The sequence below is a fragment of the Passer montanus genome, unplaced genomic scaffold (genome assembly GCF_014805655.1).
Source record: "Passer montanus isolate IOZ18808 unplaced genomic scaffold, ASM1480565v1 scaffold31, whole genome shotgun sequence".
Lineage (NCBI taxonomy): Eukaryota > Metazoa > Chordata > Aves > Passeriformes > Passeridae > Passer > Passer montanus.
In genome coordinates, this window is record NW_024367819.1 from 12,072,553 (window position 1) to 12,216,731 (window position 144,179).

A 144,179-nucleotide genomic window follows, 5' to 3' on the forward strand; every position below is an offset into this window, starting at 1 on the left:
CTCTGTCAATTTTGCTTTTGTTCCAGTAAGGTCTAATAGTGTAAATCTGTTACAACCTCTACACAAGCAAGAATGTTTTCTTTGCTGTCAAGGAAACCTTGAAGCTGCATACATTAACAAGTTTAACCTCACTGAAAGAAATCTGCCTTTTTGTGCTTTTCATTATTCCTAAAGCCTTTAGAAATAACACACCTCAAATGCATGGTGCACACCTTCTGAAAGAGCAGAAGAGAATGTATAGCAGAACAATAATATCATTTATGTGATGTGACATTTTCACCAAATAATTATTCACATAGTTTTTAAAAAGCAAAGTGAATATTTTAGGAACATAATTATTCATAATTTGGTATATACAATTATAATTTTAATATATTGTTCTGTAATAAGTTACCGCTTGTTTGATAATGTCATGGTTTGCTATGTTATTTAGCTGTTTTTCACCTTAATTACAGTAAAATCCAAGCACGTAACCAAATCCAAAGTAGAAAAAGAACAGACCCCAAAAATGGTAAATAATCATTAGAATTCTCACTAAAAAAAAAATAAAAATACAGGTATGATTATTAGGAGAAGTATGAGTAGCTTAGTTTAATTGATAAAATTGATAAAATTAAAATATTTTGTGTTCAACACCTATGAGCTGGGAACTTCATTCCTCATTTCATATTAAGTGTCTGGTTTTTCTCTGCAGAACCTTTGAAAACATAATTATCAGACATCACATGTTTTTGCCTGACTGAGAAGACTTAGGGGGATGTAAATCTGTAGGTTGGTCATGAGTGGTGGAAGAGCTTGAGATCTGCCTCATGGATTAAAATAGACCATGGGTCACGGCACCCTGGTGGCTCTCAGCTCACCACAATGTCATGCTTGCATTGATCTGAGAACAGAAGGTCATTCTTGTTGAGGAATGTTAGAAGCCACCTCATCCTGCCTATGTATAGGATGCTCATAAAGCACAAGCTCAGAGAACCATGTTCCCCTCCTCTTCAGCTGTCCAAGACAGGCCACCAATGCAGGCACACACATGATACTCTCCATGTTCTCCAAAACACACACATATTTGTGGATCCCATAATCACTGTCATGATCTATCTTCTCGACTGGCTCTCCTGCTTAGATCCCAGCCCTTCTCACATGTCCCCAGCTGCCTGCTGGTCCAGCCTAACACTCATGAGTGTGCACACACACACAGACAAAGACACACAAATACATACAGAGACTCATGCCTCTTGGAATGCACATTCGCAAGTCCCTTAGGTGTCCTGCCGCAGATCCTCTACCCTCCTAATACTCTGTCCTGAATCTGACACCCAGCTACTTGATGACTGGTCCAACTTCAAGTTTGCCAGCAAACACAGGTTTACACCCCAGGACTGTGGAAGATACAGTCACTGTCTAACAGCTGTCCCACAGGCATACCTATGGCCATGCTTCAACCATCAACACGCTCACCCACCTGACTCCTGAAGGTCCCCCTCCCTTTGCTGGATGTTGATCCAGGGACACCATTATCCCTGTCCTGACTCCAGTAGCAGCCACGAATTTTCACTCACCCACAAAGAGGTGTCACCAGTGTCTGGCCTTAGTCTCCATGGTGCTCATACATAAAGAGGAGGTTTATTCAGAGACATTTTTGAGAAAATAATTAGTAAAATTATAGGACAGAGTGTGGTCATCAACTGTAAGGCTCAGACAGACACTGTACTGATCTCTTTCTGCCTTTCCCTTGCTTCGTTTCTCCTTTAATTCATTCCCTCTTCATATCCTATTCCCTCACTCCTCTTAGTCCAGTTCTTTGGTTTACAGTCTTATTAGTAACAAATCCAAGTTGGTCTTCCTGGAAGCGGTATCTTCCTTGACAGCCTGTCGATTAGAGTGACTGGTGAGGTTTGTTTCTTGCTGTTGTCTAAATGTTTGTTTTGTGTTGTCTATGTCTCTGTGTATTTTGATTCTGGTCTCCTCCTTTTCCACTTTTTTTTCAATTGGCATGTTCTCCGATTATATAACCTCACTGGAATAAGCCTTCTCTTGCTTGCACAGGCTGTCATACCTTTAATACAACTCATCAGGTTTAGGTCTCACCACTTATCATTCACCTGTGAGGTCTGTGCCCCTGCATGTTCTTGCTTGTGGCTTCTTCCCTTTATTTTTGTCCTTACTTGCTGTGGAGAAAGTCCCTTGCCAGACACCCTTAAGGGAACAGACACTTTCCTTCCACACACCCTTACAATACTGTCTGGAGGAAAGGGTACATTTGGAGGAAGAAAGAGTTGCACTACTAAAGCACACATGGTGGATGACCACTCACACCCCACATCTCATGACCACTCACACCCACATCTTTCATGGTTGGTGTGCCTTGAAAGATGGCTCTTCCTTCTTTGCCTGCTCAGGCCTTAGACTCATGGTGAGGTTACTTAGCTGGACCCAGTACAACACCCCAGTGGAACCCCCTAAAAAATCACTTCATCATAAAAGTGAAAGGGACTGGATTTATTATGAAATATAGCAGCTGGCTGGCTAATGCTTCCTGATATGTGGTGGCAGAAATTTCAGTTAAGCAAGATATTTAAGGATGTACTTATTTTAAGCTGTTCTCACTGGCAGATGCTTAAAACCCCCACTCAGCCTAGGCCTTTAGAACAAATTTGATTTGTTCTTTTCAAACTTTTCCCTCTCCACAGGAAAAGTACACTCCTAAATCTCTTTAAATATACTTGTGATTAAATATATTTCTGCTTAAAATGCTTATGCCTGAAAAGTTTTGTGTGACTGAAGATTCAGGAATGCCTTCAAGACTTAGGTAATAACCTACTAACATCAAAACCTGTTACAGATTTTTAGTAAGATTCTTTAAACAGCAAAGATCAAATTAGTTTTTTTTAAAGTGCTATAAAAACCATAATTGTATTTTAGCGTGAAAATAATCTTCTAACATAGAAAAACATGTACACAAAAACTTTCTAAATAGTTCAATTTCACAGTCATTTATTAGGACTTCATATTTTGCAACAGATTGACATTAATTTTATCCAGCATATCTGTGTACAGATATATTGGTTAGTGTTAAGGTGTTGTGCTTTTTTTCCACTATCTCAGAGGGATTTTCTCTCTTGTGTATTTTGTTCCATTACTTTGGCTATATGTAGGCAAGAAGTTTATTACTTGTCCCCCTCTGTTGCTTTCATCACTTTCTCCTTTGACCTGAGGCATTCAGATATTTCAGTGACACTTTCCAGTAATGAGATTTAGGAACATTACTATTTCACAGTACACTGTGTTTAAATATTGAGTTTCTGAGCTACTGACCTGTAAGTGTTATTTTAACAGCAAGATTGCCAACTTAAAAAAATGTTTTGCATTTTGCCCAATTCATTTTTAAATAATCCATCATGAAATCTATATTGAGACAAGGTCCAGAATCCACCTTTGTATTTCATCTTAGCATACATTTGTTTTATGGAATAGCAAAAAAATAATTTGGCTGAGGACATTAAGGCCTTTTTGTTACTCAAAATCCATATTCTTTCTTCTGAAAAATAGTAACTGAGCTATATCACTGCTTACACTGCAACCTTGAAATTGCAGATTCTTAAGTCTTATTTTGAGGGAAAAGGAGGGGGGAAAAAGATTAATTATTCTTCTTCAGAACTGTTTGAAACTCATAATTACATTTTCCACTCAGCAGTTCAGAACTTACTTTTTTTCCAAGTCAGAACAAAATTACATATTTGGAATTTCTTACAGAAAATTATTTGAGACTAGAATGCCTTGCATATTTCTTATTCAGATATAATTTTTACTTCAAAAATATGTAATGTTTAAATTTTAATTATATTTAAAGGATTTTGTATCACAATAAGTATAGCATTTAAAGCAGAAATGTTGTTACTATAGCACAGTAACATCATATGGTGAATTGTCAATATTTTTTATGGCATTACACAAATTAATACAGTATGTTCTAATATTCAATATGTCTTAGTAATAAGTTTTACATAGGTTAATTTTTCTTTACCTAAGGTTTACCTGAGAAAAGTAGCTGGACAAGTAGCTTTAATCTGGATTTAAATAATTATCTGGGCAGTGAGGTTCTGTAAAAACCTCAAAAAATAAAATTTTTAAACCTTTTTAGTTGTTACTTTATGTGATTCTGAAAAAAATATTATTGCCTATAGATCAAGATCCACAACTGAGTAACTCCCAAATTCCTCTGCTTGATTTTATACAACTTATTTAATTTAAAAGAATATCTGTTCTTGCTCGTCACATTGCCAGTCTTCTACATCACCAAACAGTCCTTCAAACACTGGTGCATACTTTGATATATGAAAGAATATATTGGATACTTTTATATAATTTATGGATTCTTGATATATACTTCAGTAAGGTAATAACTTAATTTTTATATACTGTTGCTACTGGGAGAAGTTCATTTTCTCACAGACAAGAGAAGTAGATTAAGATATTTTAGGCATGCATGAAAACTGACAGAACTAACAGCATTACTCTACTAATTTATTTAACCACTACATCACCTCCTTATTTATACCTTAAAGTGTATTTCTGTCCATTCACTTAGCTGAATTTAACATGTGGAAGTGTATGGTTTGGATGTAAGAACCATTCTGAATGATGCACAGTAACAGAAAGAATCATATTTGAGAAGGAAGATATAATTGAGAGTGCCAGAGGCATTTAAGGAAGATTTGAGGAAATAATAAAAACCATAAAAAAACCAACAGCCCATGGTAACACTTCTCACTTTGAGAAGTACAAATCATGCATCAAAAGATCAGGATACTTTCTTAGTCTCATCTGGGAAAACCTGCTCTATCAAATTCATTTACTTTCTGGCTTGTAGTCTTGGTCCTCCACTTGTCTCCATTACGTGTTACTTAATGCCCAAGCTCTTTTGCAAGTAAAATCAAAAGAGTTTCAGGGAAGAGAAACTTAGGCTAGTCCAGATTATTTTCTTTGACTGATGTAAGTGCAAAATACACCATGACTATGATCTATGCTGAATTTTCTTCCTTTTACTTGTAGCAATTCTCTAAAATTAATTTATTTTTAAGTAAAAAGGAATGAAAGACTAATTCTCAGTCCATGGAGCACTCTTGTAATATTGAATATGAATGGGATCTAGCTTGAAGGGCATGGACTTTGTCATAAAGGCTATAAACTTTCTGCACCACTTGGCCAAGGATCTGTGGGGAGCTGCTTAACACAACTGACACAGATGGTAGAGGTTTGGTCCAAGCCATACACATATTGAGAATAAAGTAACAGATGATTGCTTACAAAGCAGAATTGAGAGTCTAATCCAAAATTATAAATTCCTTGGGATACTTTAATGACATTTGAAGGTACATTAATAACAATTTCAGCTTAACTTAAAATATTAGACAATATTTTTTGACAATCTTGTTTTTTTAAGTACCTTTATAATTCCTAAAATGGAGATAGAACTACTGTACTTCTCTCACATGAAGCTAGTCCCATTTTTGAAATATAGACCTTGGAAACAGTTGGGGGAACCTTGAATGCATTGGATCAGATGAGCATGTAAGGCAAATACATTTAATGTAAATATGTTTTCAGGTTAAATGACTTATATTGATTGTAGTATATGCTAAAACTACTCCTTGCAAGACAGAGTCTCCAACAAGACCCTTGTTAGTTTGAATTTTTGCTTACTAATTCTCCTTGTTCTATAGCTTTACTTTCCTTTCCTGTTTTTTTTTTTCATGGCTGGTCACCCCAGGTAAATGTGTTTTACAAAAGCTAGCAAAAAAACAGGGAAGAGATTAATATCAAGCAGTAAGATCTGGGAATACAAGATCAATAGTTTTCCTTCTCTTTACTGGACCTAGAACATTTGAATCTTGTCTGTTTGGGATTCCTGTTTCTCTCTGGGACTGACAAATATCACCCTGAAATTTAGTGGTCTTAAAAAAAAATAATAGAAGAAAAATTTTTCACCAATAGAAAATAATCTGCTGAATAATTTGGAAACATACAGGAGGTATCAGATAGTTTGAAAATGGTCCATAAGCCCAGCTGTTTCTTCTCTATATCAACTTAGTTTTGTCACTCTTCTAAAATGTTGACTAGTACCTTCAGCCCAGCTGCCTGAAGTTGTCTTACAAGATAGAGGAAAAACTTTCCATGAATTTTAATGGGATGCAAGCATGAACTACCTGTGAATATGAAAACATTATCACATTCATTTTTATTAGAAGGAAGTAATATGCTTAGGGATGCTCTCTAGAGAAACAAAGACAGACATCAGAGAGTCAGAGGATCAATCTGGATTTTTACAGATTTCACTGTACTCTGATGATTACATTTATTCACTGAAAGAACCATAGAATGGCTTGGGTTGGAAGGGACATTAGAGATTACCCACTTCCATTCCCACTGCTGTGGCCACCTTCCACTAGATCAGGTTGATCTGAACCCTATCCAACCAGCCCTTAAACATTTCCAGGGATTAGGCATCCACAGCATCTCTGGGCAATCTGTTCCTGTACCTCACCACCCTCGTAGTAAAGAATTTCCTCCTTATATATAGTGTAAAACTACTCTGTTTCAGTTTTAATCCATTCCCCCCATGTCCTGTCACTTCATGCTTTTAATAGTAAATAGTCCCTCTCCATCTGTCTTGTAGGCTCCCTTCAGGTACTTGAAGACCATAATTAGGTCCCACCTCTTCTCCAGGCCAAACAACCCAAATTCTGTCAGCCTTTCCTCAAGGAACAGGTGCTCCATCCCTCCAATCATCTTGGTGAGCCTCCTCTGGACTTGTTCCAAAAGATCTATGTCCTTTCTGTGGTGGGAATGTCACAGTTGGATGCAGCAGGTGGGGTCTCACATTTGGTTAATTATTCATTATGTGAATCTAATTCTGTGTTTGGAAGTTTAAATTATAAAAGAGGTAGTATTGTACCCAGAGAGGTATAAAAGATTATGAGCTGTATGGTTTGTAGGGAGAAGGAATACATTTTTCTTTTCACACAATGAAAATACTCTAACAAAACTGTATCACTTTTGGACACAGCCTGGTTTTAGAATCTGAAACAGGAAAATTCACCTCAAACTGTTGCTGAAGTGCATGTTGAACTTGGATAGATGTTTCATGGTGCCACTTAACTATTTCTGTGTGATTCTTAACTCACAATGGGCTCTGTAGTCTTATAGACACAGATATCTTTCAGAAAGTGTGCTGGAAGGATTTTTAATATTTTAGGCTTAACAGGAACCAGAAGGTCTGATTTGGGTTAGGTAAACCTGTAGAGGCTTTCATGACAAACCACAAATAAGGACTGGCTACTGCAGATGGAATTTTAGCTTTATTCTCCGGACTGAAAGTTGTTGTATAATAGAAGAATAAAAGCTGTGCAAAAGAGATTTTATTCCCAATCAATAATCAAAAAGGTTTATTCCTAATCAATAACATAGGAAAAGACCTTTGGCAAGGCAAACGTTCGGTTTCCCTGCGGCACTTTTTTCACTCCTTCCTGAGTTCCATTCTGAAGTGCAGTCAGAAAAAGTTTTTTGTAAATATATGCAAAATCACAGACACAGCTGATCTTGAATATGCAGAAAATGGTACAAGAAAACATCTGTGGCAAGTAAAAAACAAACTGTCAGGTCACTGATTAGAAATTCATTGTCAGATTGAGCTGTTTTTACTTGTCTGTTCAGATCAACTGCAGGGGATGTTTCTCCTGGGTTTCTATTTAATGGACAATTCTGTACTCCAGTACACTTTTTAGAAAATAAAAGGCAATTTCCAAGCCTCATTTGAAGACATTGTGTCCTTTTCTGAATTACTTTTCTCCTCATTGCTGATTAAATATCTCCATGTTTTGTCTGATCCTTTCAGTAATGTTCATCTTCAACGCTTATGACATCATCACTGCTTTCATGATAATGAAACACATTGTCACCAGAACTGGTCTGTGAAATAGCCCTAATTGTCCTAAATGCTACATCTGGGACAATGGCAAGTAAGGATGAGCAGCTGATTGGGAAAAGTAATTTCTAAGTCTACAAAACCATGATAGTCAATGAGGAACGGAGGCAGCTATGAAACAATTTAAGGGAATATGAGCAGGCTTTCCTATAACTTCACAAGTTTAAAAAAGGGCATATTCATATCTTGGTGGTAACCCACATTTCTGAGGTAGGTTTGGTGTTATTCAGGCAAGAAGTGGAAATATTTTCTATCAATAGCTACAGGTTTTTTGACATCATATTGTGCCACACCTATTGAGGGAAGAGTGGGCCTCTGTTCTAATGAATGGAGGATCATTTTCAGCTCTTGGTCTGCTCTGGCTGGTTTTGGAATATATTTGCATTTTAAAAGTGTCTTATTTTCTCCTAATTACAGACTTCTGTAATTCAATGAATTGGTTTTCCCCCTTTTAGGATTTTGTATTACCTGTCTTTATATCTTAATATATCTGAGCCTGTTAGCAATAACATGAAGCCCCATCGCTGGTTTTCTTTAAGTAATATGATCACTCTCTGTTCTTGAAGTAAATTAACAGTGCTGGCAGCTACATTAGATTAGAGAGTGCAATATAAATGTGTACCTATAGGAATAGTTTAGACTTCTTCTTCAATAAACTTCAAGAAGTTCCTTGTGGATAATATAATTGATGTGATTTTCTGTAACAATACTTAGAAGGGAGAGGTTCTTGCTCACAAATATAATTTAGAATATGAAATGGCTATTAGAAGAGAAGATGCAAAATTGAACAGCAGTGCATGAAATGTTATTACTATGTACATTTATTAAGTTGCTCTTTGCTCAGTAGAAACACCTCTGCAACTGTTACAAATTTACTGATTTCTTATCAAGGACAATTTCTCTACTAGCAACTACAGCAGCCCTAGACAATCTAAATCTTCCAAAATTGTGGCAGTTTTAAAACAGCTTTTATTCTAGTCAGCTAGAAATACTGATTCTTTTTATGGATGTGTTTAAGACATTTCCCATCTTCACCTCTTTGGAATAACTCTAATGCCAGACAATTGCATGGAAATGTACAAATCACATTTCAGTGCTTGGTGTGTGTCATGGTTTGACCCTGGCACAATGCCAGGGCCCCCATGAAGGGTATATTTCCAAAATGGTTGCTATGAGATGTATTTTGGGGCTCCCGGCCTCCTCCCCATCATGGCCTCCCCCACCCCCACCCAGAGGCAGCTGGGCAGGGAAGAGGTCCAGACTCCACTCACCAACGCCGGATTCCCAAAGAGGAAGTTCTCTGGGAATCTCCTGCTTTTAACCCCTGTGTGTTCTCAGAGGCGTATCCAAACCTCAGTGGCCACACCACATGCCAATTTTGAATTTGGACACTGATTGGCCTAACCTAAACCTTTCCAGAAACACATTTCCGGGCCAAACCACGACAGTGTGGTAAAGGGAAATGTGACATAAGTGATGTAGTTTTAAGTGGTGGATTTCAGAGGAAGGTGATAGGCAATATATGTGAGATACCCATTTCTACCTGAGAAGTAAATGGTATTTATACAGATAAAACATCAAAATACAAATGGGCAGGCTGTTAAAACATCTTGAACTTAACTGTGAACATTTAAATTTTCAAGGAAAGTTAAGTCTGGTTAATTAGAAAAAGTCTTGAAAAATGTGAAAAAAGGGATGGTAATTTTCTGGAAATAAGTTTATTTAAAAAAATATCTGCTTTTATTTGGCAAAAAGATGTTCAGTGTGGGAAATGTTTTTCCAGGAGGAATGTGAAATAGGAAAAACTAAGATATTTTGAAGACAGAACATAAGGTATGAAAATCATTGTATAACATGATCATTGTTACTACAATAATAGGATATGAGCCTTGATAACCATTATAATTCAATTGCTAATTCTGGCCTAAGTCTCTTGTGATGAAATGAAATGGTGAACCACCACAGATTCCTTCCCTCTGTTCCTCTGCTACAGGTGTGGGAGCACATGTTTCAGCAGGGCGCTTTGATTCATCTTGGTCACTCATTACTGTCTCAAAACAATGAAAAGAAAGATGTGGGGTAATGCATCTTTAGGAATCATGTGTTTCTATAATTTTGATTGTTCAAGACAGTTTTTGAAGTGAGAGTCAGGCGGGTTCAGACTCCTACTGAACTAAATGATACCACAAAATGATTGAAGATACCCCTAAATTCATGTCTGGGTGTTACTCAGTGTCCCTATTAAAACTGAGATTGTGTTTCACATTTCTTCTTATGGTCCTCCAATATCTGTATTCTCCTATGTCCTGGAATCCAAAATAAACCTAATATTATTTGGATTTATCATTATTTCACATTCTTCTGGTGCAAAATGGGTCCATAAGCTCAGTGCCAGGAATATTCAATTCCTTAAACTGTAGGATTCCTTGTACTCAAAGCACTGCACATCAGCACTATCATCACAGCTGATGGTGGAATTTTGGCAAGTAATGGTCAACTTATTTAATTTTCCTCTTGCAAGTTCTACACTTAGGAAACAAAAAGGTATCACTGCATGTTGGCATAACTGTTAATAATGTCATTTGAGACAATTGGATTAAAACTACAAGTTCAAAGTAGCATTGCAGAGAGTCTTAGAAAACTGTGTACTGCTGGTTAACATACAAAAATGGTTTTGTTTCAATTCTGCTTTAGTTAACAGACTAAATTTTGGTAGGATGAATGTGACATTACTGTTAAGTAACTAATAACTGTTCAGGAAAATTAGAAAACTCATTTTCCCTTTGTTTCTTTTGAACTATTAGTACTTTTAAAGTACTACTTTATGCTGTCAAGGGAGGCTAGACAGAAACTACAGAAGAAAGGCAAGGCTGTTTTTCAAGGATCTAATGCATGCCTGAGCATATCTCCCATATTCTGACAGGATTCCCACTATGACTGATTTGTCAGGATCAGGCAGGATTCAAGGACTTGTTGTCCAGAGACAGAGGCTTGCTTGTAGCCAGGGCTCCAGCATTATCATAGACCATAGAATTGGAATTCCAAAAGGTTGGAATCTTCAAAGATCATTTAGTCCAACCACCCTGTCATTAGCAGGAGCATCTTTCACAAGATTGGGTTGCTCAAGGCCCCATCCAACCTTATCTTGAACATTAGAAACTTGTTCATAAAATTCATAGTACTGAATCCAACCTACACACAGACTTGCTACTCTAATGCATACCCTTAAATGCTGGTACGTTACAAGATCAGAGAATGAAAATTTAAAATGTATTTTCTAAAATAATTGACTGATATTTGATATTTGATATTTGATATTTGAGGTCAATGAGTATTAAGTCCCACCCTCTTCTGTAAAATTTGAGCTGTTTTGTTTGATTAAATTAATCAAATAAATAAATCATATTATGGGATAATATGCTAGGCACAATCCCAAGGGAGTATCACTAATTGAAAACTATTTCCTCTATCTAGAAAAAAACCATAAAATGTTAAGGATATGATACCTCACAGTCCTTCCCAAATCAAAATTCATGCCCATAATGAATGAGTAAGTTCACTGACAATATTTCTTCAATATATTATGAAAGATGAGGTTTTATGATCAAATACATTCTTGATCAATTTATTTCACCACTTACCACCTAATTGTTTTATTATGACATTTTGTCCCTTCTCAGACAATTGATTTAATATACTGTATAAAATATCTGTTTCTCAAAAAGTTAATCAAACTATTGTCAATTGATGTCTGAACTACTGCCCTGCAATTAATATATGAAATGTTAAAAATATCAGTTTAATAATTAATCTCCTTGATAAAGTCCCCTTATTTAAATACATTTACTGGAACTTTATGAAGTAGTACTCTGCAGTGGAGAGAATTAATCCTTTTAAGTTCAATTTTTAAAAGTTCAAAAGCACAACTACATATTGCAGATATTCATCAAGATATAAATTAAATGCTCTGAATCCTTGAGTGTCCAATAATTTAATATTTATCTGTGGCAACCAGATATTTTTCTAAAGTACCCAGTCTGCCCCATTGAAAGGGGAAGCAAAAACATTAATATAGTTTAAAAAAAATGCCACTTTCACGTCTAGAAGTAATTAGTTAGTGACTTTATCTTGAGCTTTCTTCTGTATTTGCTTGCTGGGATGACAGAATAAAGATCAAATAAATTTAAATGACTGATAATAAATTGATATATGAAATAGAAATACTTGGCATTTCAAAAAAGCAAAATTGTACTTAGAGTGATTTGGAACCTGTATCTGTATCTTTACTATTGCCTTAAGAAGCCTTGCAATAAGTAATTTTGTTTTAAGTGATCTCTGATTTTATTTTGTATGTGTATCTTGCTTTAGGAAAATTGCGGTTCTGCATACATTTTTTATATGACAGGATGTTCTGCTGATATTCTTACTAGAAAGAGATTATATGGGGAAAAATAAAGGAAAGCTAAACTTAACCCTAATTAAGCATGTTGTGAGAATTTTCAAGCCCTCCAGGACCTGGAGATGCCCCTCTTCCAGCACACACACTCACAGAGGCCACCAACATGGGCTCACACACAGGCTGCCAGAGATGGAGCAGTGTCCCCAGGTAGAGCACTGCCCCCAGGTAGATCCTTCTCCCATTGCTTGCGCTTTCACTCCCATACACCTTGGTTTCTCCCCTTGCTTCTTATGGGATCTGCAGCCCAAAGTTTCTCCTCCATGCACTGTTGCTTGTACTTGTTAGTGCCTGTACAAATACACACTCTGTCCTTCCAACCTCTGGCAGCTAGGCCTGGGGCATTGTGGCCACCACTGATTCTCCAGTAGATGGAATTCAGACCTTGCAGAAAATATACCACAGGTATAACCTCCCTGCCTAAGCAGGGTCGTCCTTGAATATCTTCAGCAATGAAGAGTCCACAACCTCTCTGAGCAACCTCTTCTAGTGCTCAGCCACCCACTCAAGAAAGGAGTCCTTCCTCAAGTTCAGGCAGAACTTCCTGTGCGACGGTTGGCTCTTACCCTCATAATTTCTTCACTAACAGATGATTCATGCACTGAAACTGCATCTGAATGTTTTAATATTGGATTATGGGCTGGAGATGGCCTTCTTTGCTCCTCTCTGTTGCAAATGTGCGTTGCAAAATACTGATAACTTTAAGTGTAGTTGCTGTACAATGGTAGCAGTTCATTTCTTCACTAACAGATGATTCATGTATTAGAATAGACTGAAACTGCATCTGAATGTTTAATTGGATTATGGGCTGGAGATGGCCTTTTTTGCTCCTCTCTGTTGCAAATGTGCGTTGCAAAATACTGATAACTTTAAGTGTAGTTGCTGTACAATGGTAGCAGTTGTCATCCTCAACAATTTCTGTACTATGTATTTCATAAATCCAGTCTGAAGAACCATTTCCTGCTCCAAAACACTTTTATTTCAACTCCAAAGAGCAGGTAGTACACAAGAATAAGCAACATGTAACACTAAATGCGGGTTTAGCTATCTTAATTTTAGACCTAGTCATTACCATAATAGATTTCATTTGTGTATCTCTGTGTGAACCATGACAGCAACTCTCTAAAAAAGGTGCTTCAAAAGATGCATGAGTAGGGCAAGACTCTGCTAATGGATGTCTTTATACAGACAAGCTTAATGATTCTGACAAATGAGCTTTAGAGAATCATGTAAGGCCACTTAAGAGGTTACTGTTCTGCCCCCAGCTGTCTGCCAAATCCTCTGCTAATTACTACCACCCACAAGATTAGTAGAAGTAGAAATAATGTGAGCTGATTCTTTATCCATAATAAAACTCCATCAGTTGAGCCTGTAGCTTATGAAAAAAAACCCTATAATCTGGCAGTGCTCTTTTTTGCCATACTTACAAGGCAATTTCTCACCTAAAGATAGGTATGAATCTTCATAGTGGTGCTATGCAATATCAAATTTAAACCTGACAGTAGAAAGTAAAATTGAAGAGTACATTACATTTGGGGTTTTGTGGGGTTTTTTATTGCTTTTTATTTTGGTGGTTTTTTACGGTTTTTTGTTTTGTTTTGGTTTTTGGTTCCTTTTTGGGGGGAGGGGTTGGTCATTAAACAGATATAATCAAATAGAATCATATAATAGAATCATGTAATCACAGAAAGGGTTGGGCTGGAAGGGACCTTAAAGATATTCACAGTTTAAAGACATAGTAATTTTTTTTCCTTGCCATTGATTTTCCTTTGTTAAAAGTAACCAGATTGTCTTCATTATATACTTCTTGACTACTCTTAAGATACTTGCATGGTTAGAATTACTGTGAAAGGATAATCAAAGTGACATTGCAGTACCTTTTATTTTGTCCTTTTATCATAAATATGATCCGTTGCTGTAAATGTAGCAATCAAAATAAAATTACACTGTAACTTGATCTGGATAGAGTGTTTCAAAAGGTAACTACTCTTAAAGGTAGAGCAGCACACCTTTATATTTAAATAAGCAATAGGACCTGCCTGATGTAGTTAGTTTGGCATAGTTTTTCAAAGTACTTTCAAATTATAGTACTTTGAAGTACTTTGAAGAACTGTTTTCTACCTTGTTTGATCTAAATAGCTGAAAAAAATTCCATTGGGGGGTGGGGGATATTGTTTTGTTTATTTTTAATATAATCATGAATTTCCCCCCCGTGTTTTATTTACTAATATATGCCTGGTATTTGGTTAAATAAGTCTTTAAATGTGGGCTTAAATCTTAGTAGTCAGACTCACACCATTCTAACTGAATGAACAGTTAAATGATTTTCTGATGGTGGATCCCTTGTGCTCTCAGCCTGTTTCCTGAGGTAAGCATTTTCTAACTAAGACGTAGACTGTTCTAAGATACAATTTTTAGCTGGATTTAATGTTTATTCCTCCTAAAGGTTCTAGGTTTGCATCAGTTTTTTTTTCAGTGAACTCAGTAACTGAAATTCTCTGATATGAGATTGACTGGAATGTTGCTTACTGTAGAAGATTTCCAGCCCTATTTTCTCAAACTGCAAACACAAGATTTAAGTTTTCTTACATTTTGACCATCTGAAATTCTTCATGCCACATCTTTCTATCAGTTCAGCTTCTTGGTGGCACCAACTTGCACCCAAAAATTACAGCTAAAGTATTTTTAGTACTGATAACAACAGTTTTATCTGTAAGGTCTCAGCTGAGACTCAATACAGAAAATAAGTTATCTCATTCAATAGCCATGCTACATTTCCATTTAAAATGGAAAATGTAATAAGACAAGATTGACCGTGACATTTAATTTTCCATTCACAGAACAAGATGATTTCTCTGAAAGCAGATTTTTTTATTCAGGAAATATATTCCTGGGCAATATTGTGATAATGAGAAGATTTTAAATGAAAAAGGATTGCAAAATGTTAATAATGGCATTCTGAAATTAATGTTTATATATCTGTTGTTGTACATCAATTCTAAAAAGCAATAGAATTTTTAGGTTTGCCTGTGAAATTTATCAACTGAACAGAAATATATAGGAGCTGTATAGGACTTCAAAACCATGCCAGCATTAAAATCAAAATAATGATTTTTATGTATTTAGAATTTAAACAAAAAATCAAGGAGTAAGACAAGCATCATATTTAGTGAATGGTAGATTGAAGAGTAGAAAACCTTGTTTTGCAAGTTCAATAAAAACTGATCACAAAAAAATCTATTTAAATATTTTGAGATAAACCCCCCAAAAAGGTGAAAGAAAAAACCATCAATGTCATAAATGCCAGTGTAATCTTATTTCACAATTTTTGTCCATTAATTTCTAAGTGTTGTATGAATTGCCATTTCTAATGAGATATTATAATTCCAATTTCCTGAAATTGCAATATGTGAAAACTAGTTTGTGCTTTCATAGTTCAGAATTATCCCTCTGAGAGGTCAAGGACCAAATCTGAAATTCTGAAATAGCCTACAAGTTAATGCACTACAGGAATACAGATGGACTCTGCTTAAGTAGCTGACTGATGAAAGGATTGCACAAGCCAATGCATGACATGTTTAATGCAATATGTAGGCATAAATCAAAGTCTGGTGCTGCGAAATCTGTAGCCCTGGCAGATGTTTCAGAAGCATTGCACTACAGAAAACAAACAGGGAAGAGACCCAGTTGTGAGTCTTTTTGATATAAATGAGAGGAAAGTAGTGAAGCAAGGCGAATTCTCCATATCCCTTTTCTACCCTCCAGGCAACAAATGTCTCAGAAGCCCAAATCTCAGTACATGAAAAGTAACTTTGAATTTAGGAAAGATCCAACTCATGCAAAGAACTTCTACAAAATAGTTCCACAAAAAATGGTATAATTCATACTGAGCTATCCAGTGTGTTTGCTGTGAAAAACAATGAATAAGCTTTCTGTCTTTGGTTTATCGGGGTGAGAAAGGGCTTCTACTAGGCATAGAAAACATCATTGTAGAGACCAAAAAAAATGGAAGATTGAAAAGCTTTTTGATCTGGCAATGCATTCTCTGTTTGGTTGTGTACAAACATGGATTGATTCAAGAAAATAGACAGTAGTTCAAAGCCTTTACTTAGTTCAATTGAGGTTTATTCTTTTACATTTTGTATAACTAAAAGGGAAATATCTAGAGTAAGAGAATGATCTGAGTTTTCTATATAGTCAGTGCTGAGAGAATAAGACTTTTGAAGTAATATCTACTTACTACTGAAATAAGGGCATACCATAAATAGAATAAGTCATCATTAAGATGGAAACTTTCTCCTGACTGTATGACAGACTGGTTGATTATCTTGGACCAGATACTTATTTCTTAAAGGGCTAAATTTAGATGACAAGATTTATACCATAAGTTTCACTTAGAAATATGAGGCAGTCTTCCCTCAAGAAGACTAGCAGCCCAATCAAATCAGCCCTTGGAATTTTTTTCTTTGGTATATGAATGAGAATAAACACTATTAATCTCTTAAATTCTGGCCAAGGTCAATATCAATGCTTATTAATTGGTACTCTTAAATACTTTGTATAAGCCCACTGTTTCTGAAACCTAAATAAGTTCCTTTAAAGTATTTAGATGTGGTCCTGCAGTATCTATAGGAATTCTACTTTGAATTTCCAAGTTTCCTATTCTCCTTTACAATCTTACAGGATTTGTACACTTCTGTCCTTTCCATTTTTAAAATAGCATTTTGTAATAATTATGTATAAAAGCCAGATGACAGTTAACCAGAAGCTATTAATTTTATAATCCTCTTCCACTTGGAATTCAGCATAGCCTTTGACACTGTCTCCCACTTCATGCTTCTGGAGAAGCCGGCAGGTCATGGCTTGGACGGGTGTGCTATTCTCTGTGTTAAAAAGTGCCTGGATGGACAAACCCAGAGAATAGTGGTGAAAGGAATTGCATCCAGTTGGTGGCTGGTCACTAATGGGATTCCCCAGGGATATGTGTTTGGTCCAGTCCTGTTTGATGTTTTTATAGATGATATGGATGAGGAGGTCAATTGCACATTCATTCAATTTGCAGACGACATAAGTTGGGTGCAAGTGTTGATCTGCTGAAGGGAAGGAAGGCTCTACAGAGTGATCTGGACAGGCTGGATCCCTGGGCTGAGATCAAATGGTTCAACAAGCAGAGTAGCAGGTCCTGCACTTCAGTCACAGGAATCCCAGGCAGCACTACAGGCTGGGGGCAGGGTGTCTGGAAAGCAACATGGGCCAGAAGTGAGCATGAGTGGCCAGGGCAGTGAATATCTTGCTGTATTCAGCGCTGGTGAGACCACATCTTGAGTCTTGTGTTTAGTTTTTGGCCTCTCATTCAAGAAAGACATTGAAGTGCTGGAGGTGTCCAGAGCAGGGCAACTAAGCTGGTGAATAGTCAGAAGACTAAGTCATATAATGAACAGCTGAAAGAAGCTAATTGTATTATTCCAGCATGTTTAAGTCTAATAGCTTTAAAAAATATCTACAGCTATGTCAGTATAATAATGTTTTTCCTTTACAAAAGCACGGAAATTCACAGGTAAATTTGATAGCTTTTTGTCATGGTTTTACCTGAATCAAGGACCAAGCCCCATTCAACCTCACAGTCACTCACATGGGAAGCAAACCAGAAAGGCAAAAGCTAGAGAACTTATGTGTTAAAATAAAGACAGTTTAATAGGGAAATCAAAAGCTGTGCACACAAGCAAAGAAAAACAAAGAATTAATCCACTACTTCCTATGGGCAGGCAGGTGCTCTGCCATCCTCAGGAGAGAGAGGCCCCATCACTCATACTGATTACTTGGAAAGACAATCTCCATCACCAAATGTCCCCCTAACCCTTCCTCATTCTTCCTCCCACTTCATATACCGAGCATGATGTCATATGGTTTGGAATATCCCATTGGGCATCTGGGGTCCCTTGCCCTGTCTGTGTCTCCTCTCAACCTCCCATGCATCCCCCCCAGCCCCTCACCAACATGACAGTACCAAAGTAGAAAAGGCCTTGGCTCTGTGTAAACCATGCAAAAGTGATATACACATATTCCATCAAGAGAAATTGTGGGTTCTGAAATGCAAGCGTGGAGCCAGTAAATAACGAAAGATATGACACTTCAAGTGGTCAGGGCTTAATTTTCACTCACGTTTGGTGTTTGCTGAAGCAGCCTATTTTACATACGTGTTCCTGAGCTAGTCATGGGTAGTGAGAGGGAAAAGCGGAAAAGCCTTTGAAGACCTTCATACAAGATTTGCATGTGTTTAACTTTGATACCTAAACTCTTTTATCTCTTTCTTCCCCAAACTGCTATATAGCAATGCATTTTCCTTTTGCAGTGTTATGAGACACTGCACATAACAATCTAACATTGTGCAGTGCCTTGGTGTTTACCTCAAATCTAGCCATGATCTTCCAGGTTAGGAACTTCAGTTTAATCTGTTAAATGTCCCCTGCAAGTAGCACATTTAACTCTACCTTTTTATTTGTCATAAGAAAAGAAAAAGTAATTCATCTGAGATATTAACATTCTTGACCCGACTGAGTGGGTTTTAACTCACTCTTTCCTTGCACTACAGTAACAAGAATTCATTATTTCAAGCATATTACTAGAGTGAATGTGATTCATAAAAGCTATTGATTTAGTAGGACTATAATGAATAGAATTTCCAGATATAACTTAGACAATTACATTTACTAGAAGAAAATTGCATGCTGTGAAAAATTCATTCCTTTAAAAAAATATTTTATGCTATACCATTATGTAAGCAAGCAAATATACATTAAGTTGTTTGCTGAAATCAAATAATTCTTGTTTGATTCTGTTTACACAGAAGTTTTCCATGTAAAATTTTTGACTGTGCAGGATAAATGTTTTTTAGGAAGGTAGTAGGACAACAACTGCTCCAGCAGTCCAGCTATAACAATATTCACCTTGGAGATAGGTTCTCAAGTTTCAGTTTCTCTTGTAAATAATATTTATGCTCTTGTACAAGTCAGAGTACTTTTAATAAAACTGGTCTAGACTGCTCACAAATCTGCTCTTCAGAAAATCTGACCTAGTCTCTTGAAGGAGATTTTTGACCATAGAGTCTATACTTTTGATTGGAAGGATTTCATTTCAAGTTTTTTTAAATGAAATTTTTCCTGGCAGTGCATTTTGTGAGAAGGAACAGGACCGGTTCAAGGGGTGGCCTAAGGAAGAAGTTTCGTAACTTTGTTCTATAAAAAAAAAGCACCCAACCACTTTTACTTCCACTTGAAACTTTGGAAACATTAACTGACCTTTGAATATAACAAAGACCTGAGATGTCCAAGACTGTGTGTACACAGCAGATGCCTGCATTTCACAGTGTAATTTTTGTCTCTCCAATCTGTCATGTTCTTAAAAGGTGTGTTCCTATTCCCAGTGTCCTCATCATGCCTGTTCTTGTAGAGGCCAATCCCCAGGTTTAGCAGCAGCTTCCAGACCAATCAAAGTGAAGCAGATCCCCATGATGGCTCAGTGACAGCCCTTCAGTGTGGTGTCAATCCCCTGCTCTAGGTAAGGCACTGGTTTGACATGCTGAACTACAGGCTGTCCCCAAGCAAGTAAAAACACTTATTTAATACAAAATGTAAGTGAAATGGTCAACTATAGTTTTTTTCAACTCTTGTCACAGCTACAGCTGTACAATATTCCTGAGTAGTACCTGAAGAATGTGATTAATGGCAGCTTTTGCTACTAAGATCTACAAGTAGTGTTGAAAATTGTGTTGCTAATACCGAAATAGATACGCATCACTTCTGAATATATAAAATGTAGTTTTATATATAATGCTTCTGTATTTTTATTTATGCCGTTGTGTAAACATGTGGTTTTCATATCTTCATCTTTTCATATCTTGTCAAAGAAAGTAAATTTATTCAATTTGGAGACATGCATTTATCTAATTTCTTCTGCCTTTGTCTTTTGTACAAAATGTCCTGCATATGTGCCATGCACACATGTTTTAGCTCCTTTAAGCTAATTCAGAGCAGGGGGAAAAAACAAAGCTTTAATAAGCTCCAAGAAGCCAAATTATAATTGTTCTATCTGTTTTGAAAGATAGATTAAAAAAAATGTTACCTTTTTTCTCTTATTTATGAGGGACATATCTTTAAAATGTTGCTTAATTAAAAATCCCAGGATTTTTTGTGTTAGTATTTTTGCTCCCCTTAATCACACTACAAAGCAGACTGAATTGTAGATAAGTTTTTCAGAATCTACACTTGCTAGTAGAATTTTTCATTCAGTGGTAATATTGGGGTGATTGCATCTTAACAGAGGCAACGCTGTAGCCCAGTTTCTGTGGCCAGGTTCCCTGTCTACCATTGAAAATGGAAGATCTCCCTCAGTGCAGGTGTCAAGGGAGCTGTTTGGCATGACAGTGTCAATGAGAGCCTAGGGACTCCTCAGTGCAGGCATCATTGATTTAAAAGACAGTTATAGCTCCTCTGGAATCATTTGGCCTATCCTCATAAATACACCCTTAGGGGCACTAAAGCACACGTTACTGGAACAATAGTGTGCGGTAGATGTTCGTTCAGTTTTACACTGTTGATGCTGTAGTTGAAGGTGTCATTCAATCTTTAGACAAAAGTAGTTGGAGGATTATTGTGCACTTCCAGCATAGGAAGCAGTTATAGCCTCCTTTTCCTTAAGGCTAAGATCAATATTATCTTAAATCCTGCAAAATCTTAGTGACAAAATCCTAAGGTTACAATGAGAAAAATTGGACTGTGTTGGGGCAATTTGCTATGATTGAAGGAATTGTCTTTATTCCTTCTCCTTCTTTAGGTTTTTGAAGAACTTTTTCTCAGTTCATCTTGCTCTTTGTCCGTGTTCTCAGTCAATAACTCTCTTTGTTAGTGTCCACATATAATTTGTTTTATTGGGTTTTATTTTTTTTTTTTTGCTATGGACTATATAGTTTTATTTTAGAGATAGTAAAAATGCCAGATTGCTCTTTCTGTGCATTACATTAACCAAATTCTGAAGTGTAATATGCCATGAAGAACTTAGCCATAGCAAATCAGTATTATTTTAGGGAGAAAACAAATGAAGTCTCAATAACACAATATGTGTATAATAGAAACTCATGCAGAAAAAGTGCAAGGATAGGTCTGACATTTACTTCTACAAGAGATGGGGAGCTTATGCAACATTTAAGGTCTTTATATCATTGTAAAAGTAAAACCAAAACTTAGTAATGAACACTTATTTGGACAAACCAGAGGATGTAGTCAACCAATGCTAGAGGCAATTGATCTTGAACATCCATCGTCTTGCTGTCCTTTGCTTGTCATTATACATTGGTTACAACTCATAATGCTCACAATAATGCTTTGAAAGGCTTCTCTCCTATAATGCAGAAAAAATAAATGCTTATCTTGCATTTTGATTTTGGCCAGTTAGGCAAATATTTTTTCTTATCTGTATAATAACAATGAATGTCCAGACCATGTATATATTGAAAAGATTTTTATTGTATTAACTTCTGAAAAAAAACACTAATAAATACAGAAGACAATGAAAGCAAATTACTTTCTTTCCATCTCAACACAGGGCTATTAAAAAGCAAGCAAATCCACACACCCCAACCCTCCACAACTCCCCTCAACAAAAAAAAAATACTTTTAGTGGTTTTCACCCTATAAAATGGTGTAAGTGCAACGAGTCATGATGTCATGAATGGAAGACGTTTTGCCTGCAGATCTCTCAAAGGTTTTGTCTTCTACTGATTTGGTGTGAGAACCAAGTCACACTGATTATGTTACACAGAGAAGAACTCATTCATTTGTTCCAGGCAAACATAGTAATATAACCAGAATATATTTCAGTCTTTGGTATTCATATCACATCAAGATGAAAACATGATGACACTTTCTAATTTACTTTATACCAATGAGTAAAAAACAACCTTTGAAAGTTTGGTTGGCTTTGGAAGAGGAAGATTAAGAGGACAGGCTACTAATAATAATATAGGCTACTAAAATTAGAGCAGGACAAAGAACAAGAACTTCTTTGCTCTCTAAGCATTCTGATGAATCTGAAATTAATTAGGAAAATAATATTTCCTCTCAAGCTTAGTGGTGTGTTAACTGAGATGTTTGCTATCTGACACTGAGACTACCTTTCACACAACAGCAGCATCCATCATTTTAAGCTCCCTTTTGACCCCATGAGAGATCAGTCTCACCCAGACTGGCCACTGGGAAAGTCCATTGACAGGGCTAACTCCTCTGCCTTGTGGGAAAGTTGAGACCAGGACAATTAGGCAAGCCAAAAAGTTGGGACCAGGACAATTGGGCAAGCTAAAAATCATCCCATGGACCACTTCATCTGTTCACTGACACACTAACCTCACCAGTGCAGACATGAGCTACATGTGCAAAGCATACCTGTACTGTAGGCCAGTTATAGCTGAATTACTGAGATATGATGCTCCCATGTGATCGACAGTGGATTTTTTCCAAACGCATTCCTTCAATCTGTGGATCAGTGCAGGAAGGAAAAAGGTGCCTCATTAGAAAAATAATGATGTCATATTTTATAAATTCAGAGAATTTCTAAATTTCTGATTTGACTAGTGTAGCATTTGTCTCCTTTTTGCTTGGAAGGCAATCCCAAGTTATGTGCTCAGGTGGACACTGAGCAGGGAGGTTGGTCTAGATGATCTCCAGAGGTCTCTTCCAATCTTAGCTATTCTGCAAAATTCTGTGGAACTACCCAGATTGAATATCAAGTGGAAGAAGCAGCCTCCTTTTTTTTTATTTATCATGATGACATAATTGTGAAATAGCATCTATTTTTGACTTGAGATGAAAAAACCAACCAAGGAAAAAAAAAAGCGTTGTTTTGAAAATTTACTTATAAGTGTTACAGCTAAAAAAGTTTGTTTGCAAAAGTTGTTAACGGGTTCTTTTTCAATGGGTCATTGATGAAATTATTGTTGTCATAGGAATATTTCCATATTAGCAAAATCAGCTATCTAAACGTGTCTTTTTCGATTTTTGTAGTGATCAGTCAAGTAAATATAAAAGAAAATAAGTGTAAAGAAATACAAAGAGGAAAATATTAAGCTGTTAAAGAAAAAAACAACTGTTAAGACTTTGCTAACCTGGAGTTCACCTGCCAGAAGTCATATTGACACTAATTACATTACTGATTCAAAATAATGAGATGGATTCTAAATCATCACTAATAAAGTAATGATAATTAATTACTGAGATATAGGGAATAAGCCTTCTTACCACTCTCATTATATTTGGGCTCAATGGAAATGAAATATGAGGAGAAAAAAAATTTCATTAAAAGAAATACAAAGTAATAGAGTTGCTCTGGTGTACCTTTAACTTTCTAATTAGGTTTTAAAAGTCATCACTACAATGAAATACTTTTCATACATATATAGGTGATATTTCCCTAAAAAGCAAAGATCTTTGTTAGTAATATAAGCATTATTACAGCAGTGGAACAACAAAAGTACCATTGCTTTCTCGAGCAAAATAATAAAATTTAAGTGTTACATGAAGTTTATTTGGCTATTGATGATTAATATTACCATACAATTTTTAAAGGAATTTGTCAATTTCAAGTAACCTTTAATTTGAGACTCTATATACCCTTTCTTCAGTCACTCTGCATCCAAAAGAAAAAAAATATTTCTTTATACAAAGTGATTTTTCATAAAATCATAGAATATCCTGAGTTGGAAGAGGTCCACAAGGATCATTAAGTCCAACTCCTGAACTAAAAGCATATCAGATTCCAACGGTTCAGGTTTTAGCTGTCAATATTCGTCTTCTGTCATGCCATTTGGTATTGTCTCTGAAGGAGATTGCTGCATCTGAATCTAGAATATTGAGCACCAACTTCTTCAAATAAACAGAACAAAAAGTCATCTTGTATTCTCCTAAGGAATAGTGGTTCTTCTTGGAAATTGTGCTACAAAACTATTTATCCAAGAAGCTCTACTGGAGATGCACCTCATGTAAACCTCATTTAATTTCTTTTTGGGCTACCAGATGTGGTGATTTTATTTGTTTTACATTCACATCCATCCTACTTTTTGATCTATGCTGCTTATTTAAACTAGTAGGTTTCTGAATTTGCACTCAAAAGAATTCAACATAGCCCATTCTCCCCCCAAATACTAGTTTAATTTTTCCCCATAGAAGACCTCTCAATTTTTGCAAAACTGGTATTACAAACACCTTGGCCAAATTTCTGTGAAATAACCAAGACAAGAAGCTCAGAGCTCTTCTGTCAGTGAGTACTCTTGTGGTGTTCTACAAAGTACATTGCCACCATTTCTTTTTCCTAAGTAGTTGATGTTTTAGTCACCCTGGCATGTATTGTGGGAAGTCTAATAAAACACAGAGGAATTAGGCAGAAAAATACCTATGGATTCTCTTCCATGTGCCAAGAGCCAAGACTGAATCAGTGAGATAAACTCAGGTCTCTGAATCAGAAGCACCACAATTTTGAGTTAAGAAGCTGAAATCAAGAGAAGTCTAAATCAAAACTGTGGGCATAGAAATGTTTGCAGGTGTTTGAAACACCATCCTGGAGGAGGATCTGGATATTGAAGGTAAAGCCAGGCTTTGCACTGAACTATGCTTAACGTATGTAATTAAACATGAAATTGATTTGTATTTTACTGAGAGTATTGTATTAATTATTGATTTTTTTCCTGAGGTTAAATAAAAATGCTACTTTTACTTCTTCTCCAATTAATCCTTACCCAAGAGAGATGATCTATTTTAATTGCTTTCCAGAAGACATTGTTTGTTTTTCTTTGTCATACACTTAACAAACAGCCTTTCTACATTTGTATCTCTCTTAGGGCACATTCACAAAAAGACAATGCATCTCTACAAATTATTTGACAGCTGGTGGTAGAATATAATAAGTACAATAAATTAAGAAGCAACTCACCAACATTTTTTTCCCAAATTACACTATAAAAAGAGAAGTCACAATTTGTGAAGCAGGGGCTTTGCTCACAAACAAGTAAGGGCACTGACAGTGGTACAATCTGTGTTTAAGGTCTTAACTGCACATAGACAAATGGATCCCCTTAGTTCTGCTTCACAACAGGAAGTTGTTGTTATAAGATAAATGTGCCCAGGGTAAAATGTACTGAATCTCAGCACACTGATTTGTGAAGACATAAAGCTATCTCAGACGCAGTGGAAATTTAAGAGATTATTCAGGGCAAGCTGGAGCAGAAAGCAGGCTGTGGTTTTGAGCAAAAAATATGTGAGGGGTTTTTCCACTGGAGATGTAGAATTTGTTTCCATAATGGCACCATTCTGACATCTGTGGTCCTTTTGCACTGTCATGCATCTGAAAAAAAACATTGTGTGAGACTCCTGTCAGGTTTCCCCTTGCAAAAATACAGACTAACAAAACAAAATAAGAAAACCCCTGAAATGGATAAAGATAAATTTAAAATGTGTTTTGACATAATATAATTATGTTCTAGTTACGAAAATACAGTTTTCACACACAGGTAAGCTCATTGAAATACTTAGTAATTGATAGAATTAGAAATTATTTCCTGAAATATTTTAAGTTTCAAGTTTTCAGAAAACTGTCTGTATCTTAAATGATGTTTCTTGGTTTTGTTGATTTTAATGATGTTCTTTTGTTGATTAAAATGATGTTTTTTTCATGTTCTTCCTGAACAGCTACACACACTTTATTGAAAACTTGAAGAATAAAATTCATACATTTCTTCTCAAAAATTAAAAAAAAATATTAGTAACTTTAAAAACTATTATAAATACAATACAAATCTAGTATATACCCAGATCATTTCAGGAGTGTACGCTTCAGGGTTTTCGTCTCTCTGGTTTTGGTCCAACCCATTGTGAAGATACAGTCATCATCTTTCATCACCTTCCCCCCACACAACAGGTAATCTCTTTCCATATTTAAATGCCTTTGGTAAGGTCATTTTTTATGATGCCTGTTTCTAATTACAATAAATTAATTGCACAATAGATGTATAATGATATTTGATTTCCTTTAATTTATGGGGGGGATAAAAGGGTGCAATTCTCTAGCTTTGGTGTCCTGATGGAAAGTAAAAGTGGTGGTTGGAGCAGATCTGATTCCAGGAGCCTACACTATGTATCTGTTAAATCATGGCCCTATGCTTGTAATGTTTCATAGTTGATGTCATCCCAAAATACTCCATATGTAAATAAAGTAGTACAAAAATAACATCAGAAAGTAAAGAAGGATAGCGTTCATATAAAACATTTAGGTAGCTAAAGCTCTTATGTGTCTTCATGCTGCAAAAAGATACAAGCAAGAGCTGAACAAAGGGAACACTAACATCTATTTTTGTAACCATGCACTTTGCATGGATTACTGGAAGTATCTCCAAAGCTAAAATTAAAGGCTGACAAATCAATGGAAACAGACTTTGACATGAACTGATGTATGTCTGAGAAGAAAAACAAGAAAATAATTTTGCATAAGCAAAAATGGGTCTCACTTGAAGCTTCCATCAAAGGACAGAGCCCTCAAACTGAGCATGAAATTGCTACAAACCTCCTATATACATACAAGTGGAAGGTTTACTTACCCAGTTTTTAAGAGTATGTGAAAGATGAGAGAGTTGAGTTACTTCATTTATCCCTTGGATCAGCTAGATGAGATGCCTTTCCACAGCAGTGTTGAGCAAAACCTTAAACTGTACATTTAGAGACACAGATACAATGGAACCCGTCATAGTTGGAAAAACCCCAAAAAACAGCATAACAGTTTAGTTGTCCTATAGGCTTGCAATTTTCAGCCATTCTCTGTTTCCCTTTAGATTATAGATTTGTTTAGATTAAAAAGACAAAACAGAATCTTATTTTGTTACTATTTAGTTTGTGGCAGAATGAAGAACCAAAGGAAATTGTTTGAATTATACACAATTTCAAATAATGGTATATTGGAATATTAGTGCAAATAATCCAAATAGAGTGTCCATTAACCGCTTATCTCAGTTTTTTTTTCACCTCTCCCGGAATCCTCCTTTTCTTTACCACATACAAGTGCTATGACATTGTGTTTCAGATGGTATGTTTTGTTGCTAACTCTAGCAATTCCTTGTATGATTTTTTTTATTTATTTTTTATTAATTTTGTGTCACTGATGCTCATGACAACTTACAAGGAAATAAAAATTGTAAAATATTTAAGGCAAATATGTTCTGAATTTTCAGGATGAAAACCCAGAAGATTTTACAATTAACTTTTAGAAATTTATATCATGAAAGGCAACAAATTACAGATGCAAATGCATTTATGGTTAAGTTCTTCCAAATTTCCTGGTAGATGCTTTATTCGACTTGGATTAGTTGTCTTTCCATAGTTTTTGGCAATATAGACTAATCTACTATTGCATGGAAATAGTTGCATATATCCCTATTTCATGTGGTGTACACTTGGCATTCTTTCTCTACATCGCTCTAGTAAGAATTCCATCAAAAAGATAACTTATCTTCTATGTTGTATCACTTCCTTCTGCTACTGTTATAAGCCTGTACTCTACATTACCAGTATTTGAATAGTATAAAAAGTATTCTATTTCTTTTAACCTCCATCTCCTGTGACATTGGGATGATCTGCTTCTCTCTTCCTGCCTTCATGAGTCTAGTCAGGGATGTGGCAAAAAGGAAGGGATTTTGTAAAAGGTAGCTGTTGAAATCTGCTGCACAACAGAATATCTCAGTGTTAAACAGCTAAACTGAGACATATGTTTGCAATTTTCCAGCCTATGAGGGTATTTTCAGAGATAATGTGTTTACTGGGACTGCCTGTCTTGTTCAGCTTGGAGAGGAAAAGGCTGGGGGGTGACCTCTTCACAAATGTGCCATGTCAAGAGGGGCAGCAGAGGGAATGTGCTGATCTCTGTCACTCTGGTGATCACCAACAGGGCATGAGGAAGTTCAATGAAACTGTGTCAGAGGAAGCTCATGTTGGAGATTGGAATTCTTCATTAAAAGGATGGCCAGTCACTGAAACAGGCTCCCCAGGGAAGTCACAGCACCAAGTCTGTCAGAATTCAAGAGGTGTCTGGACAATGCTTTTAGTCATATGGATTAGTTTCAGGCAGTCCTGCAAAGAGCAGGGATTTGGATTTATTGACCCTTACTATTGGGACTCTTCCAGTCTGAGATATTTGATTCTATGTAAAGTGTTCCAAATTTGTTTTGGCTCCTAATTCAAGACAAGCCCTTCTTTGGGATCAAATTTTGAGTGTACATATGTATACTGGTAAGTAGATGCCCAGCCTTTCCAGAAGGATAATTTTTTAAACACAAGTATCTCACAGGCAAGAAAAAACAAAACAGAGTAGCTAATCAGTATCTTATTTGGAGGAGAATAAGGATGAGAGCTCCTAACTTAGCAGAAAATTTAGCTTGCACAGTCCAACACAGAGGCTAAATCCTCAAATTCTACTGTGGCTGAAATTCTACTGTGCTTTACTTTCTACTATCTGTTTTCAGACTAAAGACTTTGAAATCATCTCTCTGTTACAAAGAACTGGACAGTAACTGCTTCTCAATAAAACAGCTCATAAGATTTAAGTGTTCAAAATTCCTCCAGACAGAAGAATTTTACCAAAGTTATAAACATCTATATAAAAAAAAAAACATAGGAATTAAATTGTGAAAGTGGGAAGTCAAATATCAGAAGCAGAACACAAATGAACACAAAATTCTGAGTGAGATTTTTCATTTAGCTTTGTTGAGATAGATTTTGTGGCAACTAAATACAGCAGATTCCTGACACTTTGTGGAGGACCCAGTAAATAGAGTGCACAGAACTTCTCTCTCCTGTTCAAACTGCCTTCTGCATGGTGTGGGGGAGAGGGAAGGGAAAATACCTTGATATTTTCTGCACTGGGCAGTGACAGTACTGTTCCATACATTTAGGAGTACTTTGTCTGCCAGAGAAATAGCAGTGTTCGGAGATAATGCAGCTCAGAACTACTGGCAACGTACACAGATCAAGCTCTGAGTGTGTTCTTTTGAATATAAAGTGAACTCTAATTTTTCTGAGTAGCTGGCTGCTGCAAACAGAAAATAGCTGGTCATTCTTCTCCCAGAGAATGCATATTTTCCTGCTCTTCAGATGTATAGTATATATGTTAGTTATTTATTCATTACATTAAGAGGCCCATGGTAAGTTTGCAGGGAAATAAGAAGACCTGTTTTGTGTTTTCTATTACATTCCAGATTTTCTTTCTAAGAAGCTGAGAAGCAGAGACAGCAAGGGACTTGTTGAAATCCATGCCATTGACCTCAGCCCATGGATCCAGACTGTGCAGATCCCTTTGCAAACCCTTCTTATGCTCCAGCAGATCAACACTCCCACACAACTTAACCACTGTCTGTGAACTTACTGAAGGTGCACTTGATCCCTTTATCTACATCATTAATAAAGATATGAAACAGGACTTGTCCAAATACAAAGTCCTGGAGAACCCTGATAGTGCCTGGAAACAAACAAACAAAAAAACCCAACCCAACAAAAAAACAAACAAAAGACCCAAACAACAACAACAACAACAAAACACCAAAGCAAAAAAACCCCAAACAACAACAACGAAACTCAACAAAACTCCAAACCCCAAACAAAACAAACAAAAAATCCCCCACACCGAACATGCAGATTCTGCAGGAACAATTCCTGCACAAAAGAGAGTTTAATAAACCCAAAATGGAAAACCTTTCCACATAAGAACACTGTACATTTTTCTTCACATTGCTTTTATTACTATAAAAGGAAGACTTTCGTCCATATGCCTTGGACAAAAGGCATATGGTGATGATTCACGTTTCTGGGAATGGCAGGGGCCTATTTTCACTGATTAGAATCAATTATTGAAGCAGAGAGACAGAACTACCCACAGTTAATCAGAAATTAATACTGTCGTGCAGTTCCTAAAAGATGTTTTGCATCATTTAACTGCCTCTGTAGCATAACTGCGGCATTGATACATCCAAAGTAAGCTTCATAGAACATGGATCAGTGATGGATGGCAATTTCAGTAATTTCATAGTGCAAAGACAAACCACAGAGTCTCATGTATATTAATCTCCTTAGCAAAAGCAATGCCAGCATCAGTAGATGTCATTATCATCAGAATAAAGGACAGCAAATCCATCAACTGGTTACACTCAACTAAAAATAGTAGGCAAGAAAACAGAAACCTGATAATTGAAGTATGAAATGGAGAAGAAATAAGATAGCTCTTTAATGGTATCAAAGATATCAAGATTTAATATTGATTTACTGTCAAATGAGGTACAGGTTTCTTGCTGTGCTTTGTACCTAAATGATTATTTATGAGTCCAAACCATGTTGCAAATAAGCACATATTTTTTTTAATACACCACAGATGTGACGCTGTGATCCTGCTTCTAGTACAGTCAAAAAGATTATGTTTAATGGTTTCACACAAACATGACAGTGTCTCATTTATTTAAGAGCAATAAAGGTAGAAACCTGAAACTAGAAGGAGATAACTCAAAACAAGAAAAATAAAACAGGTTTTTGTCTCTTTATGTAGGTAAGGCAAGGGAATCCTTCCTGAAGGACATTGTGAGTGCTACATATTTTCAAGACTTCAAAAATCAGCTAAAGTTTGCTGAAGAAAATTCACACCAGACCTCTAAATACAAAAATATGACCTGTGATTTATGGAATCTTTGAACTTCAGATGTATATAACCCAGGATGCTCTTCTCACCAGAGAACAGGTATTTCTACCTACCTGCTCAATTCATAATGCTTTTCTATTCATTTTGCTTTCTGCAAATTTCTGCTATTTGCTATGATCAAAGAATGGATATTATGTCTAATAGGCCTTTCATCTGATTTAACGAAACTGGTTTCAAATTTCTCTGTAATATAAGTGATACTTTCCAAAATATACCAATACTTCAGACTCTATTAATGTAGTCTGTAGTAGACAAAAAAGGAGTTCCAATTTGCACTAAGGTCACAGATATAAGAAGCAATTCTCTGAAGTACTAGGAACTTTCTATTGTTAAGCAGTTCACCCAACAAATTAACTAGTTTAATACTGTCTATTATTGCAGCAGCACCAAGACCATGTTTGATAGTAATATTAACTATGGAATATGGTGTCACAGAATTAACTCTGGAGGACAATAAATGACAAGAGAGAATTTGCTGGTAAAAGTCTTTCATAGAGAACAAAGAATAAGAACTTTCCATGGCAAAGATCCTACAGAGGTTATTTTGACAGTGTTTCTCAGATTATTTTGATAACAGAGCAGACCCTGGCTTTTCCCTAAGCACTAGGCCAAAAGAGATTACCTTTTCCTTCTATTTTTCCTCTGAGATTCAAAGATTTCGTCTGAGAAAAGTCAGTTCTGATTGATTTTCTGTGATGCCTGGTGCTTGAATTATCCAAAAGTTGTAATATCTAGGAGGTAGCAGCAAACCAATTATGGCACAGAATTAGTTACTATTTTTTCAACAAAAAAACCCCACATTCAGTACTAATTGTTTGTACCAAGAGGGCCTCCTACTGTTACAGCAGATCTAGCATAGTGTGAACATCTGAATTTACTCTTTCCTAATACTTTGGTAATTGCTACTGTATGTCTGATAAATCTTGTACAAGCTGTGAGACCTTGAACAGAGAACTCAGTAGAGTTATAAGAATCTTCCTAACTGAAATTAATTCTCTAGCTGGCTTCATGTTGCTCTGTGACCAATCATGCGTTCTAACCAAATGTCTGCCAGAGCCATATGTCCTATCATTTGTATTAATTTTCCTTAATTGGTCATAATATTAACTTACAAGTACCTGCTGTAGGTGATGCTGAGGGTAGAGTGTCCTATAACATAAAGTATTAACCTTCACTCTTGTCAGAGAGAATATGTGGCCTAAAATCTCTTACCTAGACTTGGTAAGAGATTCGGACTCCCAGAAAACGCATGTGATTTTAAAATGACAGTTTTTAACCCTTTCATTTTAATTGAAACTCTAACAGAAAATGGAAGGGCACACTTTGCTTTTTATTGCAAGTTTAATAATCAAGAGAAATAACAGTGCTTATGTCACAGATTTCAGTTAAAAGCCTTCAGGACAGTACCAGAATTCAATCTCAGGATTCCATATTTATTTCTAGAGTACATAGGGTTTTAGGTTGTATCTATACAGTATTTGATAATTTGATTTGTATTTTTGAAAGGCAGAGTTTCTTTCTCATACTTTTTCTTGTGTTTCTTAGTGCCAAATTCACCCACAAACTTGCTTGCAGCAGTTCTGTGTCTTTGAAAACGTAACCTGGAAATGTATAACTGTTCAATCAATCTTACGAGCTATATATAATTTAGAAGGGAGAAGGTTTTTGGACTCTTCAAAATTTCCTTGATAATATGATACTTACATGACTGTTTTTAAGTCAGTTTTTCAGCACTATGAATGTATCAAAGCATTTAATGCTGATACTTTAGAGATGATGGTATCTCCTAGGATTTTAATAACAGAGAAGCATATTCTGGGGGTTTTGGGAAGTATTTTACACTCTGGGAAACATTGCAATGAAGATGGCCATTTTACAGCTATGAACTTGCCTTGGAGGAAAGATGGCTAGCAAAATTCAATTTGCTCAAGGAATGACCTGCCAAGATATTGTTTGGTCTTTGGAAAGGAAATGACCCATTCTACATCTAGTAAAATATGCAGATATGGATCTACATAGTATATTACTTGCTTAGCAAGCAAGAAGTAGTAATCTACTCAGCAGGTGAACTTATTATTTTGTGTCTTCAACAGTTATTCACATGTTACAAATATTCTCACCCTGTAGTCTATAATTAGTAGACTCAAAATGTAGTAAAAACACCAAACGAAACACCCAGGACTACAGTATTTGCATAGTTAATTGAATCATACATATTTAGTGGGATAATATGATTAGTGAGAGAAGGAAACTAATATTATACTCATAATATAATATAAAATATAACCCTTGACTCTTAACTGAGAATTTTTAAAGCAAAGGAGAAGTTAGAGGAATGCCATTAATTTACCTACTTAAAGTGGTTTTAACTCTAGAGAGAAACTACTGCTGTAAAGTTTTTTTTGAGAATGTAAAATAAAAATTGCTATATTTTAATAACTAGTTTACACTATCTGGCTAGCAATGAAGAAAAAAGTTTTATATATATACATGTATGCATTACAGTATGTGAGAATATATGACTAGAATCTTAGACATTTTTATGCTATATACCAATTACAGTATGCTGAGCAAGGTTTGATGCACTTTCTTTTGTGGGGATGAGAATGTTTGTGGGACAAGGTTGTAACCCAGCATTGTAGGGAGACTTAAGGACTTGTTGATGTGCTCCTTCAGCTTTTCTGCCTTTGTCAACAGGCTGTAAGGAGTGATGGATTGCCCCAGACACACTCTGGGTGTGAAAAGTTAGGGAGTTGGCACTCTGGGGCTTGCCAAGATATGCTGGGCTTTCAACTAGATGAAGCTCTACTTTCCCAGTAGAAGTATTTACATGGCTATAAAGAGGAAACTTAGTTTTATCTGTTCAACTCCTGAAAATAAACCCAACCAAGAACCTTTATCCAGAGTAATTTTCATTCAGAATATATTGCATGCACTTAGCAATAATACGGACTAGCAAGAACGAGTTTTCAACATTTGGTACAACAGGTAATGATATAAACATGTATCTATTAGTAAACCACTATAAAATATTCATCTGTAAGTCACTATAAAACAGAGAGAGAAAGAGAGCTTCAGTTAAAAGGCGTGTTGAATTTACCTGAAAAGGCCAAAGATTTGGTCTTAAATGGATTAAGTTCAACTGAATAATATTTGTTTTGGTTTTTTTTTTTCCCCTTTGAATTATGTTGAAATATTGAAGTCAAATATTATTTAGAATTCAACCTCCAGTGTAGTTTTACTTTGATGGGACAACTGAATACACAGTAATGTCAAAATTATTGAAACGTTAGAAAAAATCTCTACTTATTGCTCTCTAATATTGTTTTGGGGCTATTTTGGATAAACAGCTACTTCTTGCAGTCCTTTCTTTTCTTTCTTTAAAGCTGCATGTCTAGGCAGAAGCAAAGGTTTTCTTGTGAAACTTCCTTAAAGTATTACTGAAGTAGTTCTCAGAGCTTCATGACAGAGGAGGGTAAGGCAAAGTTATAACAGCTGTCTGCATGGTTGATAGATTCTTGGTCATTATATAAATCGATCTGCAGTTCCCAAAAGACAGCACACTGAGTTTACTGATTGGAAAAGTCAAAATACTCATACTTGTCATCAAAAACTTTGTGTTTAGATCTAGACATTAATATGTTAGTACTTTTTAATAAAGTACATTATATATTACATATATATATATATATAATATATTATATATATTATAATAATAAAGTCCTGCCTCTATAAGGCTACCAGATTCAGCAACTCCTAACAATTAATATTTCATGGGAGCATTGGGGAAAATAAAAATATTAAACTATGAAGTGTTTTACTTATTGTATCAAATCTGAGGGAAAATTACAGAGTTCCTGACATGTTCATATCAGTGTAATCAAAAGTGAGCAAAGTTTTGACATCATTGCACTTTATATTGTATTAGAGCTCTTCTATCTGAGCCCACTTTTGGGTTTATTTGATATCAATAAAGTCAAAATGATCTTATGTGTGTCTGTTTAATACATGTTTCAGTGAGATGGAAAGCAGAAAATGTGACCAGTCAGTTGTTTTACACTCCAGTGTTTCAAATGACAGCAAGCTGTATGCAGAGCATTGTGCTTGACCACCTGGACTATACCAGATGACATCTGGGAAATAGGCTTGCAGATGTGACCATCTACTCCCCATCTACCCCTCAAGGTCAAATCTTCAGGATCATCTTATAGTTGAGTCTGTAGGGACAAGAACAACTCAGTTCCTCAAATCTCAGGTATTGACTGTGCAGGAGTCCTGGCATTCCTGCACAAAGGAAAGCTCACTTTGGCTGTCAGCTGACAAAGTGAAAGCAGCATAAAAATGCATGTAAAATTCCCAGGTACAGCAAGGTATTCGATAGAATTATGGTCTGATCCACCTTCATCTAGCTGTATAAAATCCACATATAAGCACTCAGACAACCCCTACCACACAGAATCATAGGATGATTTACGTTCTAAAAGACCCTTAAGATCATCAAGTTCAGCTGTTAACCCAGCACTTCCAAATCCATTAAATCACATCCCCAAATGCTACATCTCCATGTCTTTTAAATACTTTCAAAATGGTGATTTTGATTCCCTGGGCAGCCTGTACTAATACATGACAATCCTTTTAACACCACCACTCTCTGGGCCTGACCATCCAGCCATTTTTTTACTTAGCAGTACACACATTCAAGCCATGACCAACCAGTTTCTCCAGGAGAATTCTGTGGGAAATGGTCTCAAAGGCTTTACTAAAGTCTAGCTAGATTCCATCCACAGCCTTACCTTCATCGACATGTGTATGCCGGCTCCCCAAATGAGACAGGGCGTCACCGGCTAGATGGAGATAAGTACAGAATACTTGAGAACTTAATGAGTAAGTTATGTCCATAAGGCAGAGGAAGATTTTCTAGTTTATGAATATTTGCTAATTAGATGCATAGTAACTAATTAATTTCAGCAGAAATATGCAGTTCTCTGTGTGCTCACCTGGAGAACTAAAAAAGTTCCCATTACACAAGTTGTTTTTTTTTTTTAAAGTATTGTAAAAAATATAGTTTTTAGAGAACATCAAAGATTCATACCTCAAGGTTAAGATGAATGAGTAGTGGTAGGAGTGTCATCCAGCACCAAGGGACAAATGTATAACACAGAAGACAGGTTGCTTTTTCCAACCACTCTTCTGCTCCCTGCAAAATGTTAATACTTGCTAGAGGACTGATTCTCACTCTTGAAAATTTTAATGAGTTAATTCCCCTATGAGAGAGGGAGGGAGGGCATTTATTTTAATTAAATATCATATACATTGAAACTATAAGATCACAAGCAACCAGATGCTCTGTTCATTCCAATTAATTATGCTTTGGGATTTCTGATACACAGAAAGGACCTTGAATAGATCATCCTTAATTATAAACTTAGATTGCTAATGGTGAGCAAGAATGAAGAGAGTGGTCCAGAGATGCAAACAGTTGCTGAGAGTATAGAGTGTCCTTCTACAGTTTATTAATGACAAAAAAGTAGAGTAACAATGTTTCTCGAAGTTCATTGCCTATGGCTATTGATATGACATTTAAAGATTATGGCAAGTGTTGAGAATTTTTTTTTTTTCAATTATCAGTTCCTCATCTTCTTCATAACATCTCCAAAAATACAAGATATCCTCGATAAACAAGAAGCAAAGAGATGTTATAATACCTGTATTCATAATTAATTGTGAAATATGCTCAAGAGAACAACTTGCTGAAATACAGTTTATTAGTCATTACAAATCCAAAAAGTAATTACTCTCTACTGCAATCTGTGACAGCTTTCTGCAATAGAGAGATTTGGTGATGCATGTTTTAATGATTGACACCATGTTTATTATGTTGCCTGGGACCTTCCTTTTTTTTTTCAGGGTAAATATAAAGTGCTTTCCAGCTATTCTATGGCTGTCATTATCTGTGCATGAGCATTTCTACAGCTATCCAGAAAAGCAGATAAAGGCACTATACTCAAAAGCATCATCTATTATATTCCTTGATATTTAGTGATCTGAATCAGATTTCACTTGTTAACTATCAGAATTCCTTCACAATTACTTATGTATTTACATTTTTGGAAATTGAGAGTAGAAAGAATAAAAGAGGTCAAACTGTATCAACATGTAATACTTTTCCAACTTCTTATCAAGCAATCATTGGAGAACGCTGAAGAGCATGGTCTATCGCGCTCATATTGTGCAACACATATCAGACAGAAAGTATATTAGGCCAAATGATACTTTATGAATGCGTAATCTGCCTATATCAATGTAGAATTTGTATACTGTTTTTCATGATCTGTGTAGAGTAAATTTACACTTGTTAGCTAATGCCTGGGGTTTTATCAGCTAGAAAAGCACAATATTAATGTATTTTTCTTTATCCAGCATTTTCAGTGATTAGAACACTTTCTTCTCATAGATATATTCTGACTTATTTCCTTAAGCTGAGCAGTACCCTACTAAAACAATGGGCTTATATCTAATCAATATAACTAATATTTCTCAAGAAAACTTTACTTATAATCTGTTACAGATGTCATTGCTTCATGGAGAACAGAGCCGAGTGGTGTCAGTACCAGGCAGGTAAGGTGTGGAAACAACCTAGAGCAAAGTGAGCTGAACTTCGCTCTTATTGTCCACCAAGAAAGAAGATAAAAAAGAAGGAAGTGCTTATGCTCCATTCTTCTTTCTGTTGTAAACTGTGTTAGGAAGAAACAGTATTAGCATTAGCATTAGAGATACTGATATGCTACTCCTGGTTGTCACTTCTTTTCTTTTTTTTTTGTTTGAATTTGTCTAAGAGCCTACTTTTTGGAAATAATGCAATAGATATGACCAAAACTTTACTGATTTGAAATAAAATGGATTCACAGAAATGGTTTATGATCAAATGAATAAATATCAATGATACTGCATTATAATAAAATAAGGAAGAATTCAGGTTAAAAAAAAAATTCTCAGATTTTATGTGTATGTATGTGTTTGTTCATTTTGGTAATTCTATTCTGCTTTTTGAATATTAGGCCTTTTAAAAATTATCAGGGAATAATTAGTCTGCATTTTTTCTCGTAAGTTTGCCATTTCTGAAAATACAGTAATAATTTGTTCTCAAGATAGCAGGATCTTTTAATTCTTAGTACTGCTTCTGTGCTTGAAGATACTTAGGAAAGATATTTCTCCACTTAATTTATTCCATGAAAATGTGATTTAAGGCTGGAGAAGTTAATTCTTCAATCACTTATTGCTGAAAGGTCATTCGATTAACATCACATTATGCTTGTTAACTGTCAGTGTAAAACTGACATCATTACCTAGACATGCAAATTGGAAGATAGATATCCGAATATCCTCTGTTCAATTAGAAGCACACACATGGCTAGAGATGGTTTTGCAAATCTCCAGATTTGAATGACTAGAACAATGAAATGAACAGAGACTACTACATCATTTTTTGCAAATGTTTGCAACAAAGAGAAGAATGCATCTTCTTTTTTAAATGGTTAAAGGTAAAAACACCTTGTTATTCCAATTTTTCTTTTATGTAAGCAGATACAATCTTTATCAGTTATGAATGATATTCCTAAAGGAATTAATGCTAGTTAAGCATCTAGATGCTGTTTTATATTTGCATCTAATCCCAGACCTTGTATACTCCAATTATATATATTAGAGTGACATCACTGTAAACTCTAAATACTGATTTTTTACATTTCGAAGTTTTGGATTAAATGGTTTCTAAAGTAGGGATCTAAGAAAAGTCTTAGTGATCTAGTTCTCTTTTTTTTGTTGTTTTGTTTTTAATTTGTCTCACAATCCTCAGTGGATCCTATAAAATCTTTATCAGTGATGACATAAGTATGCTAGACTGAGACCTACAAGCATGTACATTGAAACCCATGGGGTTGATATCTTTTAAATTGTATTCATTCAGTTAGTAGAGCATTCAGGATGTAAAAAATGGCAATTTATCTTCCTTTGCTTCCTGAAAAGATTCACAACTGACCTTTCCAAAACTCTCAATCCTGGACAAAAATATTTGAGCAACTAAGGAATAGGTACTAGAATGCATAAATGATTCTGCATTCTCCCAGGCCTCTCTTTGTTATTCCATTGGATTCCTTTAGAATTTCTGATTCTCATATAACAGAGTAGGAAATTATTATACTTGAAACAAATTTACTCAGTTATGCAGTTGCACATATATTTAAATCAGCTAAAGCATCTGAATATCAGACAACTGGATTACAAATGATAAAGATTTAACAAGACTATTGGGTTTCATTTATCTGGCTTTTGTTTTTCACCTTCCAAGTTTGTCATTTCAAAATTTTGTTTGCAGGCAGGATGACAGAAATCTACCTCTCACAAAATAAGTTCAAATATTTTCAAGTGATCAAAAGATCTTGGCTACTGGTTTGTTAAGTTAAGAGAAGTGCTAAAAATCTCAAACCTGATGGCAGTGGGTTTTTTATTTAGTTATAAAACAAATTCTAAATCAAATACCATGAGAGAAGTGCTAAAAATCTCAAACCTGATGGCAGTGGGTTTTTTATTTTAAGGCCAGGAATCATCTGTGGAATCAGAAACAATGTCATCCTTTTTACAGTTATTTCTTTACAATTTTGAACTATTGCATTCATTTTATAGAATTTGGCAACTGTCATGTAAAAATACCTTTAAAAGGGATTTTATTTTATAGTCTGTGTTAAATATTAATGCACCATATACAATTGCCACATTTCATTTCAATTATAATTTTAAGCTCTTCCTAGACACTCTCCAACTTATTGTCTGAATTATTTCTATAACTTCAATTTTCTTTAGTAGAAAAGTAAACTAAAATTGTAAATAAACCTCTTAAACACAGTCCTTTAAACATGCAATTTTTTCTAAAATTTCTTTTTCGTATGGGACAAATTTCTACTCAATATGATGGTTTTCCTCAGATAAGAAACTTTTTTTTCTCCCTAGATCCTTAATTTCTCTGTTTCATTCTAAGAATATTTTATAGTTATGCTCTCTGTTTTGACAACATCAATTAAAATCAGTCTCATCTATCTTTTGCTCTCCAAATTTTTTTTGTCTTTATTAGTGAAATGCAACTGTCCCTTTATGGTATTTCTGAAAAAGAATGGAAAATATGCCTCTGTTTCTTCATTTATTTCAGAGAATATAGACAATTACCTGGACAAGAGGTCTAACTTTTAAACAAGTGTACTTTGGTGACATGAATCCCTTCTCATGTAGAGTTACAACTTTTGGACACTTACTAAAAATATGAGTTCATTCAAAGTTGTTTCAATACCTGTAACCATGATACATAAAATAAGAACTTTCAGCCTGTTCTTTCAATTGCTAAAATCCACATCTAAAACCACAGTGATCACAGAAGTTTAGTCTAGAACACATACTTTTTACTATGTTATTTACATTTAATATATTTTGGTAAATGACAATGTCAGAAGAAAGTAGTCTAGGCCCATATTTTTTTAATTAAAATTAATTAAATTAATCACATGTATAGTCAGAAAAGGAACTAGAGAACTGAAATAGTCCCAAAATTTTCATTGTTGCCCATTCATTGTTGTGATCAACTCTGGGGATGAGTTTTATGGGTTTTTGGTAAAATTTGGATTGGTTACCTCCTGAGATTTCTGCCAGACTGAACAATTATTATATTCCTACTGAAATATGAGTTCTTTACATATAACAGTAGCTTGAGTTCAGGTCTCCACAATAATTACCTTAACAAATTAAAGATCTGGGCAATGACCAATCATATGAAGATTAACAACAGAAAGTTCTGGATTCTGTACCTGGAATGGGGCAACCCTGGATGGACCAACTGGGAAAGAAGAGGCTAGAGAGTGGCACTATGAAAGGCACCTGGTGATCCTGGTCAATGGAAGGTTAATTTGGAGTCAGCAGTGCCCTGGCAGCCATCAGGACCAACTGTGTCCTGAGGGGCATTGAGCATAGCATCACCAGCCAGGAAAGGGAGGGGATTCAAGGGGCAGACACTGATGTCTTCACTCTCATAACAGGTCTCGAAGAAACAGCATTAATCTGTGTCAGGAGATGTTTAGGTTGGTTATCTGGTTTTTCATCCAGAGCATGGTTGGGCACTGGAACAGGCTCCCCAGGGTCGTGGTCACATCATCAAGTCTGACAGAGTTTAAAAAGCCTTTAGACAATGCTCTCAGGCACATGGTATGACTTTTGGGTATGGTCCTGTGCAGGGCCAGGAGTTGGACTTCATTATCCTTGTGGGTTCCTTCCAACTCAGCATATTCTGTGATCCCATGATAACTGTAGAATTAGAACCCTACTTCTAAAAAGCTATTAAGAATATATTGTAATTGTTAAAAAACTGATTAATTACACCTTTCTGTAGACACTACTGGGAGACATCCATTGCAGTTAGTGTTGGAAATAAAAGCAATAAATGTTAAGCTATGTCTGTGAATCCTTTTTAGTAAGATAAGAATTATTATGATGGAACACTGTTGAAATCTAAACTAGGTCTTATCACTAGTGAACAGGTTAAGCTAAAGGAGAAGATGATGCACTTGATCAATTGCCCAAAGCTCTTTGTATAGTGTTTTCTTACATATGTTGTGTAAAATAGAAAATTAAAAGAAAATATAACTGTGATACTAAATCTTTTGATATGCACTTTTTCTTTGATCTAGAATATTTTTTCCCAGGCTGATCTATTTGCTTAACTTCATTTAAAGACACAATCCACTGCCCTGCTTTGTCATACTTGTGTCTTTTAAAGGAGCCTTAGCTCATGAAAACAGGGGTCTGTACTGAAGTCACAGATTCACTTTTCTCTTCTTGTCATGCTGCTAAGACATCCTTCTCTGAGGGTCTTGTAGCTTGATAACCTTTATATCAGTTGTGCTGTAAAGAGGCTGCAACTCAGGTTTTCAATGCTTTTCCATTATGCTTATGGACTTATGTTTATGCTATTTTGACTTAATAACCAAATTTCATAATCTTATTGAGTTTTTTTCTTTTACCATCTTTCCTTATACTTCGTAACTTTTCACAATATTTTCTACAAGCTAGTAGAGAGAACTTCTCTGGGACAGAACAAACTCAGGTTATTTTTCGCATACCAATTTTTGTCTGCTTTGTATAAGAAACGTATGACTTTCAGGATTAGCAGTCACGTGTCATCTTCTTAACAACAATATTTTGAGTTTGCATTTACTGAAAATTCATGCATGTATTAATTTGACAAGGTATCAAAGGGAGAGTGAGAATTTCTCTGAGCTGAAGAACAAATTAAACACATGCCTTATGGGTTCATGTCTCGGGTTTCCTGGGCATTGATGCTAATGATATCATAGTTGTAACTGGCTGCTGTGGATTTCTGTGTTAGGTAATGTATAAGTTTTATTTCCCTTGTCAATTGTCTGACATATGAGTATTTTCATCCATTTTCTTTCACAAAACTCGTAACTTTATTGTCAATGAGGATTCTATCAAGTTGCCCCATTTGATTAACAGATTATCATATTGGGAGAATGAGTCAAGATTTTACATATTTGTAGGATGATTACATACTTTTCATTTCCATGAGAAACCAGGATCAAATTGTCTCACATTCTTAAGTAAATATAAAAATGTAATTAAATTTTAAGCATATAATTGAAACATCTGACATGTTTAATAAAAGCAGCAGTAAAAGGATCAAGAATTTTCAGATTAAAACCTGGACATTTATTTGAACAGGTACTACTGATATCTACTGGTATCATACTCAGAAATATCTCTTAGGTATTATTTTCTAAGAAAAAATGAAAAAAATCAATTTTCCAGGCTATTACATAAAAATTATGGCTTTCTATACTGCTTGTCTGGCAAAGCCTAGGTTCGTGAAAGTAGACAGCATTGTAAATTATATTTATTTTGCATATTTAAAATTATGATGTCAAAGGAATGGTCAAGTGTGCAGGTGCAGATTTCTATAACCACCAGATACTTGCCTCATGAATAGGCTAATTAGTCGAGATGTAGAAAAAATTAGGACATTGCAGTGCTCATAATGCAAAACCCTAATGTTCAAACCAGCATGAAACTGGCTGCTCTAATGGAACAGCCATCTAATGGAACAGCCTGGATGAAATCATCCAGGAAAAACAGAACTATTTTCCCCTCCCCCCTCATTTACAAAAGCAGTATTTTATAGAAAGTGCCATAGCTGTCTCTCCAAAGAGAGCTTATATTTAAGCTTCTGTGGAGTTCCTGAGGCCTTTTCCCTGTTTTGTGATTAAAAGTTGTTGCTGAAGCATTTTCAAAATATTGTAATTAATTTAATTTGTCTACATGACTAGAGTAGGTAGCGCAGCCAATTAAGACCTAGTATTTTGGCCCTAGGGCTTTAGTCTGAAACATTATTTAGACAGGAACTAATGCAATTATCCTTATCTGAATGCTCTGAAGGAGATAGGAAATAAATGCCAATTTGATCTCTTTACATAGGCAAAGAGACCCTTCTCTACACATAATCAAAGCGGAAACATTTTCAATAATACATGCAGCCTAATTAAAATAGTTAAAACAACTATAAGAATTTTTACAGATTAACTTTATGAAAGATTATTTTTGCTGATAAAGTTTAGGACTCAGACAAATGCTGTAAAACTATAACATGCATAAATCACTTTTTCTTTTGACTTCTATTCTTGAAGATCCTCAGTATTACTGCTTTTCTTTTAAATAATGATTGAAATAGGGAAACTACCTTCTTTTTAATCCTAGTGTTTCTTTTCACATGGCTGTTTCAAAATTACTATCTGAAGAGGATTTTTTTATATTCATATGTTTTACAAACTATAAAAATATTTGACACTGGCACTAGGTTAAATCTTCATTTCTTAATCCTTCAATAGTTGCTAAAATCAATCCAACATATTTTTTCCAAGGTTATTGAACTAACACTAGCACCATATTATCTTAGACTGATCTAACCAATGCTGTTCCAAGGTACTGTTCTGGATTTTCAGGTATCTTTTAGGTCCTCATTTCTTTTAATTTATAGTGGGAAATTGACTCTATGCAGTACCTCCAGTCTTAAGGAAGGAAAACAAAGTTTGCTTGTTCCATAATGACTCTAGTTGTCAGATTCCAAAATTCAGTACAAAAAATCACATCAGTAGTATATCAAGTTCTTTAAAATTATCGTAATAAGCTGAATAATAGGAAGATGTTTGTACTTAAAGGCAAAAATGTCCCAAATGACCATGAGAAACATAAGAATATCCTTCTCCTTCCAGTATCTTTCAGTTCCAAGAAGACATTTGTAGGAGCATTACTGACCAAGAAGTTGTTAAGAACAAGTTTGATTCATCAGAAGAATCTGTTAGCTCAGAAACAAGTGAAAAATTATATTTCCAAATGTTTTGCTGCTCTGTCAGTCTGGGGCATTGAGAATAGTTTTATACATTTTATTTCAGTTTTTATATCAACTGGTTCTGTAAACAGATTGTACAACTAACCTTTTTTCTTGAATATCAAGGGCAGATTACTTTGGAGGATAGTAGGAGAAATGGCAATAATTGCCATTTTTCCATCAAATAAGAATAGATTAAAGTGTGCTTCGTTGTGCTTTGGACTACTTCTGGATGTTGATTCAGGATCAAACCTCAAGATAACTTTCTTTCAATTTTATTTTTGCAGTGGTTTATAATTCCACTGCCTTGCAGTGGTCTGACTTTGAGAAAAAAAAAAAAAGAATCTGCAAAATTTAAATTTTACAGTTCCATGCACATACAAGCTTAGTTTAAGATATCACAATCTTTCCTGAGAGGTCTTCATTCCTTTGAGTAGTCTGAAAAACTGGGGACATCTAGGAAAGTCAGAGCTTGGACTCAGACTTCTGCACAGCTTTACTTTTGGCATTTTTTTTTCCTGTCCATTTTATTTTGCCTTGCAGCTCCCACCCCTTGTTTTTTTTCAGACAGAATTAATTTTTTTTACTAAATACAGGGCTATTGATGTTCAATGTTTATAACCTCAACCCTTGAGCCTTAAGCCCTGCAGTAAAAAAGCATTTGTTAAGCAGGTATGGATTTATAAGTTAAGCTAAAAAGGGTCATGGTTGAGTACTGCCAAATAAATTAAACAAGTTCATGAAGACAAGGTATGGAAGAGGACATTCTGTCAATGGTCTGGACAGTTTCATTGCACCTGCATTGGCTGAGTGTCTATTATTAACATTTGTTTCTTTCCCTGTGCAAACTTAAAAGACCATTAAGATCAGATAGTCCCTTTAAATACTGTACAGAATCAGGTGCTCTGGGGAAGCCTTTTGAAATCTTCAACAAAAAGGTATTTTCCTGAACAGTGTTTCAGGCTTCTTACATCAGAATTTCATTACCAGACTTTCTAAAGTTGGTCAATACAGCATTGTTACTTGGGGTGTGAGAAAGTACAAACACAATATCTGAGCTTACCCTGTCATATCTACTTTGGTTTTTGAATGAAGATTTGGACAACATAATTAAAAGAATATTTTTTCTCTAGTTTGTCATGTTCAACTCCATTTACAATATTAATGGTACTATTTTTATATCAAAATGCCAAGTTTATTTCACTTTTTCTGAAATAAGGTGTCTGGTTTCATCCCTTTCATTCAGATGAGAAAAAAAATTAAATAAACTTATAAGAAGTCTTGGTGAGTAGAACAACTAATAATATAGTTACAGAATTAAAGGCCACTTTTTCAGTATCATGGAGTGATAAAATGGTTTGGCTTGGAAACGACCTTGCAGATTGTCTAGGTCCAATCCCTCTGCCAATAAACTAGGTTACACAGCAACCCATTCAACCTAGACTTGAACATTTCCAGGATGAGGCACCTACAACTTTCCTGGGCCCCCAGTGACTCACCACTCTCGCAGTAAATAATTTCTTCCTAATATTCAATCTAAACCTGCTCTCAGCTTAAAGTCATTTCCCTTCATCCTGCCAGTACATGCCTTTGTAAAAAGTCCCTCTCCAATCTCAAGATTTCTGTAGGTTCTCTTCAGGTACCAAAAAGCCCCAGTGAGGTCACCCAAAGCCTTCTCTTCTTTAGGCTGAACAACTCGAATTCTCTGCTTTTCATCATAGGAAAGATGCTCCATCCCTTTAGTCAGCTTGGTGGCCTCCTCTGCACCGACTCCATCATTGCCATGTCATTTCTGTGCTGGGGCCCCAAGAGCTGGAGGCAATGTTTCAGGTGGAGTCTCAGCCAAGCAGAACAGAGAGGCAGAATCCCCTCCCTGGCCCTGCTGTCCACGCTGCTTTGGATGCAGCCCAGGACATGTTTAGCTTTCTGGGCTGTGTGTCCCTGTCTGGGGTCATGTCCAGCCTCCCATCCACCAACACCCCCAAGGCCTTCTCAGTAGGGCAGCTCTCAATCTGTTCATCCCCCAGCCTAGGCTGGTACTGGGGGTTGCCCTGACTCAGGTGAAGCACCTTGAACTTGTTTTTGTTAAACCTCATGTGATCCCCATGGGCCACTTCTTGAGCTTGTCCAGGTTCCTTTGGATGGAAACCCATCCTTCAGGTGTTCCAACCACACCACTCAGCTTAGTGTCGTCTGCCAATTTGCTGGGGGTATACTTTCTTGTGTTAGAAAAATATCCATTTCATACTTTATACTGTATTTTCTTTCTTATTCTTTTCTGCTCTTCATCCACTTGTTCCTTTTGGCACTTTACTCACGTTCTGGGATTTCCATATAACCTTTTTGTACAACTATTTTTCTGCTCCCTCTATTGTTTTCTACAAATTCTTTTTATCTCCTTTTGTTCCCTCAACAATCTGGGAACACGTTCATAAGGTCTCATTTCATGCTTTTCCCTTTTGAGACTAAAGTATGTTAATTATTTTGTTAGCACAGTGATATATCTCCAAGAGGAGAGGCTGGAGATGTTTGTGTTTTATGGCATAATTTAGGAGTATCCATTGACACTTTAAGAGCATACCTTGCAAAACACAATCCCTAATCTGGGAACACGTTCATAATGTCTTGTTTCATGCTTTTCCTTTTGAGACTAAAGTATGTTAATTATTTTGTTAGCACAGTGATATATCTCCAAGAGAAGAGGCTGGAGATGTTTTTGTTTTATGGCATAATTTGGGAGTATCCATTGACACTTTAAGAGCATACTTTACAAAACACAATCCCATATCAGTATGAGAAAGAGAAACAGCTAGTTCGGGGATCCAGCACAAGCTTACTAATGATCTGCTAAGCACTACTTAAGCCTTGAGGTTTCTCTGAAGACTGCTAAAGAAAATTCTCAATAGTTTCAGCATAAAATCCAGCAAGGTGTCAATAAGGGGTTCTGCAGTCACACGGTTATTTAAATGTGAGGCTTCCTTCTAAATAAACTTAAGAACACAGGCACCAAGTGTTCCAGAATTTAAAGAGTTAAGTGTGAAAAACCCCATATTAATTTTAGATCCCCTTTTTATTGTGCTAATTTAAAGCCATCTGATCAATTACATAGAAATGATCCTCTTTTGGTAAATGAGGTTAAGGTCTGAGTCAAAGCACAAACATATCCAGCTTGCATAGGCAAGGTCTTTCCTGAAACAAGGAGAGACTAAATATTAATTCCTAAACTGATATTACACAGAATGTGCTCAGTAAAATCAATAAAGATTGGCTATATAATACTAGCTTAAGATTTTTTTCTTACCTGATCTATTTTTATTGCTATTTTTGCTGTTGTTATTATTACAACTATTGTAATTATGTCCATGTGATATATAAAGTATACTAAACCATTTAGAGGCTATTTCAATGGGTTTACATTTCAGCACTTTAATGCTTAGAGTTTATAGATGTACATATTTTTCCCCTGGCAATCTCCTTTTTGGAATTTCCTATCCAGATATTATCATTTAGCATAAAACAAAATTTTAAAGCTACCTTTTAGGATCTATTACAAACAGTCTACAGTTTCATTGGATTCTGACCACAAGCTGAAAATGGAAGTGTAGCAATAAGGCTAGGTTGACAAGATACTTTTGTCTATGTTAAAGTACCTAACTATAGATATGCAACATGAAGCACCAAAATTTAAAGTAGTGTCTATCTGACACTACTTTATCCATTGACATAATCAATAGTTTCTGATATTTTTTCTGTGTCAGTACAGACTTAACCTCAGTCCTTGTAAGAGTGGTTTCCTGGGGATTGTTTATTTGGTGTGGAGTTTCCTTGATTGTTTTTTATTGTCCTTTTTGTCAGATGAAGCGTAAGATTTAACATCTAGATGCTACATCTGTCAAGAAAAACCCTATGCTGAGTGGACTACTGTAGATAGATTATGCTGAAATATTCTGATCTGATTGACTTTATGGTGGATGGGAAAGAATTTAGTGATTTTTAAAGGAAGGTCTTAGAAAACAGGAATTTCCAGTGTTGTTCAATTACAAGAATAGGTGTTGATGATCTGATTATACCATGGCTAGACATTTATCAGTCTTTATTCTAATGCATGTTTAGGAACACACAAGTAATTCTCTCCATCTTAACTCAAAGCTGAATGTATGAATCTGTGTCATATGAAGATAGCAGACTTAGATCACACAAGCTCTGTTAGAGTCTTCTAATTAGGTTCTCAGTAATTTTACTTGGTAAATAAGTGGGTTAAGAATACATGAAAATGGAATTTCTGAACCCCCAATTGTAAATTTACACTGCCAGTGGGCTCTTTAGGTCACCTTTGAAATTAACAGTGAGGTTTTCTGTTTGTTGTCTATTGGAAAAGGGATGCCCACTGTTTAATGACTCTGCTTTATGTACAGTTAGTAAGATTCAAGAGAGTGTTAATTCTCTCTAAATAGAGGCATGTCAATAAAATACAGCCAACCCAGTTCCTGGTGAGAAAACAATTACAGAGATCAATATTGGAACAGAAATTTGGGATTATCAACAAGGCTGATCCTTGTTTAGGGTCAAGTTCTTTCAGCCAGAGCCACATAACAGCATGCAAATTTACTGTGGAGAACATATGGTTTAGTCTCAGTCAAAGAATCACAATCCTGATGATTAGCTGTTTTTTTTTTTATTTTCATAAAAAAATAAAATCTATCCAGTTTAAATTGTGAGTGTCAAAGGTTTGTTGCTGATCACAGAAAAGGGAAGTTGTGGGTGGAAAACATGCTTTCTTATGTAGCTCTCATAAGAAGAGGGTTGTTTAAAGTATCTCCTGATGGAAAGTTCAAGTCAGTTAAAGTTGCTTTTATTTACATGAATCTCTCGGTAAAAGTAGGAGAAAGGGACATTTAGTATGTGTGGTTTTCTGATCTCCTGTTTCAGGATGTAGTGGGAACCATCTCTGTCAGAAGTCTTGTACATTTTAATTGTTAAACATGGTGGGCTCATTAAACTTGATGTCTTGTCTATGCATTTATAGAACACCAGATCCTACAAAACCAGAATAAAATATAATAGAATATAGAATAAAATTTCTTTGTAAGAAGATAATGCTTTAAGTCATAAAATATCATGCATATCTGAATACCTTTGACATTTTTCTCCTAGATTCTCATTAACAGAGTTGCTAGTGTTTTATGTTGGAAACTCTAACTATGAAAAACCTAATATATTTTCAGTGCTGGCTTAAAACATGCTTATTTAAATAGATTTGGACATGGGGACAGTATTGTTTCATTCTTTCTGACTATACAGAACATGAATTAAAAATTCATTCTCACAGAAGTATTTAACATCTTGTTTTACTCTTAATTCTTGTAGCTTGTCTTCTATCATATTGAAAAATTGTTTCCTTGAAAAATTTTTCTTTTTCAAGGAAAGAGTTAAATTATCTATTAGCCAAAGGAAATTTTCCTATAAGATGACAGTGAAAAATCTTAGGAATTACTTGAAAGTCTTCCCAATTTTAATGCCTTAAGGAAACTTTCTGTGAAAGACAGAGCTTCCTTTTCTTGACACGTTTCTTCTACAGGAGCTTCTGTCATTTGTGCTAAACTTGCCACTACTGATGTTTCTTTAACTCCTCCCCACAAGAAAGAGACACTAGTCCTTCTCAATGACCTCCTGGCTGACTACTTAGTCATAAGTATTAACAGTGAGATAGGATAGTTACCTACTAATGGAAAACTGTGGATAATGGTAGGTCTTGGTGTTGGAAGGTTTGTTGATGGATAGAATGTACTTTTTCCTGGTGGTAATAGGTATGTTTCACATGAAACAAGCTACTCTTCTCTGAGGTAGAATTGCTTTCTTTCCTTCTTCACTATCTTTCCTTTAAAAGAGCAGTGTGTTATCTAAGACACATTAAAGCTGTTTTTTTCTAAAAAAAAGTTACAGCTATGAGAGAAATGTTGTGCATTTATTCTTACACAAGAACACAGCTACCATATGAATCTATCCCTGAAGAAAGATGGGTAATTACCTCCCTCACAGGTGTTTGCACATAAATTACAACTGACGGATCAGAAAAACCCCCCAAACCTGGATTAAAAATGTCAACAGATTTTTGTACCCTTGTTTTGGATACTTAGGGATCTCTTTCTACACTTCATCTGCTAGATTACAGAAGCATGCTATCTTTAGCACAAAAGGAGAACTCTTTATCATGAAGCTGGAAGGGCTGGAGGTGTGACTTCCCTGGGGTAGAGTGGGAAGAGAAAGGAAATGTCGTTGGTGCTCAACACTTGAGATTCAGCTGAGCTGAAACATAGCCGGCCTGCTGCTGTACAGAGTCAAAAGGTTTAATTAGTTTTCAGCTGCTTCCTGGATCAGGTTGGACTAGAGTAGAAACCCATTTCTTTTTCCATGCTTTTCTCAGGTTTGGTAAGCAACACTACAGAGTATATGGAGAATAAGGCTGCAGCACTGGCTGCAAATTAAGACATTTTTACTTCATTTATGAGGACACACCATGAAAAAAAAGATACATAACAACTACAAGGATGTTATTGAATGGATGTAGAAATTTGCAGACTCATTGCTGGTCACACAAGACCTACAGAAATATTGGAGGATGGTATGCATAGAGCCAGATTTTCAGTTTGCCAGCCACTAACAGTCTGACTGTAAGTGGAATTATGGGTGTTCAATATCCTTGCAAATTAGTTACAGATGTTTCTAGTTTGATATGTAAATATGTAGGCAATAAATACTGTGAGCATTTGAATCTGTAATTTTATGAGTCCTTCTTTCATGAATCTTGTAGACCTGGAAACTTTTCTTTATATAATTTCTGAATGGGACTTCAAAAAATTTTCTAAACCTGCTAATATCGTGAAAAGTGAGTATATCACAAGAAACACAAATTAAACAAGCAAATTAAATTCTTGTATAATATTTTAAAATCTGTTTCATTATAAAAATTAAAGCCTTATATTTTATGAATTATTACATACTGCTCTAGGAAATATTTATGTTTTATTTGAAATGGGGGTGGGAAGGGTTACTTCATGTACAAGAAAAGTGCAGTGACCTCAGAAAAGAACTATCAGGTTCAGTAAGACTTTTAGAAGGTGTTATTTAAGTGTGAGTCACTTTCATTATCATGCGTTCTCCACAAGGTGACCTGGGAAAGACTAGGCGTTTTATTTATCATAAATGTCAGGTGCGCTTGCTAAGTGCATGTCAAGCTAAAATTTAATCTCAAAGCTAAAACCAAGAATTGAAATCAGGGGAGAATTTAAATTCAAGACTTTAGGAAGGTCGTGAGCAAGGTTTGAATAAGCAAATTCAGACATACACAGAGGACACTTTTCATCAACTGAATGAGACAATTAGGAGGATGTCTTCAGCTCTTGAATATAAATCTGAGAAAAGAGAGCTCTATGTATCAGTAGGATTTTCAACATCAGGACTATGGATTGAACACTATTTTTTAACAGCATATAGTACTGCTGAGATGTCTCTCCCTCTCAGCCTTGCCATAGACTGATGCTTTCTTCAGCAACTGTATTTCTCTTACATTGAATTATATCACTAATATAAAATAATATCGCTTTCTTTAGGAGTTTATAACTGCTACATTTAAGCAAATATAAAACTAATCTCCCCATCTTCAACACTGTTCTGCTCTCTTAAGAAAGGAAAGTATGCTGATTAATCTTTATAGTAATTTTTGTTTACATTGGAAATTTCAGGATGGCTCTCTGGCATTCAAGATGTCAATGGTGATTCTTACCTCTCCCAGTCTTCATGATAAGTTTTATTCTGACTGGAATGCCTGCTCTAGACTGAGAGCAGTGAATATTTTCACAGATTTTCTGAACAATATTGAGTAATACCTGCCATCAAATTAATATGGGTTGCCTTCTTAAAGTCAACAAGCAATCTATGTCAGTACACACAGATGGCATAAGTCTTGTGGAAGTTCAGGGCACCGGGAATATTTCTCTGTCTTGCTCTGGGGCTCCCTGAATCCCAGGGGAGCACTGACCTTGACCCTTATTCATGGAGAAAGTTTCCTAGACTTCAAGACAGGCTAGAATCCACAGAAGTGTGAAATAGATTATAGAGAGTAGTGTAGGTGTATCACTTGCTGAGAAATTTAGGTTTTGGGATTTTTAGTATGTTGTGGAAGCAAGATGGAGGGCACAGGGTGTCATCCTGGGTTTCTTCTTCATGCTTCTTCTTCCTTCTTCTTCATGGGTTTGGGTGGCATTTTGTAATTCGGCAGAAAAGTCCACATTGTGGGCTCTTTGGGATCAGTTATTGGGTTAAAAGGGAAAATAATCTAAGTGTCAGTTCTTAATTGGATAGTTTAGTCTTAAAAGACGTTGTAACAAGAGATTGTTAGTCATTTTGTGCCTTCTAATGAAAAGCTGCCAAACTCACAATAGTGTGACTGTTTTACTGATAAGAAATAATAAACACCTGAGTCCAAACATGAACTACTGTCTCAAGCGCCTTCAATCCAGACCCAGAGAAACCAACAGCTGGAACACCCACAAAGTCTTTATTGAGATTACAGTTCAATGAATCCAAATCTAACTGGTTTACAAATACGACTATACATTTTTTACAATCCATCATGTACTTCATATACTCCTCATGCATGTCCCAGATGATTAATATAGAGATGTAAATTAAATTGCATTCTGAAGTTTATTTTGTTTTCTTGTTGGTTTACTTTACTAAATTTGTAATGCAGTCTTTTCAGCAGATGGTATGTTCTAGTCTCTTTCATGTTCTTATTCTGTTTTTAAAAGACCCAGCTGCCAACTGATAATATTTCACTGCTGAATTTATCATGTGTGATATAATTGCTCATTATATGCTTTGCAATAAAGAACTATCAACACAGTTGTTTCTAACTCCAAACAAGTTTAAATAAGTGGTTATTTTTAATATCCATAATTCTCAGCTGATGCTTAGTTATTTTAGAAGTCTACTTTTTGCAACAGATTCTCCTATTTTGTCAGGTCTTGATTTTGAAAAGCTTCATGTTCAAGACAAGCAGTAAGAAATAGCTCCTGTTTTAAACATATTGTTAAGTCTGTCGTCATGAAGCACCTGTCATCATATACCTGCACCTTTGGTAAAGTAACACAATCTGAACTTTTACATGACAGTTCTTTTTAAGAACCGTACTCAGTAGTCAAAGATGTCTAACTGCATTACACACTGTAATGCTTACCCAGAAAAAAATTATGGGCTGTCATCAGAACAACAGTGAATCACTGAATGCTAACTCTCCTTTTTTTTGAAAGCTGCTGAAACATTTTAAAAGGCAACAAGAATGTAATAAATATATTTCCTCACAAAATTATATTACTGTTTTCAGCGAAAGGTAGGGCATATTACACTGCTTATGATGACTAAGGAAGTCCATGCTAATGTTTTCTGGAATTATATGGGTGGAGAATCTTGTCTATAAGTCTAATGCAATCATCATGATCTGTTAGTAATATCATAGGGTTTTTTGAGACTGCAGTAAATGTGATATATTTCCCAAAGAACTCTGTATTAATTATGTATATATGGAAACGATAACCATAAAATCAGAAAAGAAATCTTCTTAATTTAAAAATGGGAAGGAACTGTCAATCAATCAACTCTGCAATTTCAAAGATGTTTCAATAGACTTTCAAAGATAAGAGAACATTTTAAAGCTAAGAGAACTTCTGAACTTGACTCTTTTGTGAGCTTCCTTATTCCTGACAAGAAAAGTTCATATGATTTCTTTTTATGCAATGCTCTGTTGGGTCAAAAGACCTCACATTTTTGTTTACCAGTGTATAGATAATAGGCTAACACTTATGTTAAATGTTATTTCTAACTGCATCAATTAAATGATCTAGTAAAAGACCCTTAGGTAAGTATATTTAGGGATTTTGAAAAAAATATTCAGCACCCTTCTCCATTCTATTCTAAATAACACTTTTTAAAAGTCTTACTGAACCTGATAGTTCCCTTCTGAGGTCCCTGCACTTGTCTTGTACACGCAGTAACCCTTCCCACCCCCATTTCAAAAAAATATTCAGTACCCTTCTCCATTCTTCAATAGATGAAGCCTAATATGAGCAATAAAATTATTAGGTAGTCCACTTCAAGCTATCTAATAATAAACTTTAACTCCATATCATATGCTCAAACCATTTATTGAAAAACTCATGTTTTCTTTGCCACTTTTTAATTACACTGTGACTTTGTTCAGAAAAAGCAGTCCAGCATATTTAATAATAGACATTTCCTGTTCACCTAATCTTGCTTTACACTGTTCTATGCACTTTTCCATCAATTTTCAAAATTCGTACCTTCTTTCTAATGGATCAAAGCACCGTGACCGCCTATAGACAATATGTTTTACATTACTTTTCCTCAGTAGGCTTACAGCTTTCACTGTAATATTATAAGCTCTTCCAAAGCACAGATGAAAGGAAAATATGTTTCATCATACTGCAAATGAGATATTTTATTTTTTTATTTTCTCTTTTTTTCTTTATAGAAGAAAGAATCACACTGTTTATTTTGTGTTTCTCGACTCTCTGTTAAACTCACTCTGTTTTACATTCAGATTGTCAGACCTAAAGAGCGAGATGATTTTAGAAATTTGTGTGTGATTTTAAAGTTTATCACAAAAATTCATAATCCTTGATAAAGCATGATTTTATATTAAATGTTGGTGCTTTTTCTTCTGTTAATAACACTGAGGGATAAAATCATGTAGCTTATGATGAACATTCAGAAAACAATACAGCTTTGTTAACAGCACTTTGAGTAGCTGTGAGATTCTGAATAAATACTCCCTGAGTACGCTTTCAGGGCATCATAGTGGGTTATACAAACTAATAAATAAATAAATAATTATATAACAACAAATTGTGATAAAAAGACAGAACATTTTCTATGGACCATATAGAATTTTGCATGTCTTTTCCCAAACAGAGAAGGTTCCTGATCATATTGCAATGCTGGATATTTCTTTCTGTGCATGTGAGGCTAAAATGTTGGCACAAAAATATGGCAATAATGTTCTAGTTAAAAAAAAAATAAAAAAGAAGTATTTCCACCTTTTTAGTGGCTCAATCTATACTGGAAACACACCTGAGCAGAAAAAGAAAAGGTAACTAAAATTTTGCTGGAGTGGGCCTGGAATTAGGGGGAATAAATTCTTACATTCATGTCTTCCAGAAAAAGAACCAACCAAACAAGTAAAAAAGGAAATCATCATCATCAGATTTAAGGAAGGCAAGAGCACAGGATCAAAGTACATGATTACTTAACAGGATTATTATTCATAGAAGTTCTGTAAGCAGAAATATAGCCCTTATATCTTTAATGATTTATGTGATTTTCTTGAAAAAGAAAAATCACTTTTAGAAGGTTCTTTTGCATCAACACCCCCTCTCTATTTTAACAAACCACCAAATTGGCTTCAAAAAATCTTCCTTTTGAAAACCCAAGGTGACCTCTTGGAAAAAAGTACATAGAGTCAGGGTTCTGACAGCTGTTTTGATTCTAAGCTATTTCCAAGGGTCGAAGACCCTGACATGCATGTAATTACATGCAAATTTAAGCAATTGGTGATTATGATTGCATATGCAAAGAAGTGTTCTGAATATGCAAACACCAAGATGTCTTTAAGCATTTCAGACCAAAACAGTTTTTCAATGATTATAACAGGTTGTTTGTCAGGAATTAACAGATGTGAAGAACCTATTTTACTATTTGTGCAAGACGGGTGCTTACCTACAGTCACTGCTTCTGCATGGTCTGTATTAGATTTGCCTCACTGCAGCACAGCATTGTGAACTTTGGTCCTTTTGATTGTTGGCACTTGCATTTTCCCCAGACATATTCCCCAATATTTGTATATATATGAGTATAGATATAAATAACATATTGAAGATAAAAATTGGGAAGTGAAATACAACCTTTGGTGGGTTTGGATGCAAAGAAGATAAAATCACAATTTATTTAGGCTTACCTTTCTTATTTTTAACTGCCTCCAGTTGTATATGTGCAAAAATGATCAGAATTAAGCTGCACAACTTTCATGTTGACATTAGCTGATCTCACAATGACCATTCATGATGAAAGTCTGATTTTAAACTTCAACCACATGTATATAAATTTCTTGGGTACAAGTATATTTGTATTATCAAAACTTTTCAGGATGTTGAGTCAGAATGAATCACAATCTTGTGGTTGTGTAAACCGTCACTATGTCAGTAAATTGTGAGCATGGGTTAACAAAATTCTCATAGACAGTGAAAAATCATTAACTGTTAAAATGTAGCTAATTAAATCAATATGAAAATTATGTTTGAATGTATCAGAGGCATCTGCAAGTCATATGTGAGAGAGTAGAAATTTTTAATACTGGAGTTTGAAGTTCAATCTTTATTAATATAACCCAAGCCTCAAAGAAAACTGTTACTATATATTCTATCCAGGTTCTCTGTTAAAAGATCTTGACACGCATTGAGAATTTTACTTCTTATTTAGAAGCAATCTCAGAGAAAACTGGAGGCACCAGCTTCACCTCTCTCAGCTGTTAAGCTCATTCCAAATGAATGACCAGCTTCTGTCATAGGATGCAACATACATAGCTTAAGATCTATTTAGTGGGATGAGAAAATGGCTGTTCCTTAAAAATGTCAAAGGCCATCTATTCCTCAAGGTGAAAGGAGTTGAAAGTATACGAGCACAGGAATAATCTCCAGATATAAAGACAAACAAGAAGAGGTATCTGTTTGAATGGTCTTGGGACAGAGAAAAAAGAATGTAGAAAACTGTAAACAAGAACTATTACAAATAGTTAGATGTCTCTAGTACACCCTAAAGATTCCTTTGACTGTAAAGAGCATATTGTTTATGAATAGTCCAGAGTTTTCTTAATACTACTGGATACAGGTAGGGTCTAAGCAGAGGTGACCAGAGCAGAGCAGAGATGAGGGGGAGAACTCCCTACAACATTCAGTGGCTCACTACTTTGAATGAAGCCCAGGACACATTTGGCTTTCTGGGCTGTGAGTGCACATTGCTTAACCCTAACATTAACCAAAACCCTAACCCTAAACACTAATCATAACACTCAACCTAAATCTGAACCCTAAACCTAGCCCAAAGCCTAATCCCTGACCCACCCGTGCTTAACCCGAACATTAACCAAAACCCTAACCCTAAACACTAATCATAACACTCAACCTAAATCTGAACCCTAAACCTAGCCCAAACCCTAACCCCTGACCCACCCCTAACTCTAACCCTAACCCTAACCCTAACCCTAACCCTAACCCCAACCCTAACCTTAAGCCTAACCCTAGACAAAAATATATTAAAAAAAAATTAAAACCAATAATCACAGTTAAGCTGTTTTTACACATGCTATCAAGTCACAATATGATGTAATCTTTTTCAAAGGTTTGTTCATTTGGTTTATTTAACTTTAGAGACTGTACAACACATAGAAAAATGAATACTAGCTAAAGAAACAAATCAGAATCCATCATCTAGTGATTCAGGACATATTTGCAGATGCAAATGTAGTACTAATGAAAGACCTATAGAAAAAGAACCTTACACCAAAAGGTCATAAAGAAAACTTGTACACAACAAGACCTGTCAAGAACATAAGTTACCAGTTTGACTGCTAAACATAATACTGAGGGAGTCACATGAAAGAGCCTATCTGCATATAGCTGGCACATCAATGTGCCTTATCCCCAAAACTGCAATCTAGAGACAAAAAAATAATGGGAAGACATTCACTTTGAAGATCATCTTCAATCTAGGGAATAATGCCATGCTGTGTTAAATTGTATTTTCTTTAAAAAATATATTTATGTTGACTCATTTATGTAACAAGTATTGCTAGAGGCTGGTGTTGCTCTGACTTTTACAGCTATCCAACCTAATTACCTAATGAATTTAAAAAAAACCTTCCAGGACACATATAATTTTGATGGAATGACTGGCAAGGCAAAAAAATGTCAAATAATTTATTTATAACATGCTCTTTAACCACATATAAACCTAGTTGGAGAATACATAACAAAATACAAAAGTAAATGTCTAAATCAGCCCACTGATTTGAAGAATACATAACAAAATACAACAAGGTTATTCAAAAGTAAATGTCTAAATCAGCCCACTGAAGAAGTCACTATGGTGGCTGTAGTTTCTGCAGCACGTAATTTACCTTGTGTTCCATGTACTTCTATCTCTTTTTTACAGCAGTTAAAGTGGAAGTATGAAAGGGGATTAGTTGGAGTCAAGGTGATATAGGATTTTTTTATGGGCTTTTACCCAACCTGAACCTGAAAGGTAACTTAGGTCTTCCTCCTGGAATCTGGCAAACATTATCTGATCCAATGTTACAGGTAACAGTTATAACCTTGACAGATGTATCTAAGCATGTGCATCTAACATCATGCATTATGAAGATGAAAATTTTGAAATTACCCCTAACAGCTTTGCCCATATATATGACCACTGGAAAGTAAACTAGAGAGCTTCCTTAGTAAAAACCAAAACATTTACATGGCTTTTTTGTTTTGGCTGTGAAAGTTATTTTTCCTGTAGTCTATGCAAGATATATTCTCTTGTTAATGGAAAGAGATGTGGTTTATGCTATTCATGTCAGTCAGGACTACAGCCTGTTCTTAAATCTCAATTTCAATTTGCATATTAAGTTGCCTTTAAATTATTATTTTATAGGCACGAAAAGTAGTGAGGTAAAAGTTTTTGCATTTTCAAAAAATGCTTTAAAAATGCTAAATGCTAAATGGAAATTTACAGTGTTGCAGCTAATGGTTTTTTTTAACCTTAGAAGTCTATTTTTCATTAAATTTTATCATCTGAGGCACTTCCAAAACACTTGATTTCATGGGATTTCTCTCCTTTCATTCTTGTTTTAAACTTTGTAGTAGTGAGCTACATATTTTGACAATAAATTCATCTGTCTGACATGAGGAAGTTATTAACCTCCCCTCTGAGAGAGAATTGGAATTTACTTAATGAAGATTTATCAGCTTTTCATACTAACACAGACATTTGATGTTCAGACATTTTATAAAACTCAGTAACTCATTGCATAAAATGACGTCTCTCAAGAAGGTAATTGCTCAGAAATTATCCAAGAAGTTTATGGTTAATGACAGAAGAGATTTTTGACAATATTTATTCTTATTGGGGTATGTTCTCATCACCATTTTGTATTAGAAACATTACAAAAGCACAAAGATGCTGTCATTAAATTGCTGAAAATATTTTATTTTAATCCTTGGTATCTAACATGTTTTGTAACTTGATTAAAAATATCACTTATTTTGCTATTTTGCTTTAAATTTTGTTGTTGTTGTTGTTTTCCCATTTATTCCCTATTTCTCTGTACCTTAATATTTTCTCAGTCTGGTAAGTAGCTCTTGATGAGTTTATTAAGCTTATGTCCAAATACAGTTGCTCTTTGAGGAATTTGCTATAGAAGATTGCATTTATATAAAATATATAGTATATATTCTATATAACTTATTTACAGAAGATATCCTAGCTCTTTAAATTAGAATTATTCAATACTTCTTTATCAAGGTAAAAAAGATGACCATACAACCATATTAATGTAGAGGTATCTTCCTCAGTATAAGTCAATTTCCCTAAATAGTATTTTGAGCAGCATATCAGGTCATTGATGACCTAAATTATATTTTGGGAGACTGTCTAGTCAAGGAGAACTTTCTGTCACTGAAAGGTTTTGTAGAAGGAAAGCCCAGATATACAGAAAGAGCTCAAATAGCCTTGTTGCTTCTGGACACTGTCAATAACTCATGCAGGCATTCAGAGATGAACACTGTCAAGCAGAGAACATTGCAGCTTTTCAAGAAATATTTTTTATAATCCTTATGCAAGTGTTCTGACCCTCTTATAGCTTATCTTCAAACAATTTTCATGTTGACTGCTAATATGTTATGAGTGGGTTTTGCTCTGTCTTCAATTTCTTTTTAATATGAGTCTTCATTTTAATAGAATTTCTCTTTCAGAAAATACACATTCTTTTATATTTTTTCTGAAAGAAAATATTATGCTAGAAATTCATAATGATAACTCCTTTAACTGAAATATCTAGATCCCACATATCCATACCACATACTTTGTTGATTTGATACTCCTGGACTTTTTCCTCTGATTTATTTGTTAAGGCATATACATAGCTGGTTTTTTTATTTTTTTTTTTCCTAAGGCACATGAATATCCTCCCCTCATGTCAGAGATAAGTGATATTTATGGAAGGTTAAATCTTGAGTTCTTTCAAAGCGCCAGAAATATATTCAAATTAAAAAAAAAAAAAAAAAAACCAACAAAAAAAACCCCAAAAAACAAAAAAACCACAATATTTTGTCTAAACCTGGATTTTTCAGATTCTTTAATCAATTTGAGGATATTCTCATCAGAGGCCATTCTGAAAAATGGTCAGGAGAATGTCCCATTTGCCCCATTTCTTTTTCAACAGACTATTAAGCAGTGCAGAGCATTATGGAGAATTTTCTGTGTATCTCAGTTCCTTTAGTCTATGTTCCGTAAAAAAAAAAAAAAAAAAAAAAAAAATTTTCAGAGAGGGAAATTACAATGTTGCTATGGGCAAAGTTCTACATAGTGCACAAAACAGAAGGTTCAAACTCTCTAGCAAGATTAATTCCAGCTTCACCTCTCTAGCACAGTTAGTTGAAAATTTTCAGAGGGTGACTTAAAGTGGAAAGCAACTTTTTATTAATAATATTGCCAAATTATTAGCAATAAGGCAGAGGCTTTAATGCTTAAGAACAGGGCATTCATAAGACAGATATTTGTTGTAAAGCAGTTAAAGCCTGAAAATTCACTTTTAGTTCTCCTTTATAGCCTTCTCCCATCCTGACCAGTTCCTGTCCTGACCTACCTAAAGGCGTATTTACATGCTCTCTTCTTAGCTGAAAAAGCCACAGTTCACCTTTTTATTTTTTTAAGATTGTGGCTAACATCATTATGAAACTGTGAATAGCAAATGTGACAAACCTATTATGACATAAAGAAGAATTAAGAAGTCTCACCCATTTTTGCCAATGTGGTCATTTCCTCTTATGTTCAGGTATACCTAAAGAAAGCAAATATTAAAAACTCTTTATGAAGTAAAGGATTATTGCAACTATGTTTTACAGGTATTGAGAGGAGTAAAATAATTTTACAGGTACAAAAGAACAAGGATTCTGAAATTTTCTCATAGTCTTGTTTCCTTAGCATTGTGTTCCCCACATTTCTATTATTGACCATCAGCATCTTCAGGCTGCACTAGACAGTGGTTTTTAAATGAGCTGGCACATCTGCCAATAAACTGAGAGGAAAAACAGACAAGAAAGGACAAACCTCAGAACCTGTTAATCTGTTTAAGATTCCTACTTAATTTTTCACAAAGAAAGAATGGGTAAAGCATAGTTTTGTAGCATCATAGCAGAAACATGTCAGGGGTTACACAACAGCTTTGTCAACTACCCAGTTTGCATTACTCACCAGTCCTTCTGTTTTTGCTGCCGGATCTAAGACCACAGCAAAGATTGACATGGGTTGATTTCTGAGCAGTCACAATGTGAAGCTCAAGCTGCCTGCTGATATGCTGCGGTCATTTCAGTTCTCATGAGATGAAGTCTCAGGAATCATCTAACTCGACCAATAACTTGTGAAGAAAATTCATTATGGTATGCCTGGCATAGAGTACAAATGTGCCCACATGCAAATAGCAAGGAAGTTTTGCCAGTTAAGAATGTCTGTTAAATTTCAACAGAGTGCTAGTCGGGCCATACTTTTCTGAAATCCGAAAGGTAAAATTTGAAAATTTCTGTTTTCGAAACACTGAGGCTTCATAATTTTTACAATATTTATTTATTAAATATTATAATTCAGAACCTTAAAGATGTGGGTTTTTTTAGTTTGTTTAAAGGGTCTCCTGGTCATATCTAGTCTTATTGGGGATTTGCATATCCTCTAAGCCATTAGAAGGGAAAAGGAAATGATGAACTCCTGTAATCATAAGGTCCTAATTATCCAAGTAACTCAATGCCTGGCCTTCTTTAATAGACTTAGCCTATAACTCTTCTCAAAATCCAGAAAACTACTCTGTTTTTTACTAGTAAGGTAATATATATGTGACTTGTCGTAAATCACACAATTAAGTTGTCACCAAACAGTTAAATATATTTGACCAGACAACATCAGGCAAGCACATGAAACATTTCCTTTTGTCTCTGAAGCTGAAAAAGTAGATAAGTGTTTTTTCAGAGCATGTTCTAATCTAAAAATATCTAATGTGATTATTGTGACTCATATGAGGCATTCTCTTAATAAATGTCTAAGGATGATGACACTAAAGAAACGTTAATTCACCTGAGAAAGTCAAAATGTAAGTTCTGTCAATTTGTCTTCACCTGTGGTATACAGTAAGCCAATGTAAAACATTCACGTCATACATGGATGTGGTGAGTGCAGCATGCAAGCCTGCAACACCACAATGATCACTTAGATTCTATAATCAGATTTTTTCATTGAACTGGTATTAGTGATAGATCTGCCCTCTGAATGTAATGGCAAGTATAAAAGTGAAAGTATAACCACTTGTACTTACTGCATGACAATCTTTGCAGATGCTATGGTGAGAAAATCAGTTAATTTTTGGGGACTGCATTGGATATTCCTGACATCATATGCTCAAAATACATTAAATACTCCCCCTGTGTTTTAAAAATTAAAAAAAAAAAATACATTTACAGATGGGCTGCTGAGAAAACTTCTTTTCTGATTGTCTATGGAAAACTAGGATTACTGAGGTGGTTTTTACAAGGTGAAATTTCTGCTAAGATATCTATAGACACATTAAAATTATTCTTTAAAGGAAAAAAGAGAGAAATAAATAAATAAATAAAGCCCTCAAAAATGCATTAACCTTTAAATATGTATAGATACTGCTAAAATGATTCACAGGCGGAAGAGTGTTCTGATCTATATTAGAAATGTAAAAAACCATCAGATGTCCACTCACTTATTCTGAATTGCTGCAAAGAACTGACAGTTCTGACTTTAGAGCTGCACAACATTCAAAACATTAATAAAACACTAAAACAGTCAATTAGCTTATGCCTGGAAATTGAAGCTTAAATAAAAGTAAGTCCAATTGGTACCACTCCCTCAGCACAACCTTCTCTTTAGCAGATTCTCACTATAGACAGATATGGAAAATTACTTCAGAGCTATACATAATAGAAAACCAAGGGTCACAAACTGAAAGAAGAAAATATAAGTCACAACATGCAATGGAAGCCATGAAATGAATGACAGTGCAATTAACATAACAGAGAGAAGATGGAAACTTGTCAGAAATTGCTGCATGGCTGCTCAGGTTTGATAGGAGTGTGGAATTGATTTCTTCACACAATCTCTTACAAAAAAGATTTCAATCAAGAAGTGAGGGAATGAAACTTGTGTGTATATACACTTCTCTCTGTGCTTGTATATGTGTGTGTCAGACCTTGTATGTGAGTTGATAACAGAGCAAGGAGCTCAGCAAAGTTGTTAGATCATGCAGACAGTGGAAAAAAGACCCACAGTTGAGACCATGAGAGGCAATAATTAAAGAAAAGCACTAATGAGGACTTTGGACTGGCTTTTGGCCGTTGAAGAAAGACTTTATTGCTGTTATAAAGAAGTTACACAACTATTCCAATGTAAACAGGATAAAGGGGCCTTTTTAGCTGAAACTAAAGCTGAATCATATCAGCAAGAATTCATTCTGTGTCTGCTGTGAAGAAACTAGAACTAAGCAGTTCCCATAAGAATGGAGATGGGAAGCTGTTTTTGCCTGTACTGTGAATCTGAATGGAGATGTTAGCCACACTGCTCAAAAGCTGTCTTGCAAAAGAAATTAAGTCTGCACTTTCCATCAAGAAAAGCACTATTTATAGTTCTCTGGAAATGACTACTGTAAGCCTTGAGGGAAATACACAGCAAAAACTCTTATACTGAGCAATGGCAGGCATTTGCTAGAACATCTCTTCTAAAGTTCCATCAGGCTTCACATGCATATTAAAAGAAAGGGGAAAAAATTGCTCAAAGAACTTACCTTTATGAACTGAATTTCTACTGCTATCAATCTCTATCAGTTCAAACAGAATATGTAAGGGATAAAGTTTGTTGGAGTAAAAAAACTCTCTCATTATCCAACCTAGAAGAGGATTAATGACTATTTTAGTTTGTGATTAGCTGTAAGAACAACTGTGTTGGCAATTATCGACTTTTTGAGACTGTCTAATCGGTACCAGGTTGGCTGTAGAACAGAAGACATCATAGTGTCTGAGAGTGTCTGGTCACTGAAAGAAAAGGACTGATTAATAGATTAGCAAATACTGATCCCAATGGTTCTGTACTGTTTCATGCCTGGAATTGAAGAAGAGGGGTAGAAGGAGAGAAATGAATGTATGATTTAATATGTATTTCTACTTTTAATTTCGGTTCAAGGATGTTCACGTCTTTCACATAAAAGCTGAAGGCATATGTACATGTTCCAGATTTTGAAAACTGCCCTAACAAAAGATTGGAAATACAGGTCAGCTGACATTATCAAATCTCCATTTTGTCCTATGATCATGTATGACAATACTTGCTTAAGAGATTCCATACATAACTGATTAAGCAAATTGTTTTTATTTAACAAAAAATGGAAAAAAGGAAGAAAGATTATTCACATTAAGATGCAAATATAATGGTCAGGTATGAGCAAATTTTTGTTTACATTTGACTCAGTGCTGCATTTGCACATGCTTGTTTTTGTTTTTCTTTCCACACTTGTTTCCGATTAATTCTGGTTTTTGTTTTCATGGGGTTTTTATGTACCAGAAAATGCATGTCATGCTGTGTTATACTATATGCTATTATAGTATATAATGTATAGTTATGTATATATATAAAATATATGTATAGTTCAACTCCACATAAATAGCATCAGGTTTCAATAAATTAAATAAATTGTTGTTTCTCCTGCTCTTTCCAGGAAGCCAGTAGGGAGCTACTGAATTTCTTGCTTATATGTTTTGAATCAGGTGACATGCTCACGGTATGTTTTTCCACTTGGTTGTTTAAAATTTTGTTGGAAAAGCACTCTGGCACTGGAAGGAATATTAACAGAAAACATCAGCACAGTTACTGCTGGTTTAGGACTGTGTTTGCTAACTTTTCTTTTGAAACTGTATTGTTGAGATCCAGACTTTATAAGGTGCTGGACTGCCTTACTCCTTCAAACAGGATTGTCACCATAAGCAATTAAATGCACATTAGAGGGGCTGAATGATCACAGTAACTGCAATGTCTTCATATTGCCCAAGAACACATCTCTAATTTGCCTATAAATACTATGTAGTTATAATCAATAGATACAACAACTGAGATTTAAGTATGTTAACAACCATTTAAAATACAGCTAATTTAAAATATTTTACCTTTTACTATTTTTAATTTATTTAATAGAAAGAGATAATTGCATGAATAAAAATTTAATATTAAAATCCTTTGAGGTGAGGATCTGGCTGACACAAATGTTGAAATTCCTAAAGGAGCCTGCTCTCATTTTTTTAAATTCATAAATGATTTAATGGATTTACCACTAAATCTTCAGAAAAAGTAATGTGTGAACCAAAAGTAAATGTCTTAATGGGAAATATTTTATAAAAAGTTGTCTAATAGTTGTGTTAAATAGACTTAAAATTCCACTATGAAGGGAGGGTTGGCTTTGGTTTGGTTTTGTTATCTGTGTAATATAAGGGACAGTTAAAGAAACAGCAAAGAGATCTGTTATAGGGCTATAAACCAACATTAGCACACATTAGAGGTTATATGATCTAAATAACAACAGAATATTTCTGTTAGTGCAGACATTATCAAAAATAATGTCTGCACTAACTGAGAGAAACCTGAAGTCCAAGTAGTGCTGCATTGCTAAATACTCCTTCAAGGGCTTAAGGAATTAGATTATCTGTTTCCCTAAGGTTAAGGAAAGAGCAGGACAAAAAGCTGCTGGTATATATATTGTAGTTTCTTAATTTAAAAAGAAAAACAAAAGTATTTTCCTGATCCATATTATGTCACTCCTCAGTCACAGTGCTGACATATAAAACTGTTCAAGCTATCATTTCTTCTATACCTGATAGATATCATAGGGGTTGTTCCCTATTTGTCTGTCATGAAAACCGTACGAAAAAAAATCAGGTTTTCTTTAGCTTTTTTAAGAGAAGCTAGGGTGCACCAGTGTATGAAGTGCACATTTGCTCTAGCCATTTGCATGACTTACATTTTCATCAGATGCAATTTTCAGTTGCTTTTCCTGTATGAAATGTGAAAATGCTATATTTAGTTTGTTTGATTGTTTGTTTTTTTTCTTTTTTTTGGCCATGGTTTAGGAAAGAGAAATATTGTGATAGTCCCTTGTTAAAGCTGAATGTTGTATTATTTTGTGCTGTGATTTTTGCAATGCAAAAATAAAATTGACAAATAGTTAGGGGCAATGCAAATAAAGTTACAGTAATGGATACTTCGCATTTGTCTGATGTGTTACAAAAATTGTTTTTCAAATTTGATATTTGTGTAGTACTTAAGAATTACAGGATTCCTTTGGGCATTTCAGAACATGTTAGAGCAGAGACAGATGTAATTATCTGGCTTTGAAGAATATTGTGTACCAGGTATTTCCTGTTAACACAAAAGAAGTCATACATTTCACATGCTAAATGTTCACATTTCCTGTGCACCTTTCATCGTGCTTTGTAAGTTGTGTCTGCCTGCTAACTCAGCGTTTTCAAAGCTAAATTGTACTCTGCATTAGATTTTATTGATGAACCAAGACAAAGAAGCTGGCTTAGCCAGTTTATAAATGAAAAAACTCAATATATTTGTCCCAGCAATGCAAAAAGCAGTGGATGCAGTTCCTGCAACACACAGTTGTGCACCACGTAACTGAACCATTGTCTGAATGAAAATATTCTGACACTTCAGTGGGAAAGGAAAAAAATTTACTCAATGTGACTGCTGTCAGATGGAAAAAGAACTCTAAGTCATTGCTTCCAAATGTAAGTTTCAACTTCCTCAGCAGACTCAGAGAAAACTCCTCCAAAATGAAGAGGTGTAGATGGAACATTGTCACCTCTCATTTTCATCATTGCAAAAGGCTTTATGAAGTCTTGCAAATCTTAACTGTGGTCTAAGATATATCAATCACTTATATTGCTCTGTCTTCTTTTTTGGATCATCTACTATTCAAATTGGGGTTAGGAATGATCTGAGCATCAGGATATTCAATGTAACCTTGGCAGAGTGCTCCCAAGTCAACGTTGTTCCTCTGAACAAGTTTTACAAGTTGAAGGTGTGGCAATTCATATGTCATATGTGAAAGTGTGGTATGAAGACTAGGATTATTATGCAATTTTTGAATGCAGGCCTGGCATCCAGTTGATAAAATCTAGCCTTAAGACCACCAGTGCTGAAAAGGTAGATTTTATTATCAACTGTAAGTATTTTCGCAGTTAAGGCTTTGATAGTTTTTTTCAACTGAAATGTTGCATTCACATCAAGAGGGTTATGATCAGAAGGAAAAGCTTTGCAGCAAAGCTTATTTCCAACTACCTCCTCTTTCTCCACCAGATGACATTAAAAATGTAAGCATTGATTAAACATCTCTTCTCTTATGCATCTGCTCATATACTGCCTCAGTGGTTGCACCAAAGATGCGAAGTCTTGCTTTTTGCCCATGGCCATGTGGCACAGCGGCACTGACCTGCAGAACTGAACACCGTCCTTTTTGTTATCTGCCAGATCTTGGCAGCCAATCCCACCATGGCTTCTCTCATTAGATGACAGAAAAGGAAAGTCTAAGACCAACAATCCACATCAGATCTTAGTTTGAAAGATGCAGAGAATATCCATAGCTGATGAATTGCACATGTTCTCCAAATGAGTAGAGACAATCTCATTTTTGCATCTCTACCACCTTGTAGGGCCCTTTCAGGGTTTTAGGGTAACAACTTCAGGCCAGTGCTCTGTGCCTTTTGAGGAATTCATCACTGAGATTGTGTATCCTGCTCTCTTTGAGTCTTTTCTCTTCCATATATACTGCAGCAAATTTGTAAGGAAACATTTGACTTCCAAGATGTGAAACTTTATTTATAAGTAGTGTATGATGAGTACAAGAGTTATTTGAGCAATAATATGTGCAGGAAAGACTATTCAGATAAATGAAGTGCATGCCCCATCTCTTGGTCTACCATTCTGATTGTCTAGCCTAAAGTCTTGTGGTCTTAGAAGTTGTAATATCGTGGTGGATAATAACTCAATCTAAGGCTTAAACAAGAAATAAAACATCTATTGCTGAAGAATATAAACAATTAATTTTTTTTTCATCAAACATATAGGTGTTTTATTTTTTGACAAATATAATATACAACTGAAAAATCCCTTGCATTTTCTTTAAATGGAAACTTCTGGGAAGGAACTGATGGCTAAAAGAAAAGTCCCTTGCAGCCATATATTAAGAGTCTGAATTCAAACTGGGTTATACAACAATTTGTGGAGAGATGAGGCTAACATAACTTTTCAAAGAATAAATCTTGATAATTGTTCTTGACAATTAACAAGGAATAAAGTCCCCAGTTTTATTGAAATAAAACAAACAAATCCTAACCAAACATTCTGAGTAGCTGGAATTTTTCAAAATTACAAAAAGTCACATATGTTCATTTCTCTGCAAATTAAATTATTATATTCCTTTTTCTGTTTTTTCAGAATTCCTTAAGACTGTATCTTAAGCAGAAAATAAGAGAGGTTAAAATTTGTAATATAATTTTAAAATACAGATTAATGTTTATATGTGACTAGCAGAATTTTTCCAAGGAGAATTTAATTTCAAAGTTTACCTGTAAAGTTGAGATTGGTGTTCAGTGAAGCTTGATAATTGAAAACCTCCTGAGAAAACCCAGACCCAGCATTGTGAATATGCATGGCAATTTGCAGCAAATTGTTCTTTAAACATGAAAAATAAAGTGCATGTCAGATGTTTTAAAACAATTCATTTTTAATACTTTTTTTTCTATAAGAAGAACACTTTAGAGAGAAAAAGCAGCACTTCATATTTCCATGTCTATCAAGGTGTCTTTATTTCACTAGACTTTAAATAATAAGAAGTAATTAGAGGTCCTTAAGTTTCCATGTGTATTATTTGAATGTTACATAGTAGTTCATTATTTCATGTGAGTAAATTCTGTGTCTACATTGCATTTTCACTTTCCAACACAAGCAAATGTGAAGAAATAGAAAATCAATGCTTTAGAGGGGTAAATGGTAAATGAAACAAACAGACCAATATTTATTTTTGATTTTTTTTCCTAGAAGTTCCAGTCTGTGAGCTGATGCTTTACAGGGCCTGAAAGAAACTGTTTTAACTTGTTGTAGGCCAGCATCTTCCTTTACTCACTGGGTCCAAATCATAGGTTTAGTCTCAGGCAGAAACAGATGTCCTCTCTTTCAGATGTAACTGTAACTGTAATCAAAGCTTTATCAGGCCCATTTTAGATTCTTTATATTGTAAATGAGCGTCTTAATCCATTAGGCTGATTATGCAAAGCATAATCCAGGGCCAGTCTTTCAAAGTTCATTTTATAAATGGAACATGGCCATCTCACTTTTAAAGATTTCTGAAAAACTATTGGCAATTCCACACATTTGGGTGCATCTCTGATGGGAAATGCAAATGGAATTGATAATGATTGCAGAATGTCAGGAAACTGCATGAGGTTTTTATTAACTTTGACAAGTTATACTATATGCAGATGGGGCAGTCTACTAGTTCCATCCTTTTTAACCTTGAAAAAAAATAAGAAGCTCTTTGATACATGTCACATGGACAGATCTTTCCTTACCCATAAAAAACCCAATAGGTCAACACAGCCCCCACAAAAGACCCAAAACACCAACCCCCCCAAACCCCAACTTCTCTCATGCTTCCATTTGTGTTTTTTTCAGATTTTCTCAGTGTGAAGACAACTTTTAGAAGAAGTGATGGTGACAGTAATCTTTCACCATGTCAAGTCTTCTGACTAGTATATTTGAAAGAGCTGGAATAAAATATACTCACACATACGTTTACCAGATCAGAAGTACAGATGTTTCAGGAATCAAGTAACATTTTCCTGAGCTGCTCTGCAATTTATGAAGTCATGCAAATGGGACAATGCAGCTGCCCAAGGTCAAATGGCACTATTAGTTCATGTGGGATACTGGGATAAAAATGCTTCCATTGCTCCCACCAGTGCGTCTGCATGAAGAAGGATAACCATTGACCATTGAGAGGGATAACCATTGTCACACCAGATTTTGCACTTTTGCAGCAGAGTTAGAATGTAGGTTATATAGGTGCTGTATCGCACCAAAGAAATGAAGGAAATAATACATGTAAGAAAATGTTTTTGCCAACCAATCACAACATAAAAATACTGGTTTTCCTCTATTCTGCCTGGGTACAACTTGGCATAGTTTACTGAAGTCAAAGGACTGAGCTCAGTTTACCACTATGAATATAGATCACTGAAAAACTGAAGTTATGCCATATAATATTAAATTATTATTCTTTAACGAACACCTCATCTTCATAATTAAAGTAAAAATTCAGAGTAAAATTTTTTCAGCTACAGTTTGAAAATACAGTAGAATATGAAGTATTTTTCACAAGTACTGAAAGATCATTTTTAATCTGCTTCAATTTAACAAATTTATGCTTCTAAGCAGAAATATATATATATATATGTTTGTATAAAATAACCTTTATTGCTACATGAAATCACTTTTTAATTAACTAGAAAGTGCTGCTTAACTTTCTCCACCTACCATTGCATTTCAAATACATGGTACAAAATTAAGGTAAAGTTCTATGAAGGTAACACAATTTGAAATGATCTCATAAAGAAATACACACCGTTAAGTACAGTTTTGTAGTTATTTAGCTACCATTTCTCAGGTTTTGTTTCTAGACAGCTATCATAACAGTAATAAAAAAAATTTCCATGGAAATGCACGGTTTAAATGAATAGCAGGAAAGTAAACTGCAGTTATCAAACACTTTTTCCTTAAAACACTGATGAGTAGCCATAGATTTATGACAACATATTTTAAAAAGATCATTGAGATCATAAGTAAAGCATTGACAACATTACTTGTATTGCTTTTGTGCATTCTTCCTATAAGAACAGATATGAAAATTTTGTATAACACTAGCATACAAAATCTGGCAGTTAAATGAAGAAAACATCTCTGAAAATGAATGTCCAAAAGAAGAGTATGAAAAAATGTTTTAAAGTATTTGAAGAAAAATATTAATCTAGATCTTTATTGCCAAACAGGAATAACTTACAATCTCTAAATTGTAGACACATTTAAAAATCCCAACCAAGCATTTTTTTCATGTAAAATATATTAGAAAATTACTTTTTAAAGGTCAACAGTTACAGAGTCATGACAGCAAGTTCTATAAATCCATTTCACATTTCTATACTCATGTATAATAGCATATATATTTTATATATCTATCATGTATATCTGTATGAATCAGTTTCAAAGACATTTTCTAAGGAAATGAACACTGCATAACAAATAAAAAAAGCTCTACATTTTCTACAGTATATCTATGAATGCTTTTGTTCAGCATAAGTGTAACACATTGACCTAGAACAATAATTCATAACTCAAGGTGATATCTCTGCAAGGGTAATGAAAGTAAATTTTTCCCCCCTTGATTAAAGACTACTAAAATATTATTTTTAGTGAAAAAGAATTAAGCTAGGATCATCAAAAATCAAATTACAAAAAAAACCAAACTGTTCTGCACTACTCAAGTGGGCAGACTTTTGTGTGCATTTGGATGTGAAGGGGGTCTAAAGCATTAGGTTTAAATAGAGGAAAGGGGGAGAAACGATCTCTTGTTACCATATAGAATTTTTACATTTTAGAACTGTTAAGTTTTCCATTACCTGTCCTTCACTCTATCCCAAGCTAAAAATAATAAACAATACAAGAAATTAATTACATTCTTTATATTTTGCCTTGATCATTTTCATGAAAAGATGAGTCAGGTCATATATTTAGATTAGAAGGGATGCAATCAGAGAAATTTTGGGGGATCACACATCTTTCTAAACACTAGGCCAGGTCATGCTATTTTTACTTGTCACGTTGTACCTTATACAATTGTACTTTATCCCAAAATGAACAGTAGTATTGTCCACTTGTTTGTATCACTCTCTTATGCTTTGCTCCATGCTTTTTATCTGCATGCAAAAAAGACTGAAGATCTAATAATCTGGACCACAGTTTTGCTAAGCCATGTATTACACCCACAATGTAAAAATGTCTTACTATTATTATTGCTGCTATTTTTAGCTTATTATTCATCATTATTTTTATTTATGTCATTATTATTAATTCAAATTTAGTCAGAATCCATCTATGCTTTGCCAGTTTTTGTTGGAGGTCTGTCCTTTTAAATTTGTCAGGACCTGGCTGTTGTGATGTACAATTATGCATGTATTATGTATTTGGACTTGTAGACTTGGACATGACTGACAGCCTGGGCTCCTGAAGAGGAAGCCAGGCTGTCATACAAGCTATCCATACAAGATGCCTTTCTTTTCTTTCTTGCTTTCCATCCCTCCTTTTACAGCTCAGGCTGATCTGACAGGCTGACAGAAGAAACTGCAAACATGTCCACAGTCCCTCTTACTGCACTTCACAAGCATTAGGAAAAGAGAAGCATCTAAGGAATATGGGATCATAAGGTTATTTTAAGTTCTAATTGTCTTGTAGTGTGGAAGTCAAGTTCTGTTGATTCAACTTTTATTACACAGTTGCTTTCTATGGATACTTGCACTCCTACATTCCCAAGACAGTCAGCAAAAACCAATACAGTTAGAAATGTGCTGACAAACTAAAGGAAAGTAATAACCACTTTTTCATCCAATTCTTATTCTGCTACTGAACGTAAACAAGAGTAGACAAGCACAAATGTTTTTTGGGTGAAACAATGTTCTGCCTTTGTGATCAACTGCCTCTTTTTGTGATGTTTCCTGCAATATAAAGGCTTAAGAGTTTTTAAATTAACTCTCTCCCAAATGGGAAATAAACTAGAGCAACATACTCAAAGGTGTCCCTGGTACTGTCTTTTAATTTAATTTTTTTCCGTTACACTTGTGTGGCTGAAAGACCTTCGGCACTTGTTGAATATATTTGTTTGTTAGTTTGGGGGTGGGTTTTTGTTTGTGTTTTTTCCCCAAAAAACCTCTCCAGCAGCCTCAAATATATGGTTAGTGCAAGATCAGTCAGGCCTACATCTATCTTTTCTTTTCTTTTCTTTTCTTTTCTTTTCTTTTCTTTTCTTTCCCCTCATGAAGCTGGCCAGTTTGATTACTGTGGAATTTATTATTTCCAAGTATAAGAGGATATGAATGACTTGCTATGCCTCCTTTGCTGTTTGTTGTGTTAGTTTGCTAGCCTTCAAGCTATATGACCCTCATATTTTGTCTGGAATAAAAATTCTGGGGATTGGATGCAGGATATACATACAGACCAGGTCTTGACTACCCTTTCTATTGATATTTCTGAGTCCTTTAATTCTATATTAAAGACAAGTTTTCTCTGTAATAGTGCATATATTTCTAATGAAGTGATACACTCTCATCATATAATCCTAGAGTCACTAACATCTGGGAATTTAGGACAGAATAAAATTTGGTTGACTAAAAAACTCGAGCTAGGAAAGAACTTAGGCTCAAACCTATGCCTTGCTAACCATTTGTGTCACTGCCTAGTTCTTCAATAAGAAAGATATAGAAGCAACTCTATTTATTTAACCATCTTGCAATCTGATTTTCTCAGAGGAATTATTCTCCTCTGTATAGCACCAAGCTTCTCTTTTTCCTCAAACAATAAGCCTTTTTAACAGTGGTTAAAAAGTTATTTTGGAAAGTTGGGCTTTTGAAGGGCAAGACATTTCAGTGAAATATGCCAATTTAATGAAGACTCCAACAGCCCCATAACACAACTCCATGTATCTATTTTTGAAAACAGACAGCTCAACCATGATGCTACTAATAGAGCCAATGGAGGACATCCTTGACTGCACCCTCTGTTTGAACACACAACATTTAAAATTTTGGAGGCAATAGTTGGTTTGGGAGGTGTCCAGATCAGGGACCAATATAACAGGTGGTATGGCCAAGTCTTAATATTTGTATTGTTCTCCAGTTTGTGTGTCACTCCATCACTATTCCATAATATATTTTTGAGATTCAAGCATGCTCTTTTGAATGCCCTAAGGCATGCAATGTGGATTAATGCTATAAAACCCCCGGTTTTATAACATTAATAGCATTAATCCACTGCTGCCCCTGGAGTGGAGTAGTGCCCCAGACCTACTCCACTCCAGGGGCAGCAGTGCTGCTAGCATTATTTCATACAGCAATAAATTTAAAAATTAACCCCCACTTTGGGTCATTACTTCTGGTCTAGGGGTAATCCAGCGGCAAGAATTAGATAGCCTGAATGCAGTCAGCATGTGACCCTGTAGACTCAATGTTATGAAACATTTCCTGACCCTTTATGTTTAAAGATGTTTATATCCAAGTAGTTAGGGTCAGAGTTTAGGTTCTCAGATGACAGGCCTGAGAAAGGACATGGCTGCTTTCAGGCTTTTCAATCTTTCCGTTAAAGATCTGGAAAACAGTAAAGGCTTTCTGGCCTTCTGACCTCCATGTCACAAAGGAAATACAGACAAATTGAAGTATTTTTTTTTTTTTGACTGAAATATCTTTTGAAACAGAATATTCTATTATTTTCTCTATTCAGGAACTTCTCAAATTTTGCATTACATTCCAAAATGGGTCATTTTTTACCTCAGAAATGTCTTAATTCTATTGAGTTTTTATAGCTTATTACACAGGTAACTGGACTAGGACTGGGCATTTTGTCTTTGCATTCTTATTCTTTTATCACTCTTGGTCTTTTCTTTTATGTTCCAACAGATATGTATTTATTTCTATACAATCTAAAGTCAGTTTTAAATGGGTAACAACATAGTATATTTCACCATGTACTTATAATGCTATTCTTTATTCTTCACTGATCACATCTATATTTCTATTTATTATGGGTTGTCAATATACTCCTAAGTGCTACCACTCAGAATCCTTACAGCATACACCATAGCATCATTTCCATTCCAATGCTCCCCCCTTTTTTCCATTAAGTAAAATGCAAACATTTTCCAATATTTGAGTCAAAACGATTTATGTGAGACTTCAGCGCTGGTGACTAAACAAAGTAGTGCAGCTGTTCAAACTTCCACTGTGAATTTTTCAACTCAAGGAGATAAACATGGGCTCTGTCATCTTGCTTGCCCATTATGCTGTTGCACTTCTACAGTGTTCATTGTGCAGCCCTTTTCAGCAATTTGTCAGCACAGGCCACTGTGGAGAATCTAGGCAAATGCTCATTTGGAGAACAATGGAGACCATCTGCAAGGTTTAAATCATAACACATCAGGGAATAGAAACACACAACACAAGAGGACAACAAACAAACAGAAATATCAATTGTTGTTCCTGAGTAGTTACTCCTGAGCAGGTGTTGGTAGTAGGGACTGAACTATCTGAGATGCAATGATGGGACCTGGCCCTGATGGCTGGGAGGGAACTGGGTGGGAGCAGGCTTCCCCCTGGCTCAGGGATGTTCAAGTTCAGACCTTGGTCACGTCCAGCACTGCTTGCCAGACTGGTATAACAGGGCTGTAACCTGAGGGTAGGCACCTCGCTTTATCCTTAAGAAACAGCAAAGTCATGAAAGAATGAGCATCACTAAGGAAATCTATTAGACCTTTTTAATTCTTCATGTAGTTTCAGTGATTCTGTGATTCTATGATTTCTTAACATTTGTCAGGTAAGATGTTAACATGTCTCAAAAATGTAAATTTACCATAGTCCAGGAAACAGAAAAGCTTTTCCCTCCTTTATTCACATTCATGTGAAAAACATTTCACTTATTCCTTGCATAGAACCTATATAGTTTCAGAAGTAACCCAGTCTATCCCTCCTTATTTTATGGAAAGGATAACTATAGCCAGGATTGTTTCAATCTGATTTATAACCCTTCAGGCATTGTAGTCCTCCTTAGCTGTCTAATGCAAGGTTTCATTTTCCTTAGCTTCGTTTTGCTTTTCTAGCTTTCTAATCAGAATATTAGCAGACTAAGCATTCTAGGATATGAATATTCTAAATTCCCCTACTGTCCCACCAGTTTTTCATCATATTGAGCTTTTAATTTTTGCATCCTACCAACACAAACTCTTCACTTTTTTTTATCTTTTCCACCATAATTGGTTTTTACAATTTTGCTCTTGTGGTTTTTATTTAGCTTGTCTAAACAAGTCTTTCAACTATTTCCCACTAATCTCTAATTACACAACTTTTAATGTTATTCTCTTTCACTTTTTTTTAAAAAAAGGTACATTCATTTTACAGTCCCAAAATGGATGCATTGCTCAAGATGGACAGAGCTAACAACAGGTAGAGAAGAATTTTAATTTTTAATATTTTACTCTTTTCTTCTCTCAGGTGTAGTCAACCAGCTCCAGGTTACAAAAGTATACGCATTTTATTTTTGGCTTCACCATGATTTACTTTTGTCTGAATTTAGAGTAGGAGCAATTTTTTTTTCGCTGTAGTTTGTGTTATTAAAATTTGTATACTGCATAGAACCTGAGAAACCTCTATATTGGCCGTGTAGATTTGGATTTATGTCAGAAGAGATGTCTTTACATGTAATCTGACATTTCAAATGCTCTCTGCATGGACATGGGGAGTTATAATCCCTGTGGGAACGTTCTGAAACAAATCCCAGAGCCTGTGTCTCTCCTGAGAGATTTAGGAGTGCAGGTATGTCAGAGTATTTAAAATCACACAAGAAAAGACAAAATAAACAAATACTATAATAAAGCAGGATTTCTAGGAAAGAAAAAAAAAATAAACCCAAAACCAAACAAAAAAATCCCCAACAACCCAACTCCCAAACTTTAAAAAAGTGATTTTCTAGCTCTCAAAAAGTTTAATTTAATTTAATTTAATACCAACACAAATTAGGCTATGAAGGGTTTACTGACAAAGTAATACAAAATTTCTTTGAAGCATGTGTTTTTTTCATGTATTCTAGATTCTTTCTTTCTTTCAATATCTTCATTCAGATGAGGTTATGACTTCATATGTCTGTTGAGCAGGGATAAATGAACCAGTCACTCCAGTAAGTACCTGTGCAACAAAGGATAATGCAATATGGCACAGGACAGGCTGCAATACAATAACTCTAGTCAGAGTCACTCAGAAACCCTAATGTGTGCACAACCTTGCATGACTTTTGTAATTTTCAGAGATATCTTTTTCATTGGTACACTGCAAATATTCAAGGTAAGCACACTTTCTGTATTTTTTTTAATTTATCAAGAAAATACACAGAAATATTGTTTAACACATTACAAAAACCATGAATGTCTCCCAAAAATAATCTGGCAAAATAGTTCTGTATGCTCAATTGATTTGAGTATAATGCTGTCTGGAGAAACAGATACTCTTATCTTGAGGATTTAAAATATACCCTGATGACCTGACATTTGTCACACTTGAAAAATTTTTTTTTTCCCTCTTTATTTCTCTCTTATCACCCATAACTTGAAGTACAATCTTTATTAGTGAACAGGTATTTAGAATGTACCACTGGCATCAGCAAAATTTGAAATTTCCTCATTTTCATCTGTTGAGCTTTAGCCAGTTTATTTGCCCAAATGCTGCATAGCAGAATTATGAGTCAGTAACCAATGATCTCTAAATGGGAATCCAGTGGGAGGCAGACATTAGCTCTCTCTGATATTTCAAAAGCATTGCTGACTAAAACTGATTGAATTTTTTTCCGACATACTTATTACTCAGCATCCATATCACTCTAGTTTTCATCAGTGTGTGACTGACTCTGCTAAGTTCTTGTCACCCTTTAGTCAACTCATTTATAGTCATTAGTCAATCTGTAATTCTTCCAGTGATTAATGATTAAAATTATCTGTGAGATACTTTTAAAAGTAACATACCTCCATGTTCAGTGACTGCTAGAGTGTCCTGTTAGACTGTTTATACAACTCCCTGTCTTTTATTACTTCATTTGAAAGAAATCCCCAGAATGTCAAGAACAGATGTTTAGCAGTAGTCCCTAATAATATATATCTAGTGCATATAGTAAACTTCTAAACCAGAACCACGAGGATCACTATAAAACAGAAGTCCTAGCTGCTGAGAGCCTGAAACCACAGCTTGTGGGAATCACTGTAGCAGTGTAGAATGAATTGTGACTGGTGGATTCACTGTACCTACGGTTTGCTGCATGAAGTTCCAGGAAGGAAGAACTAAGTCTGTATCTGGCAAAATTCTAAGCACACAATGACCTAGACATAGGTTTGAATTACTTAGGAAAAACACACATGCACACTTCTCTAGGATTCAGCTTTTTTGAGAGTGTAGAGAAAAAGAGGATTACAGACCCAGATTTGTGTTTCCCTTGCACATCTCACAACAAAAATTAGAAAGTCAGACAAAACATGAAAGAAGGAAACAATTTTGGCAAGCTGACACCTTTCACTATAAAAGAAAAAGGGACAAGAACATGTTCAATTGCTCTGATTGACAACAGGATTAAATACCCAGCCAAAACAAGCAAGGGAAAAAACTCCTGCTGGACCTAAGGAATCATCTGCCAATATATTGATTCCTGAAGGCACTGCAGAGCAGGAGGGAGAAAGCAAGTTACTAACTGTGACCAGACCTATCACCTTGCATCTCTAGATTCACACTTGGGAAAGGATTTGGAAACTATTCACCTGGTGTGTACAGATAAGGTGTTTGTCCTTAGAAGAAAAGAAAATGCAACTATGTCTAGAGTAAGGTACAGAACTTTCCTGCTGAAGATAGCAATCTGGGTCTTCATTTTAAATCATTAAAATAGTTCAGTAAAGTTACTAGAACCATTTACTGGATTAAAGAAATCTTAAAGATACTTAAACCATTTTTAAGGATGCTTTGGTTCTATACTCAAATGGGAAAATACATCTCCTCTGCCCTTGTAACCAGATGCACAGATCACCTCCCTAAAAAAATTAACTGTATTGATGTGTGTCCTCAACTATCTCCATATAATGGTCCAAATGCTCTGATACTTAAAATAGTGTAGATTCTTATGGCATTATCAAAAGAAACTGCCAGACACTACAAAGTTAATTTCAGACAGCAAGAAAACTTGGAGAGTGGTGCATATTTCCAGACCTGGAGCTGCACAAACCTGGTTTTAGGGGTAATCATCTAAATTCAGAAATTATTAATAACCCAAGACACTGATAATCTATTGCAAAACCCCCTCCCCACCCTCCACCTTCAACTTCTCTTCAATCACATGAAACCACTGGCCTCAGGAACCAAAACAGGAGAAGGGTGGGCACCATCCCAGGAAAGATGCAGAAACCAAAAAGTATGTACATAAAAAGTGTAACCATATTATTCTTATTGAGACTTACTGTATGAAAGCATTGTAACTGTAGAATTCTGTCCTTTACAGTAACTAATAGACAATTAGATCTAGACCAATAATGATCAGAATTTGATTAGAATTTTAAGACTTCAATATAGTGGCATCACATTCTTGGCTTTATATCTGTGTATCTATTTATACCATAAATTGTGGTTTGACCAGGAAGTGAGTTTCTGGGAAAGTTGTGGTGAAACCAATCAGTGGCCAGATTTAAAAATTAGCACCTAGTGTGGCTACTGAGGACCTGGATACACTTCTGAGAACACACAAGGGTTAAAAGCAGAGGATTCTCAAAAGGAATCTCTTTTGAGTCCGGTGGTGAGTCGATCTGACCTCCTCCCCTGCCCAGCTGTGTCTGGGTAGGGGAGGGGAAGGCCATGTGGCCTGAGAGGAGGGAGGCCAGAGCCCTGCAAGGGGCAGGGATGGAGGAGACCTGGGATGTTTGGGCAGCCACCCCCTGGGAGAGAGTGATAGAGACTGTGCTGGCTTGAAATTTGATATCTCGTGCCAGCACCATGGCCAGAAGAAGAAGGGAGGAGATGGGGGGGCAAGGTGCCCAGCTGAAGGCAGACCTCAGCTGGACTTTTAACCCCTTTGATGCTGGGACAGTGGAAGCTGTAAAAAACACTGATCCTCCCCAGCTGAGAGTTGAGAGGGGACAGAGAGATGGAGGGCAAGGTGCCCAGCTGAAGGCAGACCTCAGCTGGAGTTTTAACCCCTTTGATGCTGGGACAGAAGCTGTAAAAAACACTGATCTTCCCCAGCTGAGAGTTGAGAGGGGACAGAGGATGGGCAAGAAGAAGGAGGCTTGAGTAAATGAAGAAATGCCAGCAGATGAGAAGTGCCCTGGATGGAGGAGATGATTTAGAGTGGCCGTTTGGCTGGACTTTTCTCTTACATAGCCACGGTACAGAACCAATTTCTTCCTGTAATGTAGAGACTGCACCTTGGGGGAGGTGGTTGGCCAGAATCCAAAAGTGACAAAGCTGTTATGAGAAGAAATAGAGAGAACAGAGACTGATGGGGAGGGTGTGGTGGAGCTCTCTGCCTTCAGCATAGAAGGATCTCTGCTCACGAGGCCCCTCGGCCCCAGGGGGTGAAATATGGGGGGAACAAGTGTCCCAAACGGTGAGAGGCGGCCACTTCTTGGAACTGGGCAAGACATTCTTTAAAAGGACCTGAGAAGCAGTTTGGATCCATGGACAGTGGTGAGAGCACTGGACATAGAAGGAAGATGGTCACCACGGCACATTCTCTCTGGGCGGCTGCCACATGTGACATGGAAGCACAGGAGGTTCCAACTGTGTTTCCTGGGGAGGCCCATGGTGCAAGATGGAGACTCCTCTCTCCTGATGAACTGGGGGGACATTGTGTGAAGGATGGTATTAGACTGAGAATTGAGTGTTAGAGGGGATTAAGTGTTAGAAGGGTGGGAGGAGGAAGAGTGTTCCATTGTGGATTGTTGTATGTGTTTTTTTTCCTTTTTTCCCTTTTGTCTCTGTTATAGATTAATAAAGTGTTGTTTTTTTTCCCTCCATTCCCAAGCTGGAGCCTGCTTTGTTCTGTTTCTGGGTCCCATCTTACAGTAACCATTTAAAAAATATACCTTTCATGGGGGCACTGGCACTGTGCCAAAGTCAAACCATTATAATAAGATTATATCTATATCTATATCTATATCTATCTATCTATATCTATATCTATCTATCTATATCTATCATCTATATCTATGTCATCATCTATATCTATAACTATATCTATATCTATACTATATATCTATATCATCTATTTCTATATCTATATCTATATCTATAAAATATGTGCTTTTTCTTTGCTCATAATCAAGGCATTGACTGCAACACCATAAGATAAGGGTTGAATTTGGAGAGTTTTGCAGAAACATAAACTCTTAGACTATAAAGACTCTTTTTCTGAGGAAAGTAACTTATTTAAGAAAAACATACAAATGCTTTCCTGTTAACGTACAATATGGGCACCCTACTAAAGCTAGTAATTTCTAACCCTCTGGGTGGTGTGTCTCTGACTCACATCTTGTATTCCAAGCACTCTTCAGGAGTGTCCACAAATACTGTCTCCAGCTTTTACAAGGTACTATAAAATATATAAATGGTGCCATATAATTTAATCTCATATGTACTAACAAACAAAGTCCTTAAACTCTTGTTTGGAAAGATATTACAGAAGATCATTATTTCTTACCATACTAAGAAGCAACAGCAACAGCTGGAGGATGGGGATATGATCAGATTGACATTATATGCAGGAGGCCAAAACAATTTTTTTTTCAGGCTGAGGGAGGATATTTTCACCTAGTGATAAGGAGCTAGAAGTCATGAAGACTTTTTGTACTTTGAATGTACTTTGTTTTGTAACTTCAAGCAGATAATTTCATCCCCTTGGTACTGTGTTCCTCTCCTAGTTACCTAAATGTTTTGTTCACTCCAGTTATGGTTTTTAAGGCCATGATTGTCTCTCATCATTTGCATTTGATGCTAGCCAACTATAAAGTTAATGGATTTCTAGTCTGGATCAAGGGATCTTGCTGTGGCCCTGGTACACAATAGCAACAAAGTTTCTGTGAGGAGGCAAAAATGTTTTCAGTGAATAAGAGAAAGATTTTTTTTTTTTAAAGGAAGAATAAACTAAGTATCAGAAACTTTTTATTTAATATTTAATATCTCTGCAGGCAAAAGTATCAGCTCAAATACATAATACATTTAAGTTGCTGCTCTGGGGTGATGCTGCTAGTCTGTAACTATTATATCTTCAGATAGAGAAGAGCAGTTTCAGATCAAGTTTAACACAGCTTTACCTAGTGACACTGAGCAAGTGCTGGATTGCTTGCTCTGCTTTGTCACTTGTAATGAGTGACTTTAATATCTATGCTAATAAAGCTTGCTGCATCTCCTATGTAAGCTTGACACAGGCCCCAGTGGCAAAGAAGGAGCAGATATCTAAATTAAACTGAATATGTCTTGATTGAAAATGAAGGAAATTATATTAACAAATCACCTGTGGGTACATGTTACATGCTGCCCTGTGCTGAATTTGCTGGTATGAGGGTCTGGCATACTAATGCATGTCAAGCTTTGACAAAGCAGATAAAGAGCATCTCTGTCACAGAGGGGAGACAGACTGGCACTCCATCTTAGCAGTTCACTAAAATCTTTCTTTTGCTACTAGCAATTTGCTTTGCTGCTGACTTTTCGTCTGACATGTCTTGGGATGGGGCTTGTCCTATCATTTTCTACAAGCAGCACTAAAGTTCATGACAGATATAATCCTCAGATAGCATATGAAATTTGTTCCAGCCACAGGCAGAGTACAGTATGAAAGGAGCTTACAGGTTGTCTTCACTTACGTGGGATTAGTTGGGCTTTAAGTGAGTATGGGAATTGCATCTAAGAAGGACAATGATTTGGAATGCTGCTGTACTATAGGGTAGACCAGTGCCAAGATGGGTGAGAGGGATAGAAAAGACGTATATCAGAATCTACTTCAAACAGACATAGCAAATGTTCTCAGGCAAAGCAAATCTAGTACACATTCATACTCTTTCAGTAGTTTGAAGAAAATTAGTCTCTTCACCATGGCATAGAAAGAAATATTGATTTCTAACTCCTTCTCTCTGGTTATTCAGTCAGAAACTTTAGAAAGAATGAGAAAAATCTTGCTCAATTATACAGAAAAAGTGGTGATGCATTGCATTTTTATGGAACTTCTTTAGTCCTCTGCTACCTTTATCCTATCTCTTGTGGCATAACTTCCACAACCCACAGCATATTCATTTTCTTTAGAAACATTGCTGCATTTCAAAAAAGTAATAGGAAAAGAGTAAGGGAAGATTTATTTTTATTAGTCACCCAGGGATTGCTCTTGGGACATTCTGATCCTACAAAGCAGGACATTTTAGTGTTTATTATAATATAGTATGCAGTCCAATATTTCTAGATTGAAATTTAGAAACTACTGTAAATGGCAAAAGCAACTAATCATAGAATTATTCAAAACCACTTGGCTAGATTTGAATTCAGATACTAATGTTATAAAACCTCATAGAAAAACTTACCAGGAAGGAGAAAGTCATAGGAAATGAATGAAGTTGAAAATATAGAACAAAAAGAAAGTAAAAATTTCTGGAATGATCAAGGTAATGTAATATGCCTCATGAGGAAACCAACATCCAATGCAAATTGTAAATGTACACTTAATAGATGACTTATAATAGGTACATTCTTTATTAAACCTCCAACTAATGACTTTTGTTTTTTCTTACAAATTATTAAGACTTGCTTCTGAACAGGTGAAAGTCATCTTTTAAATACTTTGAAGTGTTCTAAGTTGACATAAACAATTTGCAGTGTAAAATGATCAAGATATGCTTCAGCATCAAAAATGTTTTTAAATGAGAATCAAGTTTAGAAATTATCTTTGTCCTGTGTTTATCTCTGTGTATTTTTGTCAGAACAAGAATGTTCAACCTTTTACTCTGTGTTGCAAAAAGTGATTGCAATTCTTTTCATATTTATTCAATTTCCTTATTTTCCAAGCTTCCTGAACTTTTTATTGCCCTGCTCACTTTCACAGAATCCTAGAATCACTGAGGTTGAAAAATACCTCTAACGTTGTCAAGTCCAACCTGGACTGATCCCCACCTTGTTAACCAGACAAAAGCACCGAGTGTCATGTCCAGTCCTTCCTTGGATACCTCTGGGTAAGTGGACTCTACCACCTTCTTGTGCAGTCCTTTCCAGCCCCTTTCCATGAAGATATTCCTTCTGATGTCCAACGTAATACAAAGCAGAGAGGCACTCCCAGCCAGCTTTCAATGCAATTTTTTCTGAAGAAGCCTTCTAAAAAGTTTGCTATTCAGTAGATACTAGGTGTGCAATCAAATAGAGGCCTATGTTTTTTTTGTTAGACCAAGTTCTCATTTGAATTAGGATGTCTGCCAGGATATTTACATAGGTTTGAACTGGAAACTAATGCAAGGCAAGTTCAGGGATCCAAAGAGCCTGAGCTCGGGCAATAGTCTGTGTCTTCTTGCTGAGTTTATTAATTTCTCATTGACTGAAACTCCTCATTATTTCACTTAAGAATAATGCTGTATTCATGGGTTATCTTACCCCATGATAATTTAGCCCATACTAAATTATTCAGTTCTCAGCCAGTCTTATTTGACATATATAAACAAGATATATATAAATGAGAATTTTCAGACACAATTCAGCTCACAAAATATATTATATTGAGGCCACATTAATAACTAGATAAAAAACTTAATTTTCTTCATCAAAAGCTGATTAATTTTTATTCCTATTCTTATTAACATTAGGAACAAAACACTTCTCCAAAGTAGTCTGAACTTATCTTCATATGTTTTTATAGTCTGAACATACTAACTCATAAGCAGATTTACAAACATGTCTGTAATTCATTAAATTACATTAAGTTAGAAACCCCTGGGGTCAGAATAAGGAAACTGAGTAGAGAGGACTGCATAGCTGAAAAACATTGAAAGCAGGTACAATTGTATAATGCCTGTTTCTGTACTAAAATTTTCTTCTAAACTCTGTTGCTTTTGTAGTGAAAATCTTAGTTTAGAGCATGGGGGAAGTGAATAGAGTTAGTACAAACCCAGGGGGATATTCTCTTTAATAAAGCACAGAGTAGAACATTGGTATTTCTTGTAGCTTGTCTCTCTTCCTTTGAGTACTTAAAGGTATTAACAACCATCCAGCCCATCATATTTACAATAGTACACTTGGCTGCAGTGATTGAATTTTTTCAATTTCTCTGTCTTTGTAATCTATTTCAGAATGCATTTGTGTCTGTTTCACACTGCAAATATCACGTTTATCACATTTAGCATCACAGTGGAAAACAAGGGTACAGATTAAATTCTGGGAAGATATGAAACACGGGTCAGGAATGCTGACAGAATAGGAAAGCCAGATTTAATATTCTCTAGTGATTTACAAGTGTTTACAGAGCCTACCCAGTTTCCTGGCCCCATGTAGTCAGCTGCTCTCATGATCAGAAGGACTTACTGGAACACAGCAAAACATGCTGGATGTATATTTGTTTTTCAGCATAGAAGAGGGACACCTGCTTGGAAGGGACTCTGACGAAAGGATGCAGGATGTGGTTCCAGCAAATTGTTCTTGACAGCTTAGCTGTACTTAACTTCAGTAATAAAGAAAGATGACCAATCCTGTCTGAAAAGCTCTTAATATTAAAGTCATTCTTAGATGAGATTTTGATTCTATTCTTGTTTCTGTTGATCATTTGACACTGTAAGGTAGTAATTTCAGAAATAATTGTCTGAGTGATGTATCTTGTGAAACCTTTTCTTTGTTTTTCCTATTTTCTTGATGGAAAATTGGGCTGTGGTATTTTTAGTCCTGTTTTCTATTAAAACATAACCACATAAAAAATAAATTTAATTAAAAATAGAAAAGATATAAACCAAATAGTACAGTAACTCCAAAATATGGGTATTAAAGAAGAACATGGTGTAAATTAAAGCGGGTTGAGTAACAGGTGTTTCAAAGACTTTTGGTGTTGCCAGCAGTCTATCAGCAGAGTATGTCAACAGAGAGACTGACAGCAAAACTATACCAGACATGTTTTTAATTTCTCTTTTTAAAGGAAAAGTGGGTTTTGCCACTTCACTGACAAGAGATGTAAAATATCCCTCCTGTAAATACAGGTTGTTTGGAGTAGTTATTACCTATGTTCCTGCTGAGTAACTGCATTAAGATGTTTGTGTGTTTGCTTGTTTTGAGTTGTTATACACCTGGAATTTTACTTCTTGTAGTTGCATCCATAGTATTATCTCATGATTTTGCCTGGGTTGGCTTTAATTGTGTTGGGATCTGGAGCCAGCCTTGTGTGATGTATCATGAACAAGGTGTATTTAGTTTTTTTTCCTTAGCTTTCCTAAGCTTTTTTCCATCAACCTATCCATTCCTCATTCTGTGCTTCCATAAAAACATAGGAATTGTATCCATCTGTGTTGTACTGAATGACAGAAAATGTAATCTTAATCATAATACATCTCTTAGAGCTGCTCTATCATTCACATACAACTCTTTATGTCATTAATTTCTAGTAGGCCAGGGACCAACCTTTTTCATGGGCTTTCTATAATTTATTAATACTGTTCAGAGAATGCTTTTCTACTGCCTAAGTCTCGGAAAATGTTTTAATATCATAGGCATTTGTTCATACAATTTTTTTTTCATATTTTGTCCTTCTGTGAAATGGTGCAAGGGAAATTGTTGCAGGAATTTTACTTCTGGGATTCTGTATTACTTTCACATCAGACCTTTGTCATTTTGTGGTCTTGCACTGCAGACTTCTCAGTATGGAGAGCATCAGGCTGTGAGGAATGGTCTCTAAGGAACAGTGATCTGCTCCAGCTTGCACTTGGTGTCCAAGCAAGATGTACAGTGTATACTCATGATACTTCTGTAACTGTGGCAAATACTACATTTTTTTCTCTCAGTTTAATTTCATTTCACTACTATCATTGATACTGAGGTCACCTGGCCTCTGTCCTACAACAACTCTTGTGTTGCTTTATTGTCATCTGATTTTAAAGTGACAGTTCCTGTTGAGGGGGAACCAAATTGATGTTACATTTTTTCTTTCTTTGGCTTTTTCAACTCTTCAGCAGCATCACCTAATTTGTCTAAGCTCAGTACTGATCTTTGTTAAATCACATCTGTCATGCATATTAATTATTTTTTTGAGGAAAGGTTTTAAATTTTTTGCATGTTTCACTTCATTCAGGTCAAATCTGATGCCTCCTGGTTTTAGTAGGTGACCAGTGGGACTAACTCAACACAAACTTACAGCCTGCTATGAGTCAGTCTCTCTCTCTGCTGTTGGCGGATAGTACAATCAGATTTTTATTATTCATGCTGTTCAATAAAAGACCCTAGTGACAGTTTCGATACCTGTTGGTTAATATTATAGTATTTTTCCCTTATTTTTTTACTATGCCCTGTGCATAAGCTACACAGAGGACACTCGAGAGAGCAATCATTTCCTATGGAGAGTATGAGGTGCACTAGCCACAAGGAGCACCCTGGACATGAACACATTGCCTGGCAAAATGTAAAGTGAGTGCTCTACACCAGTGCTGCATCTCTTGAGTTGACATGTGTGGTCTGCACTAGTTGCCTCCTAGTTTCACAGTCATGTCACATATGCTGCTTTGGACACTGTCTTTGAGTACAATCTTTGCTGCATACTCACTGCTGTCTATTTGCAAACCCACCCATTTTGCAATGTTTTGGTAGACATCTTACGTCTTCAGGGAAGTCAGGAATTTCTAATCTTCTCTTTTGGGAGACATATTTTTGTGGATCTCTTCTCCTATTCAGAACCTTTTTTTTTTTTTTTTAAACTGAATCAATTTAAATTGAAAAAAAAAAATAGGATAAACAATCTCTGTATCTGTGGATATCTTATATGGTAACAGTCTAGTCTTCCCAATAGGGTTTATAACATTTTGCAAAAATATAGACATTATTTCCTGCTTCATTACAGTCATATAATAGAGGATTGGTATAAAGAACACTACTTGGAGAAGGGTTGGGAAACCTTATTAAAGCATGCTTTTTATCATTTATTTTGCAGAGAGTGCACTCCAACACTAACTAAGCATCAAAAAAATTAAAAAAGGAAGGAAAAAAAGACTGGTGGGGGGGTTTTTATATTACATTAAAGTTTTTTAAAATAGTTTCTTAAATAATATGAGGTACATACTGGCTCAATTCTATGCTTTCAGTGAAAAAAATAGAGATGGTATTTTAAAACACCCTCTGAGTAAAGGAGCTATTTCTGTTAAAGCTTCCTCTCTAAAGTAATTTTTCTTTGGACTAAGAACTAGACTGTCTTTAGCAGAAAGTAGCACAACAACATCTCTTGCTGTATATAGTTTCAACAGAACTTGTGTATTTTTATAGAACATATTACTCTATGGCAGAGAAAACACCCCTCTTGGAATCTATGATCAGAAATTTCTATTCAATGTAATTTTTTTTTCAATGGGCTTCTACCCAAAATTCTGCTTTATATATGGTCATATATTCAATTATGCGGGAAGAAAGAATTGTGTGTGTTTATTTCTCTACTTATACTTGAAAAAATGAGGTTGCATCTCCACATAAAAAGCTTTTTGTGCTACTGGTAATGTCAGTAATATGTTCCCTAATAGAACACAGATCTTTTCAAGCATTTGTTTTGAACTTTCAAATGCTGATTATGTTGTCTGAGCAGACATAGCAGAATTTTGGACTAAGAACCAAAGCATTGAAAAAAAACGCCTAAGCCTAACTCACGTTCATACATTCAAGAGACTGCAAAAAAGAAACAAAGGAAAAAAATTCTTTCAGATGATAAAATTTTAACAAAACTACGAAGTATGAGATAACCGAGAAAATCAGAACATAATTCACAGGAGAAATAATTTGGATTTTCTCGTGTAATATTATGAAGGTACAAAAGTCAGAGATCAAGTGAGAAATAGCTGTGCAAAACAATTGAAACACTAATGGCCATTCTCTATGTCTTGTAGAGATGGAAATGAGAAAGAGGAATAACAATATAAAGCTGCAGCTGTGATTACTGAACATACTGATGTTAATTCTGTAAAGAGGTTTCTTGAGATGTTTGGGGTTTTTTACCCTCTTGGATTTTACATTTCCTTAAGTAATTTCCCTGTATTGTTTCTGCAGCATGGCTGTGGATCAGTTTAAGGTGACCTAAAGAAAGGAGAAACTGCCCTTTGTTGTTTCTCTTATGCCAGGGAATTGAGTAGCTGGCAAATGACAGTAATGCTTATTTGTGAATTTTCCTGCAGTGTCTATATGGTTTTAATTTTGCTCCATTTCCTTCATTATATCACATTGCAATCATGCATTTAAACTACCTCCTGCAGAAGAGTCTTCTTTCAGGTGATTAGAAGCTGTTGGCTTTCCTCAGAGGCAGCAATACAAACACATTCTGTATTAGTCCATTCAATGACGGAAAAAGATAATATTTTCTGCATCTATAAAGACCTCGTTTGGCAAAGACTACTTTAGGCATGTTGAGTTTAAATATATACAGCTGGGAATAAGTAGGGAAATATTAAGTAGGGAAATACTCAATGGAAAAACACTCTATGTTGTGTCATACTTTCATTACAGCATCCTTAACTGGTATTCATATGTGCAAAGTATATTTCTTCTACGGAATCAGGTACTCAAGCAGGAAAATTATACATATTAGCTTTCTGTGTACAACCTTTTTTGCTTCAGTATGTTAGGTGTATGCATTCCCATTTTTAATGCAAGGTATATAAGTGTCAAATAAATTTTACAGCCTAATACAGTTTAAAATATGGTACGGTCACACCAATGCATTCTTTAATTATTCATTCTTGAACTATTTTCTCCCAAAGAAAAATAATTTCACTTCTTTGTATCATTAACATCTTCAAAATGACCTCTCATGTACATAGAATAGTTTTTCTGGACTAGAAATTTTGAATTTTTGCAATTAACAGTAACTTAACAGAACAAACAAATTAATTTTCCCATTTCTTAAATCTATTATTGAGAATAAAATTCAGATAATAATCTCAACATTTCTTGACCTTTCCTCTCTTTCTGCTAAATATCAGCAGTGAAGTCCATGCCCTAGAAGCATCTTCTTTAATGACCATTTAAATGGTAGACTAAAGGAAGTATTTATCTATCAAAATAATTTCTGTTCTATAGTTGCAGTCAGTTTTCGAAAAAAAAAAAAAGTAGTAGCAAAATGTATAATGGCTAAACATGGAATTGTTTTTCCCATTTTGAAAAGCATTTAATTTTATTTGGTATCTGACTGCATTGAATAGTTTGTTTACATAATAGTGGTGAGGAACAAAGATGAAGATTTTTTTTCCTTTTTGTTAGCGATAATGTCACAGACTGAAATTCTGAGACAGTAATCAGAGGCACTATGAAATTCTTCATTGAACTTATCTGCTTCACTGGGCCTGATTCAAAATCCCTGAACAATATTGTTAGTTGTGTGCAGCAACACCCAGGAATAATAAAATAAATCCTTAAAATTATTCCTGTACTGAATGGCTATAATAAAGGTATTCTATTTTCCTACTGGAATGTATATGCTCTGGAAAGTAGCCAGAATCGTTACCAGATTCAAGAGTTAATTACAGTTGGTTTTATAGTATGGTTTTAAAGAAGTAAAATAACATAGACTTATGTTTTTCATAAATGATGTGTGGTGGTTTTAACACCAGCTGGAAATTAAACTCCAAACTACTTCTACTCCAAACTACAAGCTACTTCTCTTCCCCTATCCCTTCATGTAATGGAAAAGGACAAAAGCATAGTTTATGGGTTGAAATAATTATTTACTGAAAGCACAAAGTAATGGAAGAAATGCACAGTAAAAATATTCATAACCAAAGCATACAAAAAATGAAGGCTCTTTACCCACAGAAAGATGTTAACCACCTCAGCTTGAATAATTAGAGAATTAGGAAATTTCTCATATCTTTCATGTAGTAAGAAGCTTCTTAATTTTGATAATTCATTGCAACTTGCATTTATATTGCAGATTTTAGTTTTTATCCACTCATCTCTCTAGTAAGGAACAATTTCATTTTGGAAAATGTTCACAAGAGCACACTGGCTGTTTTTATATTGACGCAGTTTTGTTTTCTGGTTTTATTTTTGAGGTATGCATCTCCTGAATATAGTTTCAAACATAGCATAGCAAATCACATCAATAACAAGCTAGTTCATGTGCAGCATACATTGACTTGGTTCACACAAATATTTTCTGTCCAGTCACACAAAACAGTTTCACAAAGATTTGTGGCTTGCACACTCAGCTTCCTAATTAGTATAGGTTTCAGGGGCTTTTTTGGGTTTCCATAAGCTCTGTTTTAAGTCTCTTACAAACCAATTTGCATGAGCACTTTACTGCCTCACTGTCCATGATTATATTTATTTTGTGAACAAGATAAAAATGGGCCATAAACCTTCCATTGCTCTAGTTAACTTAGAGCATCTGCTCTAGTAATAAGCACCTGGTTGGATAACTTTGACATCTGTGAATCTCTCAGTTGATAGACTTGCCCTTACAGAGTATGCCAGCAGAGATGACGAAAATAATATTAGACCTATTTCACAGACCTTTTTTTTGTAGTCCTATATACCTTTGCCAAAGATGAAGTCCAGCTGTGTGGCTTCAATGCAATTTTTTCCTTATTTTTTACACCTTTAATTTTTATTTTGTAGCATCTGCCAAAACCCACTGTATACCTCCGACACTTTCACAAAAAGCTGTAAAGAATATATTTGCTAGTGATATGCTGATTTCAAGGAATTGGAATACATGGAGACTTTGACAGGGTGCTGAACAGCAGCTCTCTTTAATTACGTATTATGCCCCTGGTAAATGTGAGTGCCAAAAAGTTTGTAGCACCATACTGACAATTATCACTCAAAGCACTACATGCCTTTAATGAAAAAAGCAGAGTGGAAGCTCATAAGTTTCAATCAAAACTATGTCACAGGATTTAGAGACAGTTTCAGATAATTATGATTTTTGTCCAGAAAATATGCAGAAAAGAAACAAACAGTGTAAGTAATGAAGCTTTATCTGCTGTCAGAACTCTTTGTTTGTTTTGATAATATTATCTCTCATTTCTCAACAAACATTTGCAAACCAGTCTGAAAAGATGAATAGAAGATAAGCTATATTACAGCTGTCACATCTGGGATTTTTTTTTCCATGAGACAATGATCTTCTCCATCTAATTTTGAATCAGTGAAGTGTGCAGATATGTAATCTTTGATTACAGCTATAATTGAATTGTGTATGTGTACATATGTTTTTGAGTGTGTGAGGGAGTTATGTATGTTCCCACCTATAACTGTCTTCACATGTTTAGGTAGAAACATACAGTGCCAACTTCCACATTGAACCAAATCAATACACAAAAATCCAGGTAAAATACCCATTCTCTGCAGCTGATTTTTAATAATATTTTTCATCCTCTGGTTAGTTTCTCTTTGAATTCTTTGCCTTAAGGCAGAGGATTCAGCTCTCAGACTGATATGCTCCGAGCGTCATGCCAATGTAATCTCCTTTAATTCTGTGAGAATTAAAGTTTTTGTTCTACAATTAATTCAAGTTTTGTATGATCTTGCTGCTTGTCTTACAAGTTAAAATCTAAGCATTTGCAAGTAGGATACCAATGAAATGTTAAAAGCAATCTGGTTTTTCGTGAGTATCATCCCATTGCAAGTTTTTTACTCAGTTTCATCAAGCTGACTATTGTGATGACAGAGAGCAGATATAAAAATTTAGTAGATTTTGGCAAGTTTAGATAGCCAGCTTATTTTGATTCTTCCATTCAATTACTTATCTCAGGGAAGATTAATCCACCAGCTATTTTTTGAAGGATACGATGTGAATTTAATGCATGGAAAGGTTGTGATAGAATAAACACCTCTGGGAGTGAAGCAAACATTTCTGATTTTGAATTTGTACATATCAACGTGTCCTAAAAGGAATTTAAAAGCAGCTGGGTTGTGGGGGCAGTGCCTTGTTTTTCTTTTATCATTCCTGAAGCTCTCTACCTGAGGCTTTCATGTCTTGGGTTCTAAATACAAAACTATTACGTGAAAGGTCCTCTGACATGATTTTAAGAAATTATTCTCCCAAATTTGTAGGCAGTGTTCAATTGATTAAATATGTTCAAGGGAGATATTGAAGGATAGATTACACATTTTAATGGACTTGCTTTTGAAGATGAATATTAAAATAGGCCTTCACTGTGTCTATTATTCAAAAGCTGCCTAAAAGTTAAATTTTGGAGGTGTCTTACTGTCTGACAAACTGCTACTAAAAACTACTGAAGTCAGTACAGAAAAACAGAGCTTCCAGAATTGTACTCCCTCTCAGCCACAAGGAGTTCTACAAGGAAAACTACAGTCACCCAATGGAAATTTGTTTTTTTCCTCCATTAACTCAAGACAACTGAAGCAGCAACACTGACTTTTTGGAGTAGATAAGATTAATTTCATCCATCCAGTAGTCGTGTATACCATGTAAGGATTTGGTTCTAAGTTTTTAATCGCAGCAAGATTTTAATGTTGTCTCTCTGACTTTTCCTGAGAAACAGACATTTATACTTTTAAACTGATAAATATTTGCCATCATCTGTAACATGAAAATAGTCCATATCCAAATTAAAGCAAACAAACCCACCCCATGTAAATTATTATCATAAATTCCAATAATTTAATAGCAGTAAATAAAAATACGAAATTCAATTAAAGTCAGCATTGAAGATTGCCTGGAACCAGTTAAAAAAAAAAAAAAAAGAAATTAATTTCTGATTTCGTGTACAAACACTGTCACACAGACTCACATGTTGTTTTACTCAAACAAAGTAAATGTCAATATACTAACTATAATTATTCTGCATGGAAGGTTTTGTTTAGGTGGTTTTTTCTTTCTTTTGCATGCTAACCTAATATATTTCATGTACTGTACAAAATCAAACACAATGAAGCAGTTAGAATGGAAGTACAATTATATAATAAATGCATTTTTTGTGATCTATTTAAGAAAAGTAAATTATTAGGAGAGACAATTGCTTATCATATAGTCAACTGACAGAGTACACATTTATGAATTATCCCTTTAATTAAAAATATTCACCCATAAAGGAGCTTTCATATTCCTTTACTATCAGGTATTCTAAGCAATATTATCAACTGGTTTTCCTTGAAGTTGATTATATTTGCATTATTTATTATATTCATGTATACACCTTTTTCCAATTTTCATTATGGCACAGACCAAAAAAAGTCAGTAACTGCCAGATGTAAACACAGCAAACACCATGGGTAGTGTGAGTGTGCTGTGTTAGCATTTGACCGTTATTCATACAAAGCCAAGCAGGGGGATACAAGTCAATTCTTGCTACATTTTATAGCCTATATCTTGGGATAATGGCCTCTGTTCTAAACAATATCTCCAATTGTACTTGGCTCCTACAAGTGACATTAAACTGATGTTTATGGGATTATTTTGGGATATAACCATATTGACCAAACAATTGTCTTGTGGAAACAGTGGATAATTACAGCAACTTTCCTTCTTAAATAACTAATTTAGCATTTGAAACATGGCCTTCTTGCCACAAATTTTTCTCGCCACAAATGGCCTCCAAGCTCTCTACAAATCTTTTTCATAAAAAACATGGAAAACAAATCTTTTTCATTAAAAAAACATGGAAAAGCAAATCCTGTTACTAAAATTCAAAAGTATTTCTCGAGAAGAACCCATATCTTTCCCTACCAGAGTCTGAACTTACTTTATGCATTGATTTTAGCCAAGAATTATTAAAGGATCTCTGCTTGGCTTAGAACCAAAAAGAGTTGGGTAGAGTTTTAGAGCAAGAACTTGTTCAGTGGTTCAAATAGAAAGTGGCTCAGCCTGAAAAGTGAGACCTGCTTCATCATATCTTGTGTTGTCTTGAGAAACTCCTCTGCAGACTTTCTTTTATAAAATTTCTCACTTAGAGAGGAACTTTGAAATGCTCAAGTTTGTTATAAACCGAAACTGCATTCTCCAACATGCTCTGCTGGTAAGGTTCTATATTTATTTGCTGACAGATATGTTTTCTTATGTCTTCATAATAATTTTTAACATTATAAGCATGACAATGATGCTGATTTAATAAGAGAAGTGGAAAATAAAGGCAGGGATGAAATATACAAATTAAGGAAGATTAAATCCTAGATATTGATGCCATTTAAAGTTTAAAGTAACATTTTCATCCTTTTGGATAGAAAGAGTTGTTTTATGATTTCCATGGAAAATCTAGCTTTCTGATTAAATGTTACAAGTAATGAGAAAGCAAACCAGCTCACACTAAGGAACACTTAAATCAAATATCCCAGTTTTTCCAATTATTAGAAACATACTAAAAAAATACTATATTTGTGCTTGTGTGGCTGTATCAATATATATACATATCTATAAAATAACTTTTATAATCAGGTTCAAAGCATTTTCTGATTACTACCTGATGATAAGATCTTTGATCATAGTTTTAAGGGGACTATTTTAATTACGTATATAGTTGTGTATGAGCTATTTCTATACTGTTATTTCTTTATCTTCATAATAGATAAATACTTTATTTCTATTATGACATCTTCCCACAGAATTTCCAAACAATGAAAAACTGAAATAGATAATAGAAATAAGATTTTGAAGCTTTGAAATGTCATTTAAATAGAAAATAGTTTTAATAATCAAATAATTATTTGCTTACATAGATAGATATATGTATATTTATATATTTTTAGATACAGGTATACAGGCACATAAATTGAACACATATCTATGTAAGTATGTTTTTTTGTTTCTTTTTGTAAATCCCCTTTTGTCTCAAAGAAGTTTTGAAGCTAATGGAAAATTTCTTTCTTATTTCTTCCTTTATGCCTGTTTAATCTATTTCTTGACAATGCTTACCCTTCATCAACTTTTTTTCATCCATTTTCTAGCTGTTACACCTGGTGCTGTTGCTGGGAAATTATGCAGTCAATGTAAACTAGAAGTGCCTGATGTGCACTTACAATTGCTGCTGGTACCTATTAATGGCCCCAAGTGTTAAAAACTAGGGAGGGCAACTCAGCACCATGGGACTCTGCAGACTAAATTGCAAAGAAATAAATGAATGTGATTAAATCAAACATCATTGATGTCTGCATCTATTTCTGGCCACCAACATGCCAATACTTTTTCCGCCACAGTAAATTTTGTGGGGATCCTGGACTGTAGCAGTGGGTAGGGCAATATGGTGTAACCCTTTCTTATTTTTTCATGGTGCCTGATGTATCCATGTAATCTATCCAACTCATCTCTTCTGTAATCTTTTACAAATTCGTAAGTATCCATGTACATTTATATGCTCTGGTGCTACACAGCAGGGAGACAGGTAGCTTAGCTAATCAATCAGTTGGCCACGGGGAACATAGATATCTGTGTTAAAAAAGCACAAGAACTAATCCTCTGATGGGTGTTAAGTTTCAGTGAAATACAAATAAAAAAAGAAGAAGCTGAGGATGTATCTCCTTCCTCATATGCAATAGGCTGTCTAACATGGTACTGCATAAACCTGAAATGAGGAAGTAATGCTCAAATTGCAATCATTTATTAACAATTCAAAGAGAAAAAAAATCCAACAGTCAGACAAGTCTTGGTAGTACTTTTTAAAAGTACTGTGAACTAATGAGTTGTAGTCCTTTCTGTGAATTGAACTGCTATTTCCAAGATATATTGGTCTTTCATGAAATGAATGTAAATGATTTATAGTTGAATGACCTGGACATGTCATGCCTGAGCTGGCTGCTTCTGCTGTCTCTGGTATGGCTGAATCTGAGTATTCTTGTGCAGTTTATCTAATTGTTTAGCTGATATTTTTGCTTTGTCATCTTTGTGAAATATCTTTGTAGAAGTACATTATTTTAAGACAGTTTTCAAGGAGAATTTTGAACTAAGAAATGTGTTAATTTATTTTTGGTATATGAAGTATCAAAAAATAAATCACAAGAGAAAATAATGTTTACTCTTGCAATTAATCATACTTTCTATTCCTTCTGTAAGGACTTAAAGAGCAGTTGCCTGTATCAAATACAATCCACAGAAGGAATTTGCTGTAAGATAAGGAGACTCAAATACAATCAAGACCACAGAAGGAATTTGCTGTAAGATAAGGAGAAATTTGTGGTGTTACTTCCAGGTGCAATGGAGGTGAAATTTGTTTGGCACATCCTGTTTAATGTATCCAGACAAAAATTTCCACTGTGGCAAACTGTGAAAAAAGAAACAACTGTTCATACACATGTGTGACCACCAAGTTATGTGTGACCACCCTGCTGATACCTGGAATTTGGATTGTATAAAGGTGGTGATCCCAGGAGAATGACTCAGGGACCGCCACCCACCATAGAGAAGCCCAGGGTGAAGAAGGATCAACAGGATGCTGCTGGCTCCACAGGTGGTGACTGTCTTCTACTTGATCTCTCTCTCCTCCTCTCCCCACTCCCCCTAATTTCTCTCTCTCTACCACACATTTACTGTTAAATAATATCCATACTATTGACTATGGCATATGGTCTTGTTTGCACTTTAATTCACTATCTCTTAAAATCAGATCTTAACACCTTCTACTGGTAAAACTGCAACCTGTGATACTGGGAGGATTAGTTCCTTGGTAAATGAGATTGATGCTGTTATTATAGTTTCTTCTGAAAAATTATTTTCTTGGGAAGCAGCTTAATATTAAACTTGTGCAAACCAACCACAACAAGGCTCTCTTAACTTGTTATTTAGCCACTACATGAGCAGAAAGTAATAAAAAATCAAATAATGACTTTTTTAATTCTGCAGCTACTGTCAAGCAAAACAAAGCCAAAGAGAACCCTTGTTTGCAGCCAAGTCCCAATGTCTACAATCAATATGCATTGTTGTTTGGAACAAATTGTCTGTCTTCCTAATCAGATTTCTCTTTCAACTAAGGTTAGCCATTCAAAGGATTCCTCATGCCTTTTTATGTGTTATGCAAAGGATGAGAATTGCTCATTTATGGATCTGTGATGTCAGGTGATAGTCCATCAAGAAAGTAGATGTAGTTTATGCATGAAGTGAGCTCTGAATGCTGTCTCACTATATGTTGATAAAAAGAATCATGTATAACTAAAGATACTGGAGGGGCAAACAACCTTAATGAACTATTAGACATACTTTCACACTAAAGTGGTCATAGGCTGCTAATTATCAAAGGTTATTTCTATAGCTGTATTCTTCCAGAACTTTTAATGTATCATATAAGTTACTCCTCACCTTTTCCAAAAGCTCTTCAGAGATGATAAATGGTTCAGCCTTTGGAGTTCAGTTTTTACAAAAGTGTCTGCTCCTAAGCAGCAGGTTTGAAAACATTGGCAAAGAACTGCTCTTCAGTGTTTTTTGATGTTAAATAAATGTTCTTATTGGAAATAAATGTCCCATTTCCAGTTTAATTTTTCTGTCCCTTATCTTCAGTCTCAGAAATTATGAGTATATGGTGTGAGAAACTTCCAGAATACTTTCATAGCTACTATGGAACACATGCTTTCTTCTTGTTTTCCTTTAATTTTTTCTCAGAAAGTAATGAAATATTCTACATCAAATTAGTAGTGTGATTTGAATCAATGAAAAGACTGCTCTGTCTATTGTTCAGGATTGTTCTTTAGCCACTGACCCCACCTACAGCTCTTCCCTCCTTACAAGCACACACACTTTCTTCCCACATCCTCAGTAGTTTTAGGCAAGCAGAGGTTGTCACTAGATATGTCTAACCACTGGGAACATACTGTAATCCCACAGAGAAAGCAGTCCTGATCAGTGAATGATGAGGTCCAGCAGTTCATTAGCCTGTGTCTCATTTTTCAAATTTGAAGTCAAAAGAACTGAGCAGCTGATCAGTAGCCACAGATATCCAAATCTGTGGGAAACCCAGACTGGAGTGTCTACTTGCTGCATTTCCAAATGTGGTCCTATGAGAAATAGGATAAGTGAAATGCAGAGCAGTCCCTCTCTGAGCCCAAAGCCAAAACTCCCATTGACTTCCCAGAACATAATCTTTTTGAGACACTGGCAGATTATCCTACAGCAAAAAATCCTACTCAGTCAGATTAAAAGAAAAAAAGGAGCTTTGGATGTTTCAGATCAAATGAAAGAACACCACACAAAGAACTTTTTGAGTTGGAAGGGTCAGTGAACCTACATTCCGCAGCTGTTCTTTAATTCTGTAATATGAAAAGCTCTTCAGGTCATGCACAACTGGTCACACAAAGTTCCACGTTACACACAGAATGAGGAAAGAAGTACTTTCAGATAGCTACAGACATCACTGTCATCTCTCAGTAGATGCTCTCTCTTAACTGGAAAATGTAGTCTGCACTGGTGGACAAGTCAACATTTAAAAGTTCTTTAAATGATTGTTGTAAATCGCTGAAGCCCAACTTTCTTCTTTATAGGAAAGCACTGTTCCATGAATGATTTGTGATTCAGTGCTGAGGAAGCTCATATGCAAAACTACATAACTTAATTCACTATGACAATGTAAGAGAGGGGAAAAGAAAGCAGAAAAATATTTTAAAATCAGTGACAATGTTTAAAAAATTATTTATTTGGGGGAAGAGGAGCACTGTTGTGCAACTGTTTATTGAACTTGTTTATCCTTTGAGCAGTGCTGACAATAAAAACAAATGTATCATGAATATTAACAAAAATAAGGATTGAAATTAGGAGAGTTCTAATGAAGTTAATGGTTCTGAGTCAGTTACAACTATAAAAAGTTTATCTTTGAATTTTCAACCAATTTCACCACTTTTTTCAATTTTAATTATACAAGATAATCTTTGTCTGTCAAACTGACCACATAATGGTTCAGATCCCAAGTATTATATTTTCCCTTCTGTGCTGTAATATGTTTTATTGATTTAGAATCATAGAATCATTTAGTTTGGAAAAGACCTTTAAAATAATCAAGTTCAACCAGACAACCCTTAAACAAGTTCACCCTTGAATATCTTCCTGCTGAATTATTTATCATCAAATTCTGTTTTAAAATTTCAAAAATGTCATTTTGGGAGGATCTTCATTTCTCTGATTCAGTTTAGCAGGACAGTGTGAATGTACAGTCACAAACTCACATGCATTAATTCTATGAGAAATTGCATTATCATCTTATCTGATATCATTCTCTCATCATCATAACAAATTGTTTCATTAAAGAGCACTTTTCAGGAGGCATCTTAGCCAGTGGAGGGTATTTTCCTCTGATGATGTTGTATAAACCATATAATTAAGTTGATTTTTTAGCTTCACTTAGGATAGATTAAGTACATTTAGGCTTAAAGATTATTCTTCGTCAGACATTTTGTCCAACTCCTAGTTCACATCTGGGCCTTTTCTCTCTGGTGTATCCTAATATTCAGTTCTTTGCTTAAAGGGAGACAGCAAAACTGAAATGAGTCTTTCCACATAGTTTTCATTAGTGTTGTATTCAGAGACAACTTTTAACTTCACTTGTTTTGTATTTACTGCAGTGGGTTTAATTTTGAGTTGATTTTTAGTAAGTTCATGTATTCATGGATAAGCACTAAAGTGACTGCCCAAGGACCAATCTTTCAGAATCTTAAGTCAGACCACTTAAGTAGAGTGGTCTGACTTCCATTTTCCCCAAACCAAAAAGGGCTTTACCTTTGTGAATTGCAAGGAGTCCAGCTTCTATTTAAATCACATCACAACTCAGCAGTAGAATCTTTTTTTTTTTTAAGTGTGATTTCCAAACACTGCATCTCATGAGCAAAATATTAGACAAACTTGCTCACAGTGAGCAGGGCTGTAAGTGTCACAAAACCAATAAAATATTGTATGCAGCTAGGAGACATGGATTTTCATAAAAGTAGTACATTTTCCCCATAAAATCTACCTGTTCCTGTCAGAAAAATTTGATAAAGAGGGCCTGGAAACCCTGTCTTTGAGAAATCAAGATAGCCCAGTGCCAGGTAAGGAGTGCAGAAACTGAATGGAAACTAGTTCTAGTTTTGGACTTGAGACCTGACTGCTTCTAGGTGGCACAGAGACACTTTCCCATTCAGTCTGTAAGTTTGTAGGAATCAGATCTGGGAACCTCTGTGCTATCTAATCTGCATGTAGAGACAGAGTTTATTAAACTTTAATCCTCTTCAAAGTATTCTCTGCTGTAGCCTCCTAATCTATCACAAAGGCCAGGTCTCCATGTTTTCAAATTTCTTTTGCAATTGCCTTTATTTTTATCATTTTCATAACAACTGAATATGCTTTAAAATTATTCATATTTTATTATGTTCTTGTTCTGCCCTTATTATTACTATCCCTCTGCTAAATCATATATAATCCACACACTTCATCAGGAGATACATATTTTAAAAACAGATGCCTACATAAAATTTCCTTTATTTCCCTTATTTCTCAACCAATTTGCTGCTTTTTGAAGTGTTCTAGAAAGAAATACCTAGGACAAATGTACATACAATATATAGCCATGCAGACATGCATGATTCATTTCATATATGTATATATGTGTATGTTATTTAAGTTGTTCAGTTAAAAGGTAAAAAATCTATTTAGGGTGTATTAAATATTTAGTGAGAAAGAAAAATCCGTAATTATAAAAACATTACACATAATTCTAACAATAATAAATTTATTGAGAAAAAAATCCACATCAGCTTTGATGAGCATTCTGTGCAAGAACTAATCTTTCAGATTTGTGTTTGCATTTGACAAACAATGAGTTAAAACCAGAGCCCCAAATTATAGTAGAATCAAAAACATGGTCAAATTTATGCAATCCTCCTGAAGATATATTGCTCAAGACAAGCAGGAAGATTTCTGTGTGGTATTACCTGTTTAGCCAATAGAAAAGCATAACAACTAAAGGATCAATTAATTAATTTTTTCACTTTATTCCTAGAAAAGATATTGTGATATTGTTAACACTATCCAGAGGATGTGGCTTCCAAAGATGAGACACATAACACTGATGCCAAAGGAATTTCTGAATTGAATTAGTATTTGGATTTTTTTTTTTCAAAAAACCCCAGAGATAATAGCCCTTGAACCTAAGATGCAAAAGCCTTTTATAAACTCAATTAATAAAAGAAATTGTAAAACTCCATTCTGGAAATGCAACAGAAACAATCTTATGTCTCAGGTGCAATTATTTGTTCTAAAAGCAGGACTGCAGACACGTTATCAGAATAACAGCAAAGAGAGTAAGAACTTCTATAGGTATAAAGGGGGAGTAAAGAGGCAGGGCTAGGGCCAGCCAAGCATAAAGATAAAAACTAGGAATCTCCGGAAAGCACCTATCCAGCAGTTAGAAAAATCAACACATTCACAGGTAGGGTGTCAGGTGCTATAACACAGATAGTAACACCACTCAGCAACGTGAATCTGATTGATTGTTGCCTGTGACCATCTTGCATCATCTTTGTGTTTGCCAGCACCTGACCCAGGTTATAAGGCAGAAAAAGAAAAGTTCAGTTGGTTTTATCTGCAGAAGCAGAACCCTGTTAGGGTTAAACTCAACAGCAGTATTTTGCTAACTTTTTTATCCTGTGTGGAAGTCAAACTTAGTGTAACGCCTGCTATGAAGCATCCATATATTACATATGAATATGCACTGCACATGTTAAAAGACAGAGGTCATGTCCAATTTCTCATCTATGTGTCAGGTCAGGTAATCCCTGCCCTATGTCTTAATATGTTTAAAATATTTAAAAATAGATGTTAGAGGAAATTGAGTTAACATTAATATTTCAAGCATCCAACAGCAAGCATAAGTTTATGAACAGATTAATATGTTTAACAAAAGATCAACTTCTGGTGAGCATGAAGGAAGGAAGGAGGATGTATGAATAGTTTCCATTTTATTTATTGCCCTTTTCTTGTTTATCTTACCCAGCAGTTCTATCTAAATAGCAGGATCTATCTCTGACTGCAGAGACAAGAATATAAGATGCAAGTCCTTGTGCAGGTTTAATATGACAGGGACATATTCCCAATGTGTCCTGTAAATTATATGGGCCACATGTTGTTTTTGTGCCTTAGCAAAATGAGCACAACTGACTTCAATGGAGCTCTCCTTTGCTTGTCAACTTGCTTATGATAATAATAATTTATGAAGTTACACTATGACGTAGAGGTAAAACTGAGAAAAAGTGTTGAAGTTTTTTAATCAGATGATCCATTACAAAGATATATATTTTACATGTGATGTTGGAAATAGGTTGTCCTCTTACCTCTTGGAAGTATAGTACAAATTAAAGTTATCTTGAAAAAAGAGCTCTAATAAATTCTGTTTGAAAATACTGCTCAATTTCAAAAAATACATTTTAATTTTTTTTAAATATGGAAACTGAAATATGTAAACACAAATAAAAGAAACTGTAAATAAAACAGCTCTGTTTGTTATGCAAAAAAGACCAATTTTAACTCCTTTTTTTCTCTGAATCTATTTGAATAAAGGACAGGTGTGATGACTTTAAACCAAAAATTTTATTTTACTATATTTATTATTAATTTTATATGTATTTAATATATTTTGTTTTATTTTATTTGTAACCAAAACCCTCTAAAAAGTTATGTGGATAAACTGAAAAGCAGGAAAGTTTTTTTTGTAGCTTCAGGAAAATGAGATTATCTAGAGTACAACTCTAGTAAATTGTAGATAAATGAAAGAGTCGCTAAGCTCAGATTCCCATATATTTTTCCTGTTTCTCTTGAAATGAATGTTGCTAAGTTCCTCAGTTGAGTTTCTGTGTGTCTGTGTTCAATCATATAATTTTGTTATTTTGAGGGAAGGGAAACAGGGCTTTTTAGATTCAGGAGAAGTTGGATAAATATTACTTTATTTGAGTGCAACATCTGAATTCATCTGTCTGCAACCTCTTCAAAAACTAGCCACTTATTGACTTAACTAAGCAGCAATATTTGTACTACATGCTTCATACTGTGCCAAGTAAGTCACCAAGGCACTCAGTACAAGTTTTGCTGTCCACACATCTGTTGTTTGCTATAGCAAGTTTGACATCCAGGAGCCCTCAGTGGAGCTGTGTAGCAGATTGTGCCATACTGAGAACACAAAAGAATGTCAGGTGATTGGCAAGTCTTTAACACCTTTTTCAAAATACAGACTCTGTTGGGGTGTGTGTTTAAAAGTTCCCTAAGGATTTCCAGTTTAGAAATTGATTCTAATCATAATTACTGGAATTTCACATGGATATGGCTCCATTAGGTTTGAAGGAATGACTCATCACTGTGAGTGCTGTAAAGAACAGAGCTCAAAGAGAGTCAAGTGATTATGGTGGAACAGTTCCGAAGGGATGAACTTGAATAAGTTGTGCATATTAAACTAGATAAGAAATAAATGTCAAAGAAAAACCTGTAAAAGTTGGAACAAGCTTCTGTCATTTGGGCTGATAGGAGTTTATTTTACCTCAGTACTTGCTGAGAACATAGCAGACATATCTGTATCCAGATTCTGGCTTAAGTTGAGCAGATGATACTGAGATCATTGTAGAAACACATAACAAAAAACAGAGGTTACATCCTCTTATAAATATAAAACACATACCCATAAGCCTGACGTAGGGTAAAATTCACAAAAGATTATATTATCAAAACTGATCAATCTCTGATTAAAATATGATTAAGATAATTTTTTTTTTTTTATTTTTCCAAACATTTTCTGAAAACTGGATAAGAAAAATTTAGATAGGATAAACATCTTGGTTTTCATCTGACTAAACTTCTCTTTCCTCATACCTTGGCACCATGTATAGATTAATTTTAACAGAATATGATACTTCCCTAAAATAGTAGAAAAAGATATTTTAGACATGATTTCCGATTTTGATAGCATGGTTTTCTGCTTGGGAACCATATTCCTTCATATCCTGCATATTACTTTAAAAGAGAGATTTGCATACTCTGACTTCTTCTGTCCTTTCTGTCAGCAGAGACACACTTTCATAAATTTCTGTAATGGTCACACAGAGTAGAGGAATTTTTAGGCAGATTACATAATGTCAGGATAGCACTCACATACCTGAGTATTTGTGATGAAACAGTACATGAGGGCACTGCACCCCCAACAGTCATTTACAAGTCTGCCAAGCCTTATGAATGGCCTGGTGGGGAAACCTTCAGCAGAGGTTCCCTGGCATGTCCTCAAGGCCAGTTTCACTCTTTATTTTGATTATGACCAAGATGTTTAATTCAAAACTGGAATATCAGATACAGGATTTCCACTTAAAGCAGTAAGGATAGATGCCTTTTGCCCTAAAAAAATACTTCTGAGTCATTCTGCTTTTCCTTTTGGTAATATTGTCTTTCCTGCTACTAAATAAATACAGAGTGCCTAGTATTTCCCTTAATGTGAGAAGAGTTCTTGGTGTCTTGTGTTGTTATCTTTTATTGATTTTTAATCTGGAAAATAGATTGATCCTCCCTTAAAGTGGCATGACCCCATCCAACTTGGAAAAAAAGAGGGTTTTAAAATTATTAAATCACAAAAGCTACACATCTACTGGAATGTGAATCTATTCACTTGCTCTTTGTGATTAATGACAACCTATAAGTAGAGTTTTAGAAACCATTTGCAGAACAGTAAAAAGAAAATGGGGTAATTTGTATTAGCATTCCAGATACAGTATGCTACAATGTGACATATAGGATTCTTAGGTAAGACTGAGAAACAGTGCTTAAGTGCTAAAACAATGACCCTGTAAGATTAATAGCAAATTTTGAACATTCAGAGAGTTATCTCTACTTTTACTATTGATTAAAAAATTCCCATAATTCTTTGTATTATAAAGGTAGCTACACATCACAGAAAAAGTATCAGAAGTGCTCTATCTGCAGTAAGAGGAGCCCAGGTACAAAGCAGGATGCTGGGATTCCTGTTGTGTCTCCATACTCAATATGCATAAAATTTCCTCTACTGGCAGGAAGTGGAAGCTCTGCTTGCAAGGATGTTATGAGGTCAGTTTGAAAATAGATCCAATAAACAGTGTTGTTGGAGTGCATCCTGTGTATATATGCACTGTTCATGGATAGTTTTGGTGCCTCTTCTGGGCAGATGTGTCCAGATGGGAGTACTTGATTTCTGAGGTTTCAGGATCTGTCACAGAAGCCTGCATGTAAGGATCTACTCAGGTCCCTCCAACTCCAATCAGTTTTATTTTCCAAAAGTTAGAAACCACAATGCCATATTTTGATCTCAACCAAGTAGTATATAATGTTGCAGTTAGTGGATGACATTATGGAAGGTTCCACTGGGGGCTGGGTAAGGTATTACATTTTTCTCACTTACTTTCTTCCCATTATAGAAACTTGTTTTCTTCCAAATCTATATTATGAAGTCTGGGTTTGGCTTGTCTATGGCTCTATGAAATAGTTTTACTTATTCGATTATTTCAATTTTTGATTACTGCTTATATTTCTGACATGCAGGATCTAGACTTATTTTTTCATTATAAACTCTTCACACAATGTTTCTTGGACTCAAAATGATAACGAGAAATGTCTTAAAGCACCTGAGCGTAAAAACGCAAAAATTCTTACCAATAAAAATTGCCGTAAATCTACAGGTATCACCTCTAGTAAGCTGCAGTTTCTAGTGTAAAAAGTCATACATTTTTTTAACATAGATGTGGGGGGTATAGAATATAAGAAAATAAAGATAGTGCAGAGAGTAATCCCATCCCTAAGGAGTTGCAGCTAGGCCAATTACCAAGGATTAGGAACAAGCCTGACTTTAACAGGCCACAGCTGCTACCAAGGAGAAGAAGAGTGCTATAAAAGAGTGGATTGACTACTTGGTGAGGAACTGGAGTCAGTTGGCTCCTTTGTGAGGAGGAAGATGTCTGTGCTCTGAAGAGCTGCCCACAAGAGAACACCATGGAGCTATGAAACTTTTGTAATGTGATGACAACAATATGGAGCTTTTTGCAATTATATGACACCACGTAGATAATAAATGTGTCAAGACATCAACAGATTGACAGAAAAATTTAAGTGTGATATTACTAAATGGCTTTTAATCAGTAACTTTATTAAGAATGGTCAATAAGGGAAATAAGAATATTATTTGAAAATACAATTTAGCTGTTATCTTCAATTGAAATATTGTAATGTGATAGAGTTTGCATGTATATGTGTATAGATAAATATGTATGTTGGAATGTGCAAAAGTGTCCTGTGTGTGATTTGTAGATATACACAAAGGTCACACATTGAACAGTGGTAATGTTAGTCATACCAAATTAACAGTACTGTTTTAAAATTAATTTATTTTTTTCATACTTTAACCCATATATTTAGTAAGATTTTATAACTGTGTATTGCAGTGATCTGTTAGACTGTAGAGTGATTGCAAAGATTATCTTATATTAGAAAGTTCTCACTCTGATCAGGATCACTAACCAAGCCATAATCAAGACCTAATTGTATTCTACAAGGATTTGAATTCAAAGAAAACAGAATATAAATAAAATTAAAACCTTAAGGTAAGATTATATTACTTAACTTCTCTGCCACCAAGAGCCCAACTCAGAACCTAAAGGTTCTGAAGACAATACTTTTAAAGGTTTTAGACACTTTCCAAAAATGACCTTTAAAAAGATTTGTCAATCTAAAGTATCCTTGTCCTCACGGACTTCATTAGAAACCACTATCCAGCACGATTTCACATAGTTTGACAATATGAAGGCATATAAAAATATTTTCTTAATCACATAGAAGTGAAAATAAGAAGGATGATTAAGTGGGTTATAGCATCAACTTGCATTTCAGAAAAAGTATGTTTCATTCTCTCTTCTGTCATATGTTTTCTTTAAGGCCTGGAACCATGACAGCACTTAAATTGAAATTTTTAATGTTTACTTGTCTAGTGTTCAGACTGGAAGGTACTGCAGTTTCTTGTCATCCTTTTTATATTATTTTTAAAAGTTCAGGAAGAGTCCTATGATTTTTTTTTTCAACATCATAATAAGATTAAAAGACAAAATTAGGATTCTTTTAATTCCCTTCCAGAGTGAAAAATAATACTGTTTCAAGAAAGGTAAAAAGTAGTCCTTTCCTTCATAAATTATAAGTCTTATTTATAAGGGAGAAATATCTCACATGAGAAGCTAATAGAGCTATTCCAGTTGTTATATTTTACTCCTGTTACAAGATGTCCAACTAAAGATTAACTTCCACCATCTAAGTAGTCTCTCTTTTATCTTCAGTATAACACTGGCCACAAGAAGAGGCTGTACATATCACTAGAGAAAGGGAAGTTTATTGAAGAGGCATATAAACTCTAGCTCATATGGAGCAAAGGCAAGAGAAGGATGTAGTGCTTCCTGGGTGATGTTGCTTCTAAGTGTGTGTTAGTGTCCAGGGAATTTAAGACAGAGCCATGTCTTGAAGGCAACTATAAACTAGCTAGACAAAGCTATAGAGAAGGGTAGATCATCTAAGAAGAGATGCTATTAATTTTGAACTTCTCTTTCAAGCGCTGGTTGCTTTCTGAGTCCTTTCTGAAAGAAGGCATGACTAAACAAGTCATTTAAAAAAATAAAATAAAAGAGAGGGTTATTTAGTTGCTATAGATTTCCATTTATGTGGAAAACTCAAACTTCCTGACATGAGTTTTGCAGTTGCATTTTCTTCCAAACAAGTATCTCTAAACTAGGATAACATTTATAAAAAAATCAATACACCATAAAAGAGAATTCTCAAAATTTTCCCACCCAGAATTTATGAAACAGCACAGCTGGGTTTCTCTCTCAGCAAGACCATCAGGTTTTCATTCCATAAGAACTCTAAAATCATTGCTAATTTCCTTCATTATGTGTCCTTTATAATTTGGGGAGTGCTTCCAATTATGGTAGTCAACAAGAATGAACATTTCTTGTAAGGAGGTTACATATAAAATGTTGTCCTTTTTTTCCCCCTTATTTTTGTTTGTTTGTTTCAGATAATCAAAATAAGTTGTTAAATAATTTTGTTTAGAATTTAATATATTTTCACTATTCACTTCCATATACTTGAGGGAAAACTGAGTGACATTTTAATGTTATTTGACTTTGCCTCATGAGAAATGTCCACAATGATATCTTCCCCAAAAAGGGAGAGATAAAAGTGCAAAAGGTAAGGCTTAGAAGTCATCCTCTGCTTTTTCAGCTACCAGTTCATGGGAAATAAATAGGAATTATGATTATAGGAATAATGTACATGTTCTTTCCTTCTAAGTACAGTGCCTTGGCTAGTCAGTTTAGTCTGGACTTTTTTACGCTGCAGAACTTGTGTCTCCCCTTTGCTGAATATCATTAATAATCTCTTGATTTCTATGTAACTTCAGCAGAATTTTCTAAATATCTTTACTAATGTCTATCCCATGGAAAAACTGAATCCTGTAATGTGTGGCTAAGACATGCTGCAAAAGTGATTAAATTCCTGTGAAGAAGCATAAAATGTAGTTCAAATGTAAAAGCTGAAATTTAGAAGGGATATTGAATATATTTTCATTGACTAAATGTTTTGTATGGCTGTATTAATTCTGTAAAGTGCTCAGATAAAACCTGTAACTGTGACCTCTTAATTAAAGCTTGAGCTTAGAATGCTCAGACAACTTATAATTTCATTGAACTTTCTAACATATAAAGATCAAACTCTGAATTTCGGGATAAACCAAATACAGGATAGATAATACTGATTGTTTATTGATTATCTTGCGGGTTTAAGCAAGAACTGAGTACTTATGGCTTCTTATCTCTTTAAACCTTTTCAGTGTTTGTGGAACATTTGAGTCAATAGGAAAAGGGGAACGAGTTTTTTTGACTGTTGCTTTGGACTAACCCCATAAATTTTTACTTTAGTACACTTGGGTGCCATGTTTATTAGGAGTCATTTACCTGTGACTGGTATCCTCCAGTGACCCTTCCATAGTGACAACTGCTTTGTTCCTAAAAGCCTTAGCATTCCAGTTTACTTGCTTGTCTTCAATATCTAAAGATAGAAGAATAAGATCCTTGGAAACAATAAAATTTCACTACTAGTGTCTTTGTGAAGATTAAATAGCTTCACAAAGACATATTTATTTATATTATCCCAAACACTTTTTTAATGCTCAGATGAACCTACCTTGAAATTAAAATGGAGAGTTTTTTCTTATGAAAGAGGAACTGAAAATCTGTTAAAAAAAAAAAGGCAGCAACTTAGTGAGACTACATTTTGTCAGAAAGTGGGTAGCATACAATGACAGCAATAGAGGGCCAATACTGCTACTGTCTCTGTATGAACTGTTCTTCCATAGTGAAAAATGCCTCGTATCCATCCGAAAAACTTATTTCTCTACTTGTTCAGTGTCCAATTCTGTTTTAATTCATTCACTTTGGAAGTGACATAACGGCCCTTTGGAATAGTTCATTCTGCTCTGAGTCTCAGGCAGATTATTCCACTACAGGCAATCCCTTCCAGACTGTTCTGCATTGAGCTGCTTCTCATTTCATTCAGCCTGTCTTGGTATCCACCTCTGCAGCTTTGCAGTCATCTTGATTACCAGACACTTTAAAAGCTCTAACAGGAAGGATCCCTTTGTGTCTCCTTTTGTAGAAAATCACATATATTTGAAAAAAAGCCATTTTAGTTCCATTTTTAGACTGTAAAATTCCTTTCCCTCTCAGTATTTTTTAACTCAGCTGTTCTAATTGTGACACTGTATCTTCTCCTCTTTCCTTCTTAACCTTTTTTTTTTTATCTTTGTGAAAGCTGGGATATATTATTACATCTCCAGGAGCTGAATCTTTACATTAAATGTCAAGTATAACAGGACTTATGATATAATCACAAGGGTGAAAAGCACCATGGAATTCAAGACAGTATGTACTTCAGTCATCAGAGCAAACTAAAGTCATGTTCACCTCAAGGTATTTAGGTAGATATGTGATAGGATGCGTGGTATAAAGAAACAATACCAATAAGAATTAATTAATCTTTTGCAGGGAGATGTTTAATTTTGCAAAGTTTTCCATACTTACATTTTTGTACTTCTATATATTAGCATGAATGACTACTTTCCTCAAAATGCATGAACTATCTGTATTCATTAAAACACAGTCAGGAAGATTTTTTTTCTCTTCTCTTCTCTGTCTCTTATCATTTACAGGTTATACATACAAAGATATATGTTTTTCCAGTTACATTTAATTTTCATATTCTGAAGACACCAATGACAACAGATGAGCTTTTTTATAACAGTAGATGGACTTCAATGGAGATATATACTTGGCTGTCAAAAAGCACACTTTTTACTTTAATTTTTCCAAATTCTCAAAAATATATGTGAATTTGCTCTCATTTTCCTTTATTCTTGGCTTTTTACGGTCCCATAGATTGACAGAGATTACAAAAATATTTTCTTTTTCTGTCAGTATATTTAGAAAAAAATGGCTAAACACAGTGGGAATGCAGATTTCTTATAAGATTCCATATATTTCATGCGATTCTATTTTTCAAATATTTCAGATAGAAAGTGATATTTCTTCAGTGGTATTGTTCTGATGCGTGACTTACTGAACCATACTATTAAATTGAAAGACAGGGCATCGAGACCGAGCTATAAATAAAATCACAGACCAACAAAATTCTAGGGCAAAGACCTATTTTGGGATTAGGGCAGCTATAAACTACTCAGCAAGCTGTGGAGTTCTCCAGTATGGACGGCTATTATCACTTGAAATGCTACGTTTATTCATTCATAAAAAATAAATCACATTGAAAAAATGAAAACAAGATTTTTACTGGTAAGAAATTTAAAAAAATTCACACTGCAGGGTCTGAACAGAATAAAGAGTTGGCTAAACATACTTTGAAAGCCAATAACACAAAGAAATTAAGCTGCCCATACTTTTGGAAAAAGAAATCCATGTCAATTCAAATAAAATGAAGTGGAAAAAAAAAAACATTTGGGAAAAGAAATGAAATTCTGTGATTTCAAAGGGGATCAATTGGGAAGGCTTTGGTCCACTCTCTCATTCTACCTTGTCATATTTGGAGTTACATATTAGATGTTAGAGCCTAATGAGATTGTGGCAGTTGCATTAGGAGGATGGGAATGGAAAAATATTGCAAGCTTAGCACAAGAAATATTAATTGATACTGGTTTGTCTATGGATTTTTCATCCTGTACATGCAAGAAAAGAAAAAAAAAACCCTCCAAAACTGTTTAATGACTGAGAAAAAATATTTGTGAAGTCATGAGAAACTGCATGCTCTTTCATTTGATTTTGAACTGCTTCATAAGCATGAATAATTTATTCTACAAAAAAGAAAAAGTAGTTTCTTTTTTCAATGCCTAAGATCCCTGCATTAGCTACTCTATAGCATAATTCCCATTGATTAGACTAGAAACTGAAGAACAGGGATCATAAGCTAAAGAATAGAAATAATGATTTTAACATTCCTGTTCTTTCCTTACCAGCAATGTTTGAAAACTGTAAGTGTACCTGTATTACTCTATTCTCAATATGAAACATATTTGTCACAGAGAATAAAAATGCATTCAGATTGTTCTAAAGAAATTCTGCCTTTCATTAACAGCACATTTTTATCATTGTCATTTTACCGATTATGTTGCCAAGTCCTGTTTTCTCATTTCTAGAATTTTGTGTTTATATAAGACATACATGAAATAATTGTTCTCTCCTACACTTCCCTCCTATTGGGCATGGAGCTCATTATTTGATTAATAAAATATCTTCTGTGAGAAGGCAGTTTGCTTTGGCTTTGTAAAATCTGAGTTCAAATTGTTTCTAATCTGCAATGAAGGTAAATAGGATAGAAAAGGGAAGAAAGGCTGAATCCTGCCTTTAGACAGTGGATGCTAGTAGTTCCAATTCTCACCTTTTAAAAATATTAAAAATTCCATTTTATTCATCATGTGAGCACAGTAATGATAATAATTAATAAAACCTGAAACTGATTGCTTATCATACATACTGATTGATCTTGCTGTGCCTATGTGCATATAATTCTTTTACCAATAACTTTTTCTTTGGTTTTATTGTGGGCATGTCTAAACAAGCTTCTTTACTTTAAATGGATTGAACCGCAAATGAGCCAATTAATTTCTGAGAAATTAGCTAGTAAAGGTCATTTAAAAGAAAATTAAAATCCAACTCAAGCCTTGGAATGCAGAGCCCTGAATTTTGTTGATTTGTGTTCTGCTTATAAATCAGACCCTTAATTTTTTTATAGTGTAAAAAAGACAACCCCTAAAACCTGTCACTTAAAATTCTGGACAGCCTGCAGCTGCTTTCTACCTTTGAAGTAAGGACGTTCAACTACTAGTGATGTTTCTGTATGAATTATCTTTTTATTTAACGATGTAAGTTTATTATATAATTATCAAAGTAACACAGTTTTCTCCAGTGAAGACATATCTTACTTAGCAAGACAGTACCTGACTGTTTTTCATCATTTTCCAATCTCTGCATTACAGCTACTCTCTTGCATTTAACAGAAGAAAGAATGAATTTGTTTCTGATCCTCAAACACTTATTTCTTCATGCTAGTGTCTTCTAAATGATACTCTTGAAAATAGGGACAGGAACAGAGCAGCAATCAACCTGAAATGCATGTACAATCACTTGAAGTGTCTGAACCCAGACCTAAAATGAAGGACTCATGCCCATTTCTTCAGCAAATATGCCTCTTTTTTTTTTTCTTTTTTTCTTGCAGTTGAAGCAACATATATAAAACTTATTTGTATGGACATTTATCAATGCAAACAGCATTATGTATCAATAACATTGCCTGCTTTACTACATGGAAAAGCTTTGTTTTCCCTTTCACAAAGACAATGAAAATTTTTGGATGGGAAACTGGAAAGACTTGGCCACAGCAGTAACAGTGCTGAAGAACACCTATGTTACCAAGGTGACCACTCTTACAGACTCATGTCCAACCCATCAGTAATCAGGAGTTTAACTAGAGAAGTCTCTAGAATCCAGATCTCTGTCTGAATAAAAGTTTCATGAAGCTTCTCCTTCTTCACAGACTTTTGCCCAGAAATGTCCAGAACTACATAGTGTGGTACCCCATGAACTCTCTTCTGTTGGTCAATCCCCAAGTCCCCAGGCTTGGAAAGAGCAGTAACTATTTACCATAGAGTTAGCCCTCCTGCGGGGAAAAACAGACTCCCAAATGGACCTTTTATGTCACAACTCCCTCTGGTTTCTCCTTCCCCTGTCCCCTTACTGGCTTGGTATCCCTGGTGGCCACCCCCCTTCCCCTGGACTCCAGTCCCCTCTGCCCAGCCCTTAGCTCTGCCCCCTAACCCTTCCTCTTTTTAAGCTGCCTGCTCCACGTGGTTGGTTTGTCCTCTTTCTAGCCAGATTTCCCTTCAGTTAGTGAGTTACTCCGCTGGAATAAAACTTTGCCAAAGACCCTTTCTTACTTCTGTCTCTGAGCCAGTTGTGGTGAGTGTTGAGTGGAGGTTTGACTGCATTGCCTGAATGTTAACTCAAATTGCTTTTCAACAGGAGGGGTTTGCTGGGGACAAGAATTAGGCAGCAGCACCTACCATTCTAACACCCGCATTTTTAATATAGCTGAAGTATAAAAATTCCTTCAACATAACAAATGACATCAATATTACAAGAACATTTAATGAAGCTAATTCATATACCTGCACTGTTATATGATAATTTTCACATCAGTGACACTGCTTATAATAACTTTCAGGAAGGATTTTAATACATGAATCCCTATGATGTATTGTTATAATAACATAGGCAAAATATCAGAATGTATGCCCAGACTTCTGCAAGGAGCATGAAGGTTATGTGTATTCCAGCTCTCACATATTCCAGTTCCTATTCCTTACAGAAGACTTTCTGCATATTTTTAGTGAAATGGGATTCTTCTGAATTAAGTGCTCAAGAAAACAAGATGTGAAGGTCTTATAAGTCTGTTTTCTACCCTAAGTAGAATATTTACCTTAAATTATGAAGATCTGCAGGACAATAACCTGCACTGACAGCTGATCCTTCTTTGCTCTGTGGAAGACCAACAGGTGTTTAGACCTGGCAGTGCTGCCAAATTTGAAAAGCATCAAGCCTTTTTTTTTATTCAAGTGCAATAATTCTAGAGGTCACACAGCTCGTATGTTTAGTTGTTAAGGTACATGCTACTTTTGTCCCTCGGGAGGAGCCGTGCAGGGCTGCTGGTCCCCTTCCTCCTGACCGCCTACCCAGGCTGACATAGGCAGCAGCACAGGCTGTGCACTTCTCCTGCTATCCACACCAGGCATAATTCCCTCATATCACTCCACTGTTGGTTGAAGCAAAGTGCAACACAACTTTGATATTCTACAGGAATTTTTGTGGTTGGCTGCTGCTGCCAGAGGAACCAGTGTCCCTGTCACCGCACTGGAGCCTTGGCAGCACTTATGATTCCATGTTTGCTCTGTGTGGGCACGCTGTTACTCATCTTTCTTGTATTAATAAAACTTTGTTTTATAATGTGCTGTCAAGCTGCATTACACTTCAGACCACATTTGCTCAATCAGTCTAGTAAAAGCACACCAGCACAAACCATAAGGACCTCCAGTATCTTTGAATCCTCCTGTACCACTGCTGCTGCAGTCACAAATGTGTTTGACAAATGGTGTTTAAAAAGACAAATGAAGAAGGAGCTTTATCAACTAAGCAAAAAATTGCTTCAACATTTGCATTGAATTGTCAGAGTTGCTTCATGGAACTTCCTTTATGGTAGATTTTATTAGAAGTTAAGGCATTAGGAGCATAAGTTTCATAGGTCAAAGGAAAATCATTCTTATATAGTGGAATCTCACCACAAGAAATCTAAGAAAAGCAAAAGGATTCTTTAAGATATCACAGAACTTATTGGGTATTTTTCAGATCAAATCTCTTGTTACCCAAATAACTGTCTTATCTATTTCCAGACATACACTGAGAAATCAGTGTTTGTTTTCCTTTTTTGTAAGTAGATAGCATGTGTTAAAAAGAGGTAACGTTTGGAAATTTCTTAGCACAAAGAAATTTGTCACTGTGATGTCAAAGAACAAAAACCAGCTACAGTTTTTTTGGTGTTTTTTTCTTTTTTTTTGCTTTTATTGTGGATTTTTTTTCCCTTAATTTTTAATTTTTTTTTTCCTCTGCTGATGTTCAGAAATATCTACAGTAGCTTGTCATGCAGAAATTCAGCTTTGAGGGATTGAAGGTACTTCAAGGCATACTGGATGTAATTACATTTTTATTAATTTATCTTTGCTTGACAGAAATATTTGGATGTACTTGTTTTTTGATTGTGCTGTAGACTGTGGTATAAATTCATGGGAAATTAAGAAACCAGCTGAGAGACAAACTTTACAAAAAACATCAGTCAAAGTAAATTGAAATGAAAAAAGGGAAAGGTAAGAAAAAATCATGCAAGAAATCTTGCATGATTGGGAGAGAGAACTTGTTTGTTTGTTAACCCTGAATGACCTTACACAACTGTACTTTGGGAAAGTAAGGAATTAATTCCATCCGATATAGAAATTTTCCCTTTCTTTTCTCTGAAATATGGTGTTTCTCAGTGATACACTATTTGTTTGTGTATCTGAATTTTTCAGCTTTGGGCAAGCAGAACAAGCCACAAGAGACTGAAAAGAAATCAGTTTTACTTAATGATATAGAATGTCTGGCAATTACTAGAATATCAGATTCATGGAGCAAGTAGTGCAAAAAAATTGAAACAAAGTATTGGTTTTGGTTCACTGGTGAAGCTACACATTAAAATTAGCTTGGTTGCAATTCTTTTGGGACAAACAGAAACAACATTCCAGCTTTCCCACAGGAAGAAAATATTTGAAAGAAATTTGCTCTTGACCATGTAAAAGTGAACTAAACTAAAAGGTTTTAATTAATTTTTGAGGAACCTTTTATTTTCAGATAGAAAAAAAAGTAAAATAAGTTATGTTTTCAATCTATATTTAGTCAACTAAATAAAATAACTATAGTATTAATTAATAAATATATTGCAAATAATAAAGCTAAATAATAACAACCAACCTATGTTTGTTTTGCAAATGTGATGTAACTTACTTTCATTTTTTCTCAGGATTATTTTAATTGAAATAGTCAGTCTTCTTAATTAATTTAAAATTCATTAACAGTCTTGATTGCCTAAAAATACATTTTATAGCCAAAAAATGTGCCACTTGGTAATTGCTATTCATTCTCTTCACAAAAAGTGCCTTTAAAATGTACTTATCCAGCAATGAATAAAATTAATTGCAAGACCAAGCACATGGCAGCTTGTAATTGATACTCCTGATCCTCTAAATTTGACTCTATCCAAGTCTCTTCATCAACTAAATGGTTCTTTGCAGCCTGTATTTGTCTCCTCCCTTTCTTTTGCCTTTGGATGATACACTCCCTGAGAATGGTTTTTCAGTGCCTAACACAACCCAGCCTTTCCTGGCAGAAGAATCTACCACAAATTCTGCTTATGACTGTTTAAAGGGTAAATAATGTAACAATAGCAGGGGCAATGTACTGTGAAGGAGAGGATTCTTTGTGTTTTTGAATAATTCCTTTTAACTTACAGAAAATATGAACTTGCTACATTCATGTAACTGCTTTATGTAAAAAGAGAGTTTGGAACTTTCCTTGCATTTGTGAATGTTACTTTTTTTAGTGGATTGGAAATTAGTGTCCTCTGCCTGTCTAAACATCTTCAATTGCTTTACTGTCATTTATGGTCACGGTAGAAGTAAACACCTTCAGCAACAAGTTGCTGCAGACTGACAGCATCTTAAATGTCCTGTTTGAAGGACAGAAACATAATGAAATTCTGAATGCTGATTGAAAATCTTAACAGTACAGATGAAAGCCTAGAAGACCCAAATAAATAGTTTGGATTTACATGTTTTACTGTTTAATATGAGATGAATTCTTGCCCTTGCCAGAGAATGAGTTTACAGAGAGAATCTTAACTGTTAAAGCAATTCCAATAGAAAAACAAACATTTAATTGGATCCTAAATGTTATTCAAAATGCTTGTTATTATTACTAGAAAAATGTTGATCTGCACATAGGGTTTAGAATCCCTAATGCTGAAGACCTTACACACTGGGCAAGGGTGAAAGAGGAAGAGAAAAGACCTTCATTTTACATAGTATAATTTTTGAATACTAATAGTTTTTGTGATGATAGCCTAGTTGGGATTCACTTGAAACTCATCAACGTTTTTATAATGCCTTATTAACCTTGTTTGCTGAGATTGTGTGATTGGCCAAATTAGATATGATGGTAAAAGTTTCTTTGGGGACTGTAGATGTGCTAGTATAGGTACATTTACTGCAGTTTAATGAAAATAATGAATATTCTCTTCTTATAAACAGCATGTTTTGATGAGAGCTCCTAGCAAATATCAGGAAAATAAGCTCTTTTGAACAATTTCTGTATTTTATTCCTCCCAGTACAAATATAAATCTCCTTGAGAATGGGACATCTAACATTCCTGGTACTACCAAGTTTCTGACTCAGAAAAGGAGGATTTTTGGTTTTGTTGTTAATGATCAGTTCCTTTTTGCCACTCATTGGAGATACAATTCAAATTTTTATATAGTCTGAGTGTTAATTGACAGCATTAAAATTTTATAATATATAAATTGTAGAATTGTGTATCTTTGGATCTCACAGCAATTAAGTAACCAAAGATCAAACTATCACAGTTTGTATCTGAAAAGTAGCATCTTATTCAGTAGAAGCTTCCACAGAAAAAAATATGTTAGAAGGAAAGTACAGCCCTCATCTTTGATAGGTATGTCTTGTGACAACACTTAAAGGGTGTGATTCACTGCAGTATCATCACAGTAACTGCTTTTTTTTTTAATTAGACGTATCTGCCTTTTTCTTTTTTTTTTTCCCCTAGAAAGGGACTTAAATCCTCCTGCCATCTATTCATCATGCGATTAGTTAATTGTTACATCATAATGTGTGTTTAAAAGGGGAGAGGGAAAGAAGTCTTTGAAAAAAAAAGATTATGTTACTGTTCAAAAAGCCTACCTTGTAAAACAGACACACATTTATTTTAGCCAAAATGCTATCTTTTTTCATTTTTAGCACATTGGATAGCTTATCATTGCCAGAAGTTGGTGCAAAAATTCAATATTGACCACTGGAATTCACAGAAAGTATCTGGAGACAATCTCTATAAGGAAGATTATTGGTATAAGTGACTAATTATAATCACTAACAGAGATGGAATTCTGACACAGAATTCTATAAGTATGCCTAGAGAAGATTTTTCAGCAAGAACAGCTTTGCAGAGTTTTCCATCTCTTCAAATTTTCCATGCAAAATTGCATTGGCACTGAGTCTCCAGCCACAGCCCGTGAGCATTCACTAGAGTTGATTTAAGAGGACTGTAAAGGTGACTTTTAGACCCTGCTGCATCTCTCCTGCAGTTCTGCCCTGTCTGGCAGCTTTTACCCATGCTTGTTGCCAGTGTGACAAAAATGCTGTTAAAATCAGGGATCACAGTGCATCAAGAAAATCAGTGTCCTGCCTGTTCTGAGGATTGGGACAATACAAAAAACAAGTGTTTCTAAAACACATTCATGGCAAAAAGATTTCTTAGACAGCCACTGATTAAATTTAGGGGTTGACTTTTCTGTCACCCCACGCCTGTAAAACATATTTGCTTGCACAGGACGAGCTAAGTTATGTGTTAATTCTACCTATCAGTTAGCATCACTTAATTTTCTTTCATTTAATTTCTTTTCTTTCATTTAATTTTCTTTTCTTTCATTTTATTTCTTTCATTTCTTTCAATGCATTAAAATTACAGCTGAGGCTTCCCTGTTTGTCTATACAGAGTGCTGCACCTAGATTTCACAGCTGGTCCTCAAAGGAAGATAACTGCACCAGTCTAATAAAACAGCACAACTACAAATCAGCTCTGTAGTAACACCTACCTGAAGTATTGGTGGAGTATAAATTATCAATGGCCAATTCTGCCTACTTGCTTAGGAATCAGAGGGACACTTCTGCTGATCAGTGAGGTTTGTTACAGTCTTACATACTCAACCTAGAGGCAGCCTCACTGGTGCTGTCAGATATTGTCAACTTTGATGATTCCACATAGAAAAGTTTAGTGATCTCTGAACAAGTTTAACTGCTTTTGCCACAGTTTAGTATTTTTTTAATAACTGTTTGAAAATACAGCAATTCAGTGGACTATGTGTGAATGTATACCTTTGCTAACTGTCCATTTACTGAAGTCCGTGTTTTCAGATTTTGACAAAATGTTTTTTCATATCTTGACAAAATGTGTTTTCATATCCAATTTTTGAATCATACATCAGGTTATTTCTTTTTTTTTCAGATGAAATTTTATATTATTAGGAAACAGTGAATTACTTAAACTGACTTGCTTGTTTTCAACCTACAGAAGAGAAGTAAATGGTTTATTATGAAAACCTAAAAAAAATTCTGTGAAATCGGTGTGTTTGAATTCTTTTCCCTCAAAAAAAAGATGGGGTAGAAAAGACTGAAAACACTCTCCTCTCTCAAGATCTTGACAGTATATTCAATTAATTAACAGCCAGCTGGCCAAACAACATGAGGAATCTAAAAATTTTAAATAGGCAAGAAGAATCTAAAAGTTTTATATTACACAATGGGAATGTATAGACAGCGTCTAGATCATAAGTGGTATCTGCAGCTGGGAATATAACCCTATTGCTGGACCTCAGGGTCTCCGGTGATTTAATCTCCTTTTCTCTTGGTATGAATCCCCAGTATGCGCAAATATTTGTGCTAACCCCCCAAAAAATATAAGTGAGCAGAAGGCAGGACAGTTTCTATTTATCTACGTTTCCATAGTTCCTACAGTATCATATAGTTCTTGCTACTGAACAAACATATAGCAAAAGAGACCTTGCCCCAAAGAGATGGCAAGTGAATATATCATTGTCACACAATATTAAAAAAAGAACATATGCTCTAAATGTGCAAAGCAAAACCAAAAAAGACAAAAAGCCAAAAAAACAGCAAAGGATAAATGTTTTTCAGATTACTGTAGAATTCATTCACTCCACTCATTACATTATATGGTGCTAAAAACCACAATTTTGCATTTGAGAAAAGATGCCCTCTTCTGTGATGCCAGGTCATAGTACTGAACTCTCTTATCTTAGAAATAAAGTATCAAATCAATGACCATTTAGCCTTAGAAAATGCAGTGATCAGCTTGAGGTTCTTTGATATTTCTGAACTAGGCACATAGATTTTATTTCTCATTAATAATCTCATTTGTGTGTTTCCCTTTTATTTATTTCATCCTATTATTTTGCCTACTACTCTCAATAAAACTAAAGCCTCCCTAACTTTCTGTACTCACATGCATTTAAAAAGTAGTACTTCAGTCATAGCACCAACACCTCTTATGTTCAGTTCAGCAAAATCACAGTGTTTCACTGGAGAACTGTAAAGTAAGATATTTTGGTTTTGTACACAGAACTAGCTTCGACATATTTGAAAAGTAGGTTGGAATAAAATATACTTTGCTATTGGTTTGTGTGTATATGTGATGTAAATCTGGATATTCATTGAAATGTTTTACTGAGAGGATATTTTCTCCTTTATGACTGTTTTTTAAACTTTCCATATCTTCTTTTTTGGTGAAATCTATCTCTGCTGACAATATAGTTATTATAGACTAGGTTTTCCTGGTCCTATTATTACATGACACCTAGGAATAACAAGTGGTCAATTATCTTTTACTGAGCACCATCAGAAAGGAAATTCAATTTGCCTGCATCTTCTCTCATCACAGTACAAAGAACATTCCCTAACCTTGATGACACTTTAATTAGCATGATGGTGGTAAGAAGTATTTTCCATCATTAGATAGTTTAAGGGTTTTAGTGTGTAAATCATAGTTTTCTATTACAGTTTGAATGGGTTAGATAATATTCTTCCCGTGATGCAATGAAGCAGACAATTTCTCTCACAAGTTTGAATTCCATAGCTAAAGTGTGCACTAGAAAAGACATATTTGCCTATGTCATTTCAAGTTAATTCTATTTAAAACTGTTTAATTTAGTGGCATTTAGTCTCAGAATGCAGATATCCCATACAAACTGTCTCAAGCTTCAAATGCGGAGAAAGTGGTACGTGGAGTCTGTTCAAAACACTGGTTGTTACAGGTTTTACTTTGTGGCATCCTCTTATGCATCTTTCTTTTTAATTGTCAAAAATATTTACACCCTGTGATCGGTCTTTTGTGATGTACATCTCATTCAAAATGTATAGAAGAGGAAAATAAATGGTTTTGACTTGTTGGGCTTTACAGTGCAGGAAAAGCAGACTTCTTAGACCTACTTTGCAGACAAGACATGGAAGAAGAGAGTCCAAGACAAAAGATGAGAGCTGTGAAAACCAACTCAAAAGGTGAATCAATACACGAACAATACTGGTGGAGCTGTTATTTCTTATGCAGCCTCTTTACTTTCACTTGAAGGAACATTTCAAGCCAGATATTTTTAGGAAATTTGAGGCAGTTCTGACAAGCGTGCTTTAAACACTGATAGATCATGCCTGTTTCAAACCTCATAACCACTTCACTGTATCGATATTCAGTAAGAATACGCATTGACAGTGGCTACAATCATTATCACTATGTACCCAAAACAATTTGTCCTTAACAAATGTATCCTAAATTAGCAGTGAGTACAGTCAAAGAACTCCTTTCTAGTTAGCATTGATGTGTATGATCTGTGATGGTCCTTAGTTGATGAGATCAAGGGTATTGGGTTTGTGAGCCCATGAAAGAGGGAAACCAGGGCCTAAGTGGGCTGCGACCTTTCTTCTCCTTCTGTCCTCACTTATTGTTGATGTTTTGTGCTGCTCTGAACAAAGTGTTAGTAGTAACACTTCAGTGTTAAAAAGAGTTAGGTGATATTTGATAGTGCAAAATTAAGCTCAAATAAACATCTGACTATATTTTATTTCAAGGAGGGGCAGGCATTCTGACAATTCATGTTAAACTTCTCATGAAGGACATATATGATTCCAAAAGGTTTCAGTCTAACAGTCTTTCCATCCCTCTTACCTCAGGTAATGATTAATCGTGTTTGAAACCATGTGGAGGCCCTTTTTCATTGCCTGCTAAAAATACCCATATGAAAGATGCATTCTGTGAAACTCTATTCCAGCTCTGAATTAGCTGCTAGACTGGGCAATTCATTAATTTCCCCATTCCTTCTGTTTTTTTCCAGTGGTTCAGAGTTCTGTACATAAATACAGTGATCATACTAAGTAGACACATAAGACACCTATAAATCTTCATGTCCATTTCACGTCAGCATCAGAAGATGTGATGTAGTAGCATTGGTTGGGTCTGGTGACACTAAAAAATCCATGTTAAAGTCAATTTAACTATGATTTTGTTAATAAATAGACTATTTTTAAATGTGTTTCCCCTTTCTACGCTATCCTTTTTAGACACTTGTGAAACAGTGTAATGCTGTGCACAGAAAGGGAAGAAAGAACATGAGAAAAAAATCAGCCTTGGAAAATCTCGGGTCCCTCTATAGTTCTGATCAATCAACATGTACACGTGTGCAGAGTCTCCAAATCCAGGCTGTGGAAGCTACCCAGAAACGCAATCAGTATGCACTGATTCAGACCACTATAAAAAATAAGCAGCAGTACTGCATTTTGTTTCTTGTGTCTTCTCTTGATGACATGCAGAAGCATAGTTTCTTTACAGAAAATGGGAAACTGAAGTGGGAGATAAGTTCAATGATTTGCACATGAGCACATTCAAAGGTTTTAATTAAAGAGGGAAGTGAGTCTGGAGCTCTGAATTTCCAGCTTAGAGCTTTTAAGATCTTACAGTGGACCCATTTTCTTGTTTGGTCATTACTCCTACTGTAATTACATTTTTCAGTTGCATACTAAAAACTCTACAAGAATGGCCATGCTGTTCAGATCATAATTAACCATAATGGACACACAGAGAGTAATGAGAACAGTACAAGTATATTTCCTCCCTACGAAAGCCACAAACTACTTTCTTCATGGTTTCTGATAAAGATGTCTTGATTCAGGTATGGCCTGTCTGCCTAGCAATCCTTAGCAGGTGTTTCTTCTATGTACTTGCCCAGCCTTCTCTTGAAAAAGATGACTTTCTAATGTTCATCTAACTCCCTGGAAATGAAGCTACTAGCCATTATGAGGAGAAATATCTCCTGTAATTTTCATCCTTAGGCTAAAGGCAACTAGAAGCAAGGCATCATCTAAGACATGACTTTGCTGATAGTCAAATGAGAATTAGAAAAGCTAATTTAAAATTGGGTTTTGTCTCCCCTAACATCATCTCTATTATTTTTTTTAATTCAGTAACTATTTTTCATTGATCTGAATGTTTTCTCAAGGTCTGAGGTACCTGACACATAACACTGAGTCTGAATTGGTTTTCCCTTTAATTTCTAATGGTCTTTTGTTTCCCACTTTTTGAACATCACCAGATAGAAAAATATCAGTTAAGGATGGAAATAAAACTTGTAAACATACAATGGTCTTCAAAACTTATTTCATACTATGAACATAGAGATTAATTTCTATCTGTTATAAACTGATAAAAGTCCTTAGAAATAAATGAAACTGACAATTTAATATTAACTGAGGTTCTCACTCTATGCCTATAGATAACAGATAAATTCTCTTTTCCTGCATTGTTTTATTCAGCACCATCCCAGATGTCTGGTTGAACAAGAAATTTAACTCTGTTAAGATAAATTTTTCCTCTTTCTTGGTGAAAACTAATTCATAAGAATTATGGGAGTTCTGACCAGTTGTTAGAGCTCTTTAACATTCTCATTTTGCTAGTTGTTGAGTTTAAATCTTGCCTTTTTAAATAATTGTATGACTTACATTAATAGGAATGCTGAGGACAGATCCCATGATTTTTATCTTTGAAATAGCAATTTTTATTTATCTTGTTTTTCAAAATGAACTGGCATATATTTCAGTTCAGTTCTTCTGTGAATTGAGATATAGCCTTCACTTAACACTTTAAATGAGTATTGGCTTCTACCTGTAATGAAAAGTTGTGATCTATTTCATCTATATCACCAAAAATCGAGCTGTAGCCCAATAAATAAACTGTGGAGTCTGCAGAAACCAATCTAATATTTGAATGTGCTAGCAACACCAAGAAAAGTCTGAAAATTAAATGTTTTAAACGGAACAGAATTCAAAGCTGATACCTCACCGTCCTACAGACCAATTAAAAGAACAGAGAAACACAGCTGAAATCGGATTCACACATGAGGGTCACATGACGACCCTCAAACTGCTAACAACACAGTGTTCATCCACACTCCGTGGATTTTACAGGTGATTCCAAGAAATCATACCAGAAAACTTTAACCTTCAGATAGATGCCTAAGATTAAGGAACAAGTTGATATCTGGAGGTTTTATCTCTCTCTGGCTAAAGAGGAGTCTTTGTGTCTAAGGTAGACGTATTACAAATTTTTGAATTATTCATGGGGGTATAGGCTATGTCACACAGTTTTCTTCAGTTATTGTGGACTAGCATGGGAAATGTGAAAGACCGGGCATGCTACTCAAAGACCTTCACTTCCACAGATTAATGAAACTGCAGTCAAATTCTTGAAGAAGGGAAAATGATGCAATTATATGTTGTAAGTAGATGTGAAGGCAGTGGCTGAAGAATTGCAGAAGAACCTTTAAAGAGTATCACAGTGGCAGGGAAATGTAGGTGTTACTGTAGGTGAATGTAAAGAAATAAAAGTAAGGAGCGAATTGTGCAGGAAGTGGTGAATCTTAAAGTGGTAATTACCATTCTGGAATTATATCTTGTTAGCACTGTCTGCCACCGGAAAACATTTGCAATAAGGCTTGGCAGGCTTAGCAAGCACTCCAGATGATAAAAAGTGTTAAAAACCAAACAGAAAATAAAATAGAGTAATTGTTCTATTGAATAAAATCCATGGCAAATCAGCAAACCTATTCCTTTGATACTCTGTGTCTGTAGTCCTCTAAAGAACATAGCAGGAATTGGAAAGATTCAGGGGAAAAGAAAGGTCATGAAGCTTAAAATTGCTTCCGTGTGAGGAACAATTGCATGTGAAAGGACCCTTTCACTCAGGGGAAAAAAAAATCAAAATCATCCCACCAGTGTTATGTTCCATACACAGAGAATTATGAGGCCTTGGTGGACATTGATCAGCTGTTAAAACTTGGAAGTGAAACTAAGGATTAGCCTAAGAATGTCATTATCAATTTATAACATTAGACTTATTTTTTTTTTCCAAGCAAAATTCAAATAAGGTAAGAGTTTGCTTTCTAAAATAAGAAATAGGTATTCACGGTCATATTTAATTGGGTGAAATAGTGATTGAAAACTGAGGACATATGAACCGAAATACCATTATTTCTTCTTCTTTCTCTTCTGGGGAGTTAAAATTGATTATCGATGAAAAGTCAGGCAGACACAAGGTGAGCTTGCGATGTAAGTGCACATAATATTACATATTTAATTAAAATGGTATTGTGTTTTAATTGCTTTGCCTTAAACAACTTGAGCAAATGCCTTAATAATATGATAAACAGATCCACACTCTTGCATAGGTTTTGGTTTGTGCAAAATCATAAATGCAGAATTTACTGGTACCTATTTAAACTAATAACATCAAAATTAATACAGGCATAAAATGATCCCAAAAGCGATTGTCTCTGGATTTTTCAAATAACATTTTAATAGGACATAAATCAATAAATAAATGAGACAATTTCTGTTTTCTTTAGTGCAGTAGTATCCATAGAAACCAAATCCAGGTGTTATTTTCATTCACAAACTAGTTTTGTGTCAAAGCTAGGAATTCTCTGAAGAAATTGGTGGGCTTGATCCTGCAAAGTGCAGCCACAGTTCAGTTTATGCTTGCTCCAGATGAAGTGACCAGGGCACCTGTCAGTGCTGCATATCTATCAAACAGCCATTGGAGGAGAAAAAAGAGGAAGGAAAGGGGTCTCCAGGTTATCCAGAGATGAGGTAGATGGCACTCTGGGTATGTTGGAGGTTCCCAGGCCTGGGTTCAGTGCCAGCCAAGATCCTGCCCCGGCTGAGGACAGCTCCAGCTTGCAGCTCACACCAGTCTAAAGGGAGCTGCTGTTTTCCCCACCTCAAAAACATGCATTGCCTCCAGGGATGGCAGAAGCAGGTGACCATGATCACCACTATCGAAGACAGAGTTGATGTCAGGCTTTCACCTGGTGCAACAAAGTAGTGTCTTCCCAAACAACATGGATTTCTTGACTACAGTTCCTCATGCAGCTGGAAGCAAATGACTTCATTACTTCCAGAAGGTTGCAGCAAGGTGGGGGTCAGCCTCTTCTTCCAGGCAACTGTTCCTCTTGTCCTGACATGGGGGCAAGAGGAAATGGCCCAGGCTGTGCCAGGGGAGGTTCTGGCTGAACATCAGGAAGAATTTTTTCACTGAAAGTATGGTTAAGCATGGGAACGGGTTGCCAAGAAGTTGGTAGAGTCATCATCCCTGGAATTATTCGAAAAATATGAACATGGCATTTGTCACTATGGTTGAGTTGCCAAGGTGATGCTCATTTAATAGTTGGACTCAATGATCTTGGATGTTTTTTTCAACTTTAATGATTCTATGATTCTAAAAATATAACAGCCTCAGACCTGTCTAGAAAGTGACAGCCTTTTCTAAAGGTTGCTTGGCATGGAGTAGGACCTAAATTACTCTGAAATGCTGAAATATGGAGCTGATTTATAATGACTTATTCCCAATGTAGGCAAAATATTATTGCAATTAAACCCTGGATCAGAAACCAAGAAATCAGAGCAAATATTTGTGTTTGGAATTGATTTTCTTTTTATTTCTTTGGGAAGAAAGTCCTAAGTTTATACTTTTGAGATTGATGTTTATAGAAAGAGAGTGATGGTTTTTCTCATTATGCTTTTAAACAAAATAAGTGTTATGGTTTATCAGGAACATATGTAGGAGGTTTTGGTTCTTTTGCAGTGCACATACTAAACAATGTTTTAAATATTTCACCTGTCCTAACAAAATATGTTGAATGTCAATTTTTTGTGCTCCATTAGCTGAAACAAAATGTTCATGTGTAAATAGTGATGCTGTGCTGAAATACATTGCAGGAGAATAAAACCAATGTAAATCATAGTCCAATGGACTGAAAATGCCATCATTTTTGCTTGTCACCTTTCCAGTTCCTAAGACTACAACCGGCTGGGGTATTAATAGTATAATGAGATATTGCACACTTATTCAATTTTGTATGGGTAATGTTGATTATCAGAAAGACCAGAATTACAACAAAATTTAAAAATCGCTAAAAGTATGGGTTATTTATAACTGGTCTTCCATGACACATAAACATGCAATTTATTCCCTGTTGCCTACTGACTTTTTCCATTTTACTGCAGTTGTGTTTTCATCAAAATACATCTCTCTCATCACAGATTCTTGAGAGTACCAATTCATTTTATGTCTGTGTATAAACTTGAGGCTTAGACAGAAAATATATGAAAAACTATGGGTTTAGCTATGAACTATGGTCATGCGATTCTTTAGTTAAAATTGCTTGAGTTGGCCTTGAATTTAATTAGGATTATGCAGTGCCAACTAATTTTAGCAATTTAAACATTCATAATTTATTAGCTGAAAGTCTTCTCTTATGAAAGAAACATAAAGCCCCTCCAATTCTGATCTATATTGTGAATAAACCAGTGTTCCCTCAATTTCTGTTTTGATCTCTTGAAAGATGAGACATTGTTCATTGGATCATAAAATATATTGATTAGTTTTATGCTAAAATCTACAAACCACATCATTATAGATTGAAGCATTAACTGATACTTTCATTACATTCCTGTGAGATTATATTCAGAACTGCAGTCCTATACCCATTGATTTATTACATCCTCTTGGACTATTTGAAAAATATTTCTTTCAATCATCCACTGAATGTCACGATGTCTTAATTACTAGTTTTGATGACTACATACATTCCAACAACAAGGAATTCTATGCATATATTGTTAGAGGGGGTAAAAAAACCTATAGTTTACTTATAATTTTATAAATTATTTCACAAAAATTTAGGCTACTTAATAGAAAAGGTAGGAAATTATAGTATAACATGCTTTGAAACCTTATGAAATTATACTTTACTCTCAGGAATAAAGAAGATAATTTTTTCCCTATGAATTGATCATTTTTGGAGGATTTTTTCAGATCCATTTTACTGATATTATTGTACATATTTTATTAGTATCTCTTAGTAAATGATCTATTTTTTTTCTGTTAACGGTCACATGAAATAATTTATTTGAACTGAATATCCCATAAACTCACAAATTGAATACTTATGATTAAATATTTAGAGGAAGTGTATAATAGAAAGGAACAATTTGGCAGTCAAAATATTCTGTAGTGTTAATGGAAGGAAAATAAAAACAAATAAGTTATAATCTAAGGACAGCTAGGAAAATTAGAAATAAAAATTGAAAGTAGTCAAAACCCGAAGAATACACCTGAACAACTTTAATGGAAAACAGCACTACCTCTCCAAGGTAGTCTGTGACTATGGCTTGAAAAAGTGATAAATGTGTATTTAGGATCCAACAGTCCAACATTTACATGACATTGGATGAAGTCTATCTGAACTTCTTTTTACAGCTTTGAATTAAGTCAAAATTTTTTTAGATGGCAAAAAATTATCATCTCTATGTGTTTTACCTAAACTAACATATGTAATGCTGACTTATATCATGTCCAGATTTAGGGTGAGCCTCAGTGGGGTCCTGTACCCCACAGATCTGACAAGAGCAATTATGGAACCAGAGAGAACCTATTACAGTGTGACAACATACTTCAACAACCCTAGCTAAGCTAGTCAAGCTCCAATGAAGACAGCTACCAGCTAGATATCATAGAATACACATTGGGTGATGTGACAATGGAGTAAGTGATCTAAACCACACAGATTATTAAAACTCGGGTATGATGTTAGAATAAAACCATAATTGTATAAATTGATGGGACACTTCAAGCCTTAAATGACACTTAAGACATTACCGGATTTTTTTTTTTTTCGTTGGATGCAGCTCAGTTTGAGACAAAACAGCTAAATTCTGAATGAAATTCAAAGTTTTATTTAAATATAAGTAAATTCTACACCTTTGTTATGCCACACTGAAATGCAGAATTGCACAAAATTTTTGTTTATAAAATACATCCTGTTATCTCTCTTGAGCTCATAGACAAAATGCAACACACTTCAGCAGACCCAAGGTTTCGTTCACACTGTCCCATAATTTAGCCCTTAGCTTTATGTGTTGCTGAAATCTTTAAGGGTAAATCCTTGACTTAGGACATATAATGACAAAACTCACATAAACATAAATAAATCTAAGACTAAATGCTAAAAGTTCAAGCAGAAAATGCTGGATGATGCCTCAGTGAATGTCAGACCAAATGAAGGCTTGGGCAGATATGTTGCTTGTTACTCTTGGTGACTGTCGGCAAGTAGAGGCTATAAGAAAAAAACCAAAACCAAATGGAAGTATAATTAACTCAAATAAGATATATTTACACAGCAGACTAGTGGCAAAAGTATGCTCTTTTTTCCCCCTAAAATAGCACTCAGAATAGTATACCTTCAAATCTCCAGTCCTTCGGTATTCAGCTGTGGGAGGAAATGTGTACTTAAAACATTATAAACAGTGCTCTTTCATTTGATAATTGTAATGTTGCAAATTAATGTCTATCTGCTTTTCAATGCTGATACTTGGAAGGGAGCTGCTAAGCAGATTTCTCATCATCAGACAGCTATAATAGCCCAGACTTCTGCAGGAAGTGGATGACGTGTTTACCAAGTCACATATTAAAAAAAAAAAAATTAAGAAAAAGAAAAAAACAGCAAAGATGAGAAACAGGTAGAAAAATAATAGTGCATACTGGGAGCTGAAATAAGTAGATCAAATATTGAACAAAACCTGTGATATGGGAGAGGTAGCTCAGGCAGGATTGGTGTAAGCCCTGGTTCTGCAGAAATGTCAAAAAAACCCATTATTTTTTTTAAACTGAAGGTTTCACATCAGATTTTATCAACAAAGCAGGTCTAGAATATAGTTCTGCCATTCAAAATAACCCAAGGGAGTGAGATACAAATAGAACCTGGACCTTGCACCCAATCTGCTAAATTCACATGAGCTGTGAGGTAAGGGTCAGTGTTCTGGTCATGAGCCTATATTTGCTGTTACGGAGACAATATTTTTGGGTTTGAACAACCTTGTAAAAGAGTTAAGCAAATATATATACTTTCAGAAGCTTCTTGTTTGCTTGACTTTACATTGCATTTGCAGTTAACTAGGGCTGCCCTGCAATGTCAGTCCAGAACATACTGCACTGTGCAATGTCTTTGGTGTTATCTTTGACTTGAACTCAGGCATAATATAGTGCATGCTCTAGGTGCTAAGGTAACAGATAACTTTTTCTGGTGCTACACACTTAGATTTGTAGTTGGTATTATTCAAGTTTATTGCTTTCCGTTAATGCTGTGTATTCCAGCAGATTTACTAGGATTATTTTTGAACTATGTTTTCATTTCTCTGTTTCTTCTTTCTCCATTCATTTTATGTTGACTTGAACTACAGACATGGAATAAATGACTCAAATATTAATCCCAGCAATTTTAATATTAAATAATTATTTTTCTCATTCATTACACTTTTTTGTCTTACACTTTACTGAGGAACTCTAACTTGTCTTAGTTCCCAGGCAGACATTTAATGAAATCCTGTTATGTATAAAATTTAAAGTGCAAATAGATGAGTGGAGCCCCATATTGTTAAAGCTAACTATTTAATTTAAAAACAAAACGAAACAAAACAAACTAAATCTTTATGCCAGTTCTGAAAAAATACAGAATTGAATGTGTCACTTTTTATCATATAAGGTAAGACATCCCCTAGTGATATTAAACTTTGTAATATTACAACCTGCATTACTTACAAAACAGATGTTTAAACTTCTTGATGTGCACAAGTGTGTGTAGAGTCACACCATTTTAAATCTAATTAGTGTTTAATAAGTCATTGGAAATATTGTCATTCAGCTCTTACAAATTAATCCTGATCTCTTAACACATGCTGATATTTTGAACCAGTAATTATTCCAAAACAAAAAAGAGGCCTGGGTTAGTCTGAATTAACATAAACAGCTCCCATGATTATTTTATGTGCTTCCAGCAGAGAAGTGTTAATAGTCTCCTCGTGGTTTGACAGGGAAAATGCTGTAACAGTGGGATTGAAAATTGTTCTGCATGATGGCCAGCAAAACTAATAGAGAATAGACCAGAAGAAATAACTGCAGAGGTTTCAGAATGACAGTTTGAGCTACAGTGATGAACCTTCTTTGCTAGTAAATTATATGCAAACTGAACCTGGAATCTGCTAATAAACCTGGGTTCTTTCCAGCTCACATTTTGGCAATTAAGATTCCATGCTGGAAATAATTGACAATTCTGTCAGTAATGCTTGTGTGAAAAGGGAATTCAGTCAGTTTTCCAGAGCTGGACTCCCTATGTACTACTAAGAAGAGTAATAAACATTCACACACAGAGATGTACATGCACAGATGATCACACACTAAAAAAATATTTCTCTGTGTATATATATATATGTGTGTGTGTGTATGTATGTAGGTATGTATTTATATAAAAACCCATGTAGTAGCAATCTAGAAAGAAGTTGGAATACAGCTGATATGTAGCTATATGTCTAGTTTTTGGAACAATTAGCTGCAAACAGAACATAAAACTTGTTCTTGTATAACAGCCCTGTTCTCACCACAAGCTTTGAAAGTGCAAGGATTTCATAGTTGTGCTTTCTCAGTCCTGATTTTCTTTAAATCAGTGAGGGGAATGGCTAGAATGAGGACAATAAATTAAACTCAATACTCACCATCAAACAGTAAACACAATATTTTTTGATATTACTCCACTGACATCAGCAACCTCAATGGATACTAGCATTTTATCTTTTTTTAGTGTTGTATAAATGCATATTTTTTGGTATCAAAATTTTCAAGATTGAAATTTCTAATTCATAAAGCTGATTAAAATATAAAACAAGGAATTTGCAGTACACAAATATTAATTTCTTAAAATTATAATTTTTCTTTAAATTATTTGCATGGTTCTAGAAAAAGGTGAGGAAATGACAGTATTGGTATTTAACATCTAATTTTGAATAATAAATTAAAGTTTCTTCAAACTCAAAGAGCATAAGAAGCAAAATTCATCTACACAAGGCAGATGAGTTCAGCAGCTCATAAGGAAGAGAAATTGCGAGGCTCTAAGCATTGGAAAACTCTCAGAAAAATCTGTGGCCCACAAAGCTTTAGGTAAAATTTTATTTTTTCAATTAAAATTTGATTGCTATCTAATAACTATATAATAGTTTGTCCTCTTTCATTGCCTTCCCAATAAGGTGGAACAGAGGATAAAATGAGCTGGAGCAACACAACTAAACTTCCAGACCAGAAGATGAGAAACAGATTACAAGAGACTTTGTGTGTGCAGATTCAGAGAAGGCCTGGTTTTAGAGAGCATACGAACACTAGAAAACAAGCAGCTGATCCAAACTGCATTGAATACTGAGTTGTAAGTTACAGACAGATTCAACCATGGTATGACTAGAGCTGCCAGTACTGCTTGGTTTTCTCATCACTTTTGAATGATCTTACAAACCAATCTATTTTATAATAAGAATTTGGAAGTTAAGTAATTCTAGAATGTATAGCGGTTGTAGTCCATGGACTAGTGGAAAAAATGTGTCAGAACCTGTTTTTAATTTTTCCTGACTGAAGAAACCTGTTACCCCCAGGGTGGGGACAGAGGGAGAGGTCCACGGTCAATGGGACACCAGTGAGGAGTGGTGAAGGGAGGGGGAACCCAGGGGAGAGACCACCAGGTGGTAGCAGGACAGGTGAGGGAAAGACCATGTGATAGGGGAAAGGGGTAACACACCACATAATGTAACATAAGCTATACAGCAATATAAAACTATTCTGTGCAAATTCCCAATCACCCAGTGCAAGAGAACAACTAAACTGCTGCACCACAACACCCGACATAGTTTCCATCAGTATCACCTTAATGGACTTGTATTTACCAAGCAGCTCATTTTCCAGCCAATGAAGTTTTCTAGAAGAAAGAATCACTTTGGGATTCTAAGTGATGATACAAAAGGTGCTTACAGCAGAAAAAGGATTGAGGCACTAGTGAAACAAGAATTGCTTGGCCTTTTGTTTAACACATGCCAGAAATGCACATTAAATGTATGAGCAGATGCTGCCACTCTTGATTGGATCAGAGCACATCCATAGAAATCCTGACAGGTAGAGACCAAGAGCTCTAGATCTGAGCTGCCAATCCATTGGCTTCAATTCAGATGAGTAAAGGAAGCCAAAGGATCTGTATTAAAGGAAACAAAAAATTATCCTGTGGTTGATCCAGGAGCATCTTTCTGCACTCTTTTTTTTACAGTTTTTATACTTTCATGAAGACATAATACTGATCTCACTGCTTCATTGCATTAAAGCTCATCTCTCTGACCACATGTAAGCTCTAGTGGCAACAGAAAGAGTAAATACAGTTCATGAAAAAAGGCATGCATCGTATAGCTCATATCCCTCTTTCTGTTAAAAGTCTTCAGTGGCCTCTTCTAAAAGGTAAGTCTCAGAAATATACAGCTTCTCTTTCTCTTCTATTACCCATTTCTGGAAATAAAATGTTATTGCATCAAGAAACAGATGTGAAAGGTTACAAAAGGAAAACACTTTTCAAATATTTGGCAGTAGAGAAAGAAGCTAATGGTATATACTACCAATTTGAGGCACGTTAGAGGAGCTCTAACATCTAAATATTTGCAGAGAATCAAAGTGATACTTGAACAGACCAAGCAGCTGAGAAATTAAGAGAAGAGTTGAGGTGAATTATCCAAATCCACTTGTATCAGTCCTGAGCAGGAATTATTGAAGCTTGCTGACATCTGTGAAATGAGTAATGGTTTCATTTAATTTTCCAGAAGAACAGAATAATAGTTTTCAACCAATAAAGAAAAAAAAAATCTGTGTGCAGAGCCATCCTAAACACCATAGCAATTGGTTTGGGGTTTTTTTTGTGTAGTTTAAGCATGCAGTGCAATGTCAAGTTTAAGCCACTGTTGGCCTGAGACAAAATTAAGTAAAAGAGAAGGTTATCACTCAATATGCATGAGGGCTACTCATGAGATTAATTAATAAAGGTCTTGTGACTGTTGCCTGGGATTTCAGAATCCTTTAATTATCTTTAAATTAAGATTAATGACTACAAAATATAATATTTTCTGATCAATTAAATTTATTTTAAATGCATGTAAATATCAGCATCTATTCTCATTACAATTGTCATTGCATTCATTCATCCATGACAGCACAGCTCAAAATATTTTTGACAACATTCCATTCTATTTTGAGTGAGCGCTCAGAGTAGCACTATACCAAACAGTGCTGGAGAGAATTCGGTTTTCTGCTTGCATCTGTTGCAGAACCAAACAAGCTTCTGAGCTCTTCATTCAGCAAATAATAGTGACTGGGAACTCCAGGTGAGAAAAGACTATTTGTGACTATAGAGTGTGAGCTGGAAGTTCAGTAAGTAACTGGAAGTAACAATAAGAGTGAATTATGTATGTGGATGTTGATAGAATCCTGCTTCAATATTTGGAGTTATCTTAGCCCTGCATTCAAGTTCAGAATTGGTGTAGAGGAGAGTACTTCAGTGTGAAGTGTATCAATGATGTTGAATAAACATTTTTCAAAACAAAACCCCCAATGTATTCCTCAGAAAAATGTGATTTTGCATGTCTTTGTAGTGAAGGATGGCATCAGAGGGTAGTTTAGTCATGGCATTCCTCAAGTCTCAGTCCTGAAAATAATCTGATTTAGTATTTTCTTTTAAGAAAGAAGTAAAACAAGATAAGAATACTGGTGACATTTTTAATACTGATTTGAGAAGATTTGTGAAGCATCATCCATAGCATGAAAAATCAGGATATTTATCAGATTAACCAGTTAACTGCAATGGTTGTAATAGCAGAAAGCAGGAAAACTTTGTCAGATCAAAGTTAAATAACATGAGGTTGAAGGTTAATAAAAGTAATTTCTCATGCAATTTGGGGATATGTAGCTAGGAGTCACAGCAAAGAAAAGTGTGTAGGCACTAGCTGATCAGAGGATGAAGCCAATTCCCATGCAATCCACCAACAGAAAGATAAATCAGAGGAATAAAAAAAGACAATGTATTTGTTACTGGTATTTTGTATTTTAAATATTCCACATCATTCTCATGATTCCCATAGAAGGAATTGAAACTGAAATAAAGTCATCATTGCTTACAGGAAAGACTCTCGGCAGATTATGCCTGTACTCCACTTACTGAATTTAGCCACACTACTGAAAAAAGCACAATAGCACAATTTTTCTTATTTAACAGGATTAAAGAGTCAAAATGGACAAATGCGTTTCATTTGGAAAGAAGATAATATAAATCTTTTGCACATAGTATGTGTCTGTTGAAGCATATAAATCTGCTTATGTGATAGTGGAGGCCAGAGTTAGGTTTTTGTTAAAAAACTCTGCTAACAATATCAAGTATTAACCTCTTAACAATCTTTTTTTTTTTGAGGTGCAACCCTTATCTAAAGGATATATACACCTATCATCTATTATATTCCTCTGCTTACTTTTCTTTCTGCAGATAAGAAGAACTGTGAGTGAGGTTAAAAAATATTTTAAGCTTCTTGAACTTGTAATTGTCTGCATCCCTTTGGGAATCTTGCCTAAAACTCTGGCCTTGACAGTCTGAAAGGTGCACAGTGTACTGAGATTTCATAAGCATTTCAAAAGTGAACATTGATCCAGTATTTTAAGCAGTTTTCCCATTTATTTAGAATTACCTACATTTACCTATGGGTGAAATGGCTTGACTGTTAATTGGTTTAGGGAAGAAAAATTACTCCTTAGAGGAAACTAAAAACAGATAATACGAATAGTGATTAGGTACTACATGGATTCCCCGTCTACTGCTAATTGAAAAAGAAAAAAATCTAATGGAAAGACTTTTCCTTCATATTTTATTGGATTTTGAATTCTTACAGTGTTCAATACATGGAATAATTAATAACATCTCTCAGTTAATGAGAGAATGAGAAAACACTTCTTCTGTTAAATCCCATGACACTTAACTCACAAGCAGGATTCCCTAGTTGTTCCCTCACATGTAATTCTGTTCTGTAATTAACCTACTGCTTAATTAACAGAACTCAGCAAATAGCTGTTGATGAATAATTTATTTGACAAATTTAGCCTTTTTATGTTCCTTTTCATACACTGAATCAGAAGAGAATGGACATTTTATAAAATTTATTTTATTAGTTAATGTTTACAGACAATCTTGGTAAATAATTCTTGGTTTGTGGTTAATGTTACTTAAGTATGTTCTAGTATTTCTAATAACTTAGGTATCTGCTTTAATAAGTTTATTAATTTTTAACACATAAATAACCATGATATATATAGCTAAAACCAACAGACTGATAGTTTGAGTTTTTTTCAGTTGTAATATTCATATTTCATAATACAAGTAGGCTTGTGATTAGTTTAACTAAATGAGAAGCAGCAAAATATTAAATAACAATCATAGTAACTAAGCAAAAATTCTGAGTAATTAACAGTCAATTAGTTTGAAATATATGATGCAACACACACTAGTTATAGAGTGCACTTGCTTACTCTTTGAAAGCATATGTGGGACCATCAATATGATAGAAAATAAATATTTAAAAGTCTTTTAATTGGTCTATGATCTGAAGAGATTTTACCCTTGAGCTCAGTAACGCATATTATCACTGCATCCAAAGCCTGCTGAAGTGTTTGGAGAAATCTCCACTGACTTCAGTATTGCTTGGCTTACATTATTAAATTGGAAGTATCTTCTTCCTGATTTAGAGGCAGTGGAAAGACATATTATCATACTATGGAACTCAATAATAGTGAACAGCTATGTGACTTCAACAGGACTGCACTCTGATCCTGTTTTAATGACTCACTTCCTACTTCCTCTCTGGGCTGTAGATGAAAACTCACTCTTTCTCCAAGTGGTGAGTCAGTTCCCAGTGCTCAGACTACATAGGATTGCTTATGCCTGAAGATATCATTCAAGTGTGCCCAAACCACATGTTCGGCAGAAGTGAAGATTGTCAAGCCTCTGAACAATCACAGGAGAAAGCCCAGATTTGTCCTACAGCAAGGTAGGTGAGAAACCAAGATGACGGGAAGGAAGGAAGGAAGGAAGGAAGGAAGGAAGGAAGGAAGGAAGGAAGGAAGGAAGGGTCAGTCAGACTTCTTGGGATTCTCATACCTAAAAGAATGAGAAAAAAAGTACAAACTTCGGGGTACTGGAGAAGTCATCAGATAGGTTCTTCTGTAGCCATGGGGAGCTGATATGCTACTTTAGAAATATGTCTGTGTTCTGATTTTTAAGGAACAATATTGCTTTAATCTGAATTTTTGAGTCATAATTAATTTCTCCTGAGTTGTCTTATGACTCACCCCTTTTGGTTGGAGATGGATAATATGTGAAGTATGAATCACAGAAATTTCTATTCTACAGTTTCTGTTAGATCTTTCAGCTGCAATGGATGTTCTCTGGAAAAACAATTAAACCTTTTAAATCCATAACTGATGTGATTATTAATTATAGAGCTCTGTGATAGAGCTACATCTATTTGGGTTTGCCTGTCAGATTTTTTTTCCTTGTAGAAGAAGAGGTACTTGATATTTTGTCTGCTCTAGGTACTGTGTTGTACAAATGTCCCATTTTCCAGGAGAAAGACCACCCTGTACATGCAGAACAACTTAAAAGCCTGTGTTGTGGAAATCTGACACTTCCATACACATTACATTATAAGTCAAATGTATCAGAATCCATTATCTGTACCTATCTACAGCTCTAATTTCATCAATGTTTTATGTACAAGTTCCCCAGAAATATTTTGTCAGTTGTTTATCCACTGATATATCTAAAATCTAGAGACACCAAAGCATTTTCTGATAGCTTTCTCAGTGTATCCTGTCATACATTGGTCATGCTCTGGTAAGAAAATCCTTCTTTCACTTGGAAGAATCCTTTTTTCTATTTGTATCTGATCTAGGTGCTACAAACAAAGCCTGGCTTTATACTGGAGCTGATTTCTAACAAAGAGATGAGGATATCTGCAAGTTTCTCATGCAATCCCTTAAATATAGCTGCATTTCCCTGCTACTGTCACAATAGAGATCTGATGGATGCATTTATTCCCTATTCCTCTGTGCAGATAGGTATCCTCTTGCTTTAAGTTAAATGCTGGGAATCTTTTCCACTTACCTAAAGGTATTTTCCCCTTCATGCCCAGAAACAGTGGGTTTTTTCAGCTAAATTATTAATTCTTCCTCAAACATGACTGAGATTCACACAGTAAGATTATCAAGGTTCCAAACCCTCTGTGCATTCTCACTGCTGACTCTCTTGAGCTTGGCTTTGCCTGTGATAAATGATAGTGCTGTTTCATCCAACACTGTGGTTTGAGAACTCATTAGCAGGAGGGAATCCAATCCACTTCTTTCTACTTTAGCTATTTTTTACCTTCCTGAGAAATATCCTCCCCTCCTGTCTATAAACAGCCCTAGGGAGGTCGCTTAGTCCTGTGCCATATTCCTGAATTAAGATGTTATCAGTTGTATAATTAAAAATTCAGATTAAAATATAATAGGTTCAAATACCCTAAAGAAGAAGAAGAAGACCTGACCTCAGATCTGTTACTGGCAGATGTTTACTGTTAACTTTGTGTTAACTATAAAGCTGCTTAGGAAATTATCTAATTTTCCATCTGTGTCTAGAGTGTACAAAGAGGACATACACTGAGACCTAAGAGCTCAGAGTCATGAATTCTCATCTTAGCTAAATGCCTTTTTTGCAACCTAAGGTAATGTTCTTATACTTTTGAACACATTTTGCATACTTCTCAAACCAATTTTTGCCTCTAGGCATTTAACTGACTCCCCATTTAGTTCCTTGAACCTGTTTGACACCTGAAAATATTCCTCTCTGTTATGCAGAGAATCATATCATGGACCCAGAGGCTGGACTCACAGCTCAGTGTTTTAAAGATGCAATATTCTGTATTGAACCCCTCAGTTTTTGACGGAACTAGCCCAGTGGCTATGTTTTGGGTCTGTATCATTACTCCACAGCAGTTGTTCAGCTTTTTCCCACTGCTGGGATTTCATACTACATTAGAAATGCACTTTGCAGTAGGTGCCAAGGAGCAGGGAGTCCTAAATGCATATCCCCATTCCAAACTCACTTCCTAAAATGTTCAGAAGCTCTCCCGGGATACTTAGATGCCCCCAGGGGAGTGCTGTACTGCTTTCTTCTGCCTTATCAGAGGCCTAATGTGTAGTATTCTGCATATTGCCATGCATGGTGTCTGTCACAGTTAAAAAGAGAAGGGGTGGACTTTTTTAGTGCTGGCCATTCAGTATCACCTACATCACTGCTAGATGAATGATTTTTCATCAGGAAAAGCTGGGGTGCCCAACCAGAAGTGCACCATTTCTTTGTGCCATGTTTGCTGTAGCAGAGGGATGAGTGGATCCTATCCCCTCCTCCCCACCAGACTCTGCTCCTGTTCCTCCAGGACCCTCCACACCCCCCAGCACAGCAGAAAGGTAGTAACTGAACTCAGCATAGACCAAACCATTCTCTCTTTTGTACAATATTTTTTTATTTTTTTCAATTAATATTGTGTTTATTGCAATTTCTTCAGTAAACTTGATTCCAATTTATGATCTTTCTCAGTGGTTTTTTTTCCCTCCACTGTCAAGAGGGGGAGGCTTGACTCTTAATTTCCCTGCTGATTTTTAAAACAAACATAGTGTCTTAAAACACTTGCAGTCATTTCCTATATCTGACATGTAGCCACAAGCCACAGGAGCAACTAAAATAAGAAACAGACAGAGACTGAGGAAAAGGGGAGAGAAAGCAAGAGAATTTGAAATTTGAAATAAAGAAATCAGATGCATTTCATTATTTTTGCCAAGAAAGAGTCCTCTAAATTTAACAGCAAAATCTTACTATACTTTTAAATTGTTGGGATCCTTTGGGTGCTACATGTACAGTCAAGTGTATTGAAATTAATTTAAAATGTGGATGCAAATGTAGAAGAAATTAATGTTGTGTTAATTAGTACTATTAACACTAATGTACTTGTAGGCATCCCTTTCTGCAAGAGAAATAAATATATATAAACAAGTTTTTTCCTTTCAATAACACTTAAAAAAAAGACAGAAGAACTCAGTAAAAGGTGATAATAGTGGTGGAATATTTCTAGTAGGGGTTTTATATTCAAAATTATTTCAAAGGAAGATTCTCTAAAGCAGACAGCAGCCCAGAGACACAAAGAACTATATTTTTTGAAATCTGCACATAGTGTAAAGATTATCAGAAAACAAGCATGAAGCAGAAGATTTTTTTCCCAACTCCAATTTAGGAATGGACCCTTCTATAAACCTTTATGAAAGAAGAAATTATAATTTCGTCACAAGTACTTGTTAAAAACATCTATACTGGTGTTTTGGACTGGAAATCAATGTTCTCTTGCTTTTCCTTGCAGAGACATCACCAATCAAAAGAGCATGCGTACCCAATAACAGTGTTTTGTGGACCATTTATATATGTAAAAAATGGAGCTGGGCACAGTAGCACATTTTATAATAATCTTAACATTAATATTTTCAGCTAGATCTCATTACAAAGTACTTCTATAAATTGCAAATATTTTATTTTCTGAGCATTTTTATTGTCCTCTACTCTTGGTTTTCTGTGTGTTTAGAAACAAACATGGAGTTCTATCCAATGTATGTATCATATTTTACCTGCATTCATCTTATGGTTCAAGATGCACAAATACCTTGTGAAATATTTATCTTTGTAAGGAAAGATAAGAGGAATGTATGGGGCTGAAATTATCCTTGCAATACTTGGAAATGCCAGGGTTTCAGCCATTGTCACCTGAATCTTCCTTTATAATTGATGTTTATATCTGCTATTCTGCCCCAAAGAACCGTTTCCCAGAACTCAGACTGGGGAATGCTAGGATAGCTGATAAAAATCAGTGTAATTCAGGATGTAGTAGAGGATACTGAAGTTAGGTATCTCATTGATGGTTTTAGTGGCAAGTATGGATAACAGGGTGGGTGGGATGTGTTCCGAAGGGAGTCCGGAAAGATGATCTTCAGGATGGGCTTAACTCTGTAAACTATGGTTAGTGGTAGGGACAAGGAATTAAGGGAAGTCAGAGCTAACACTAGTTAGGTTGATTCTTTGTATGATCTTGTACTGTAAATGTGAGTGAGACTTCACACCGTGCTTGGGTACTGGCCTAGAGAAATTCCTAAAAAGCAGTGCCCTTGACCTGGAAAATCTCTTTGGTATAGCCCTGGCCTTGGAGAGCATGGTATGTAGCAAAGAGAATGGATTCTCATGAATGTTCTCTGGTTTCATTATTAGTGATTTTACTTCTGTTGGAAAGGTAAGTTGGTTTTATCTTGCTGTCAGGAAGTTCTTAAGTTAGAAGCAACTGCATTTAATTACCAGCCCACAACATTTCATTAATCATTTAATGATAGCATTTGACCCTAAACTAGGAAACATAAGAGAGAAAGTTAATTCTACTTTCATCTGGCTCTCCAAATCAAGAACAGTTTTATTTAAAAGCTTCCTAAAAGAGTGACTGAGTAATCGTGGTCTATTACAAGATTTCTATATATAATACATTTTATTTGCTATGAAGTTCAAGGTTAACTGTTTCATGTAGAATCAGCTGGACCAT